General features: G+C 34.4%; 11 protein-coding genes across 15 annotated transcripts in view; 7 read left to right on the forward strand and 4 right to left on the reverse strand.

Moving 5' to 3' along the window:
- Positions 1-1891: 1891 nt before the first annotated feature.
- Positions 1892-4862, forward strand: LOC106112013 (nucleoside diphosphate-linked moiety X motif 19, mitochondrial-like; the record flags this gene model as incomplete). Its single annotated transcript, XM_013294241.1, has 5 exons — positions 1892-2085; positions 2571-2715; positions 2917-3111; positions 3585-3792; positions 4644-4862. Coding segments are annotated over 5 exons (954 nt in total), but the record flags the coding sequence as incomplete, so codon positions are not given.
- A 79-nt stretch (positions 4863-4941) lies between these two features.
- LOC106099295 (STE20/SPS1-related proline-alanine-rich protein kinase) lies at positions 4942-7265 on the forward strand. Its single transcript, XM_013277800.1, has one exon. The coding sequence runs from the start codon at positions 4967-4969 to the stop codon at positions 6446-6448; it is 1482 nt and encodes a 493-aa protein (XP_013133254.1). The 5' UTR covers positions 4942-4966; the 3' UTR covers positions 6449-7265.
- A 2644-nt stretch (positions 7266-9909) lies between these two features.
- Positions 9910-17338, reverse strand: LOC106099235 (FERM domain-containing protein 5). Of its 2 annotated transcripts, none has more exons than XM_013277701.1 (12): positions 16220-17338; positions 15898-16002; positions 15636-15678; positions 15200-15376; positions 14276-14376; positions 13984-14124; positions 13466-13618; positions 13004-13092; positions 12087-12222; positions 11403-11481; positions 10999-11157; positions 9910-10437 (listed from the first exon to the last, which is right to left on the reverse strand). In XM_013277701.1, exons 1-12 carry the CDS (start codon positions 16307-16309, stop codon positions 10067-10069), a joined length of 1644 nt encoding a protein of 547 aa, XP_013133155.1. In that variant the 5' UTR covers positions 16310-17338; the 3' UTR covers positions 9910-10066. The 2 variants fall into 2 exon arrangements, with proteins under 2 accessions (XP_013133155.1, XP_013133154.1); XM_013277700.1 differs by having other exon boundaries at positions 11403-11484.
- A 104-nt stretch (positions 17339-17442) lies between these two features.
- Positions 17443-19856, forward strand: LOC106099237 (elongation factor 1-alpha). 3 transcript variants are annotated; one of them, XM_013277703.1, is made up of 2 exons: positions 17443-17540; positions 18168-19856. In XM_013277703.1, exon 2 carries the CDS (start codon positions 18179-18181, stop codon positions 19568-19570), a length of 1392 nt encoding a protein of 463 aa, XP_013133157.1. In that variant the 5' UTR covers positions 17443-17540; positions 18168-18178; the 3' UTR covers positions 19571-19856. The 3 variants fall into 3 exon arrangements, with proteins under 3 accessions (XP_013133157.1, XP_013133158.1, XP_013133159.1); XM_013277704.1 differs by having other exon boundaries at positions 17524-17615; XM_013277705.1 differs by lacking the exon at positions 17443-17540 and adding an exon at positions 17552-17629.
- A 2748-nt stretch (positions 19857-22604) lies between these two features.
- Positions 22605-24348, forward strand: LOC106099241 (adenylate kinase isoenzyme 6 homolog). The gene is made up of 4 exons (XM_013277708.1): positions 22605-22807; positions 23062-23213; positions 23288-23433; positions 23667-24348. The coding sequence occupies exons 1-4, from the start codon at positions 22765-22767 to the stop codon at positions 23854-23856; spliced, it is 531 nt and encodes a 176-aa protein (XP_013133162.1). The 5' UTR covers positions 22605-22764; the 3' UTR covers positions 23857-24348.
- Positions 24349-24443: 95 nt separating this feature from the next.
- Positions 24444-29539, reverse strand: LOC106099236 (protein disulfide-isomerase A3). Its single transcript, XM_013277702.1, has 9 exons — positions 29278-29539; positions 28978-29186; positions 28640-28868; positions 26672-26776; positions 26317-26449; positions 25818-25978; positions 25502-25733; positions 25247-25384; positions 24444-24933 (listed from the first exon to the last, which is right to left on the reverse strand). The coding sequence occupies exons 1-9, from the start codon at positions 29424-29426 to the stop codon at positions 24829-24831; spliced, it is 1461 nt and encodes a 486-aa protein (XP_013133156.1). The 5' UTR covers positions 29427-29539; the 3' UTR covers positions 24444-24828.
- A 239-nt stretch (positions 29540-29778) lies between these two features.
- Positions 29779-50667, forward strand: LOC106099240 (glucose-6-phosphate 1-epimerase). Its single transcript, XM_013277707.1, has 8 exons — positions 29779-29897; positions 30726-30777; positions 45733-45791; positions 46022-46178; positions 46852-47032; positions 47544-47700; positions 48131-48282; positions 48714-50667. Exons 1-8 carry the CDS (start codon positions 29831-29833, stop codon positions 48720-48722), a joined length of 834 nt encoding a protein of 277 aa, XP_013133161.1. The 5' UTR covers positions 29779-29830; the 3' UTR covers positions 48723-50667.
- Positions 50668-51320: 653 nt separating this feature from the next.
- Positions 51321-53298, reverse strand: LOC106099239 (28S ribosomal protein S31, mitochondrial). Its single transcript, XM_013277706.1, has 6 exons — positions 53160-53298; positions 52802-53073; positions 52463-52586; positions 52196-52354; positions 51906-52126; positions 51321-51631 (listed from the first exon to the last, which is right to left on the reverse strand). The coding sequence occupies exons 1-6, from the start codon at positions 53168-53170 to the stop codon at positions 51369-51371; spliced, it is 1050 nt and encodes a 349-aa protein (XP_013133160.1). The 5' UTR covers positions 53171-53298; the 3' UTR covers positions 51321-51368.
- Positions 53299-53727: 429 nt separating this feature from the next.
- Positions 53728-61132, reverse strand: LOC106099320. The gene is made up of 6 exons (XM_013277832.1): positions 60889-61132; positions 60612-60804; positions 60091-60540; positions 59954-60010; positions 56502-56623; positions 53728-55773 (listed from the first exon to the last, which is right to left on the reverse strand). Exons 2-6 carry the CDS (start codon positions 60739-60741, stop codon positions 55510-55512), a joined length of 1023 nt encoding a protein of 340 aa, XP_013133286.1. The 5' UTR covers positions 60742-60804; positions 60889-61132; the 3' UTR covers positions 53728-55509.
- A 12589-nt stretch (positions 61133-73721) lies between these two features.
- Positions 73722-100546, forward strand: LOC106099346. The gene is made up of 8 exons (XM_013277868.1): positions 73722-74277; positions 93399-93638; positions 95537-95681; positions 95930-96065; positions 98702-98801; positions 98965-99049; positions 99256-99407; positions 99675-100546. The coding sequence occupies exons 1-8, from the start codon at positions 73927-73929 to the stop codon at positions 99960-99962; spliced, it is 1497 nt and encodes a 498-aa protein (XP_013133322.1). The 5' UTR covers positions 73722-73926; the 3' UTR covers positions 99963-100546.
- Positions 100547-109324: 8778 nt separating this feature from the next.
- LOC106099379 (putative uncharacterized protein DDB_G0282133) overlaps positions 109325-111249 on the forward strand; it is a 9463-nt gene continuing 7538 nt past the window's right edge. Inside the window, exon 1 of one of the 2 annotated variants that reach the window (XM_013277911.1) lies at positions 109325-109406. The gene's annotated coding sequence lies outside the window, so the exon portion shown is untranslated. The remainder of the gene's footprint in view (positions 109407-111249) is intronic. The other variant, XM_013277913.1, reaches the window with a different exon arrangement.

Here is a 111249-nt window from a genome sequence, read left to right on the forward strand (position 1 = left end):
TAATATATGTAAAGTTTTTTATTTTTTAAAAAAATTATGACTTGTAATTCGATTACCAATAAAATATTTGTATTTGTATTTGTATTTGATATTGTAAACAAAAATGGTTTTAACTCGAAATGTGACTTCTTGCTTACTGTGAAATAAATACGATTATTGATATACTAAGCGTGATATACACCACTGTACATCTACTTTGCAGGATTTTCGTAACAATACACATTGAAATACCAAGAGTTTAACACTACAAGTTTAACAAACTGCAAAGAAATTAGAAAAACGCTTCACAAACCTGAAACAAAGGAAACAAACCAGGTTGGAAGCTGCCCAAGTTGTTTGTTGTCATAAAACTTTAAACGCAGCAGCGAGAAATTTGTCACTCGGCCGGCAAAGTTAACGCGATGCCCAACGATTTATAGACAAAGCTCTTCAGTGAGCTACATTCGGTACTGCAGTTTTTAGTACACTTTTTAAGCAATAAACTACCAAAAACCGAGCTTTGAAAAATTGTTTCGGTAAAGATATGAACTACGGTTTTAAAACCTGGCTTATAAAAAATATGTTTTATCTGAAATTTATTTGACCGTCCAGTCACAATACTATTTTATATTTTTTCGGCGTAACAGAAGAAATTATTGATTTTAATACAATGAGGCACGTTTCCAAGCAAGAACTTAATCAAGAACGATTTGTAATTAAATTAACCTGCTCTATAAAACAAAAATGCTATAAGATTATATTGGGAACAGGTTTTCGGGGCAGCCAACCATGCTAAAATTAATCTGTATGCAAATAAGTCGTTTCGTGCGTCATATAGATTATTCAGAACGTCCGAACCGAGACGGGTATGGGACAGGGTTAAGCAAAGGGAGGCTAGGCCAGGCTGAGACAGACAGTAATGAGGATAAAGGAAAATAGGAACTTTGGCTCGAGCAACAGGCGCCCTGATCAATGAGTCACGCTTGCCTCTTTCCCTTTCCTCTGCTGCGCCGCACTTGTTGCGCATGTCAAACAAAATCTGTGAATCCTTTACCTTTACAGTTTAATTATGAGACTGCTGTTTTTTTGATGACTACATTCGGATGTTTTTTATAATGCAAAGGTCTAAAATGGAAATAGAAATGCCAACCCATAATGCAACTCTGACATCAATACTTAATACTGAATCTACAAAAACGTATTAAACTTTCCATTTTTCATAAAGAATAAGATGGGTTACAATATATTTTTGTAAAAATGTTTCGACATTGTGAACCTAAGGTAAAAGCTTAAAGTAAATATGAAAAGGTTTCCAAAAAAAATTATAGTCTGTATTTGTCTTGGAGAGTCATCATGGTAATATCCGATCTGATTTTATGACAAATTCACAACAACTAAATATTAAAGTTTACAATGTACCAATAATTGAAAAATAAAAGTTTTTTTTGGATTAAATAACATGGAATTTAATGCATGTTTGACGAACTTATAAAAATGGCATTTGACAAATAAATCATTCATCGATTATTTTGACACAAGGTGACGTGCAATGCAGTATCCGAACGTCAAGTAGAATATGGTGAAAAAAATGTGAGAGAATGTCAATTTCATGTTCTAAGCTATTTTTATATATTCTGTAGGTTCATCAAACCTATCTGAGAAATAAATTATCATCAAACATATTAGATAAGGCGAATATAGGATTTGTATAGAAGTGCGTAAGATTCGACCTTGTAAGTTTTAACTCTGTTAGTGGTTGTTTTAGTGCATTACATTTTGTTTTGTAGCAATCATGAAAAAAGCTATACAGAAATGTTGGCGTGATTCTGCCACTTTAATAGTCGCTACCAAAAGAAAGCAAAACATTACATCTGTGAATAGAGAAACAGGTAATTGTAACTACGACATCTTGTTACAGACTCGAACGCATAACGCGTCATTCCCGAATAGTGTGGTGTTCCCGGGCGGCGTTTGTGAGGCCGCCGACGGTGACCAGGAGTGGTACAAGCATCTCCGTACCTTTGGATATACGGAGAACGATTTTCAAAGTTTCCATCGCATTGGAAGTCCATTAACGCCTTTATTTGAAAATAATCCAATTCAAAGGTATGTACAATCTCATTTGAATAATTTACTTATACAATTACACTGTTGTGTTCAAGTAATTGTTAGACAAATCACAATGTGAACAGAATGTTATTGATTCAATCTATCAGTTTATTTGCTTTTACATTTATATTTTAGTGTGTATTTTGTCACTCCATCTGTCAGTGACGTTTCTCCAACAATTCATAATCCAATTGGTTATATTTGAACAAGTGTATATATTTCACTTTTGATATAAATGATGAAATTTTGTTGTTACATTTCAATAAATTTCTTAATAGAGTTAATATTACCAAAACATCAAACCTATTACATTTTGTAGTCTCTATTAGAGTAGTGGCTTGCTAGAAACATCCATCATAAAAAATCCTAATAAGTGTTTTAAATTTTGTCTAAATGTTCCATAAACCAGGTGTGATATTTCACGAACCAATGAATCAAAACAATTTGCTTGCTCAGTAATAATGTTGATATTTCTATATCAGGCATGTCGCCTTGAGAATAACTGCTATAAGGGAGACTTTTGAAGAATTAGGACTCCTTATATGCAGTCAGAGTCAAAAATCTGAAAGAAACACCGATTGGGCGTCACTTTTAACTGACGATGATCTAAAACATTGGAGAGAAAGGGTGAGAAACCAATTACTGTTATATTAATAATCCTAGTTAACCTCAAGTTTCATCAAACTATAATTATTTTACAACATAACTCACACCTGTAAACCTGTAAACCGCTTTTAAATCTTCCTGAAGGTTTTATGCAGAAATCTAATTCAAGGTTTTCCAGGAATAATTAATTTAAAATTTTTAATTATCTGAAACCTATTTTAGGTAAGCAAAAATCCTGCAGAACTGTTAACACTCTGCAAGGAATATAAATGCTATCCAGATATATGGGCTTTGCATTACTGGAGTAACTGGCTTACACCTGTCAAACAACCAAAGAGATTTGATGCAGCTTTCTTTGTTACTGTTTTAGAAAATAAACCTACAATATACAGTAATTCTGAAGTAGTTAATGTAGAGGTGTGTATTTTTAATATATTACTTATTTAATTACTGTAAAAACTGTAAAGAATAACTACAATGCATTACTTAATAAAGGATTGAATTCAAATTTATTGAACAGTATTACAATTTTTAATTCAGATTTATGTTTTTGTTTATAAGGAAACTCTTCCTACATGAAAATTTTAAAATATCCCATATTCATCTTGTTAGAAGCAACAACTTAAGTATACAACCTAACACATTTTTTAACACTATAAGTTTGCAAACAAGCAAGTGGTTACCTCAATCCGCCAAAATGACAAAACAACCATAGACATCCGTAATTGCAGATGTGTTGCCTACCCAATCAATGGAAGAGGAGATGCACATAAAGAGGATACCATCCTTATAAGAAATTAAATTTAGTGCATATGGCCGAAGAATATGATAAGTAATCTTTTTTATTTTGTTTATGCCTGTTTGTTTGATTTTTCCGTTACCTGTTTTAGTGGTCAACACCAACAGAAGTATTAAAAAGCAGTAGTAAAGCTGAGGTTTTGCTTTATCCACCTCAAGCATACGAGTTTAGCAGATTATCATATTTACCAGATATCAATGAATTAATAACATTTGCTAAGGAAAGAAGTCCTCGGGGTAACATATTATTATACACCGTGCCTGTACAAACTAAGGATGGAGTAATTGAATTGTTACCAGGTATGTATTTTACTTACATTATAAATGTGTACATTTAGATGGATGGATGTTTGTTAGAGTTTGTAGCCTAAACTGCTGAACGGATCTAGATGAAATTTGGCATAGACATAGAGGATAGTCTAGAACACATAGGATACTCTCTTTTTTTCTACTTCCACGCGAACGGAGTCGCGGGCGTAAGCAAGTATTTTATATTGTCAGAATTAAATTAATATTTAACCAACAAGCTATATTGAAATTTTGCAAATCTTAATAATTGTTTCAATTGTCAAACTTTATTTATTTCAAAGGTGGCATGAGGTGGGCATGAGGCCATCACAAAACAGTAAAAGTACTGCTGCCCAGATATTCACAATCAGATGTGATTACTAGATTTCCTATTTGACAGAGGAAGGGAAGAAAAAGTATATTCCTGTTTGACACCTTATTCCTATTCCTTTGCCTATAAGAAAATGGATGTGAACTTATATTATGTCTGGAGGGTTCCAACCAAAAAAACCACATTCATGTAAAAATATTTAAAACCCATGATACTCGTAAATGTGTTAAGCTAGCATAATAATTGAATGTAAATGAAGAAGTTGTTTTGTAGTTTTAGCTTATGCTTGCTGTGTGTTATGTAACTTCTTGACTTGTTACTGTCTACAAAACTAAACAAACTGGTTTTAAAAGTTAGAGAATTTCAGTATTATTATCCAATTAAATGTGATTTAATGATATAAATATTTAATAATGTTCAGACAGGTTGTTATATATTAAAACATAAAAGATTCCTTTGGTAACTTAATGACATGGTTTATTTTTATGAATAGTAAGAATTTAATATTTAAAACTATATTTTTCTCTTGCAGGTGACTATCTGTACCCGTCCGATGTAGATTTCAACACTGAAAGTGATCCAAAAAAAGATAAAACCATATTAGAACTTCGAGGAAATAACCAACCGCTTCACAGAATCGAGGTGACAAAATCAAGAAGAGAATTCATAATACAAAATTATCATCCTACAAATCATATCAATATGAATAACTTGGTTATACCATTTCCTTCAAAAGCTGTTTAAAAATTCAGTCCTAAGATATACATACAGTTTAGTGCTAACTTACAGGCCTCATTAGATATAAATAATAGTCATAAGTTGATACAGTACGTCCATATCAAAGAAGGAATAAGTATGGCGGGCTCGGGGCACACCTGGCCCAACAGTCAGGAGGACTATGAGCTGCTGGAGGTGATCGGCGTGGGCGCCACCGCCGTCGTGCACGCCGCCTACTGCCAGCCGCGCGCCGAGAAGTGCGCCATCAAACGCATCAACCTCGAGAAGTGGAACACCTCTATGGACGAACTCCTCAAGGAGATACAGGCCATGTCCAGCTGCAACCACGAAAACGTCGTCACATACTACACCAGCTTCGTCGTCAAGGAGGAGCTGTGGCTCGTGCTGCGTCTGCTCGAGGGAGGCAGCCTGCTGGACATCATCAAGCACAAGATGAGAATCTCCAACTGCAAGCATGGCGTGTTCGACGAGGCCACCATCGCCACCGTTCTGAAGGAGGTCCTGAAGGGACTGGAATACTTCCACCAGAATGGACAGATACACAGAGACATCAAGGCCGGCAACATTCTGCTCGGCGACGAGGGCACCGTGCAGATCGCAGACTTCGGCGTGTCCGCGTGGCTGGCCACCGGCAGGGACCTCTCGCGGCAGAAGGTGCGCCACACCTTCGTCGGCACCCCCTGCTGGATGGCGCCAGAGGTCATGGAGCAAAACCACGGCTACGATTTCAAAGCCGACATCTGGTCTTTCGGCATCACCGCCATAGAGATGGCGACCGGCACTGCGCCCTACCACAAGTACCCGCCGATGAAAGTACTGATGCTGACGCTGCAGAACGACCCGCCCACGCTGGACACCGGCGCCGAGGAGAAGGACCAGTACAAGGCGTACGGGAAAACATTCAGGAAAATGATATCCGAGTGCCTCCAGAAGGACCCGACCAAGAGGCCCTCCGCCACGGAGCTGCTGAAGCACTCGTTCTTCAAGAAGGCCAAGGACCGCAAGTACCTCATGCAGACGCTGGTGTCGATCGGGCCGAGCATGGAGACGCGCGTGCACAAGGCCAGCAAGCGGCAGCCCGGCGCCTCGGGCCGCCTGCACCGCATGGAGACCGGCGAGTGGGTGTGGGAGAGCGAGGAGGAGGACGACGACGAGGAGGGCGACGGCGGCCGCGACCGCCCCATGAACCAGCTGCCGCGCGCTGACTCCTCCGACAGCGATAGCGACGGCGAGCCGGCCGAGGGTGCCGGATTCACCATCGGCTCACCGGCGGCCGGCGAGGCGCCGCAGATCGACCTCGTGCTGCGCATGCGCAACGCCAACAAGGAACTGAACGACATACGATTCGAGTTCGCACCCGGCAAGGACTCTGCGGACGGCATCGCCACGGAGCTGGTGGGGGCGGGCCTGGTGGCGGCGTGCGACGCGGCGGCCATCGCGGCGCAGCTGCAGCGCCTCGTCGACCTCAACCTGTTCCCCGCCCCGGGGGGCAGCGCGCCGCCGCGCTCCCTCACCTTCCGGCTGGACTCGGCGGACCCCGCGGACGCGCTGGACGAGAAGGGCCTGGTGGGCTACGCGCAGATATCCATCGTGGACTGAGCTTCCTAGGTATTAATCACTTGACCGATCGAGCGCTAAACTATTTTATGCTGTAACTTAAGTAATTAGATATTTTATATGGGTGGATATGGAATACATTTATCATTCAAAGCTCAAATGATTGTATTAAGTGATAGCAAGGTGAATCTGAATTTATAAGATTTTTTTTTATTGAATATTGTGTTTATTTACTGCTCCGTATCTTAAAAACACTGTAACTGATGTATTTTATTTTAATGAATTTATTGAAGTGATCGAATTTTCCGCTATATTTATGATAGGACGTTGGCGTGCTTGTGATTCAATGACATAATGTTTGACATGACACCAAAGTAAAGGAACCCGTAGGGAACACCTCATCCGGCAGAGCTGCGAGAGTGCCATAACTAATGATAGTGACATAGCATGCGGCGGGCGGCCGCTGCGCTGTGCCGTACTGTACTGTACTGTACTGTACTGTACTGTACCATACCGTACTGTACCATACCGTACTGTACCATAACGTACTGTACCATAACGTACTGTACCATAACGTACTGTACCATAACGTACTGTACCATAACGTACTGTACCATAACGTACTGTACCATACCGTACTGTACTGTACTATACTATACTGTATGTTCTGTGATGAGTGTATGATATGATATAATCATAGTAATACGAAGCTTTCGCGAACGCTTTTTATCAGGTCATTACAGTGTTTGAATAAATGTAGCAGATGTATGTAGCACCACATATGTTCTTTTTATGTTGTTATTTGTTTGTTGCTTATTTTAAAATTATTCTTAAAATAATAAAATGCGAATTTAAACGACTTGATGTTTTATTAAAACCACTACAGGTAGTGTCTATATTACATTTCACGTTAGTACAAATTTACTTTTACATCAAAATACCGAAATTTTACAAATTTTAATCCTCAAGCCATAATAATGTACTTTGCACTATAAATATGTGAAATCACGCAAATAAACGCTCGAAATGAGACTATTGAAGCATTAGAATGCAAAAAATTCCCGACTCTATATTATAATTTACACATATCATTAATTACTAAGTCAAGTGCAAAACTTATTACTAAATGGAATATCGCATAGCGATGTACAAGTGGGTTACAAAATTTATTAGGAAAACAAATTACACTTTAGCATACAAATCAAATAAAGGTTCCCTATGATCCCACACTTGCAGACATTGCATTTAAAACGAAATTAATGTAAAAAAATATTAAGTACACTGTAATTTTCAAATAAATTGTAATAAATTTACCATGGTAATAGAAAATAACACAAGTACTCGAACCAAAGAAACAAACTAGGAACACAACTAGTCGGACGTACGGGTTATTTGATTATTTAAAAAATAAGTCAAAACACCAAAAAAACCTTAAATAGTATCATTATTAAGCTAATAAAATTGGCCAATTCATTGGACACAAATAACCTAGTTTACCAAATAATGGACATTTTTTTCTAAATGGAACTAGGTTTTTTAATGGCATTAATTGACAAGAATGTAAAACACGCACATGTTATTTCATAGCAACAATAAAAATCACGTCATCGAATAACTAAAAAAAATTCACATGTTTTGAATCACTCCGGGGAAATTATTTGGCCAAAAAGAGAGTTCCAAAGTCAAAACTTCGAATACCTCACATAAATGGAACTAAAATGATAATGAAACAATATAAAATAAAAGTAAATTTAAAAGTTATTTAGTGAATTATAAAAAACACTTTTAGGTGCTTCATAATTTTTATTAAAATAAAACAAGCATTATTGACAGGTAATTAGTATAATGACTAGAAAGCAAATAAGTTAAATAAAATCTTAGTGAGAATTTAAAAATCAAAACAAAGTACAGAAAGCACAACAATAAGATTAGTCATCTCTGGCTTAATACAAAAAATAAATAATAACGTATTTACAATAAAATTCAAGTGAGTTAAATCAGGAATAAAACCAAAAAAAAAAAATAATCGAGTATAAATAAATCTAGGTCAAATCAAAATTAAATCTAGAAAAATAATCACATAATTTTAACACAATATAAATGCATAAATATACGAAAAAAAATCTTAAAGTTATTGTACCATAATTGTTAATTTATTTGGACATTGATTAAATAAAAACAGATGAATCACAAGCAATGATCTTTACAAAATGGATAGGCTTAAGACTTTCTCTTTGTTCCAATTTAAACGCGTCTGTTTATGTTAAGGACAGTTAATTCTATCTATTATTTCGAATCTTCATCACCGCAAAAGGCAGCGACAAAATGGCGAATATCAAATAAGTACAAAATTCCACGCATTATAGCCTATCCAAATAATAAAGATCAGTGCTACTAAACACAAAAATGAAAAAACAGTGGTTTAAAATCATACCAAAATCTGTAGTTAGCAAGTTTTTTTTTAAATCTTACAATTATAAAAATCAGTATTTATATAATGTTGGAATGTAAGGATACATATTTAATAATCTACAAGCGTATTGAAATGTAATGTATGAAATAAAAAGGAACGTTATTCTATGGCACTTTTGTTAAAAAAAAATGGAATGTATAATTTGAATGGAATTTTTTTTTTGTTACATATTACAAACAATAATTAAAATTCACATTTAAAATAATATTAGTAAACATAATTTGTTATAACATCAAGTTATAAACTCGAGATTCTTTAACCGATCAGCCAAGCACGTACAAATTCTTCCTATTTCACATTGGTTAAGAAATTAATTTAAACACATGTTGCATGAAGCAAACAATAACATAAATATATCTATATTTTGTGCTCAAAGCTCAAACATTTCACATTAGTGTATCAAATACATTTTTTTTAATAATAATCACCAATAAAAACAAAATAAAATTATTTGTTAATTTAGATAAATCGATTTATACAATACCATAAATATGGCGGAATGATAAAATTAGCAATACATTTTAAAGCTAAATATAAGAAAAATTTGTGCGTAAATTAAGCGTATTGTGACCTTACATACTATTTTTATTGCTAAATATTTTACGACTAAAATATCAACCTCCAAAAATGTGAAAATTACATATACATGGTATATCAGGCTTTATGTCAAAGTTATTTTGGCTTGTATTGGCATCTTTTGTAATAACTGGAATATATACAAATGCAATATACATAGTGAAAGTATACAACTAATTGGATATTATTAAAAAAAAACGTTTAAAAATCATTCACTTCATGATCTTTTACTTGGATGTGAAATCTGTATGAATTTTAAAATAAATAACAGCCAGCGAAAGGCACGAGATTCATCATTACATATGTAATGTAAATTGTACTCTGTATTAATTTTAATTTATCTCGTCCGATGACATATTACAATGGTTTAAAAAATTAGATCTACTTACTAGATCACACTGAAATACCTCACACTTACTCTAATGGAATAATAGACAACTATAATCCGTTAAACATTAGTAAAGCTGTGAAGCAACAAAACACTAAAAACCAAAATGGCTCACAACTATCTACAGACGGACCTCCACCACCCAGAGTCTATTCAACATGAATACAACGAAAAACCAAGGCATATTGTCCTCAAAAATCCGTCTATAGAGATTGACAAAGAATCAGAAAAGTTCGATGACCTTCTTTTTCAAGTACTCCTTGAGGGGGGTATAGTAGTGATGTCTGAGGGAGATGATTTCTGGCTTACGTTTGAGTTGCTGCAGCAGCGGCCAGTCCGTCTCGAAGAGCAGCAGTGCGCCGAGCGCCAGCGACAGCCACACGAACAAGAAGGAGGGTATGAAGGCGCGCAGCAGGCTGAAGGGGCGCGGGGGCGGCTGCAGCGCGGCGCGCCACTCCTCCTGCGCCCCCGACACCCCCGACACCCCCTGCGCCCCATGCAGACCCGACACATGCGTGCCATGCGTGCCGTGCGTAGCAGCAGACTCAGTAGACGAGTGCTCGTAAGCATCCCGGCTATACTCAGGACAGGCAGCTGTAATATTAATTTTATGTCTGATATACTTTGCCAGTACATTTTATGCCCGGTTCACACTTGGCCAGAATAGTTTATCAGCAGCGCTGAACTGGATTGGCAATCAACTGACATAGTGTAAACATGAAATGGCGCCAGTGAGTCTATACAATTTATGACTAGCCGTCGCAACCGTCTAACTGTACTGGCCAAGTGTGATTCGAGCACTAGTTCAATAAATGGACTAGTATAGTTTGGAAACTAACTGGCGCCAATGACGCTATGCAATCTTTTTCTGGCCTGTTCTACTGGCCAAATGTGAACCAGGCATAAGTGCTGGTTCATATTAAACTCGCGGTCGTGTGTCACCTCCGCCAAACTTTTGTGCGATCAACCGGTTTAAACAGATTAAATTTTTTGATATCGTGAGTAAATCGCAGACTGCCGCTAGTAAGATGAACACTCGTAAGTAATGTTTATGATTTATAAAACACCATATGTTAACAATATTGTTAGTCGCGCCATAGTGTAAATATGAACGTTATGTTTTTAAAAGGTGTTAAAATAGGATAACAGTGTTACTGGAGGTGTTGTCGCAGCAGGCGAGCGCGATGTCGACCGCGGCGCCGCTGAGCAGGCAGGCGCCGTCGCACACCTCGCCCTCCCCCGCACCGCCCGCACCCCCCACCCCGCTCTCCTCCAGCGGCGCGCTGTGCGTCGACCGCGGCAGGCTGCTGTACCCTGTGTTAATACAACACAACTGTATTAGCTCTATTTCTCTCTCCCTCCCTCCCTCTCCCTCTCCCTCTCTCTCTCTTTCTCTCTCTCTCTCTCTCTAATTTTCAGACCAAATGACATACAGTTAGGAAAACTATAGGTCCACCACCTCGTAAACTTCAACCATTTGAATGTACATGCATGTGCTCAACTCAATGTACTCGACTGTACATTGACATATTTTAAATTTTTTCTCAAAAAATGCTTACCAAAGTCCCCAGTCATGGGTGTGGAGGGCGTGGCGGGCACGCTCGACGCTTTCCTCCTGCCGCCGCCGCTTGAACCTTCCTCCTGACAAACAAATATTTACTAAAACATAACCTCAAAATATTAAATACACAAAGTATTTAATAGAATTGTAATCTCTTAGTAATTTAGTTGTTTGATCTAGACTATTTAAATTTTACTCATATTGTAAATGTGAACGTTTATATGTATGGATGTTTGTTAGAATGCTCGGGAACGGCTCACCGGATCTTAATGGAATTTGGCACAGGTGTGGAACATCTAGGCTACTAAATTATTGTTCCTCGCGCACGGAACCCCGGAAAAAAGCGAGTTTTATATTATTACATTACATTAATATTATAAATACGAAAGTTTTTTTTTTATTATTTTCTTTTTTTCCTGCTGCTATGTTTCTTTCAGCAACCTTGTTACCTTTGTAGTTATTTATTTTCTAGTTTTTTGCGAAAGTTTAGATGGATGGATGTTAGAGTTTGTAACCTTAACTGCTGAATTAATTTCGATGAAATTTGGTTAAGGTAACGATAGTCTAGATCACATAGGCTACTTACTAAGTTAATACCGTTCAGACGGATTCGAGGGTAAAAGCAATGCATAAATATAATTCTAATATCTATGTGTAAATCTAGATTATATGTAGATAATACCGAATGGTCCCTGGGAGGCAGTAGACCGTCCCTTTCTAGTATCTCTCTCTCGGTGCGACCAACGTACTTGAACTTGGTACCCCACGAGAATAGCCCGCCGCCGGAGTACACGCACGCGTCCGAAGACGATGGCAAACTGCAACCAAATTATATCTAAGTAATATAACTATCTAAATAATGTAAATAATATTATAAATGCGAAAGTTTAGATGGATGGATGGATGGATGGATGGATGGATGGATGGATGGATGGATGGATGGATGGATGTTTGTTAGTTTGTAGTCTAAACTGCTGAACGGATTTTGATGAAATTTGGTACAGATGTATAGGATAGTCTGGAAGAACACATAGGCTACTCACTTTTGTTTTTTTTTTTTAATTCCAAGCGGACGGAACCGCGAGCGAAAGCTAGTTTTATTTTAATCCAAAAATTATTAGTAAATTTTTGTTAATCATACTAATATTTGAAATTTTAAAATGCGAAAGTTCAGATGGATGTTTATTTAAGTTTGTAGCCTAAACGCCTAAACTGATTTCGATGAAATTTGGTATAAATGTAGAGGATAGTCTGGAAGAGTACATAGACTATCACTTTTGTCTTTTTTTTTTAAATCCGCGGGTGAAAGTTAGTTCACTAATATTTCCTTTGACCATTCCGACTAATCTCTAGGCTTGTGCTAGGATATGGTTCACGACAAAAGTCGAATGCCGGGATTCGAACACTGGACCGCAAGATCGGTAGTCCGTATTTCAAACCAGGCTATTGGCGCATAGCGCTTATTAAAATTAAAATAAGGAAATCAAATAATATAACAGATTTTTATAACTGTGTTGTCTGCTCAAGATCTTCCCTCGTATCTTTCCATGTTCCAGTAAACTTAAATTTTGAGATCTTGGTTGTTATTAATATACTAACGTGAAAAACAGCATCTGTTCGATAGCGCAGCACCACACGTGCCGGCACGCGGCGCCGCTCGGACACTTGAAGCCCACTGTGTGCTTCTTCTGTAACAAAATATTCACTTTAATAAAATAACTAGCGAATACCGTGTGCCTTCATCCACATAAAACTTTGATTTATTATATTGCAAATTTTTCAAAAAAAACCCTTGCTATTGACTGAAAATTGAAGTAACCATAGCAAACTTGGCAAACGTCCCACATAACAAAGTGTGTGTTTACGGTTTATTATACGAGTATAGAATAAATTTATTAACTTGTTCCAAAGGACTATAACTTTGGCCTGTCCCACCGATATAGGACTGGCTGATAGAGGTTCAGATAGCTTAAAAATGACATCACTGTCAGAGAAAGGGAACAAAATCCGATATTTCTAACACATGTTAGTTTTATAGGTTGTAATGAAAAATTAACTTACTTCAGGATAATTTAGATGCACGATAAACATGCGTCCTTCGAAATTGATTTTGTTGACTTCGGACCACTTGAAGTGGTTGGTCTTGCGGCCGCCCTGGAACGTGAGGATACCGCCGTGGTTGATGCCCACGTACAGCTGGTTGCCGCGGTGGTCCTGAAAACAAACAAAAATATACACAGTTACCAATACTTATATTATAAAGAGGAAAGATTTGTATTTTTGTATGTATTGAAATCCAAAAAGCACTGGGCCGATTTCAAACATTCTTTCACCATTAGTATTATTTATCTGTGAATAACATTGGCTACGTTGTTTATTATTTGTTTTAATTCCACGCAGACAAAGTCGCCAGCAACAGCTAGTTGATAATAACATTGTATAACCAATTTTTTTTCAAATCTCTAAAACGTCCGAATTTTACTGCCATGTAGCTTAGATGTATGGAAGTCATTTTTTTTTTTAACTCCGAGCTGAAGAAGTCACGGGCAACTACTTGTCTATCTATAAAACTATCAAACCTTAACAGGATGTGGGTCAACTCCGTAGGTATCAAGCTGGCAGGCGATCTTCAGGAAGGTCCGCTCAGCCTCCTGAGTGCTGAGACCCTTCACGCCGCCCGCGCCGCACGCCGTCCCCTCTACAGGCTCCCGGTGCAGCTCCTGGAAATAATAAAATTAAACAAATTACAAACCTAAAAAATGGTAAAAACTATGTTTATTGTGAACATAGGATGTTAGGAAGTAAATCTCTATTAAAACATCTTAAAACAAGCATTATGTCAATAGTAATAAGAGCCAATTTTGGTCATACCTGTATCCTGGCCTCGATTGCATCTGTTTGTCTCAACAACAGACGCATCTCCGTCACGTAGTTCCCTACATGTATACTCGGATCGTAATCGCCTAGTTCGACTGAAAATGTCAAATTATAATAGAAATATAATACATAGAAATACAAATCAAATTACCTAAACTGATAATACTTGACAAATATGTTAAAAAACAGATAAGGATAAAATTGACCATAACGGAAGTGACAGTCATGTTATAACCACTTTTATCATAACTAAAAACCACAATCATATTCAATACTCTATCTGCCTTACAAATAAATACAAAGCTTAAGCAAAATTTGCACTAATATTTGTCTATATTCAGTTTATTCCTAAGTTTAACTTTATATATAAGACTGAAACAAACATATATTTAATTACTATGATATATATTAAAACACAAATTTCAATAGGCCTATGTTATAAGAATGTCATACTTCTTTTTTATAACACAGAAGGCCACCTGAATTTGCTGAAATTGTCAAGTGACTTTCCCCACCCATAGACATCCACAATTTCAAATATGTTGCCTACCTTAATTGACGATGGAGGGGACACAGGTATTTAGGACAAGGAAAGGAAAGGATCTTTCTTATAAGAAAAGGGTGGACAAGGAATGGAGATTATAAAGTTCTCTACAACTAATACATACTTTGCCTAATACAATGGCTTTTAAACTTTTGAATTTTATTTGTACATAATTTACCTGACATTCTTACAGTGAAGGAAAACATTATGTTGCAATCTGCACATATCAGTGAAGAAATTTAAAAATATGTGTAAAGTCAACCAACATGCCCTGGGTAAGCAGGGTCTACTATGAGCCCTACCCCTAACTTAGGGTAGGCTCTGAGCTCCTTAATGGGGATATATAGTGTATGTTAGATGAGTAAGTTACTTACTCTGTATGATTAAAGCACCAAGCATAGCTGCTTCATTAGCTGTACAATACAGCCTCCCATGCAAGAGGTCCCGTTTAAGTTGCAAATATATTTGGAACCGAGTGACATCCTCTTTCAGCAGAAGTGGGTTCGGTGGATAGAATTTAACTCGAAAACTAAAGAGTATCGGTGAGGAATCTGAAATAATTTTTTTTAAACTTTAAACTATATCATCAAATCTCCATATGATTATCAGTTCTTAAATTGAAGTCCCTTTTATTTGTTGAGATAACATTTCTATTGATGGTTTTAACTCTTTTGACTCATACATAGGAAATTATTAACTTATTAATAATGCATACCAATGTTATTACACTATAATAAACAGAAAAATGATATCATACTTCTTACATTCTCTTGAGTTGTACAAAATACATAATAGTGAAATTTTACTTACCTTTTACTTGTTTCAATATTAATTTAGCAATATGCAGCCAGTGCTGAAATAAATTAAGTATGATTATGAACAATAAAAAACATAATAAGCTTTCATTGATATTTGTTGCTTAATGTTGTTGAAGTGAAATGGTATTGCAACACAATTATTATTAAAACTTTTTTTTTTAACTTTATACTGCACTAAGTTTTTTTTTTCCATTAAAAATAATTTAGTGGAGAATATAATATAGTTAAGCAACAATCGAATAAACATATCTTACCCTCTGGCCTGCAGAATCCACATATCTCAGTCCAAAATAATCAGTTTCTGCTAAATTCAGCTGCTGGCATACATGCTCTAAAAGATATTTCCCCTTGTAACCAGGCTGGAACACATATTAATAATTTCATTTCATAACATTATAAAATAAGAAAAAAATCAAAATAGCTGATTGTGGGTTTTTTTCAACTTATTCCTTCACCAATGTAATTATTTCACACACTGGAGTTGATTAAATTAGTAGGTTTTGTGAGCTGATTTTTTTTAATGAATAATGGGCAGTAGTCAAGACAAAATAAAGATAATTTACTATAGTGACTTACATGAAATTCGCACTCTAATATTTCAGTATCTTCCAACAACCGAACAGTACATTTATATACAATATTACTATCTCCACGACTCTTAAACATAGTGCCGAATTTATTCCTCCAATATTGTATGCATGAAACACTTATAATTAATCAATTTGACATATTTAATTGAAATGAAGTTTTCGCGTCAGTTCTTGTATTTTATTTGAGCGTATTTAAGGTATAGCACATTGTAATTTATTTATTTTTTGTAATATTTTCTGATTTTTGCTAAAGTTAAGTTTAAGAGGGGTGCGGGTTATTGGTTGTTCGGCTTTCAAGTGACTTTTGATACAGATTAAAAATACCATAAGAAAATAATGTCATATAATAGAATCAACAAATTAATAATTAAAACATGTTTTATCCATGTTTTACTAGATTGTTCAACATTCAACACTTAATGATGATTTTTAAGAAATACCTTGTATTTAAACAAAAAAATAAATAATGTTTGAATAAAAACATAAATGATGAAACAAATTTTTTCGTGAGAGTTATCACCATTCTTATAATTATAATTGAAAGTAGGTTTTAAAATTGCAATAACGCCTTTTATACTCAAATTACATTTATATTAGAAAATTAGAATTTCATCATATTTCATAACAAATTTCCGAACACATGGGCAACGTTTCACAACGTAAAGCAGATATGACGTCAAAATAAATTTAGGGTAGCCAGGTACGGAAAACTGCATAATTTTCAGAAGATGTCTTACAATGAATTTTTAATTTAGTCGTTCTAAAATGAAGATTAGAATAGAAAAGGAGAAATTCCAGATATTTGGGCATAAAAAATAATTTATCTTCACCTTTTCTTCCACATCATCTTTGCTAGGTTAAAGGCAAAACTTAAATCTTTTAGAAATATTATAAAGAAACGTCTTCAGTCTCCTTTGAGCCTCCGCAAAAGAAATTAAAGGCCAAGACCTTTACATTCGTGGCCTCTTAACATAACATTTTTTTATAATGCGGTATATAGTTGTTTACTTTGCTAAAAAAGAAAGGGACAAAAAAATGGTAACTATAGTCTAAAAACTAATGTACCACTGATCTATGGTGCAATCAATAAAACATTAAATTTTGACTTCCAAGCTCATCGTTCATAATTATGTGTAGCAATTGCTTTTTGTTTTAAATTATATTTAAAGTAAGATTTTGTTTTATTATGTCGCCACACTATAAACCGGATGTGACTACTTTTCTTTCCTTCCAGTTTGATCAATATCCATTTCTCGTTCATTCTGTTGGAGTCTTTCTCGGATATTACACGCTGACTGTAATCCGTGGTGAGTGTCAAAACCAGAAGATAGTTCTTGTGTCGTGAAAACCCTAGTGATTTATTACTTTTATTTTAAAATTGTGTTAGTATTTAGATGTAAGATTTTTTTTGTTTTGTTTATAGAACATACGTTAGTCTGGTTTTAATTTCTTTTGAAGTGGATTAAACATACGTTTTTAACATTATCACGTGTCGGCTTTAATCCGCGAATCCTATCTTTCTTTTGTTTCTTAAAGTGTTCAACTTAAGAAATTGTAGTAAAATCAAAGGATTGATATTTGCAATTGCTTACGCGTCATTCTCTTTTGCATCAACCGGCACATGTCACCACGTGGTGTGAATCACCCTGTTTTCTGCTGCAAGTTTTCCATGCCTTCAAATTTTATTTTAGTAGTATTTCTATGCAAATTATAACAAGTTTCAAATTATATATTAATATTTTGTTCCTACAATAATGGCAGACTTTCATTGTGAAGTGTCAAGACGGGGCGAGGCGGCCATGCCACCGCCGAGCCGCCATATTGCCGGCCGCGTATCTAACATGAGGCTATGACCTTGTGAATGTGCATCGCGAGTCCTTTTTGCAATTGTACCGATTTTGTCTCAACTAAGTTTTATTTTTCCATTGTTCTAGACTAACCAAAAATGGGCAAGGAAAAGATACACATTAACATTGTCGTCATCGGACACGTCGACTCCGGCAAGTCCACCACCACTGGCCACTTGATCTACAAATGTGGTGGTATCGACAAACGTACCATCGAGAAGTTCGAGAAGGAGGCCCAGGAAATGGGCAAAGGTTCCTTCAAGTATGCCTGGGTATTGGACAAACTGAAGGCCGAGCGTGAGCGTGGTATCACCATCGACATCGCTCTGTGGAAGTTCGAGACTAGCAAATACTATGTCACCATCATCGACGCTCCCGGACACAGAGATTTCATCAAGAACATGATCACAGGAACATCTCAGGCTGACTGCGCCGTGCTCATCGTCGCCGCCGGTACCGGTGAGTTCGAAGCTGGTATCTCCAAGAACGGACAGACCCGTGAGCACGCCCTGCTCGCGTTCACACTCGGTGTCAAGCAACTGATTGTTGGAGTCAACAAAATGGACTCCACTGAGCCGCCTTACAGCGAATCCCGTTTTGAGGAAATCAAAAAGGAAGTGTCATCATATATCAAAAAAATCGGTTACAACCCAGCGGCTGTCGCTTTCGTACCCATTTCTGGCTGGCACGGAGACAACATGTTGGAGCCATCCACCAAAATGCCCTGGTTCAAGGGGTGGAATGTTGAGCGCAAGGAGGGCAAGGCTGAGGGCAAATGCCTGATTGAAGCCTTGGATGCTATCCTGCCCCCAGCTCGTCCCACCGACAAGGCTCTCCGTCTTCCCCTGCAGGACGTATACAAAATCGGCGGTATTGGAACAGTGCCCGTAGGCAGAGTGGAAACCGGTGTCCTCAAGCCTGGTACCATCGTCGTATTCGCTCCTGCTAACATCACCACTGAGGTTAAGTCTGTTGAAATGCACCACGAAGCTCTCCAGGAAGCTGTACCCGGTGACAATGTTGGTTTCAACGTAAAGAACGTTTCCGTCAAGGAGCTGCGTCGTGGTTACGTCGCTGGCGACTCCAAAAACAACCCCCCTAAGGGAGCTGCAGACTTCACCGCACAGGTCATCGTTCTCAACCACCCCGGTCAAATCTCCAACGGTTACACGCCAGTGTTGGATTGCCACACAGCTCACATTGCCTGCAAATTCGCAGAAATCAAAGAGAAGGTCGACCGTCGTACTGGTAAATCCACTGAAGACAACCCCAAGTCCATCAAATCTGGTGACGCTGCCATTGTCAACCTTGTACCCTCCAAGCCCCTGTGCGTGGAGTCCTTCCAAGAGTTCCCGCCTCTGGGTCGTTTCGCCGTACGTGACATGAGGCAGACCGTCGCTGTGGGTGTCATCAAGGCCGTCAACTTCAAGGAAGGCGCTGGTGGAAAGGTCACCAAAGCTGCCGAGAAGGCTTCCAAGGGCAAAAAGTAGCTAGCGCTGTTAACAGCACAATTCTTTATAAAGCTGCGACACTTCATTCACCGAAAGGTGTTCCGAAGGAAAAAAGGGCTACAAACTCATTCCTTTTCTATATTTTTTACAAGGCTTATACTGTAACATTATAATTTATAAGGTTATACATATATCTGAAATATTTTGTTATGATTGCAACATGTAAATTCATAGAATAAATGTAGCCTCCAGTAATTTATAGTTTTATTTCTTAAGTTATATCACTCATGTACCCTTTTTATCATTAAATAAATTTTGAATTTTATTCATTTTTTTGTAATTATCTCCTTCATAACAATCATGATATAGACTTCAACAAGAGATACAAATAAATAAGCCAATTACAATTATCATGGCAAAAGTTACCATTGTTAAGATGCACACAAAAAACCACTAGTTCTGTAACACATTTTCTATCGTTTAACTTATTTTCACATAGTTACGAAATTTGTATGGCCGATAGAGGGCGCTGATAACCAGGGATGTTATGGATGTCCGAAATTTCATATTTATCCATAACATCCGTACTAAAAACATGATGGGAATTCGAAACTTTTAATAGAATGTAGCTATTCTGAGCTACACCTGATATAAATCTAAAATCAATAGTGAGACATAGGTAGAAAAATGGGGTACCAATTAGACTGACGATAGTGACTTACTGAAGGAGAGCAGTGTATTGAAAGGTAACCATTTCGAGAACGTTAAATTGAAATAAAAAGAAGTTCAACATTGGAAGGTCAGAAATCTAGAATCTGTAGTTATTTACTTACCACAGCCTTACTTTTTGCGATTATAAAACAAGCTTATTTTTATCTCTATTAACAAGGGTCATAATGACATTTTAGTAATAAATTGACAAATGAAAGCTTTTTTTTTTAAAACAAAATATTAAAAAGTACCTATTGGTATTGGTTGTTTAGCTGACCCTAGTATTATTCCGTTCATTGGCTGTATTCTCAAAGATTGCAGAGCACTTAGCATCCCTTATATCCCCTACCCGTACACCGATATATTGCAAAAATGTAGACACATTCGTGGGTGTCGCCGGGGGATAGCTGGCCCCCCTAGAGAATCTGTACATGTATGTATAATAGACATGACAGGTATTTCAAATAAGACCATTTTAATTGTACTTGTTCCCATCGGCTGGGGCGCCACAGGCGCCATTTTTCAATACAGACCGTATTGATTTTGGGGGCTGTTATGTTATTCTATTAATTCTAAAACTGGCTCTGCATGTGAGATCATTCCGATACAGCCGTTCGCTTTTTCTATTAACTATTACTGTTGTAGTCATACGAATGTTATTGAACTGCACGAAAATTCCATATTTTGGTCTCATTTTAGATTACATACCGTGCGAGCAATGCCCTCGACTGACGGCGTTGAATTTGGAACCATTTTTTCAATGCTCGACGATATGCAAATAATGAATGTATTTTATGCAATAAATATTAGTAGAGCTGTGCATTCCGAGAACATATTAACATACTTTATTTTACGTAGTCTTTAACAGTGATAGAGCTCACAAAATCTGTGGCATGAATGGGCTCGATTAACCAGTGACCACGCCCACCCAGAAGACAGGCGTAAAGTAAAAGTAATTTGGCGTTTCGTCTGGTAAATGTGTAAATGAATGCCTAGTTTTAGTGGCCTTCGTACCAGTTTCTTATAAGGAGAGGAGTTTATTAATACGAACCAAAGTAGATTTGTTGGAGCAGGGGAAGAACAGGAATGTCCTTTATTTGTGATTCTCCCCCTTTGTCGGATAACGGTAGACATCGCACCTGATGTTTATAGACTGCTTCGCTATTTTTGATGAAATCAGGAGGCTGCTTGTTGTTATACCTTTGCCAAATTGTACTATAAAAAATCTTAGTTATAGATAAAAGACGAGAGGGGTAGCAATAGGTGAGGAGTACAATACATTTGGGATAACTTTAGCTGAAGTTGAGGCAGTTGCGGTTTTAGCGCTACTGACGCCCTGGGCGATGTTTCTATTGCGCCAGTTTTTTAGCAGTTTAGGAGGTTGACGTGAGACTATGCAATTCGCAAATCTGATTTGTCCTGCACCCTGAGCTTTCGCCCAACCGCGCCCTGCACTAATGCAGGTCCTGAAGTAAGGGGTAGTGATAAGTTTACCTAAACTACAACTATAAATAATGATTATGGATAAGTAAATGTTTCTTCTATAGGGTCATATGAATTCCAGTTTTTATTTAATAAGCTGCTTTTTATGTATTTGCCTATTTAAAAAGATACATTAGATGTTACTTTATACCTCTCATATTATATAATATATGAGATAATACTGTTACTTAGTGTATGTGGAATATGTGAAAACAGTTTGCCACAAAATAAGATTATCAATATAAGTAGTTTCAGAAACAGTAAAAATAAAACAAACAAATGTTTTAAAACATTTACTAAATCTATTTAAATAATATATCTTAACACAACAAGATCATTACTGATTTTCTTTATTTTCTTGCAATCTTTCTTCTTGTTCAATAATAAAGTTTGCCCAATCTTCAGCTTCTTTGAGCTTACGTCTTCTTGTGTAAGGAGCATACCATAATTTATTGCCAACGTAAAGAGCTGTAGTAATAGATACAGCCATTAACACCTTCGTAAGCGGACTTGAATGTTTAAACCATCGTCTTATTGGATCCATAGTTGATTACTCAGAAGGACTGGTTTCTAAAGCTTTTTTCTTTCTAGGGTAATGTTCTTCGAAAAGAGGTTTCCAAATGTAAACACCAGAGAAAACCCCCAATATAGTGACTAGTACGATTTGTCCTCTTGTCCACGCTCGCGGTTTATATATTCTCATAATGATATTATGATCATGTTTTCACTTAATCTGGCTAGATTAGATAGAATTTAATAACTTTTTGTTTAATTATTTTAAGTTTAAGGTTATGACCAGTTATGACATAACTTACTGTCAAAATCAAAATGTCAGTCTCAAACTCTCAAAGAGTAGTTAGGAAAGAGAAAGGAAAATTTATGGAAACAAGTTGTCATTCTGTGTCAGCTGTCAGTGTCACATGTTGCCGTGGATTGTTTTGGTTCTAAAAGCACCTTGTTTTTAATATGTTTTAATGTAATTTCATATTGTATTTAATTATATTATACTAAAAGTTTACCCTAATAAGTAAAACCGAAAAATGGAGAGGCGGCCCAGATTTTTACCCAATATTTTAATTACAGGTTAGTTGTTACTTCAGAATATTTTTTTTTTAAAACATTATTTAAGAAACTTCACCACATTGTATATTTTCGTTAAGTAATCTAATAAGGTCTCTTAATCAAAAACATTAATTTCTTTACTAACAAATTTATAACGTAGGTTACTCAATGGTGTTTTTAAACATAAATCCTTCATGTGCATATAAATCTTAGAGAGGTATTACAACAAATGGTCATACACATATCTAGAACATAACATTTATTAATACTTTCAGGAACACCAGGGGTTGGTAAATCAACAATATGCCAAATATTATCTGAACGAACAAAGTACACATGGAGAGAAGTATCGAAACTGGCTGAAGAATACAATTGTTTAGAAGAATATGACCCAGAATATAATTGTCCGGTGTTAAATGATGATAAGGTAATATTTGTTATTGGTTAACATATAATCTTCATGATATAACTAATACAAAAAATTGTAAAATTGTTTTCTAGATGCTGGACATAATGGAAAGTATGATGGAAAAAGGTGGGAACATAGTTGACTACCATGGCAGTGAATTTTTTCCAGAGCGCTGGTTTGATGGTGTTTTTGTTATCAGAACAAATAATACCATATTGTATGACAGACTAGTAGCAAGGTTAGTTAAAATTTTTACATTATCTATACCATAACTGGTAAACTAAAGGCAATTCTTTCTTTTTACATATAAATAAATGTTTAATTTGCATATAAAATTACAGAAATATAAATGAGACCTCATGTTAAAAAGAATAATGATGTCTGCTGAGGCAGGTCATAAAAAAACTGGGATTTTTTTAACTAAATCATTCTATTTTCTGGTATTGTCATCAAGTTATTTTTTTTTTATAGAGGATACTCAGGCAAGAAGTTGGAAGACAACATTCAATGTGAAATATTTGAAGTTCTATTAGAAGAAGCTCAAAATTCATACAAACCGGAAATTGTTATGGAACTACAGAACAACACACAGGAACAGCTCCACGCTAATGTTGAAACAATTATAGGGTGGATAGAGAAATGGAAAGTAGAAAATCTGTAATCATTTTGGTGATTTTACCATCATAATCTATAGTAAACCTGATAAAAAACATGTTATATTATGGATTCTTACCATGCATATTCCTATATTGCATAATTATCAACTGTTTTATATGTTTTTACTATATGGTATATGCCATTAATCTGTAAGAAGTACTTTTGTTTATGGCTAAGTTTGAGTTTTATATAAATAGTAAGCTGTAAACAATTTCTATGGGCACTTTGACCATAAGTTGCCAAAGTTTGCAACTAACAAATACACAAATTAAGTATTCAACAAGAATTTCAAAAGAACTATATGTTTAACAAAAAAAAATTATGTCTACCATATGTTTATAGCCTTTTTCTTATTGGGATTTTAACTGTTGAAATATGTTATACTTTTGACACACAATTTGTATAAAGGAATTTCAAAGCTAGTGGCACATTTTGTAAATATGAGAAGCCTGCTGATAAAAATATCCAAGTTGTAAAATAAATTATATTATTTCTATTGTTTCGTTTTTTTACTACCTTTATGGCAACACAATAATATGTTGCCAGAATTCTCTTGATGAACAGAGGTTAGGTTTAAATAAAAACAATATGTATATAAATATTTCCTAATTTATTTCATTATCCCACTGACACATATAAGAAATGCATTTAATATTACTGTATTTAGAATTATCTGATAGATTCTAATTTGTTTTGATCAGATACAATTGTGCCCCTATTTAATATTAAAATCTATTTCAACAATGATATAAAATTATTCGAGACAATTGTAAAGTGTTGCCCTATATCAATTAATTTCTATTTAAGGTAGCATAAAGTGTTGCTACTTTTAAAATTGTGATGTGTAAAAATTATTTATTCTGTGTATATACTCTGTATCATATCAAAACAAATGAGTTATCTATAACATTAGCAGGCACTCTCACACTTTACATTCACACACAGATCTTTCATAGAAAGTTCATCACAATGTTGCCTACAACTCGTCCTTCTTGGCAACACCCTTCCTATCCCAGCCTTTGAGCTCACTGGACGCATGCTCTGATACGTATTTCAGGAAGTCTTCCAACGACCGGCCGGCCTACAAAAACAAAAAATTAACAGTTAAAAAACAGTATTAAAAATCTTTACATTATTAAAATTTTTCTATCTAAAAACTCTGTTATGGCCTATAACTGGTTAAGACTTTAAGGGATCATATAGTACAAAAAGTTTTAGTAATATAGTAGCCAACTGAAATATATGGTTGAAGAATATTGGTTGCCTACTGTAATAGCAATAAATTTAAAATTATTTTCAAAAAAACAATCTTATTTGTTAGGTTAAACAATCATTTTCCTGTCAAAAGTGTCACATCATAAAGTTTTTTTGTACTATTTTTCAAAAATACTTACGTTATATCTGACGGGTTTCTTGTCCGAATCCTTGGGTTTCCAGTAGATAGTGGGGAAGCCAGATACATCGAAGAGGGACTTGGGCCAGTCGTTGGCGGTCGCGTCGATCTTCACAATGTCGACATCTTCATTCTTGAGCTATAGAAAACACATGAATGTTTAAAATGGAATACTAAAGAACACAATACAACATGTCAACTTCAAGAAGTAAGTTATCAACTCTTTAAGCAGTTGAACAATATTATATTGACTTACTTTTTCACCAAGTTCATCCCACACTGGAGCCAATTTCTGGCAATGTCCACACCAGGGGGCATAGAACTCAATAAGAGCGTCCCTACCGCTGTCGGTCACCAGCTCCTTGAAGTTCTTGCCAACAGCCACCTTAACCGGTCCATCGTTGTTCTCCGGCAGAGCCTCCGACTTGATGAAGGGCTCCAGTTTACCGCCAATCAGATCTTTAGTGAAAGCGAGTAAGTTCTCAATGCTAAAAGTAAAAGTCAGTTTTAAATCTTTTCTTTTTTAGTTTACTCTTTGATATCTATACAAAAAACCTGTAAAAATGACTTACCTGAACTCAGCAGTCATGATAAATTTGTTGCCATCAGCATCTCGTCCCGCAACAATGGGCTTGTCTGCCTTCACATAATCCATGCCATATTCATTCAGCTCGTGAGTGAAGTCATCCTTGTCACTCACTGCAAAGTTCACCTCGCTCATCTCCTTTGCTACCTAAAAGGGAAAGACAACAAATGACAATTTCAATTAGTAACAAGTAATACAGAATTTTAAAAATAATTTTAATAAGTACAGTCACAGTAATTCGCGGTGTTGGACTTTCAGAAATATTACTTCGTTTCTTAAATCAAAACAAACAACAGAGACAATAAAAAGCAGTTAGCAGTGTACATTGACCGACTTTTTTTCCGACCTATTTTAAAGCTGCTTCTTATTGGTTATAGTTCCGCGTCATCTCAAACAAAATTCTCGAACTACTGGAGCTTAAGGTGTATGACCACCAGATTCCCTGATCGTACATATAAGAGAGTATTTAAAAAACCAAAAGCTACCTTAAGCACACGGTTCCTCCAGTAGTTGGTACCCTTGGGGTTCTTGACATAGTCAACATCGTAGTAAGCCACCACCAGGGGGTTGGTAAAGTCCTGAATGTTGTCCTTTTGACGCACGCCTACTAAACCATGGCTGTAAAGTTAAAAATTAATATTAAAAATTGTTACTGAACTTAATCTGCATTTATAAAGAATGATAAACAAATGTAATTTTTGTTTATAAAGTATTTTCTTAGAAGTTGAAGACCAAGTTAAGATCAATCATTGAATAAGGGAAGAAGAGAATGTTTGCTATCTCCAATTTCCATATGTAAGCTGTGTAGAGGAACATGATATTTTTGTACATTATACTCACTAGTTCTCCTTGATGAAGGCCTTGAGGTTGTCGCCTTTGTACTCTATTGAAGACTCTTCAAACTTGTTCTGCAGACGTTTAGGACGGAACAGTACGACATTGTCCCTGGAAAAAAATTGTTATTTAAAAAATATTTTGAAATATATCTAAACTCGAGTTATTCACAAATACGTAAGAAATAGAATAAAATACGACCTCGTTTGTTATTAGTCTAATAACGTGCGTGAAATAGGTGAATAATTTTGCTATATCAACATTATTTGAAAGTTAATAAGGCATGTCCGTGTCGGCGGTGTAATTACAAATATGTTTTCGCACACGTATTTTTTCCATTAATTACCAATGCAAGTTACGATAAAAGTTATCTAATTGTAATATGTTTTGAATTTTATATGAGGACAAATTAAATAAAATAATTAAAAGTACCACAATTTGAGTAAACGGAAAAAGACAAAGATACAAATTAACATCAGGTGTTATAATCTAAACCCAATTCTAAAATAGATCAATTTTTCGGCAGCTTTAACGCATACTATTAAAATCTTAACCGTTTAAAACATTGTGATTTATGAGTTAACGCATTTAACATGTAACGATTCTCCAATATCTAACCATGCTTATCACACTTTTGATTCGGGTATATTAAAGATGCTCCGATGGTACGCCGGTATGTTTACCACCGATAAGATTACGCAGATTATGGGTAATAGTTAAAATACCGGCATATTAAAAATGAACGATAATAATTCTCAAGATTGCAATCTATACATTAAACTGCTGTAAGGTCGATATAATAATATTGTTTTTCTTTACTGTTTGAATTACATATTTTTAATCTATACTTATGTTACAAAGAGAAAAGATTTTTATTTTTGTATGTATTGAAATAACTCAAAAACTACTGGGCCAATTTGAAAAATTATTTCATCATTTAAAAGCTACATTAACGCTGAATAACATAGGCCATGTTTTTATTATTTTTTTTAAAGGTGGACGAAGTCGCAAGCAAAACCTAGTTTTTTACATGTATGTGTTACACTTTTACAAGTTTATATATTGAACTAAATTAACTTGAATACTTTTGATAACAATAGAATTTAAACCATTTCGCACATAAATTGTGCAACCAGAAAATCATAAAGTAGAAATTTTATAGCATATATCTAGAAATAGTTTCTATGCAATAGTGTATTTAGAAAAAAAAAACATTTAAATATGATTACTCAGTAACAATCAATTATGATATTGGACATTGCATCCTTTTACTCCATCCTGCTATGTGTAAAAAAAGCTGTAATTCTAAATTTTACCTTTAAAATATTTATGAAGATGAGCTGTAAAATTGTAGCAGTGACTTTAGACAAATTGATGGTTATTTTCTTATTTTTGTGTCTACATTTAAGCACTAAAGATAAAGCTTTATTTGGATTCAATATAACAATTGAAGAACATTTTAATAAATAGTCCATAGATCACATTTCATTTATCATAATAGTGATATATACCACTATGAATAAATGAGTGTCATTTTATCTAATCAAATAATGGTAAAAGTGAATTTTAACTAAGTTACTACTGCTACTGGACACTAATAACAAATTATATAAATTTTAGGAAATATTTGAATAAACAGATTTCTAAAAATACCTACCTATTATTCAATTATTATGTGAAATATTGTTATTAATAATTATGATACTTTTTTGTAAGTACAAGTGTTATATTGTTGACAATAAATAGCAAACACTTGTGCAAATATTCTAACAATGCTAGTTAAAGTGTTATGCTTTAATTATGAAAGATAAAAAAGTGACTATCAGCAAGATGTCCCAGTATTTTGTAATAAAATGCAGTTATTTTTCACAATTGTAAAGAAATAAAACTAAGACTTTCCAGTGACAATTAACTTTAGAGAAATCAAGTTTTTATACTTACAAGTAACAAATAAGTCTTAACATCAATACTTACTTGTATCCAGATTTTTCTAGAACCTCCTTAGCAGAAGAATGGCCGAAGGTGACTTCCTCACGCATTTTGTCAGCTGTCTTGAGGAACTCTCCCTTGAGGTCTGTCTCCTTTTCGAAGAATCCAACAACAACAACCTCATCCTTGGAAGTAAATGCTTCATAATCAGCTACAGTCAGCAGATCCTTAGAGCTAGGTCCAACTTGCGCCCGCATGTATTTCACAATACCATCTGTAGAGTTTTTTTTATTATTTAATTTGTAAAAGACGAAAAAAGCGTTATAAGTAGAATATTTTGGTATTCATTGAGAAAAATATAATTTTAATATACAGTTACGTACTTGATTCTCTAGGTCCGTTATATTCTTGAGATAGTTCGCCTTTTCTGAAGATTTTAAGCGTAGGGTAGCCTGACACGGAGAACTTCTCGCAGGTGCTCTTTCCACCTTCCGTACAATCTACTTTCGCAAGCATCACCGGAGTTTCATCGTTCTTCAGGATGCCGGCCGCTTGCGCGTATTCCGGTTTCAATCTCTTACAATGACCGCACCTAATTGTATTTAAGTATTCAGATTAAGTTTTAATAAGTTCAATTAATATAAGTCAAGTGATAAAAAGAGATATATACTCCACCAACTCACCAAGGTGCGTAAAACATGACGAGTGCTGTATCATGCTCGGATACTAAGGAAGAAAAGTCGGAGTCTGTAAGGTCTAGTACATCTTCTTCAGCCGCTTTACATAAATAAATTAAACTTAAAAGTAACACAAATTTAAACGAGCCTAACATTTTTACGGCAACTTATTCTGCGAGTGCAACCGTGCGATTATTCTCGCCGACAATGTGAAGCTGAGGGAAAGGACAAGGACCGGAAAAATACACGTATGATGCCTTCGGTGACATTAGCCGGCACAGCGTTGGCCGATTCTGATTGGTCAATTTTGTCTGCGTTCACGAAATTTTTGTTGAGAATTTAATTTAGTAAAACGAAATTGTTAAGTTCGAAAGTTTTGATTTCGGCATATTTTTAAAGAAGTAAAAAGGAGTACTTATGTCAAACATCTATTGCTTACTTTGATAAACATAAAGATTCAATAATGTTGCATTCATAAAAAAGCAACATCGAAGGCAGCAGCACATCACTATTAGCTTGGCATTTGGCATTGGCAGTTGGCTTCGCTGTCAAACGGAAAATGGCAGCGACGAGTGTTGTCGTTCTCGACAGAGGCAATAATACAACTTGTACCGTAAATCTTTTCGGTGAGTAAGCTTATTAAATTAAATGATTGGTAACGTTTTGACTTCTACAAAAACTTCACAACTGAAAATTGTTAGACTGTAATTAATTGTCTTAAAACCCTTAAAAGTTTTTGTCAGTATTTATTTTCTTAAGTAGGCGCGGAACTTTAAAAATGTTTCTAAAGTTTATAATTTCTTTATTCCGTAAAATATAACTAATGATTGTTATGTGTTGCTTAATTAATCGCGGTTTGTTCAATACAAAATCCTATTTTGTGTCTATTACAGACGGTAACGAGTTTTTTTTTCGGTTTCGTTGAATAGAATAAGTTGTCTGCGGCGATATGACCTTGGCTATTGGATTGTAGGAAGTAAACTGTATATACTTGCTTCTAAATTGTAAGTTGGTATTTGATGTACTGACAAAAAATATTCATAAGTTGTCTAACAACATTAGTATATAATTACTATGTAATCTTTCAATAGACATAAGGAATTCTAATATATAAATTAAAATTGTGAAATCTTAAAAATTTTATATAATCATTATTTTTATATTACAGAATTAGATAAAATTTGAAAATATTTATATTTCTAGAGTGTTATTCACAATTTTATTTAGTTAAGTTCATAAACGTAATATAAATACAAGTACTTAATATGAATTATTATGTTCTCATTTCTAAGTGACCTTTGTTGGCATCGGGGAGAAATCTTTAAAAACTACCTTGCTTTCCGAGGGAGGATGGGAATAGTTTTATAATTGTACTCATAAAAACCTCCATTAAGAGAAATCCAGGACATTCAAAGGTCTTGTATTGACTAAAACATATGTTTCAATTGTTTCAGGTGCTACAGTAGTATCATGGCGTGTGAACAATCAAGAACAATTATTTGTAAGGTAAGTACTTAAAATATAAGATTGATTATAATATACACCAGGTCATATGACTCTACTGAGAAGGTCAGAGCCTGCTAAAGTTAGGGGTGTCTACACTATAGGCAAATAATAAAGCAGTAGTAGAAAATCTTTAAAATACATTACTTCAGATATAATTACTTAAAATTAATCGCATGTTACAAGAATGTTAGTTATGTGTGTGGAAGGGTACACCAGTAGAGGTAGACTTAGAAAGAGATGGATGGATAGCATGTAAGATGACATCTAAAAGGGAGTGATGACTGAGATATGATAGAGTTATGTGGAGGACAAAAACTTTTTGCTGATTGATTAGGAGTAGATGATGATGATAATTTCTTAAAAAGCATTTGAATTCTTAAATTTATTTCTCCATTTCCATGCTATTCAAATTAATAAATCAGGTACAAATTATTTTATACTATTCGAACATTTGAAATGATCAATTAGTATTCAAGTGTTAACTCAACTTTGACATGGTGTAATTACATAGTGCTGGTTATTAAATTAACATAAATAATTCATTGCATTGGCATTAACATACACATTATTCAGATTTGGTGTTTGTAAGGAAGTATCAAGAGTGATAAGTCACTCTACTTGTTACAGACTTTACTTTAGAACATTTTTAACAAAACAAATTGATGTCTATAGTTTTACTGTCAAAATGCTTTTATACTAGCCTATCATCATTTAATTCGTACCAAATAAAAATAAATAAAAACAAGTTGATATAGTAAATTCCAGAAATTAAATAGACTGTATATTATTTTAGTGTGGCAAAATTTTCTCGTATATTCATGATTTTTATACCAGTATTTATTCGACTATTCTTCTGATTGATTCAAGATCTATAGTTATTGTCATTTTACTAAAGAATCTTCTTAAATAGTCAAGAAAAAAACGCTCTTTGGAGCGGAACGATGGCGTCTCCTTATCGGGGACGTTCAATTCTGATTTGTCAAGTCGCTTTGCTAGTAAAAAAGTATAAAGACAATAACGAAAACCAAAAGGGCTCGGAAATGTGATTGTTTTTTTCGTTTTCACTTGTGATTTGAATTTTCTAAGCAAAAATTTACCCTGCACCTCAAGATCAGTTAAAAAACGTATACTCAATCTATGATTTTGTTGACGATAACCATATAAAGTACCTAAGAATCTTTAAATCCGCAAAGGAATTTTCTAAAACACCGCAATTACCTTTTACAATAAACTGCCTTAAATGAACTGTTTCTATAATATTGAACTAGAATAACGGTGGAAAGCAGCACCTGAGTTAAGATAGAACGTGGTTGGGCCACCGTCTAAGGCACTGGACAGAAAGGGGTGGTATACATCTAGTAATTATGATACACAGTCTCGGGTAATCTTGTCCACAAAGGCATGTTAATAAAGAGAGTACTGTAGAAATCTCATCCAGGGCACTAATAGCCCTAAAACTAGCCCCCAGTTAAAAGTTTCGTCAGCCTTTACTGTTTTGTAATATCTCGATTAAAATTTAAAGTTGTTACATTAACATGTCTAATAAAACGATTTAATTATAACAATCATTACCTACGAGTGTGATAAAAGTACAGGTGACCGTGAGTGTATCCGGGTCGAAACGACTAGCTTCCGCTCATAAGTCGATTAGTGGGGGATTTCGGTTGTACGTAAGTAAGTATTAAGGCTGGTCTCCACGGTGCGTAAGGAGATACATGCATATCAAGTATGATGTGGAAATACTGTCCTGTGCTTCTATACGATGCGGCACTCCGCACTGCGGACCACTGTCCATGTCTCTTGAATAGTCACGCGCCATGGAAATCTACTTTAATGCTCAAGATGCTATTAACATAATGACCGACAAATGATGCTCAATTCATGATAATTCAAAAATTATGACGTTAGCGATTCATACGAAATTAATTATACTTTAAAAACAAAATGCCTTAAGGTCATACGATTTACGTAACGTTCATTACGATCAGCTTATTGTCGACGTTGATTTGCTAGATGAATACAAAACATGCAAAGAACACATTGAAGATGGTATACAAAGAAATAAATAAACTACGGAAGAATTACACTAAAACTTATCTTGCTGTTGCTACCGCTTGCTACTGCTGAGAGGTTAGAAGTTTATAAAATAATTACATGTTAGTAACAAGAATGTTGGTTGCCTTACGAAAGCTTATTTTATCTTCAATTAAGTCTAGTGTTTTATTATTTCACTGCATGTTTAAGTAATAAATTATAATATACTCGCTGATGCTCGCGTCTTCGTGCGCGCGTATATAAAAATAATAAAAACAGCATATGTTTCTCAGTGATAATGTAGCTATTTATTGGTGAAAGAATTTTTGAAATCGGCTCAGTAGCTTTTGAGTTATTTCAATACATACAAAAATAAAAACCTTTCCTTTTTATAATGTTAACATAGATAAATCTAGATATTCAACAATGATAATTTGTTACTTATAAACAGGAAGGAGTTATCCGCTCTCATACACTTAGAAGTCTACGTTAATGCAGTGCGACTACAACTGTACATAGAATCTAGTAGTACAACCGTTTTATCGCAATTAATTCGATATCAATTTAGAGGCGCACGTATTGTGCGGATGCAATTTGGCGAGGAGACAAAAACACGTCTCGACTGCGAACGGCTCTAACAAACGACCGACTGCCGCTAATGATTCTGTGCCCCTACATACCTACAGATATCACTGCCTTTGGCTAAATGTTTTGCACATCATTTAAACCATTTTCTAAAATGTTTATGTCGAAATAGAAAAGCTTAGTTGTATAAATTAAAAAAAAAAGTACGGTGATACTGGTACTGGTAAAATTATAGATTTCCTTTCATGTTTTGTAAAGTACTGGCAACTTACTAAAACTTCATTTGATTACTTTAGCAGTCCCTTAGAAAGTTTACTTCTGCCCTGACACAATAGTTGGTTTAATTTAATGGTACGTTTAAATTCATGGTAACCAAAGTTTCGTTCGGGTTTAAATCTAAAGGGTCCGAATCGAATTTATCGAACCGAACTTTCTCGAAAATCGTCCTAATGAAAATTTTGATCTTTGAATTTCAAACATTCATTTCTGTTTATGTAAAGAAGAACTGATTTACTTCAGGTGAAAACTAGATCTCTAATGTAAACGCAATTATGCCAATTTTATACATTTGGCTCTTCTGCAGATTTATGCAGAGTCATAATTTTACTTCTAACTAATACTATAAATAGAGTTTGTAGCCTAAACGACTGAACGGATCTCGGTGAAATTTGGCATAGACGTAGAGGATACTCTAAAAGAACACATAGGCTACTCATTATTTTTGTGTTTTTTTTTAATTCCACGCTGTCACGCACACGTATAAAATATAATTTTATGTTATTCCCTCAAGCTAAATATTAATTATTCTAAGCTTTGGTCCGCAGTTGGCGCGGCTACGTCCCGGCTCTACGCAAAAACTTGCGCGCCTTCTGTTCTAATATTAAACATAGTTTGTGCTCGAGCTTTTTGCAACGCCTTCCTTCCCCAACCTTTCTCTCTTTACGTGCTGATCGCTTGACCCTTTTTAAACATAAAATAAATTATGTTTAGCTTGAGTTAATGTATGTTTTTAAAGTTTGACTTTGTTTCAAGAAAAGTTATAAGTAAAATGTATCATATTTAATTTCCCCGCTGGAAAAATATGCTAGTTTCAGTTGGTTAGGAAATAAGTGAGAAAATACGCTTGTAGTGGCTACTGGATTTTGATATAATTAAAATATTTAAAAACGTAGATGACAAATACATAAAATGTTTTATCAGTAACAATATAATATATCAGTTGGTATCAGTAGCGGCGAGTGGCGCGCTGGCACAGTGGTACCGCGGCCCGCCCCTGCTCTCTCGGTCTTGTTTTTGTGGCCGCGTCTGCAGCCCCGAGTCGCCGGTACTTTCTTCCGCCTCCCTCCCTGCCTCCCCATCTCCTCCCCCCGCCCCACGCGCCGATGACAAATGGTCCCCGGGCACCCGTCTCTGCCCGCGCCTCCCGTTGCCTTTCTCCGGACGCCCCGCTAATGCCCAGATAATTTTATGCCGCTCCCGAAGCGATGCAGACAAAGATCCGGAGAGGATGACCGCGAGATCGCTCCCCATCGATCGTCGACGCGCGTCAATGGATGCGAGCCTCACGTTACGCTGCCTTCACGGATCGACGCCGGCTGAAACGGGTTTATCGCGCCATTAGATGCCGATTGATTGTTTTCCATCTTTGGCTCGTTACGCGTTCCGCGAACTTATCGGAAAGTTCATGTCGTCGGAGCGGAACCGATCGCGCTTTATAGATAACGTGCTCGGTCGTACAACTCAATCCGTCAGTAGCGCGGTTCTATAACAAATGGAAAAAAGACGAGTTGTAGCTTGAAGAATGTAAACGTCACCCAGCGCCCGGCGACCTCTCGGCAGCGGGCGCGGTGCGGCGGCGGTCACACGCCATTGACTCCGTTGAATAGTCGGGCCCGCTGCGCCCCGCAACCGTCATAACATTATCTCCAGTTTCCACTCGCTTGATAAATTTTGATTTAAACGCTTCACGTACCGCCATGAACTCTAATTGCGCCTATCCGACATTCTTGTATTCTAAAGAACCATTCAAGATTCATTCTATTATGTAATTAAATAAACTCTCACGATAAGCTACTGAATTAGACAACTAGATAAAATCAGTATCCACTTTTTACCGAGCTGGTTTATATCCAGTAAGGATGAGGTAAACTAAAACGAATGTTTACGTGATCTCCAGTAGCATAAACATTTGTATTCTTTACCTGAACTGATAGATTCAAAAACAATTTAACGCCTTCTGTATCTTCATTATATTTTTTTAATTTTAATGATTTAAGAACAGAGATGATTAAGTTCTATCAGCGACATCGCTTATGAGTAGTCAGTAAATGGCGAAGTGGGAGCTTAGCGTTGTGGTGTTCCCGCTGCACGTGCTGATTATTGCGGGTCGGGCGCAGGCGGGGCGAGTTCGCATATGTTGTTTTTATTTTTTGTCCGTCCGGTGACACCCAAGACTTCGATTGTTCTACGTTAAACAGCTGCGATGTGAAATATTAGAAGGACCCAAGCGTACCTCGGGTCTACAAGCAATTTAGCAATACGAGCACCCACTCGATAATGACTGCCCGATTGCTCAGACGTTGATTTACTAAAATTATGTTCGCAGTTTGCTAACGCTTTTGATTTATCTCGCGCCGACTTTACCGACGTACGTAATTATCATTCGACTGTACGATTTATCACAATTAAACCATCTTTATAATTTAAAATATGAATTTTTCATATTACATCTGACCTTAGTTTTGTAAAGGTTGGTACATTCTACTTCTCTGTGCTTAATTAATGTTGATTCATTTTTAAAGACCACAAACTTTGATGTGATGAAATATATCTTGTCACGGATGTCTTGAACATGTCATCTCTTGATGTAGGTAATATTATCCTTACATTAGCTGCACATGATGTTTCAACTAGGAGTGACTCATCTTTTTTTGTGTGCTCTTCTATCGCTCAAAGTTCAATAATTTCTATACATAGACGGTAATGTTTTTGATTTCTAAAAACTTATATTGATTGGGTTTATCCATGTATAGCAGAGAATAAAAGGGTAACTTGATACAAGTCTATATGTCCCGATAATTTATAATTTGTATGGTTTAAGAACTCAATATAGTTGTTCCTGGTTTATTCGACTCGGTACAATATTTACTCGATTGCTATCATTGCTTTGGTACATCAATTTCAAATACAATATGTGAAATCGATAAGATCTTAGAAATGCCGCTGGAACATCCTACGCTCATCATCTTATCGATTTTCGTTCCAGTAAAGCTTTGATCGATTCATTATGGGCGTGTAATCGACTGCTTCGATTTAGTCAAGTCACACCCGGCCTCTAGTGTTGTATGTTATGATTCATAATATATTAGAATAAGCACTGCCTTATATGGCTCCAGACACTACGATCTGTCTTGTTATTATAATTTGATATTGCTAATTTAATTAGTACGTAGGAAACACTGAACTTAAAGATTTCTTATAGGTATCGGTTTGTTCGGTTTAATTTTGATCTGAATTAAATTTGGTACTAAGAGACTTTCCCAATACGGTTTTAGGTGTCTAGGTAATATTTCCTTATAAATAGAGTGCAATTTGATGAATTAAATGCGCATATTTTTTTTAAAAAAGAACAGTGTCTATTGATGTGTATTCAATTCGGGGTTCAAATTGCAAACGTGATTTGTGACGTCATCATACTACAACAAGTGCAAGCCGTACATGGTGATGTTTATTATATCATAGTGTTGGTGCACAGCTGACGCGTGACGCGGCAGATTGCGCGCCAACCAAAAAAGGCGCGAGAATCCGTAGCCTTCAGTGCGACCAACACCATTTGGGGCATCTAATTTGATGCTCCTTTTAAAACCAATCTTATATTAGGATAATTTTTCGTTGATTTCGTATCGCAAATGGGTATTTTCTCTTAGATATATAATCAATCTTTTATATTAAGTTATTGTTGTATGTTAATTTTACTTTAAAATCTATGTTGGTTTTCTAGAAAAAGCGGTAAGTCAACGCAAGCTGCCTACAATATCCACTAACACTTTTTTGCTGTCTTAGTTAATTTTATTCTAAAGGAAACGTCGTCCTTGTCCGCAAGAAGATAAATGGGATAGCATTTCTTTGCTTTAGTTTGCAATTTACGATTGATAAGACTTGTATTATACTAGTTTGGTTCGTACAAAATTAAGTTCTTTCGTCAGTGATCACTCGTCAACCCTAAATAAACTCCTTATTTTAACTCTTGAAGTCAGTTATGAACACAATGCCAGTCTAGTGGTAATAATGCATATAGGTGGCATCGCGTAATCGGCTTATCTGCGTATCACGGCCCGTTTGTTAAATCACCGCACATTATAGGGTTGCCATACGTTTACATTTTTTAGGACTTCTGCATAAATGATTTTATGTAATGTATGATATCTAAGCGGTTTGTAAAGAAGATCGATTACATTTTAAACATACACACAAGTTTTACTATATGCTTACAAAATATAAAGTAATAGTGTGCGTAAAATTATCGTTTAGTTAAATCGTCTTTTATATTTGTACTTGTAAGTCGTGCAAGTATGGTGACCGTATTCGTAAGTCGGTGCGTTGCGGTCGGGGTAGCCGGCAGGCAGCAGTAGCCCGGGGCTCCGGGGGCGGAGCGCCTTATTAATCGTCTGTCCGGAGCATCTGCGACTATAGCGAGCTGACCCCTGTCGGCGAGGTGAGGGGGTGACTTGCGGCCAGACAACCGAGCCACCGCTGTTTGTATCTGTCCCCGTTACAATTTGCATTCGGACAATTAATGTCGCCTTTTTTATACACGCTTTGTCTACACTTGGATGTTGGAAGTCGTCGTTTGTTTTGTTTACAGCTAAATATATTATTGCACTCGAACGTAATTAGTTTGCTTTGACTTATGGGTATGACTTTTTAGGATGTATTTAGACATAATACATGGATAGATCTACTATTATAGATAAACAGATAGATGTGTTGATGATTGATTTAAAAACCAATAAGCTGTTTTAAAAATAAAGATGAAGCTCACTAGATATATCGGTTATTTGACATTGTGTTAGAACATTTCACGTAACCTGCTTTTAGGTCAGTATTAATTCGTGATGTTCATTTTAAGGGCGTGATGTTAGTTATTAATAAACATTAGTTACAAAAGACGTGTAATGTTTTGCCGTTGGTAGGCAACCTACGTGTTCCGGCCTTACTTTCAATACGCGGCCCTGGGCTTGCATCAAGGTTGTCTAAACTTCTATGACAATTCACGAACACTTCATAACGGAAGCTCAAGATACAAGAGGTTTGAATTTTCTTAGCAATGTGCGTACTGAAATAAAAAAGATATTGAAGATTGGCCATTATTTTGTCACGCTGCAACTGTTCTGCGCTTAGGCAATGAGAAACATCTAACCTTGAAGGATCTTTGTGGTTTATGTTACGAACTACGGTGTTTGTGACTTCATATTAAATTGAATGCAGATATTTTTCCGTTTTATTTTTTAAAAACAAAGCTATAAAACTGCAGATTATAAACCTACAGTTTGGAAAACATGAAAAATAATTATTCATTAATTTTAATTATCACGTAATTTTACTTAAATAATAATATGGTAATGAAATATTCACCGTTTTAATTGCATTTTACACTTGCATTAACCTTTGCATTATAATTTTTAATTGTATGAAAATACAACAAATACCCATAGTTTAATATAGCCAAATGACAAAACGACGATTTTGTATGGAGTATTACATATTTAATACAAATGTAATTTTCTAACAAAAACATACATTTCCTACATTGTACAATCGTCTCGCATTAGTCTTGTAACAACTAAAAAAGGTTAATCTAAATCTCGTTAACTATCATCGTTAACTATTCTGTTTACATTGCGCCGGTTTTCATAATCCGGTTAAAAGGGCTCGTAGACAGAACTTTTTGTAATCGATTTTTTGTTGCGAAATATTTTTATATCGATACTAATTGTGTGGATCGATTAATTAATATCGTTGTCAATGCTGGCCGAATGCTACGACATATAATGAAATTCAAGAAGTATATAACAACTAGCTGTTCCTATGCGGCTTCGTCCGCAAGAAATTATAAAATTTTATTTTATTGTTTACAATTGTCAAATTTTCAATAGCAAACGTCAAAATGACATGACACGACAAACCTTGGCAATCTTGCTTCCTTGATGTTGGCAGCAACTTATGGTCTCTTTCCCACATTAGGGTTTTTATCCAAAATATTTACCCCCTAACTTTAATAACGTGAAAATATATAGCTTAAAGCGTGACGTCAGTATAGGGCTTTTTATTAAAAAAAGAATTATTTAAAAATATGTTGTAATTGCTGACATCTTAGGCAACAAATATGAGTGTGTTTACGCTTTATTATAATAGTATAGAAGTATAGTTTGTTACCAGTTTAAGTAATTGAGTTCTAGGATATATCGACAAATGACGAGTAAGATGACTGTCCAAAATTTCTTCAAAATAATTATAAGGGTTACGTATACATACATTGTTACATGGTCCCAGTGGTAGAGAAGGTAAGGAGCAAATGGTTAGCATGGTATGGGCATGTTATGAGGAGGGATTAATGACATGTTACAATCATAACGATAGTTATGAGTACACCGGTAGAAGTAGACCTAGAAAGAGATGGATGGATTGCGTGAAAGGTGACATGATTAAAGAGGGAGTGATGACTGAAATGACGTATGATAGAGTTATTTAGAGGATAAAACCTGTTGCGCCGACCCTATGGGAGTAGGATAAGGTGGATGATGATGATGATGATGATGATGATACCTTGTTAAGCATTTGTGTATTTAAGAATGATGTAGTTAAAGAAAGAGAAAAAAATCTTTTTCCCTTTGTATCGAATTGGATTCTATTGTTTTTGTCAGTTATCAGCTATCTCATGATTGTTAATATTCAAGATTATTATGATGTTATAATTAATATTAGTTTACATTTATAGATAAGATTTAAGAGAGATTAAAGTATGATTGTTAAATTAACGAACCGTGTATCGATAAAGCATTTTAATTCACACGCCTTATTGATTAGATTTTAACACCGAACAAATTTTAATTACACTTTTCTTAAGATATCAATGATTTTTAGTTCGTAACAATTAATCGTTTCATACTGACTGTAATTATAATGCGATCTATGTAATGTATTATGAACATCCAATTTAAAAGAAAATAATAAAAAAGTTGCAAGGGATACATAAATAGATGGTGATCATAATTACTGTAACGCCTATAATGTTTCAACATCAATCTATGAGGCAATTAATTGAAAAATATGATATTGATGAGTCGTCACGATGTGCCTGTCAAACTGGATAGTATGAGGCCGATAAGATTAAAAATAACTCGTAACTACTACCGTAGTTTATATGGAGTCCTGAATATGAATCTTGAGCCTTACTTATTGAAACTTAATATTTGTAGGGCTACAAATTATTGCTAGTTGTTGCTCCCGACTTCTTCCTCGTGGAATTAAAAAATACATTGATAAATATAGCTTGTTTTGAGTCGTAACGTACATAGCTTTAAAATATTGGAATATTTTTTTAAATCGACCTAGTAGTTTTTGAATTTCTACAATAAATATAAAAATGTTAAATTTTGGCGTCTCATAAATGTTAGAAATTTGGCATCTCAACGTTTTGTTATGGATAATATTTTTTTTTATTTTTTGAATGTGTTCTTGTCCATGTCTATCGATATTCTCTGCCCCCTTAATTATAGATACTTAATAAGTAAATAAAATTGTATTACATATTAAAAAAAAAGTTTACTACTTCTAACTTTGTGATAGTTTCGTCTCTTAATTTGTTGTGTACTCCACATTTTTATTTACAAGAACCTGTTTACGGCTCCTTAATATGTCAAAGCGACACGATCCAAGTCATTAACTCGGTAGCCAGTTCAATGAGAGACATTTTCTTTTTTACCTTAGTCCTTGCGTATGACCATTGGTTAAAATAATTAGAGTATTCATTAAATTTATTGAAGGGGGGTAATTGGAGACTCGTTGATATTAATCGAGCAATGTGCAAGTATGATAATTCTATTGTGTTTTATGGTAATTTGATTTAAGCGATATATATAAACATGATAGTTTTTTAATAGTGACGTCGTTAAATTGCACCTTGGTAACTAAAGCATTCTTGTGACATTGTTTACAGTAATAACTCCTTAACGATTTTATTCATTCACTAGCTATTCCCGTGCGGCTTCTTATTGTTTACATTTGTCAAATTATCAATAGCAAATGTCAAAATGACATGACATGACTAACCTTAGCAATCTTTTTTTCTTGATATTAGCAGCAACTTATGGTCTCTTTCCCATATTAGGGTTAAAAACCCCTATTATATCCAAAATATTTACCCCCCTAAGTTTAATGGCGTGAAAATATATAACCTATATCGTGACGACAGTGGTGGGCTTTTTATTAAAAAAAGAATTACTCAAAAAGATGGTGTAATTGCTGACATCTTAGGCAACAAAGTAGTGTGTGTTCACGCTTTATTATAATAGTATAGATAACTACGAATACCTTGTTTCAAAACTTATATAGTAGACTTTGTAATAAAAAAATATTTTTTTTTATTTAGTGTATTGGGCATTTTCCAACTTGCATATAATTTATTTTAATACGACAAAGTGGTACAATTATCCTACGATAATACAGTATATCAGATCATTACTACTGTATTTTATGTGGCAAATGATAAGCTTACGAAATGTAAACCGTTTAAAAAAGCTTTTAAGCGTCGACACTTTGTACAGCGTTATAGTGTACCAGTTAATTAGCATTAGTAATTTTATTGGCGCTAGCGTTTATAAATTTTTATATAGGCCCGTTACTGGAATGATGAGAGCGGGTCGATATAAACTCCTTGCATGGTCATAACGAGTTCTATTCATTACATCTAGTGTAATTACCAGGTCTTATCGTACAACGGTAATAGGGACACAATTTATTCAAGTATGTCCTGTTACAAGATGTTCGTTTCAGGTGCTTGTATAAGAATCATTTAAGTCGGGAACAGACTGTATAATTTTATAGTTCTACTTTTCATTTTCTTTTAAACTATTAATAAAGAAAAATCGTTCGTTACAATTTTAATCTATTATTTCGTTTGTTATTTTCTTTTTATCTTTCTCAATTATGTTAAATGTAATGTGTTTTCGTAACCCCTCTTTTTTAATTTGACAAAATCAGAAAGAATAAATAACTAGTAAAATTACAATTGTTTTGAAAACTATTGTTTAAAACAGTCAATAATTTTTTTGTCCGCAATCATTCCATAATTTGTAAAACGTATGGTGACCCTAGTATCAATAGTGGGTTGGACCTATATGATGCGCGCGCGCATCTCACGAGAACTATTCACGTGACAATCTTGAGAAATATCAGTTCGCAGTACTGCGCCTATGAAAGCCGAGAACAATAACTATGAGAGTTGGTACACAACTTAATTACTTCCAATTACACCCATATCTATCCGTTAACGCGTATCTTCTTTGAACCATAAACTATTTTATTTGCGGATTGAAATGCGTATAATGAGATGTGAAAGAAAAAGTAATAAGACCGTACTCGCCTGTCGTAAATGATTAACTAGATAATCAATCAATTACTCTATAGTTTGTGGTATGTTGATTTATTTCGTTAATAGCTCCTGAGCTATGGCTATTTATAACTATGCTGTTAATAATTTCATTTGATTAAACAGACCCTCTAACCCTTATCAGTGCTTAAATCGTAGACCATTAAACATTTAGCTATTGAAAAAGGTGGTTCTACGTTTTGAAATACTTGAGTCTTATAAACATTTTGTAAGTCTAATAAGGTTAATTGCCGTTAAAATTTCAAATGTTTTGTAACGATTATGAAAAGAAAGCATCGGTCGGTCAACATTTGTCGTGATGGTTTGTCTGAGCAGAATGGCATTAGCAGAATGGAACGGGTTTGCGGCCTGGTAAAAACTGGACCGCTGACGAAGCGGGAATGTATCGGATCAGAGGCGAGTCATGAAGGAATTCCATCCGGAATCTCTAATTAAAACTTTATCTAGCCCCCACTTTGTTTTCGCGGAATCCATTCGTTTTATCGCCGGCTTGAAACGCCTCGAATAATTCTAATCGTTGAGTGCATTTAATACTCTTCAGTTCGGTAAAAAAGTCGAATGGGAACTTATTTTGATGGACGTGACAGGTGAATAAATATTGCCAGTTCTAAAAAAAACCCTATCAGACTAAAATAAGTAGTAATTGATATGCCCCTTTTTGCAGTAAATTCCTAGTCCTAGTAATTAATCGACAATGCGCTTGGAACTAATTCTTTTGGCTCTTGCAAACTTTGCCACTTCGTTAGATTATTTTATATTTGTTATATTCAACACCTCAAGAGAATGGCTTAACTTTTGTAAATGTATGCATATGTAAAGTACAAAAACCATTTAACTTTACATTCTTCCAACAAACCTGACACGTCTAGTTAAGTTATGAATATTTAAATACAACTAAAGTTATTTAACATAACTTATATTGATTTGCAGAACAGTCGTATTTTTCACTTATCCGCATTCGTAGGCATTCTTGTCGTGTTTCTACTGTACAAAAACAAGTGGAAGTCCACTATTATGAAGGCATATAACAGGCCACCATAGAAAATTACGAACTATTCAATTAAAAACCATTAAATATGATTGTAAATCTTTCGAGAGTAACAAATGAACTTAAGTATAATTTAGTTATTTATACAAGTATGTTGAATTATCTAAATGGGCTTCAATAGTTTATCGTTTAATTAGACCATTAATATTGTGCACTATCGTGTGGCATTTCTCAGTTAGATTCAATGAAAATGCACGATCCAGCGCCAATACAATTCCTGAACACAACGTGGGAGTAAATCGATTTATTTATTGCAACACTTCGCCTCATTTACACTTCTATCTGGCGTTTTGTATTCTAACCGCTTTTGTTTGCTACATAAAGCTGGTACGCGATTACCTCCAACTTCTGAAGCGAATTATTAAATGTCATATTAGTAATAAATCGAGCAAGGTTCAGTTTTAACAACACCAATAGAAAACTATACTTTACTATTGACAAGTTTTTTCGTTCAAGTCTATTTAGATAAAGGGTAGTAACGTGCAAATGGCGTCGAACAAGTTACAAAGATGATCCTAGGACAAGTATGGTGGCATCGATGATCCACCGGGCGTTGAGCGCCGAGCGGCGACGTCCCCAGCCCGTCAGTCGTGTCCGAGCGACACAAACACCGAAATGCTAAAAATGGCATAAATAATTTATACGTTGGCCGCTCGGCCGCCGGTTTTTGCACCGTCCGACCTGTCCACTGATGCATTTATAATATAAGGGTGCTTTTTGCACCGTCCCCCGGCCGCGTTGGAATGCAACCGCTAAAATTGATCTTGTTTCAAACGTGGCTGGAAAGTTAAGCTGCTGGCTTGCGCGACGTCAAACTGCGCTATTGGTGTACCAGACATGGATGTGTCGTTAATAGATGTGTCATATTTCGTTTTAATTAAATGGAAATTGACTAGCTTCTGCTATTCACGGAGAAGGTGTTGCTGAATTTTTAGAATCTAATTATGTCCTTTAAAACATTGTTGCTAAATAGTAACAATGTTTTCAATGGGTTGTAACAACATTTGTTAAGTATATTTGAATTGCTTCGTAATATTAGCGGACAATGGCTAGCAGTAAAACGTATCATTTCGGAGGCGATCAAAATGAGTAGCATGTATAAAACTATCTATTACTTATTGACTTTATTTTGATGGACAGCTTTACAGTCCTATTTATATGTTTTATATTCTTCACATTCAAAGGTAATAAAATATCATTGTGATAGCGATTCGATTCGCTACATAGATTAGCTACGCGTCTAGATGGCGTCTTTGCACCGTGAATGACAATTGTGTGCAGGAAATTACCATAAATATTTGCAAACGAAATCGTGCAATTCTTATCTTGTATAAAATATAATATAGTGTTGTTTTAAAAGATAACAGCCTTTTAAAAACCTAGGTCTTTTAGCAATAATAAAGGACTGTGTTAGTTTTGTTTGTTACTCTAATAATGTAAAACGCATAAGAAAGGAGGAGACAATTTCTTGGCGTTTTGCCAATGGCCAAATGAAGTTAGTGAAAAGTGTAAAAAGGGGTGCATATTTTTTTTAAATGTTTAAAATAATAAATTAATTAAATACATCTGTCGCTTTTATAAATTAATAATGTATTAATCGCTTCATTTTTAATTACAGTAAACAAGCCGTGTTCGACGGCAAAAGGGCGATACGAGGTGGAATTCCGTTCGTGTTCCGTAAGTACAATAATTCGTTTCTTAGTTTTTTATTATATTTACAAAAGGAAAGTAATTCATTCTCTCTTCATTTTACATAATTTATTTACATGTTTACACAATTTACAAGTTAAAGCTTACACGACAATTCCAAATTGTATAAAATTACTTACCTTGCTTTTCAATGTCGGACTGAGAGGGCAATGTTTTTTGTTTATATTCCATTTCATTATGTGTTGTGGTATTTCCAGCTCAGTTTGGGCAATGGGCGTTCGGTCCGCAGCACGGGTTCGCGCGCGTGGCTCGCTGGCATGTAGAGAAGCTGCCGGAGCGGCTGGCCAGCGGCGACGTAGAGGCCATCTTCAGCCTAATGGATGACGACTTCACGCGCTCCATGTGGCACTTCCAGTCAGTATATCACAGCTAACCTAGATGATTGATTTCCTTCACTGTTCTATCCTACTTCCTACTAATATTATAAATGCGAAAGTTTAGATTTGGATGGATGGATGTTTGTTAGAGTTTGTAGCGTAAACGGCAAAACGGATCTCGATGAAATTTAGCATAGACGTAGAGCTATATATAATCTACTTACTTTTGATTTTTTTGATTCCATGTGTACAAAGTCGCGGGCGAAAGCTAGTACTAATATAATAATGCGTAAACATACACTTCTTGAATATGTAGAATGTTGGCAAATATTTTTTAATAAAAAGCCCTACACTATTTACATGCTTTAGAGTATATATTTACGCTATTAAACTTAGGGGTTAATTAATTGGAAAACACCTTCGTGGGGGAAAGGTAAAAAAAACGTAGAGCCAATAGCAGCAAAGAAGCAACATATGGTGACGGTAATTGTTAGCCAATGCCAACGAACTTCGTTGTTATTTACGCATATACGCAATAAAATAGAGTTTTTATAATTACTTGTAGATGAAGCCGCATGGGAACAACCAGATCTATGATTATTTTTATTTAGCCTTTTTGTTCCAGTAACAGAACCCCATTCTCGGTATAGGCCTTCAACCTTTTCTTATTAAATATTGCGATAATTAACAGCATTGTGGGTATGGTTCAGGTTCAGACTGACGTACCGACTGATCCTGCGCGAGAAGGAGTTGCACTTTAACATCGGGGTGTACAACCCCAGCAAGGAGTTGACGTTCAGTTGCCAGCTACTGCTGCACACCTACTTCAAGGTGCCCGACGTGCGCCGCTGCCAGATCACCGGCATGCATGGGTGCATGTTCGTTGATAAGGTAACCAAGAGAATTAGTTACATTTCAATCACTAGTGAATGTTTTATTTGTACCATAGAGATATAGGTCCAGAAAGCATCAATTAGGTTATGTTGAGTGTGTCCAGGTTCTTTTAGAAGGGAGTTTTTTTATAGGGTGGCAAACAAGCAAGCGGCCACCTGCGACAATGGTGAAGCGAGCGCTGCCCATAGACAACCGCAATGGCAGATGCGTTGCTTACCATTAGTAGACGGAGAAGACGCATATTAAGAAGATAGTATCTCTCCCATGCGCGTCCTTCATACCTTTTCCTTATAAGAAAAGGGTGAAAAGAGGAAGATACTAAAATTAGGCCTCCGGAACCTACACTCCTCAGACTGTAGGTGGAATTGCTTCTACCTCACGTCTGTCTTCTGTGTGGTCGTGGTATATCGACCTGACCTTACAGTGCGAAGATGTTAAATTGGGCTCTACCATTTAAAAGTTCTGCGTAGAAAGTTTAAAGAAGAGGGTTGTATAATGATGTGTGCAGACGCGTGAGGGCGCGGTGTACCAGGAGACGCGCGAGGTGGTCACCATCAACGAGTGGACGGACCGCGTCTACCAGAACACGATGCAGGAGCACATCATCACCAACGTCGTCAGCGGCCGCAAGATGCGCATACAGAAGTACAACTTCCCAGACACAGGTCTGTGATTACACTATCAGATCAAAACTACGCCCTATCTCACAGTCCGCACAAATATTCATGTTTTACGTGAAAACTTTTAAACTTTATTTATTTATAAAAAAACTACGTTAAACATTAAAGTAAATTATCTTACTTCTTACTAATGTTATAAAGAGGAAAGATTTGCATTTTTGTATGCATGAAATAACTCAAAAACTACCCAGTAGTTTATTTTATTTTCATTTTCAAATTCGTGCACCATTAAAAGGCTATATTATCAGTAAGTAACATAGGCATGTTTTTTTATTTCGACAATATTTGTCATAGATGTAGAGGATAGTGTGAAAGAACACATAGGCTCTACTTTTAATTTTTTATTCCACAGCCGGAGTCGCGAGCGAAAGCTAGTGACGGATAAAAAAGTATGTGTATTTGATATTGGTTGCAGTGATCTGGAACCCGTGGGCGGAGTTCGCGAAGGAGATCGGCGACTTCGGGGACGACGAGTTCCCCAACATGGTGTGCGTGGAGGCGGGCCGCGTCGCCGCGCCCATCGTGCTGCTGCCCGGCACCGCCTTCGAGGCCAGCCAGATACTGCAGGTACACTCGCACTTCATCACTACCTCCTCCATCTCTGTACCTCCCCACTGACCTCGGAGCATATCCTAAGATAGACTAGGACATAGTCAAGTCAACCATGCAGGCCCACTGACATCTCATGTCACAAAATATCCCCAATCGTAATAAGTCAAACGCCATTTCGCGATTTGTCATGTCCTTAGGCCATTGGTTTTTTTATACATAAAGGGGGCAAACGAACGGCGGAAACACAGAGGTGGTCAACCATGGATGGACCAGAGGAGAAGTGGTTGCGATAAGACCTCAAACATTTAGAACCTAATATTAGAGTTGGCATGTTAAAAACCAATATACTCTTTAAACGTGCCAACTTCTGCGTACAAAATTTACTATACTTTAGTATTTTAAGTAGCACCATAATAGCAATTTATATAAAAAATGTTCATTTTCAGGTGATGTAAGCGTTTGGTGTAAGGTCGTTCTCAGCCGTCCACGTGGCGACGTCACGCGCCCGCATCGCCCCCGCCCCGCACACTCGGCCTCGCTCCCTGCCCCCTGGACCCGGGGCATCGCCCCCGCCCTGCTCCCTGCCCCCTGGGCAACACCTACGCCCCGCACACTCGGCCCCGCCGCTTGCCGCTGCTCCCCGGCCCCGGGTAATCGCCTCTGGCCCCTTAAAATTGTCTCCCCCCCCGCTTCCCAGCCCAGGGGCATCGCCCCCGCCCCACATACAGCAACCGATTATAACACTTATTGTTAGAATAAGCACCAGTTTCTTTTGCATTCCGTACCTACTTAATACTGCCCTATTATATTTTCTTAAATAGTCCCTATTGTAGATTTGGTATAAGATCTACTGAGCAGTTTGTGTTTTACTTTTTTTGTTATTTCGCATCTTTTAAACGATTAGATCGTCTCTAAATATTTTCTTCCTTCCACGTCTTCCATCTTGATATGTATTTTGCGTTTTTTTTATACTTTTAGGCAATAAAAAAGACAATACAAAATTTAATTCCAAGTGTTTTTACCATTCCAATATTTTTTTCCTTTCTAGATTTTTTAATGATTAGAAAATGTTAGATAATTTTCCTATAATTTTACGGGGCTAAATTTAATTTACTTTAAATGTAGCTTTTAAAGTTATTTCCATACGTTTTAATAATAGTGTTACGTTAAATGTTATCTCTTAAGATCTTCAAGTTATTTTGTAGAGTATCCCCCGAAATAGTTAAGTTTCTGGCACAAATACAATACCTTCGCTAAAACACTTGTACAAAAAATATGCCTATCTCGCTCATTCTCATTGATAAAAAGAGATAGCTATATGTTTGGTACGTTTCTTTTACGCATTGGAAACCACGGTTATGCAATCTTTATATTATTCCAATCCAGTAATCGAAATACGCTGGGTAACAGGATTGTACTTTTTGGGTTTGCAGTAATCCAGTGCTGATATCGATAACTGGACTGGAATAAACTGGGCGTTAATAAACTTTAAGGCAATCAATAATTAACTATAGTACTAGCTTTTAATACTCAGTACATCGCATATTTTAGTAACTTATGTTAACATACTAAGTAATCTGTAACGAAACACGTAATTCATTTGAATAATTTTGTAAACCACGAAACAATTCCATTTAGACCATTTTTTTATTATTTTTTACAACCAGTCCTTAATGTAAATACCCTTCAGAATTTTTTTGTACAAAATATGGAGATTTTTTAAGTGCACATTGTTCGTATTTTTTTGTTTTGGAATAATTTGGAGGCTTTTAATGTATACGACATTTAATATAAGAATATGTACTTAGATATAGTGAGTTCCTTATATCACACGGTACGAATACATTTGGCTTGTACAGTCAGCTACATAAATGAATACGTTTTTAAAACTAAAAACGGAAGTAAGGGAAAATACGTGCATCCATATTTGAATGGCCTGTATAAGTTTCTGAATCTGTGTAAATGTTTACATATGCCGCTGACTGTACAGTAATTTATCTCTGTCGAATAAAGTCGGAATTTCCATATATTAAGTGTTTGTGAACCCGAGTGACCCAACTATCTTAAAAACTAATAATCTTGCAAACAAAAAGAAAATTAACAAATAAAGATTTTACTGTCATTTCTCGGGTCCACTTTCTTATCTTATTTTGTGTCAATAAGTAATTTTACAAATTTACTGATATTGTATAATGCACAATTTTTGTGCCGTCTTTTTCGGTATTACTGGTATGTGCATAATGCAAAAGTGTAAAATCCCAGTAAATAATGTCTATTTAAACAGGTAACAGATTAACTTACGATTAGCTAGTATGTAATCTGGTACGGTATTAGGATGAACAAACATCGAAACTAGCAACGAAGTGTACTTTTATAGGTGCAATAAAGTTAAATAATGTACTATTGGTTTTATTTCACTATCCCTGTCTCGTAAACCTTACTAGAAATCTTTGACGCCATTTTACAATACATTATCCGTGTTAGCTACCCTCCTGTGAAATCCCATCAAAATATGCCCAGCCGTTTCGGAGATTACCCGGAACAAAAGCGGCTTGCGAATAGTCACACAGACAAAAAAAATTAATACGATTTTCGTTATACATGTGGCGGAAATGCGAATGTTAAGATGGATGTGGGGGGTAACACGATTGGATAAGATACGAAATGAGTATATTAGAGGAAGTTTGAGAGTAGCCCCAGTGGTTGAGAAAATAAGGAGTAAAAGGTTAGAGTGGTATGGGCATGTTATGAGAAGGGATGAATCGCATGTAACAAGAAGGATGTTAGTTATGAATGTGGAGGGGTACATCGGTAGAGGAAGACCTAGAAAGAGATGGATGGATTGCGTGAAAGGTGACATGATCAAGAAGGGAGTGATGGCTGAGATGACAGATGATAGAGTGCTTTGGAGGACGAAAACCCGGTGCGCCGACCCTACTGGAATAGGATAAAGCAGGGGAGATGATGATGGTGATGATTTGAAAAAAAATCCTCTAACATGCAAAGAATTCCGAATGAAGACTTCATTATCATAGACTAAATGAAACAATGTACAGATTTAAATATTTTTTTAATGTTCTACAACTAAAATATGCTTATGTTTACACATTGGCTTCTTTATCAATATTTTTAACATCCCATACACCAACTTCCAATAATACATCCTTCTTAGATTCAAAGTATTCCTTGTACCACATTATGTGATCTTTTTTCTCTTGCGCGGTGTAGAATGGATTCTTTGAAAGACCAACACACACTAACTCCATGAAATGTCTGATTGGTCCGTGTCTAGGACACCAACCTTCTAAATGCACATCTAAGAAAATATGCTCAGAAAAATGTACATTATTTTCGTCTTCCAGTCCTAAAATAAACGTAACAAATATTCATATTCATATAATGCTAAATCAAAGTATTATATCAACCCCATACAACTGTTACAATTGTAAAAGTTTGGATGGATGGATGTTTCTCCAAAATCTCAATGAAATTTGGCACAGATGTAAAACTGAGTCTGGATGAACATATATGCAATTGCTAAGTTTTTTTTTTAATTCAAACAGATAAAAAGGTATGAAATAAAAATTTTGCTTATAAATTTAAAATGCCATTGTAATTGTACAGAGTAAAATATTTACCTTGTTCATTATTAATAGGGAACTGCCAGACTTTCCCCTGCTCAGTCCACTGTACCATCTTCTGGAAGTAATTAGCTGGAGGTTGTAATGTAGCTAAATCTAACTCTCTTTGGTTCAATCTCTCCCACACATCAAGCTTTGTGCCATAATTCTCTTCTTTAGCTTTAAATATACCTAATGGTTCTCCGCCAAATATATTGATAACTGTGGCTTGAGGTGTGCTATTAAAAGAAAAAGAATTCAGGTCTTTGTAATCAAAAAATAGTAATAATAATGTGTAAACTTCTTACCTCCGTTTAACAAATTCTTTTCTTTGTACAAATCTTGTTTTAGGAGCTTCTGTCCGTGCTTTAGCCACGAGACGTTTAACTTGCTGGCCACGAGTTTCTGTTTTGAAGCCTTCATCACCCTCTTTTGTGCGATCCACTTTCATTCCTACTAATAAGTCACTAGAAAATAGATAAAGTTAAAGGTTCAATGTTTTTATGATAACTTGCTTTTAGAGATAGATTTTAAATGTAGCTATCAAAGTAAAAGTATGTGTAACTTATACTGACCTTAAGCTTGTGGAGGTTTGATTAATTTTTCCGAGCACTTTTGACAACAATTCTGCTTCAGTCTGTTTGACATCTCCACCAATTGCTTGAGCAACTTCCTCAGCTGCTTTGGTAAGATTCTCTTCTGTAAATATTAATTAGTAAATTAAATGAGCGCTTGAAAGTTGACATGACCAAGAAGGACTATGATGACGGGAGATAGATTAACCAGGAGGATGAAAAACTTAATACCGTCCCTACAGGAGAAGGGCAAAGACGTGAAGTAGATTTTATTCTATTAAAGATATTTTTTTCTTTGTAATTTTGTATCAAATATTTTGATATATTCAGCTTACTTGCCTATTTTTTGTGTTTTCCTTTCTATCTCATCGCCTTTCGGTTTCCGGTTTCTCTCAGGAGCAACAGTGAACTTCTCTGTATATTCGTTTTCGCTTATTTTAGGCGCTGCCATCATACTTTTTAGAAGAGCTTGAATTTTTTCTGTTGCGTTCTCAGTTTTATTTTGTGCTTTATCGTCTTTCTCTTCTATATTTGCAATCTTTCCATCCTTTTCTGGTGGTTTCTCCGATAAACATCTCACAATTATCCTGAAATCTCTCCTGAATTTTAGTCTGAAAATAACAAATATAATAAATATGTGAAAAACATATAATGCTAAATTTAAATGAAAAAAAAAAATCATAGAACGACTTGAAACCTTGTTAACATTTTTTTTGCTGCTTTTTACTATGTAAGGTTTAAAGTACTTGTATTGTAAATAAATACTTGATTTATTTTCTAAGAGGTTTTTGGAGGTTATGTTAGTGATGTGATTGTGACGTTTTCGACTCATAGAGTAAAAATATGCGCGATGCGAATGACAGATTAGAAAATCGATTTCTTGCTCCTCGAAAGAAATAAAACTTTTTGTATAAAAAAATTTTTCGACCCAAAAATAACGATTTTCTTGTGTTTGTTTAATTTTCTTCCCAATTATTGATACATTTTTACTTTCATGACACATTCATAGTTTATTAAATGCCCTTGTCGTTAGGTTGTTAGTTAATATTCCCACCTCTTGAATACCAATGGTATACAAATCAAACCTTTAAAAAATTCCACTGTAAATAAAGTCTTTTGATATCACGATAAGTATTATGTTTAGCTCACAGATATATAAATCAATTTTTGTATGAGTATGGTATTTCATGTAGAGGCTTGAGTTGTGACAAAACCATCATTATTTGTAGTAAATAACGTAATAAAAGCAAAATAAAACGAATAAGTATATTTCAATGTTTAAGGCACTTTATTGGCGGACGGGACTAATTACCGTTTATATTTACAGTTAACATCGAATAATCCTAAATTCCTTACTTAATACAAAACATTTTTGTAATACAATTTGATAATTACACAAAACATATTACTATTGACACAATAAAATACATAAATATTATCAATAATGTATGTAGTAACAATAAAAGGAGTTTTGTCTTCGCTGCAGTATAACATGTTTCATCAAGTATTTATTTTTAGTATTCATAATGTCACGTAAATATTCGTCAAAATACTTTGTTTTTGTGGGTTTTTCAGACAAAACATGTATACAAAATATATTTGGCATCTCTATTTTTGTAGGAGAGAGAATGCAAAAATTCTTGCAGGAGTGTTTTGGCTAAAATTAACCCAGTTATTGTACAAATATTTCGTATTACAAAAAAAAAAAGTTTGTCATAAACTTTAAAGGAATATTGCATATTATTCCACCATAAGTTGAAAACTATCGGTAACATATTATGAAAAATATTACTAAATTACAAAATAAACATCACTATTCTTATAAATAACTTAGCACAAGTAGCACTGCGGTTACAATCACAAATTATTACAAATATAAATCGGAAATTGAAAGCGGCAATGGCAGTAATGTTTCAACAGATTAAAGCTCTTTATTTTTCCCACTGCATATATCTTTTATAATCTTTGAAAAAACCAGAAACAATATTTTTTTTAATATAGGCTAAATATAATATTCTGGCTTGGGGGAGCTTCAATCACCTATTAAATCGCTTTCTAATGTACGCAAAGAAATTAGCTTCATATTTTCCTGATCATCCTACACTTTAAGAATATAAAAAAAAAACTTAATAAAGTTACTGTTACAAAATAAATTTAGAATGTACTAAAACTTATGAGCACTGGAAGACAAAATATACCCTTTTCATAACTTTTACTTACACTAAATTCTGACTAAATTCCGGTAGGCTCTATTACTTAATATGACAAACCAACTATCAGCACCATTTTCATAACAGTATACAACATTTAAACGAAATTTAAACCTAAATTAACTTTAACTGCACCATTACATGCTTTAAAGAATAAATAAGTACGCCAAATAACCAGTTCGATGTACTAAATGCTTTTGAGCAAATAAAGTCAAAAATTATGTCATTTCGAAATCAAATTAGTATAGCTTTATTGTTAGACAATAATTTCAACTAAATATATATTGACTTAAGATAATTAACATAAGTACACAATCGCTTGTGATGCAACTAATATACAAACGAAAATCAAATATGGCACTATAAGCAACATTTTGATACCATGGCAGTGACTTATTTACATAACTATTTTTTAGTTAAAGAAAACCTTAAATCCTTACTGAAAGTACACTTGTGACACTCAGGGGAAGGGTACTAAACAAATAACACCTCATTCGTCACAATCTGGTCAGTAATTAATGCTCTAGGTGGTTACAAAGGAATTACAAAAATCCCTCTTGAGTCAAGTAAAATTACTGAATTCACTTACATCGTCAAAGATCAGCTGATAATGAAAGAGAGAGGCTACTCCAATTGTCTTTTAATAATAGTTATCTACATGTCCATTTTTGACCGACTTCACAAAAGAAGGAGGTACTCAATTCGTCTGTATGTTTTTTTTTTTTATAAAAACTTACAAGTCATTTCCGACTTACATTTGTAGTCTAGAAGGGACCTGCCTCTGATTGGCGACGACATAACCCTTCCAAAATCTAATATAATACATCACATTTCACGTTAGGAGGTAATTTTAATGAATCCGAAGTGTGTGAACCCTGGCCGCAGCCACAATGTTCTGTTCTGTTCTCTTTGGGCGATGTTGACAGTATCACCTTTGTACAGTCTGGCGAGTGTGTGCGTTGCGCAGGAGATCTGCGAGCGGTCGAGCGCGCGCGTACTGGAGTCGTCGCCAGTCGCGCACGTGCTGAGGAGCCGCGGCTCCTGGTTGGGTTGCCGTGCCCATACGAAGTAACAGTTCGGCGCGTGTGTTAGGTATACGATCTGGTGGAATTCATTAGTAGGTGTAAATATTTGGTTGATAACTTGGGGTAAATTAAAAAAAACAGATTTTTGCCTGGTGGGAATGCGTTTTACTTCGTCAGTTACAGATTTTGAATGCTAATTAATAAATATCATTCCATTTTCCGAGACGGTAATGAGAAATTTGTACGTTGCTCTTTAAAAAGTGGCAGGCGCTCGCGAACAGTAGGTTTAGATGAAATAAGGGAAATCTGACTTTTTTAAAGCTAGTCTTTTGAATGGAACTATAAGAAATAATAGGATAGGCTTTTAGATGTGTTTTAACGAAAAATGGTCCGTTTGTGGTTAATTACTTTTGATTGCTGTCGTTTGCGCATCTCATTGTTAGCTATTTTTTTAAGAAAAGCCGGTATTGGGCTCATTACCGCTACTGTACCATAAACATGCAATAAAATTGACTGAATCGTAATCTCGAATTTTTGTTTAAATCGAAGTTTATTATAATGCGGGTCAACAGACTTCTTTTACATTTAAATATTACAAATACTGTTTTGTATTAGAAATTATTCATAATTTTATTAGCACACGCGTCATAACTAGGCGGATAACTGACGCTATTGTTTGTCCTGTTTAATATTTAGTGGTGAATAACGAATTGGTATTTTCTATGTATTTCTCCTAAAAACTGAACTCCCTTTAACATAGAAATAGGAATTATTTAAGTAAAAATTTACTTAAATTTTACTAACCTGTGTGTAAACAAAGTACAGTCCAGATTCCTGAATAACGAAATAGTTGGTATTGAGTTCTATTTTAGTTTCACTGCCTTTGGTTGATACCTCCAGGTCGCGTAGCCAAGGACCCACGATTGCTGAGGAACAAATAATACGTTAAAATTTTTAAAAACCTTTCTTAACCAATGTCAGTTGATGGAAAGATTATTTTTTTATAATATAAGGTAGCAAACGAGCAAGCGGCCATCTGAATCCACCGAAATGGAAAGCGACTGCCGCCCATAAATATCCGCAATTGCAGATGCGTTGCCTACCCTTAATTGATGGAGGAGAAGACGCACATAAAGAGGACATTTTCCCTTCTCATGCGTCTCCTCTACCGTCAAATTTACTTTTCCTTTCCTTTTAAGAATAGGGTGAGAAGGGAAAGGGACTAAAATTAGGCTAAGATTAAATTGGTCGGTTAAATATGCAATTATTTTTAAAATCATTTAATTATTTTTTGTGTCACGTTCGAAGGAATTTTAAGCGAGCTAAAGTTTTAAAGTTAGTTTTTTAATGAATTTAGTAATGTTACCTGAAGTAACTTGTATCTATAGGCCTTGTTTACTCGATAAGCGGAAATCGTTAATATAATCGCATAATTAAATAATTACTGCCATTATGATTACTGAGTTATATGAGTTGGCAACACTTGATATGCACGCCATAAATGATCGTATTTATTAGATGCTATATACAGCATGTTGCAAAATTAAATTTAAAACAAAAGGCGTTTTTATTTTTTTTAAATATTACAATTAAATGATAATTTTAGACCACAAACAGCTTAAAATTTTCCGAACACTAACATTGGTTAGAACAGAGTAACCTCTCACTTTAACCACATATAATTGTATTATTAAAAATGAGGAAAATCCGTAACTAGGGTTTGCGTAAGTCTAAATGTATCTAGGTATGCTACTAGACGTCAGTTCTGAGAAAAAATATATTTCTCTTACATTTACGATAATCTTAAAGCGATTGTAATAACGAAGGCGTTATGAGTCATAAAAATCTATTTGTTTATTAAAATATAATGTTGATATAAATTTGTAATATCTAAGAGGATCCGCAACTGTAACTTTTTTAAATATTAGTAGATTGAATTTATTCCTTTAACTATTTCAACTAAGTTCTAGGCTTATGCTAGGATATGGTTTACATTAGACGAATGACGGGATTCGAACCCTCGACCGCCAGATCGGTAGTCCGTACCCTAAACCATTAGGCTATTGGCGCTTTAACTGGGTTTAAACTTTAAAGTGTTCCTCTCTATATAATAACCGTGGGTTTCAATACTAAAACAGAAAGTAACTTATCTCATATAAAAGACTTTTTACTAATGTTTATTTGTATAACAGTTGGATCACGCGAATGATCTAGATTATATCTAGGTGTTCCAGCTGACGCCTATGTATTGGTTGATAATTTAATTGAAATGGTATAAATGTGTCACTTAACGGCACTTAACGAACACTTGAGATAACCGTAAAGTGGTTCTTTATTTTGCAACAACTTGCACTGCGATAGCCTAATATCTGAGTATCGGATTGTGACCTGAGGTTAAGTTAATTATGAGTACTGTTAAATTTAATTTTTCCGTTACGCATTGTCAGATTTTATAAAATACCCCTTTGTTAAAATTGCATTAATGTTTATGGTCGGTTTATTCCCATAATCATTTGCTAGGTTTTTTTTACGAAATACAGATGTATTAGCTCGTTTTTAATGTAAATTCGTATTTTTTCTTTTTCGAAATGATGAATACCTAAATTATGACATTTTTTAACGACAGTCTATGACAAAACATTTTCACATTCCTCAAAACAAGATTTTTTAAAATGATGTAATAAAATTTCTGATACGAAGATTTCTGATGAAGCGAAGGGGTAAACAAGCAGCGGGAACACCGAGATGTTCAGCGAAGACTATGCCGACATCCGTAATACCAGAGTATTTGTCAATAGACAGCCCTACGACTGTTTACTATTGTTATTGTAAATTCTTGATAAGGAATTAAATGCTTGCTTCCGTTTGAGTGTTTGCGTCTATTATGAAACTAATCTTTGAAACTGGATCGTGTCAAGAGATTTTTATAGAACAGTTAGCAACTCAAGTTTCATTGTTCGACCTAAATATTTACAACTTGACTATATGAATTTGTAACTTAAAGCAAATGAATTTAAAATAAAGTCAAATTTACGCGCGAAAATGACCACAGACACAATATTTTAATTTCGTAAACATTAAAATAAAGATCATAGATGTTAGGTACAATATGTTGTTTTATATTCAGCTAGCTTTCGCCTGCGTATCCGTCGAATTAAAAAAAAAATCAAGAGTGTGAGCCTATGTGTTCTTCCAGACTATCCTATACATCTATACCAAATTTCATCGAAATTCAGCCGTTTAGGCTTCAAACTCCAACAAACATCCATCCATCCATCTAAACTTTCGCATTTATTATATTAGTATGAAAGTATATGTCGCATTGTATAATAAAACTAATCTTAAGTATTGTGTAATACTGAAAATTACCTATTCACTCCCTTAACCTAACTAAAAATATTTATCTTTGTTCCTAAGATGTATATGTTTTCTTAAGTCCACACACAAATAAATCATTGCTAAATAATATATTAACATGTGTTAGTATTATACGAATCACTTAAAATAATTCAAATTAAAAATTATAGTGCAAAATTAATATTCTAAACATTATTATGTGTAATATTATTAACCCAAAAACTCCCATAATAAAACAAATTCATTGACTAATAATTGAGTAATCCTTGTTAAAAAGTCCAATAAATAATAACTATTTAAGTGTGGAATGCATCTTTAATTACCGACAGCTTTCCTTAAAAAGAACATAACAGTGTCTGGCTACTTCGTTTGTAATCAACAGATTAATCCATCTGAACCTTCTGAAGCTTAATAGAGTATCAAGTTTGTATAAATTATTCAATTATTACAATTTGCACTTTATAATGTCTACAAAAGGTTGCAATTTGAATGGCTAGAATGTTAAAACAATGCAACTAGGACTTAGACATCCTGCGGTACATAAATTATCATTTTAATCACATATTTGTTGTGCGAACGCTACTCTGATATGTGAATGAATGGTACAAATGTTATGACAAACGAATATAAACATTAACACAATGGAGTTACAGTTAATATTACATTGTGCATATTAGGAATTAAATATATATTTTTATATTGTATTGATTCTTTGTTAGCTTTATTTGTGATTCACCTCAATATTGATTGTTAATACTGTGATTGTATTGAAAAGTTAACTTATGAAAAAAATAGGTTGAAATGTATAAAATTTTTGATTTAAATAGGTACTACATGGAGAAGAAGAGTGGTAAGGGCTTTTTAAATTTAATAAAACTTTGAAATTGGTGTAAACATACCTTGAGACCCCATATTAACTTCCCTCATGGCTCCATTGAAGTGAACTACCAGAGGCTCTAAAATGTAAATTTTCAACCATTAAATGAAAATAAAAAAATAACATACTTTTTAAAATTAAGTTAAAAACAATATCTACCTTTTTGGAATGCTGCCATGTCATAAACAGGGGCCTTGTCTTCTTTGGAATCCTTTTTACTGGAGTCAACAAGCAACATGTCCTCCCCAAGGTCTTCAACATAGTACCTCCTGGCATTTGGTGAAATATCCTCCTTGGCGAAGTTCATACGCGGCTCGCGGCCCTCCGCTCGCACTTGAGGCCGCAGCCTCGACACCAAAGCACTATGCACAGGCTTGTCCTCTTCCCCTACACCGTCTTTGAAGTTCTGAATTAAAAACTGTTCTCGCACCATCTCTATCTGTTTCCTCATCGATATCATCTCGTTCCAGTAGTAAAATGCTACCGAACAACTAATTATCATACACACGACGCTAAGCAAGAAGTTCATTATGAACAAAAGTTTTATTTTCTTGGAAGACGCTATCGACAAAGTCGTGTTTATATGCACTCCGACGTCTGCCGGTTTCTCTAAAAATATAAAACAAATTGATTTCACGTAGTTAATTTAAATTATTAATAGATGAAAAAGCTATAATCACCTGTTTTTAAATGTATCACAGTTCCATCTTTAACTTTTCTATCGTTACTTGTATTCAAAAAAATATTCGCCGCACCTGGTGAGTTTAGAGGAACCCCCTCGCACAAGTTTATTTTTTTATCTGCATCCATTATTATTGTTATAGTACAGCGTACTACTGTTTATGCAAAATATTAACGTGGGCGACGCCGTCCCTAAACAAAGGAAGTAAAGCTTATTAAAAGTTCGCACGAACCGTACGATAACCGAGAGTTGATAACAAAAAACACATTACATACCGAAAATATTTCGTTTGCACTACATAAACTCACTTAACTATGTTTCATTTAATTCTATTTTAAGTTTTTCAAAGTCTTAATTCTCTAAAAACCGGTCCGTTCTTACACCAAAACAAACAAAAACGTAAATAACACAAGCGAAACTTTCAATTTGTTCGTTTTCTGACGGCCCACAATGGCGCGATCGTGCGGCTTGGCCGCCCGCTACTGGACTGTATGTCGTCGCGCCAAATTCAAACTGAGAGCCTGTGAAGGAGCGGTTGGGCCGAGAACAGAATGTGGTCGCGCGCGGTACGTCACCGAGTGCCTGTAGTGCGTGCTCTTAACTTTTACCAATGAATGTAATGCTTCTCATAGTTTTAATCGTCCTTTTATTGCTTTTGATAGAGTAAAATTGCAACCGACAGCAATTTGCAAATATTGTAACAAACAAAGCCTTCACATTAGGTAGACCTTCGCGGTAATTTCGTCGTAGGTACATATAGTTTAGACAGTTTGTGTTAATCTGTCCAAATAAAAATTAAAACAGATTAATTAGTAACTGTCGCTTGCAATAATTTTAAAATTAAAAAATGGTCAATAATTGTACTTTGTATTGTTTAAATATTAACATTATTGGTTTTTTTATTTCATTCATAAATACAAAATAAATCATTATTTCGATACATAAAATTTATCTCTTTTGAGTACTGATGACGTCACGAAGTGTATTTGAAATATTATTACCCAGAATTCCGCAAAATGTCAAATCCGGAAAATAAATTTTGTTAGTAAAAAGATTTTAAATGAAGATATCAATAAAAAGGTACCTTCTTCTTAGATGTTTTTTACAATACGGTCATTGTTACTTTTACCTGTATATTGTGAAGGTGTATATTACTCCTTACATATCTCAGGTAGTTTCCGGAAGAGAACGGAAATCGTAAGTCATTTGTAAAACGAAACGCACTAGCGTTTCAAATATATTTCCACAACGCCGGTTGCTGAAATATAAAGTACCGGCGAATCCAAAAACAGATGCAATGCTTATGACTGCACCTATTACAGACCAGCTGCTTCCATTCCTTGCTCTTATTAAGTGCCGCATCGTTTATTGATAATATCCGGGAATTTGCACAGCCTAAAAAAAAGATAACGCAAATCACAGAAAAAACTAAAACAGTTGTAGATAGTGTAGTGTGGTATTAAAGTTCAAACGATATAAAAACTATTATCAATTCACAGTTTTAATTTAGCGAACATATTTTTTTAACGAAAACAACGATTAAATAGAGCAACATATTGTATTTGTTTTATGCGGGTTAATAAAATTTCATGCTTCCCCTTAAGTTACAGCAAGCAACATGCAAATATAACTTCAGAGATTCTATTCGCGGACACGTGCGAATTGTAGAATGCTTTCAGATTTAGACTGGGATTTGTACTGAAAACTTCGTTGTTTTTCTTTGGTGTTCTGATAGTCGTTACGTAAATAAACCGAGGTATTCAAATCAACAAGTAAATTATCAATCGTTAGTTAATCATTGTAATTAATTTATGATTTATGTTCAAAGTTCAGGAATTCTTGCTTGATTGGAATTCAGGCTTTACTTTAATATGTGGCAGTAATTGAATGTTTATGTTTTCTAAAAGATTGTTATGATTGTCGATGGTACATGTAAAGATATTCCTGCAGCAGTAAATATCTGTGTGATCTCCAGATACACTGGTACTGGCTGGTGACTGGATATTTTCGTCTTGTCTGGAACAGTATTCGAATTGCCTGCCAGTGCCATGCCAATGTACATATTTGAGATGTCCAAGCTTACCGTATTTATGATTTCAATAGTAACCATCTACAGCTTCTTTAATGTTATTATCAAATTCAAAATTAGACTACAACTGCAATATAGAAATGGAGAAAAGTTGATAACATTTGCATTACAAAAAAATAAGCGTTATTCTTTGTTTTAAAATTACATTAGGCGCGAAAATAAAAATTGACATAACTACAAGTGTACTTTTACTAGGGTAACAGAAAAGTTACAATTTTGTTTGTCATATTAGCGACATTGAAGTATATTGTAAATTACATTTAGTAACTTAGTAATAATAGCCACGTGGTTATACAATCTAGTTTTTGTGTTGGATGACCTAAATATGATTCAACTTATTTTACACGTGCTCTCGTCCAAGCATTGGTTTAATATTGTCTATGATACGACATCCATAACTATCTGTGTGTTGTTATAACTTTTTTATACCAGCAGGCAGCAGGTCAAGGAATTCAAAAGATTCTGCCTCATGAAAAATATTCGACATAATAAGTCTTTCATTTTATTAAATCAATTTGGTCAAATACTCGAAAGCTTATAAGAAAACATGATAAATTAACTATCAAACGAAAGTGTGCCACTATGTACGTACTGAGAACTGCAGTTTTTCGTTACGCGGAAAACTTAATGATTCGCCTTTGTACTACAGACAAGAAAATAAGCTGAAAAATTGGAACTCACGTGAATCACCGCGTGACTGATTCATACAACTGGTATGTTTGAAACTTGCAGCGTCTGCAACGAAATATTGATTTTTATTGATGAATACATGGTCTTTGTCGTTTTCATTGTTATTATACAATGCAATAACATTGTTATGTAGGAACAAAGAACGCTTTTAGCATAGTACGGGTTAAAGTTCCGGCGATATGAATAAACTCGCGGTTGCTTTAAGACAAAGTTGCATGGGAACAATCCTTATCAGCTGCGGCGGGTATAGCGAATAATTCTAACGATTGAAACGTGTTTATTTCCAACAATACAAGGATTGGGTATTTTAAAAAATGACATACGGTGCGGGTTTCAATGTTAGATGAACCCTTTTTATCAAATAACTGATCGAAAAGCGTCAAGCTAAGTCGCATTTATTTATATGGCACGTAGAATTAAACAGAAAATTTGTTCGTTTTCATGATATCCAAGAGTTTTTTATGATATATGTGTTTTGACGTGTGCTCTCACATCAAGGAAGTATTGCCGGCGGCTGGCGGATGAGTAAGCCTGTCATTGCCCCTGCTGTGGCACACATAACCGTTACGCCAATGTTTACATTTAGGTCGTTCTCTCTGTGACACGATGATTTACAAAAAAAAACTATGACATCGTGCCCAAGACCTTAATTTAAAAACTTCGTTTTTTAATAAGAAGGATTTTGCAATATTCATACTGGCTGGTTATAAATAAAGTAAAACTATCGGATCACGCAAAAAATTCTTTGTTTAATCTATGCTGTGGTCAAAAACCGGTATAATAACCTTAACAACTCCAATCCGGGTTTGTGGATAGACAAAGACCACGGTGTGTGGCGCCCAAATTTTGCTTTTATTTATACTGAGTAAAAATTTGAGATAAACTTGGCAGAAATTAAAGTCCTTTCTCTTCTATAATATTAAAAATAAAAAAGAACACGTGAAAGTGTATCGTCTCGTGCAAAATTTTGTTCTAATTTTAATCTTTGTCATACGCGGAAATGTGCGTACATCTTATTTGGAGTTCGAGGAAATTAACGAAGTGACGATCATCTACACCGTTCTAAAGGGGGGTACCAGTACGAAGAAAGCAAATTCATGACATTCTCCCAGCTCACTATGGTGCTTATCTAATTTACGAGCAATTGTTACGCAATTACTGCACGTGGTAGTAAACAACGCATGTTTGGATGGCTTCCATTCAAGTATACAAAGTAGTTATATGTTTATTATTTTTAAAGTAATGAATGTTGGATGATAATATCGAATATTTGGTTGTTATACGATTATAGATTCACGGAACATTTGCATTTCACAACATAATTTAAACCATTCAAATTTTTATTGTTCATTGTTCGACACTAATATTAAGATAGTGTTTTGTTTTTATTAGATACATCGAGGTTTTCGTGTCTGTGTTCAATATTAAAACATTTGTAAAATTAGTACCAATAACATGCGGTACCGGCATGCGAATTATTGCGAAAAAAGGTTGAATGAACCGGGGGGATGACTTACTCTTTTATAATGCGGCAGCATCCGAAACATTTCCGCATAATCTTATGAAATTAGTAAAGCCACATGTTTCTGTATTCCTAGGATTGTCACATTTTCGTCATTTCTATATTTAGTTTCGTTTCAAATGTACATAACGAACAAAAAAATATTTTGTTTGATATGGTTACCCTAAGTGTAAATGAATCCTTGCGAACGGTTCCAATCATTAATTCCCTTTTGCAGTTTAGGAGAAAAATTACTTTTTTTTGGCTTGCATGACTTGAACAAAGAGTTATTCTTCCATTTTAGCATAATCTTCATCAACTGTTTGATGATATACCATTTTTTTGTAGATAGATAAGCTATAATGAATGAATAATTGTTAAAAATGCAGTTTTAGATTTTTGTTAATAAAAATGTAAATAATTGCTAATTTCACCTATGCAATTACAGACTTGCACGCGCGAATTATTTGTGGAGTACGTGAGTAAACACACGACGTTTTGTTTTTCACGAAAACGAGTGTTGTTGATGTTAATGAACAATGTTTATTGGCGTTTGTATCTGACCTTTCAATTTTTATTAGCGAGTAGCTTTCACCCACGACTTCTTTCGCGTGGAATTAAAAAAAAACAAAAGCAAGTAACCTATGTATTCTTCCAGACTATGTCCTACATTTATTCCATTCATTGAGATCCGTTCAGCAGTTTCAGCGGCAAACTCTAACAAACATCCATCCAAAATTTCGCTTTTATAATATTATTGAGATGTATTCTATAGTTTTATCAATCAAAAGTTTTCATTAAGAAATTCATCTTTAGGAATCGATGACAACTACTTCTTTTCTGTAAAAGAAAATTAAACACAATATTTGAATGTATGTCTTTAAAGGATCTCAATTTCGAAAGGAGGTTACGAATTTGGCCGCTATTAAGAAGGATTTCACACCGTTATCGTACCGAGGTTGTTGAGACCGTTATTAACGTGGTATAGTTATGTGGGACAGTGAAATTTATTCTTAGAATTATGAACCACGTATTCATACGTCTAGACTAAACGGTATCAATATGGGGCTGTGGGCTTACGATCACGTTACTGTTTAGTAATAATTGCTAAATGAATATTATCTGAAAGTACATTGTTTCTTAAGAGAATTGTATGTACTTAGAGATATAAGTAAGAAATAGAAGTTGTTGAAACTCATAATTTATCGATGAATCTACTTAGTTGATCCAATATTTCAAATGCGGGCAAAGTATCTGTATTCACAAATTCAAACATTTGGGATTTTGGTAATTTCAGAAGTGTGCACCTGTCGGCAGGTGTCTTCCTTTCGTATACAAGGCTATGAGGATGTTGCCCCAGGTATAAATAGTACCTACTTCGTTGGGTACATTTTAACAGCGACATACAAAGATTCTCGGTTAAGATTTTAAAAAACTCTTAACATAAAAAAAATAAAACACACAATGGAATTTATGACAAAAAATATCAAAACCATAGAGTAATAAGATTTTTAATTTCAATTTGACCTTTAACAATCAGATAAAATAATTCTAATATGGTAAGAAATTAGTGCTCAACCTTACAATCTACGTAAAAGAGTGTGGGCCAATTAAATATCTAACAGACTGCATAACAGGGAATTTAAAAAAAATACGCAGAAATTTACTAACCCCTCCCCTCTAACTTTTACGACCTTGTAATGAATGTAACACACTATTTTTTTACATACGCACTAACGCCTTCTGACGCGGCAATTGCGTGGTCATTGAATGTCGATTAGAAACCCCGACCTACCACAACACGGTACATATTAGCCTAGCCTTGTCATCGTTCAATTTCGACTAAAATATTTACATCCAATTAAGAAAGATCAAGGCAAAACAAATGAGAGAAAAATAGATAAATTGCTGTATAATGCATTTTCTCATTTGGAGGCTGAATTTGTTTTCAAACAATAAGTTACGCAACATCTCTATTATATTACGTCGTAATTTCTCTTGTACAGTCTACCGTAAAGTTGTACAATAATTAAACCTGCATTCCAATACCATTTTAAAATTAATAGAAGATGGTTCAAAACCGTTTGAAACAGTGCCAACGAGTACTTATGTGGAGGAGTGTACGATATTTAGAACGTTTCCGTGAATATTCGCATATAGATTTGCAAATCAGCGTGTTGTGTCTAGAAATATTTACTAAATTAGTAAATTAATTATTAATGCCTGTTACACACAAGAGCAAAACAGTAAGGCAGAGTAGTAGACAGTGTAGTACTGCTCATTCTGTGCTTTAAAGTATTAGGAGTTTTGGATAGTTTACTACTCTGCGTACATGTTTTTCTCTCGTGTGTTATAGCATAACGAGGGAAATAAGACACTGCGCACTGTCACACCATGCTAGTTCTTGTTTACAATCAGCACACCTTGCAATGAAATGAATACGAGCTAGATTTTTTTCGGCTAATTCAGGTCGCTGAGGTTGTTTGGTCCAGTTGCGAATGCGTACGTGCCAACCGCTCACAAACACTGTAAGCTGTGCATATTGTTTGTTTACTATCACACGTGACTTACAACATTGTACAGATTTATCGGTTAACGTTAGTTTAAGTTGATTTTTTTTATGTTATATGGCGGCAAACAAGCAAGCAGCCACCTGAATCCACCGAAATGGAACGCGACCACTGCCCATAAACATCCGCAATTGCAGATGTGTTGCCTACCCTTAAATGACGGAGGAGACCCATATAAAGGGTATATTTCCCATTTTAATGCGCCTCCTCTACCGTCAAATCCACTATTCCTTCACACCTTTTCTTCTTAAGAAATGGGTGGAATGGGACTAAAATTAGGCCTCCGACTCCAAATATTGGTTTCAATAAGAACTTACAGAGAGATGCAGTGAAGTTTCAATAATCTATTCTAGATTGTTCGATCTGCAGACGAGGTAGCCAAAGCCCATTATGGCTCAAATTAAACAGCGATATGAAATGTGCAAATATTAACTTTTAATTCTAGGTCATGAGTCATGGGTGTACTCATTAATCCAAATAAGAGATGAAATTTTAATAGACCTGAAAACCTAATATAAAATGGGAACGTAACAAGAGATGTTACGGCCTTGTTTAATCTAGTTGCCATGAACTCATTGTTGCATCCTTGAAATGTCACCGGAACCTCTATTTTGATATGTTTGTGACACGTGTAAGGATGACTACTGTGATATCACATTTTGTAATAGCGCGCAATAACATATGGTGGCATAGCTTATAATACTTTGTTAGTTTATTTGTAGTTATCTATACATTTGTTATGAATTACGTATGAACACATTCTTATTCTGTGTACGACAATATTTTTGTTTTTTTTCCAAACTACTGCAAAAGCGTTGCTAAGTTTAAATTTATATGTGTTTAGGTATATTTTAAATTATACTTCGAATTTTATAAAACGTATAATGTAATATTTATTTATTTTATACTAATTAATGCCAAGTCTCGTTTACTCACGTAGATACTTCCAAGACAATTGAAAGATCACACGCAATTCGTTGCTGTTATCCTAATTACATGTGTCAAAAGGTTCTTTAACCTTTATTTAACTTCATATTCAAGGAGCAAATTTTCGTATACAGTTCAACAACCTGTTGCGACGTAATGTGTTAAAATACACAAATAAACTGTCTGTAAGGGTTTTTGCACTTTAACCTATATAGGTTTCCTTTTTGCTTTGTTCGATCGCGTGCGAAAAATGAAGAATCTCAACTTGAGTTTTGGTTTATTTTAAAAGATATATGATATGTAAATAATTATTTGAAAGCAGTTATCACCAACACACTGTACGTCCCCACTGAGCGGCTCGTAGCTTACCCTAAGTTAGGGTGACTAGACCATGGTCAACCACGCTGGCCAAGTGCGGGTTGATTGACTTCACACATATCGTTAAATTTCTTCGCCGATATGTGCAGACGCTCTCATTTGACGCTCCATTTTAAAGTATTGATTACGTGCAATTATTTCTGCGTTAAAAATTATTCCTCGTAATATTTTATGTCATGAGTGTGCAAAACAAACTTATATCAACCATCCATCATCTGAAAATCACGGCTGAAAAATTAGGCTGAGATTCTTGTCAGATAATCCAAGAATTTCTGGGGTCATCAAAGTCACTCGTATCGTCAGCTTGTCCGGTTTCAAAATAAGCATTCGTTTATTGTCATACCAAGGTGTGATTGTACGGTGGTGTGACCACGTGTGACAATTACGAAGCCTAGGAATTGGTAACACGAGCCACGTTCCACGCATAATGACTCACAAAGCGTAAAGTAACTTCATTGACTTTTGTCCGATGCACGCAAAATTACACTTTGATGAAAGATGCCGTTCGATTATCGATTTTAATCCACAGGCATTCGATTCTACGATAAATGATTATGAATGTTGTTTGCGAGTTGATTTTCCTAGGAACAAGTAAGCGTGAAAAACATTTCCGTGTTAGAAGTTTTGTTGGAGCGACTCCGGGAATCGATTAAGTTGTTTTCGAGCTCGGGGCCGCGCTGTCTGACGCTAACTTCGAGAAAATGAAGCCTACAAGTGTCCTATTGTTCGCCACGCTTTACTTTGAAGTAATTTTAATCTATCCAAGCTGATGAAAACAGGCTATCAATTTATGAAAGGTGATGTTGTATAGATATTCAATGTAAAAAGAAGATATAAAAAAAAATAAGTTTGACTTATTTTATAGAACCTATGATTCAGTGCCTACCTACGAATAGGCCAATTGTGCTATTAGGTGAATATTTGCTATGACATGACATACATCATACTTATATTGTAAATTTGTAAGTTTAGATGGATGTTTGCAAGAGTTTCTATGTTAAACTGCTAAACGGCAGTTAAATTTAGCAAAGATGGATGTAGAGGATAGTTTGCAAGAACACATACGCTACATACTTTATTTTTATTATTTCCACGCGGACGGCGTCCCAGGCAAAAGCTAGTAGTATTATATTCATATTTCAAAGTAACCGTAGTAAACCAGCTGTGGTAACAAAACGAGTTTATCGACACTAGTAGGGGTTGCTTGTGGTTTTTGTGGACTTATTACACTTTTTTCGAAAGTATAATTTGAATTTTTGAATAATTTTATACTAATGTAGAAAGTATTAAGGTAATGTATAATGTATATAACACGCATATCTTAATACTTTCTACTTCAATATCTTAAATTGTGTATATTATGCACTAAAACATAAATAATTCATCTGTAATATCGTAAGGTAAAATTCGGATGTACTTAAAATGTAATTTAAATATAAAATGAGAAAGAAAAGTATTTTTGTTAGTTAATTTGCTTAACTCGTATTTATAAAATTTCATGATGCCTGCCACAATATCATCAGCAATTGAGCACTAAGAAATGTATTGCGTATATCAGGAAAAAACGTTCAAACGTTTCTAAATATGTAGGCGATTGGCGATTGAAATGCTGGTTTTTACCAACAGATGGCGTTATTTCAAAAATATTATAAAAAGCATTCGTGGCGCCATCTTTGATTGCCAAATTTGCTATTTTATCCTCAGTGGGAAGATAGCATGAATTATGAAAACGTATTGTATCTGCTACATAATAGAGGCGAAATGCATAGGTGTAGAAAGATAGAAATTAACAAGAAGATTTCTATGTCTATTCAAAATATACTTGAAGTCGGTTAGAATTTAATTCGTAGATGTGATTTTTAAAATGTTGAATGCAATTTGCATCGTTACACAATGTCGTATTTTAACACTATTTCTATCAAAGAAAGCAATCGATATACCTGTGGTAATTTTAGAACAGAGTCTGCTTACTAATTGGGTAACAACGTGAACACTCCAAAAAGGCATTGCTGCTACGGGATAGAAATAACTTGTATGTAGTAGGCGTACACACAGTATCGAGTGTATGACTATTATAAGTTGCTGAGTATTAATAATTTTTTACATGCAAATATTTTTCTAATTTCATCAAAATTTATTAATTTTAAAGAGTGTCATAGCAATCATACTACTGTGCAATACGGTGCTATTCGTCACTGAAAGGAGCTTGCTAAAAAAGAATTATGTTTCCCATCATAATATTTTCTACTGCACAATCGCTCCATGTTTATCACCTAACCTGAAATGCAATATTGAACTTTAAAATGTTCATACAGTATATCGAATATGGAGACGATATCCAAACTTCTTTTATTGATTGATTGATCTAAAACCATATCCTCTTCACAGCATTTAAAAATGTATATTTACTGAGTGATATCTATAGTACAATTCTTTTGTATCAGATCCATTCATTTATCGATCGTCGATAATCTTGGCAGGATTAAATTTAATTCTCGTTGTTTCATTCCTTATAATCTAAACATACACAAAAGCATTGATCGGTTCAAATATAGAAATGCAATCAGGCTTTGTTAATATTAATTTATCACCAAAAACAAAACATAAACATTTCTCAGTTTGCTTATAAGTAAACAATAAGGCAAAGAGTTTCCGCGAATTAATTTTCACAATGCTACAATCGACGTCTTCGTGTTGCAATATCGTTTGCAAGCTTTCATGTCAGGCGGAATGTGTTCAGAAATTACAACGAAGAAACATTTATTTGAAGACCATATTGAATAATTTTAACAGTCCATTGTTAGTCTAAAGCTTTCGCCCGCTAGTCCATCCGCATGGAATTAACAAAAAAGCAAAAGTGAGTGTTCTTCCACACTATCATCTACATCTATACCAAATTTCATCGAAATCCGTATAGAGGTTTAGGCTAACACTTTAACAAACACCCATCCATTCATACATCTATCTAAACTTTCGCATTTATAATATTAGTATGATTGATATTTAATTATTATTGCATTGATTGTTGCTATTGTAAGCAAAACTAGCAAACCTACAAGCAAGTATCCGAACAATTTTCGGGTGAAGTTCAGAGAGGGAAGCACTTTTCTTGCACTTTTCTCCATTTGAGTTACAACGGTTTTAAATGCCCCTTAATAGTTTATTAGTACTTAACAGTATTTGAACAAGTGTGGTGTCATTTTTTATTGCATTAAAAGCAAAACCCTCACCTACTTCACGTATACAAAGTGCAAACTTGTTATATTCAGTTACCTGCGCACGAAACTGCAACTCGGCAGAAAAGTTGAACTTTATACTTCATACGATATAATAATAAGTATTAGATTCTTGTCGCACTTGATATCTACGTGTGCAAAAGGGATTGAATTCAACGTAGTTAATACTATAGGCACCAAGATTTTTTTGTTTGTAGGATAGTCATACCTAATATTATAAATGCGAAAGTTTAGATGGATGGATGTTTGTTAGAGTTTGTAGCCTAAACGGCTGAACGGATTTCGGTGTAATTTGGTATAGATGTAGATGATGGTCTGGAAGAACACACAGGCTATTCACTTTTGTTTTTTTTTTAATTTAGCGGACGGAGTCGCGGGCGAATGCAAGTGATTGTATATTTTTTAAATTAGAGAAATGGATCAACTAGGTGATAAATACACCTTTTTCATATCTTTTTAATCCCGAACCTTCAAAAGGAGTAGTTCCTTTGCATAATTGTCCTTTATAAAAAACAAAAACATTGGAAATCTTGTTTCGAAGGATGATTATGAAATTAATGCCAAGAACAAGTACACGACATAGATCGAAATTATTGTTTTTTATAAAAATCAACTTTAGTATTGGTAATAATACAGGTTAAGGGTAAAGGTTAAGTGTCATCAGGCAACAGACAGCAGAGTCGTTGAAGATAATTATTTTTTTCAAATTCATCCGCGGAAAATCAAATATAAAATATGGTCACCATCTGGGGGCGAAGTGGCGCGACACATCCGTCCTAGAAAAGCAGTGAAGCGACCTTTGGACCGCCTGCTGGCGTCATAGAAGAAACGGTATGTTGATTAAACGTTTGTTATATTTTTGTTGACATATTCATTTGTTGGACCGTCGGGAAATACCCGCAATTAATATTTGACTAGGATATCTATATTTAACCAACTCTAAAAGTATGTCATTTATAAATTATAAAACATAACATCTAAAAATATAGTATTTTGTATCATAACCTTACTTCTTTCGCATTCTTAATTATAAATGCGAAAGTTTAGATGGATGGATGGATAGATGTTTGATAGAGTTTGTAGCCCAAACGGCTGGACGGATCTCGGTGAAATTTGGCATAGATGTAGAGGATAGTCTGGAAGAACGCATAGGCTAGTCACTTTTGCTTTTTTTAATTCCCCGCTGACGGAGTCGCGGGCAAAAGCTAGTGTGATATAAAAATAGAATTTTTGAAATTGCAGTAGAACTTCAATAAAGATATGATTTGCGAGCCTTTTTAGCAGACAACTCACGGTTAGAGTGAGAATTATATTTTTTTTACCACATATCCTGCAATTTACACTATTCCGTTATCTTAAACCTGATATCAATATGGCGTCACTAATTTTCAACGTGTTTTTATTGCGTTTTTATTCAAATTTATGCAAAATATTACGTAAAATTAAAACACACGTAGTCTTACCACAATCTATGAAAGTGGCGTAATATATTATGTACATACTCGTGCATAACTTAGTAAAAAATATTATAATGATAAATAAGAATCAATATCAATAAATAAGAATATATTGAAAACGTTTAATGTCTCCAATAAGGCGAATTTTCAAATTCATTTTTCGATGGGAAATGGGAAACCAATAAGTTGTACGAATTTTGCAGCGTCTGCACTTGTAGGGTGTCGTCAGGGGGCGAGTGCAGTGTTGCGCGGGCGCAGCTCACTCGCCGGCTCGCTTCACTCGTTCGTAGACCGTCCCAAGAGGCGCGCGTGTCTCCCTTTTTTGGACGCCTCTAGCCACGTGCCCGCCATCTCAACCAGCCCCTCCGACCCGACCTTCCGCGAATCCGATTATGGGGCGATAAGATATTATTTAGACGAAGATCCGCTTCTTAAAAAATTCGCGAGTGCAGTGTCTGGATTGTTATGGAAAATAGCGCCTTGATACCAGATACGATGTATACGAAATCGGACGCGTTGAAAGACGCCAGGGACTTGACGAAGAACTTGGTGGGTGGTGATTACGAGCGACAGTATAAAGAAGAGAAGAACTGCAAGGGACGAAGGAGATGCGTTCTTTTCGGAGTGTCTCTTGGTGTGTTGGCTGTGTGGCTGGTCGCGCTGACGTTGGTCCGAGAGATCCAGCTGCGGCGTCTACGGGGAGAGGTAGACCAGCTCACCGCCAACGTGATCGCGCTTTCCGCTAACGTCATGTCGCTCAATCAGAAGCTCTCGAATAATCGACTCTTCAATGAATTCAAAAATCTCGAGGACACGGTGAGTCTAACCACTTGTTTACTTTCGACCTGACGTCAGCTAGCAGTTGAAATAGAACGAAATGACACGTGCCGAATAAAATTTATTGATATGCTTGTTTACAACATCATTGACATTTTTATTGCTTAATATATTTAACTTCAAACGCAATGAAAAACATCAGAACAAGTGCCAAGTATTGATAATGTAAGAATCTGAATAAGTAACTATAATCAGTATTCCAGTTTAGAAGAATGCGGCGTTTAATTTAAAGGTAAACAAAGATAATGTACGCGGTAGGTGTTTTAATGTCAGTAGATTAGGTGCAGCATTGGCGCCGGTCCGCCGGTGTAACGACAAGCAAGCCGGCAGCCGTGTTCTGCCCGTACTCGGCCGCAATTTACGTAACAGTCTAAGTATTTATTGTTAGATAACGCACTTGTCTCGGCCAAGGTTCTATCATCAGGCACAGTAATTACTTTCAATTGACTCCGCATGGCGACTTCTCGTTAAACATCTACAATGTGCTATAAACATTATGGTTGTTAAATTAATAATAGCTTTAATTCTTGCGTAATAATAGTCATGACATCGGCGCCTAGACCAAGACTATTTTTTTCTGTAAATAATCTTAGGTTGCAATCCAGAAATATTACGTTCATTATTTACTGATGTTTGTGTGTTCTAGCCCATTTATTTATCGTAAATAAATAAAGTTTTAAATACCTTTAAAGCAACATATTTCGCTTAAAAATAATTTATTCTATTTCCTTCGACGTAACGATTTTAGTTCGTCCCTTTGCTCTAATGAAAAGGGACACCCACAGGCCTAATAGACACGTCCGACAGTTACTTTGAACGTCTAATCGGGTAAATCGATTAATGTGGGCTCCATTTAATTAAATAATAAGCGATCGGACGTATAGATAAGGTACAAAGCGTGGGGTCGTAAGGCCGAGCTTAGAACAGGTTTGGTTCGCGGAGGAAACCTGTTACAAATGTAAACAAAAACGAATCTCCTCATCCGCCGTCCGCCGTCGGTCGCCACGAGACCAGACATTACGTAATCACTAAACATAGCCTTCGTAGTGTTATTGTCGAAATTCTGCACAACTTTCGTCGCATGTTATGATCAGTTTTTCAAATTCCTCCTTCAATTGCTTCTTTTTAAATTTTATGTTATAACTAGATTTCGCCCGCGACTCCGTCCGCTCGGAATTAAAAAAAAAAACAAATGCAAGTAGCCTATGTGTTCTTCCAGACTATCCTCTACATCTATGGCCATTTCCATCAAAATCCTTTCAGCCGTTTAGGCTACAAACTCTAACAAGCATCCATCCATCTATCTAAATTTTCGCATTTATAATATTAGTATGATTAGTTTGATTCTAAAGCAGACAAATGCGTATGCATTATTTCTGCCTTCGATCCATCATTACTTCTTCTAAGTCAATGTCTCTTTTCCTGACATACTGTAGTATATTACATTTCTCATTAACATTTCAGTAAAGAGGTTCTATTCTTAGATTGAATGCAGTACATAGAACTACCAATCAAAGTTAGGTACTGATATATAGCAAAGATTTCCGCGATTTCTAAGAAATATAACCACTTTCAGGTACAATAAGTAGGTCAGAAAACTACTGCTAATGAATAATACAAAACATTTGTATTTGTGGTTCAATTGTTAAAGCGGACTTTGCGCAAACAATGGCTTAGAAGGTAGATATGGAAAAAACTCAGGTATACACCGCACCTTGTTCCTATATTACAGTTTTACATTTTCAAACTTTACCGATATAAAAAGTAGTTCTTTAAATGATACTCTGATATTAATAGTAGTTAAAATTTCTTGCTGTAAATAATATTCTATTTAGTTAAGTCGTCTAAATAAAAAAAACCACATACCTATGACTATCCATAGTCTTACCGTGACTTATCGTTGTAACACAAAACGTAGTGTTTTCCCTGTTTTCTCTAAGAGAATAAAAAAAGTAATAATATTTACAAAATACTGGAAATCCCAGGTTTTTTGAACTAAACAGGTGCAAAACAGTATCTAAAGTATAAAGGTCTACAAACAGATGTTTGTTTTGTAATGATTTTTTGTACCATAATCCGCGAAAGGGATTTAAAGTTACAAGTTGACTGAGATTAGATCGGAAGTATCGAAGCCATTATGCTGTCATCTCACCATTCTTGCTTTTGTTATCTTGTAATATTCAATATACTTGTGTTGTGTCGATTGAAACTGGTTTCCATCGATTTTGTGTTACACTTCGTGAATTGAAGCCGTTGAAGATGCGGGCCGCTCAAATATTGAATGATTAAATGGATAACAATACATGTTTAGATTGTACAATCTGGCAGAAATACTTACGATGGATTATAAACGTGTGTTGCAGCGCTTTTTAAACCAATAATTAAATTTACTTTTCCATTTAATTCTATTATCTAAAACTCTATCCACCCTTTTAGGTGAAGATCGTGAGGTTATGTTACCTTTTTTGTATTGCTAAAATAAACCGCGACCTCAAACCAGCGATGAAAGATAAAAGATATACGATACGGCTATTATGTTATACGTCTAATTTTACCCTTAAGCTAGCCTTTGTGTTTCTCCTTTGAAAGAATACACGAGCAGTAGGCTGTTAAGTTGTTATACAATGTTTCACGTTATAGCCAGACTTTCATTATGGACGAACATGCGTTAAATATAGGTCACAGTAAATATAAAACCTATCCCAATTAAACCTTATCTTAGAGATCGCTGTTTTTGTAATCAGTAATTAGGCCGTTGAATTAATTTTTACACGCATATTTGATGGTTACTTTAGTTCCTGTAGTCTACTTCTTTTATTAAATCTCAACTAATCAACTACTTTAACCAATTGATAACTATTTCGTTATGAGACGATCCATTTCTATTATAAAGTGTCAAGGAATAAATATTGCATACTTTTTATGACATTTTCTATGATGCCACAAGGTTGAAACAATATAAATGTCATACATGTACGTGCTTTGTGTTACAATGTTTAATGTATATTTACGACTTTTGTTACAACAGGCATAATATTGATCAATGTAAACGTTTATTGCTTAATATGAGAGCTGGGTGGAAACTAATTTAACATTAAAAATGTATTATTCAAATATACAGATTAAATATATTCGTGAACTAGCTGTTGCTAGCGATTTATCCCGCTTAAAATAAAAAATAAATAAAAAAATATAGCCTATGTTATTCACTGTTAGCGTAGCTTTTCAACGGTAAAAGAATCTTTGAAATCGGTTCAGTAGTTTTTGAGTTATATTAATATACAAAAATGCAAATCTTTCCTCTTTATAATATTAGTATAGGCAGGTGTTCAGGAGTTGATGTTCGTTGTAACATAGAGATGTATTATGTAGTACGTTTACATTGTTTTTATTTACTTTGTTCATTTGTCCTCTATCTATAAATACGTAAGTTTGTCATAACGTCAAATGATAATGATATATGTATTTTGATTATGGTATTATTTGTTAATTTACCATTGTGTGGTTCAAATACGTTTATTTGTTACTAATGTTTATCATTCAATGTAAATTTCGTGTTGCAAAGCAGCCGACATAATTTGCAAATAATTTGACGCGAACATATGTCAAACCGGACGTGTAACTGGCAACCCAGAGTGATTTAATGGTTACAGTTATTTAGTGTAGACTAAGGGAGAGAGACTTGAAACAATTAGTAAGGTATACATGAGTTTCATTAATATTGATTATTATAACAAATTAATTTTGACACCTACGATAACGTTTTTTCTCGACTTATTGAATCTCTTTGAGTTCTATTTTAATAGGTGTTTTATTACTAATTATGTCGTAAGCTTACGCGACAAGAAATAACAATGGAGTCGTGAAATGAATTCACAGAGAAATTGGCCGTGGTCCAGCCACGTTTGTACAGTTTGGAACGAGTCTATATTCGTTCCATGAGACTTTATTGTTGACCACCTAACACCTACTGGTGTTGCTGTTACGTAACTTAAACAGCGCTCAAACAGCACGTATGTAAATATCATTAAACTTTCTTTTATAGCTACCGGTTTGAAAACATTTAACAAAACGAATACTTACTTTAAAGCATAAATAGCTTACCTAAAGAAGCTACAGATATTTCCAAAAACCTGATAGCATATTTTTAAATAACGTAATTAGTTTACAAAAGTTAAATAAACATACTAATTATAATAACAGATTAAACTGTATCATAAACATGAATCTGAAAAGATAAATATGATATTTGTTTACATGCTGGCCGAAAATACGGATAACCATAAACATGTCAGTTTTAAAGATGATTAAAAATATACAAGGGCCAGTATGTAAACCTCTTTCGTGGCGTAATGATGTTTTAAATATCGTGGTACCGAGTGGTTGGCGATGGGCTATTAAAAATTAATGATACTCGCCGCGTATCCGTTTCACAGGATGTTTAAAATCTCACGATCTGATGAAAGCTTTATTGTAAATAGCAAATTGCTCGATTATTAATTCTCGCTCATTGGAATGAATATCGCGTTTCATCTTCAAAATTAACGAAACAATTTCGTGCTCGGAGAGTCGCGGGGGAATTAGTGGAGGGCCTTGACATTTTCCAAGGATTCAGACTAAGGCCATACAATAAACAATTGTATCCTATTTCATTTTGTTTCGTAATCACTGTTTTGATTTTGTGATTCCACTTGAAACCCGAGGAATCACATTTATATTTTCGTTAGATCGTCGATTTAAATGCGAGACTTTGATTTTAAATTGTTTTCGGTTAAATTGGTTGATATTAAATATATAAACATATTCTATTTTTAAAAAGTATGTTGATAATATTTCCGAGACCAACGCGATATGCCAAAAATATGGCTACAGAGCGATGACATTAGACAAAGACCTTGAAATGTAGTTTCGTTGTCATAAACTAACCATTTGGCAAACATTTGTTCCAAAATTGGCTGTATGATCAGTATATCTATCTTCTTGTTCTTATTGATATTATAAATGCCAAAGATTAAATGGGTTGATGGATTTTTGTTAGTGTTTATAGCCTAAACTGCTGAACGAATCGCAATGATTTTTTTTTTTAAATTCCACTCGGACTTAGTCGCGGGCAAAAGCCAGTACCTATATAATTTCACTGCGTTGTGGTTTGGAGTGTGGAATGCAATTGGCCTTATCCTTGTATATCTTAGTTTAAGCTCCTTCATTTATTTTATTCCCGGATTACGAAGCAGCTGAGGTAATAATATATTCAATTTATGATTCCTTTATACGAAACGATATGTGTAATCGATTTTTGTGAACGTACAGCGAAATCGGATTAACTACAACCGTATATGGTGCTGCGGATTGACAGCTTTGCGAGCTATTTGTGAAATTTTAATCTGCTCGTATCATGCTGTAGGAGAGATAAACGGTAAATTATATTGCCACATATTGTTTATGCACATTAAAAAAAAATTAAAGTCCTTTTTGCATGAACCTTAGTAAATTCTAAACAAATGTCGTATATTTTCCATCTAAATAGCAATGAATTTGAAGACAATTTTGCGATTAAGGAGGGAGTGATGACTGAGATGACGTAAGATAAATTCACCTGGAGGACAAAAATCCATTGCGCCACCCGTTTAGGAATAGGATAAGTAAGGGAGGATGATGTTAGTATGCAACAGAAAATGTTGTTCACCTATAGTCTTCTACCCTTGAGTGTAATGTGAAAATTACAAACGCGTATGCGTAAGAAAAGATAATGCGTAGGAGTTGAAATCGAGTTCGTGACCTGTGAGATGACAATTGCAGTCGCAGCGCCTACATGTGTGACTCGACAATGTGTCCAACAGAAGTGGTCATAGTCACTCCTAATTACACTGGACAATGACCCCTGCCCGCATCACTAATGCAATTTATCTAACACCGGTAGAAAAACAGCATTTGAGTGTGTACAATTTTCACTCTTATTTCACATATTTTTAACACAATAAAGCTTAAAATGGTATACAATTAAAGTGAACTGAAAGCTGAAACGTGATGTATGACTTTTAAAAACTCAGAATAAATTGGATCGTGTCTGTTGACAATTACCGCGTACGGTAAACGCTTGGTCCCGTTTTAATTAAGGCTTTACCGGACTTGACTGAAATATTTTTACTCAAAAATAAAGTTTTAACAAGCTTTGAGTAATACACGACTTTTTTCCGTTGGGTTTTCATCTCAGGAAAACTGGTAAGAAAATATTATGTCATCTCTCTCATTACTTTTGTAAAAAATAGAGACTAAACTATGTTACACTACAAGTGTTACGCGGAATTTTACGGTAACGCGTTAGTGTATTTAAAGACATGCAAAGGTCGTGTCGGCGTTACAATTGTGTCTTCCAGGAATAGGCCCCTGAGCTCACCGAACGTTAATTACTGAATGCATCGTCCTATCCACATTAATCAGAGCGTATTAAGCCGCTTACATATTCGGTCCTAGGAGGAACGAATAGACCGCGCATGACTGTACGCACTGACCTCAATACACCGACTTTATATACTGAAAAGGTGATTATTCACTTAATATTAGTAAGGGTAACTATGCTTGATTATACTGGTACTTGATTTATCAAATATGAATATTTTATTACCAATAGACTTCCCAGGTATACTAGCTTCTGGCTACGCATCCTTGTTTGACCATACACAACATATGACAGCAGAAAACTACAAACCAAGTTATCGTGTAGCGATGGTCACGTAAATATCTTTTTTTACATAAAAGAATAGTTGGCATGTATATAATGTGAAACTGACATGCTATCAAGTAATAAAATGGTTACAAATAGATGCTAAAATATCTCATTTTAATCAAAATTCCAACTTCAATGTGTAGGGGTCGTAAAGCAAATAATAAATACTCGGGTACGTATTGCGCGGCAGGTTGGCAGGCAATAATATCCAATACTCGACTGATTCTGACATTCCGCAAATGCGTTCCTTCTATTTTGGGACCATAACTGGGTTACACAAGGTTTGCTCCTTGTTGATTTGCGTCATTTGAATGCACCTGTACGCCATCTATGTACAAATAGTGTCATAATTAAAAAAAGTAATTTATTGTGACGCACCTTTTCAAACTGTTTAATAGTTTAATAATAAAACATGTGGTTAATGAGATAGTTAAGGTTATTATTCATTCGTAGTTTAGTCACGATTCCATTTTGACAGCCTGTTAAACTAACGATTTTCGTTTTTGGAAAATTTTATAACCTAAAATTGTTCACGTAAAGTCCTTGATAATATTGTCATTTATGTAATTTTACTATGTCATGAATACTCAAAGAGTGTTTCTACCTTTTACCAACGTTGTTATTTTTAATTATAGTACAAAATAAGCAGAGCACGTTTCTCTACGTAATAGACACCGTGGATTGTTAGGAACTTCGATGAAAGACGAGAAGTCTCTACTCTAAATAGTGCTGTTACTCTTTTAACGTAAACATTTTTAAAAATAATTCAGTCAATATTTCATCCAATGTAACTTTAAATCTTACACATATAAATACGAAAGTTTAGATTAATAATTGTATGGCTGTTTGTTTAGATTTGTAGCTTAAACTACTAAATTGATGTCGATGAAATTAGATGAGGCTTGTCTGGAAGGCTACTTACTGTTGGCTGGTTTTTTTTTATTCCAAACGACGGAGTTGCGGGTGAAAGCTAGTGTTTAAATAAATGTAGAAAATGGACAACTTTGGTGTGTGACAAACTAAAAAAATAAACTTAGGTAACGAAATTTTAGTCTTTTTAAGCCTTACAGCTTAAAAGTAAAAGATATTTGGAATGTATCGGTAATTTAAATATCGATAAACCTTTAACTGTAAATTTCACATCACTAGCGATAGGGTCGCTTCAATACTAGATACCTATTTCAGGTAGTTCGCTGTAGGAATGACTTATAATGTTTACATTAACTTTGTTTACATTCTGCCAAGTAACTCTATACTTAAGGCCACGTTCGGTACAATGGCTATTCCTTTGTAATTAACCTGGTGACTTGTAGCTTATATTTTGATTTGTTATTTCAGTTCTAAGAAAGCGTTTAATAGAACAAAGCTTTGAGACGTGGACTTTGGACGTTTAAGTTACCATTTCCATATATATACATACATATGAAGCATTTTGTAATTATTTTAATGGCATAGTAATACATTAACGAAGTTAATGGAAATACAATTAACCTCTTGGGTTAATTGTTAATTGGTTTGTTTATAAATGCGATTTCTTATAAATGCAGTATTTATATTATCTGTATTAATGTCACTGCTTAATTACAAGGACAATAATTAAAACATTATTTAAACATATTGCGTACAGAAATATTGCTTTATTTTTTAAAACCATTTAATAAATATAACATGGAAAAAAACACGAAAAATGGATTTAAATCAATTTCTAAATTGTTTATAAAAAAAAAACTGGCGCCATCTACTTTTAATACAAACATACTGCCAACATTACAAAAGTAGAAGTCGATTTAAAAGAAAAACTACCGATTTAAAGAAGATTTTAGCCAATAATTTTGTTTTGAAGTCGGAATTTGTCAATGGTAATAAAATGTACGAGAATAACTGAAAGTTTTATAGCAGAACGCGAGGAAGGATTAAAAGTTTTATTGCGCAGTAAATTGACGCTTTTTGCAATCAAGCTTTCAATGTTATTTACAACTTATTTTCGTATACCTTAGTAGGCCTTGGAAGTGCTCGTTAAAATGTCATCGAGAACTAAGAGTGGGCGAGAGCACTTAAATGGCATAAAGAGAGTTACTTTCAGGCTTTGTTTATTTATTGATACATGACGTGGTAACATTCGTTACGGTGAAGTTCAAAGACAAAGATTCGCATTTGTTTTTGAATTCCTCAGCAATAAAAGATTGCATTGACACTAGATTCCTTTAAATCGGCTCTCGAGTCAACAACTGAATTAGCAGCTTACGGCTCAACACGAGGTACTGTGACTAGGAAAGTCGACGCACCGAGAACTGTCCAGATTTTCGCAAATCGCACCTTTTTGCTGATATGAAGCTGATATGCGAGCAGGTACACTAATCTGCTTTTCCCATGCGGACCAAAAGATCGCATGTGTATAGTCTACTGGTAAACGAGAGTACAATCTCTAAACAAACAAAATGTTATCCACGACTTATTTTGGCGAGATCTGTAGGTTCATTCAATTCATGAGTTCTATAATTAGCTGCATAATTATTTTTATTCAACAACGCATCTGTATCCTCATTTACAATACTATTGATATCAGTAAAATAATACAACAGTCTGTTTGAATACATATACAATACGACGGATTTGTAATTTTATTTGTATTAAATTTTCACCAGTGTTTTGTCCTAATATATTTATCGGCTTACTCATTATGTTTGCCTCCAGTAAACGCAAAGAGGATTATTTGGCTGCGGTCGATCGCGTTCCGAGAACACGTCAGTTCCGCCAATTAGTGTGTACTATGTGCACCGTGTGGTTATAGTTGATAAGTTACTTATTCATTAACATTTGACTCATATAATTTAATTTCTTAAATAACATTTAAAATCAATCTCTGTTAGCAACTAGCTCTTAGTTTAATAACAGTGAAATCATACAAATTTACAACTAGCAGGTAAAAATGATTTGTTACAAAGAAAACTATTCATAACTGCGCAGATTATTCCAAAGACAATTGTTAAAACGTGCTCTTACAAATTTAGTAGAGCCTACTATTGTTTATACACGTTTTGCTAAATTATTATTCAACAATGCTTAAAACCGAACGTTAATTTAGGGCGACATAGTTATATATATTAGTGAATTATATGCTTAAATAATTTCTAAATAAAGTGACGAGCGCCTGAAGCCGACATCAAAGCCCTATTAAGTTGTATTCAACAGAGTATGAAGGCTTCATAACTTTAGTGCTTAGTGCGTCAAGTTATTTCAGCTTTATTGAACGAGATTAAAGTTCAGAACCCGCATGTAATGGATTCAGTCTAAGTATAGTAAACAAGCTTGTCTCATTTTAAATTCAGTTAACAGACAACTTATTTAATTTGACGTGACGTGGAATTTAACAATATTAAGCTCGGGAGATAATATCATTAAAAATAACGTAACGAAGGAAGTAGAGCTAAAAGAATTGTGTGAAGAAGATCTGGAAATAAGTTTTTTCGCTATTGAAAAGAAAAAGACAATTAGCTATCACCAGGTACTGTTAAATCAAAATAAGTGAGATATATCACTATGAATAGAATAAGTTTATTTACAGCCATATTAAATATCCTATTTTTATTGGTTACTAATATTTTTTGTTGACAAAATCCGGAATTAATTTCTTACAGAGAGCTAAACACATTTTCTAACAACTAAAGTTCCTAATAGATAAGTATCATACAAAATATGGCCCTACTTGATTTAAATGTCGTGTGTATCTGGTTCTAGAAGCCGTGGTAGTGGTAACCAATTCTACAAGTTCTTAAAAACACAAGTTTAAACACGTATGTAGATTTATAATTAAAATGAAGAAATATATGCAGTCATGCATCCTGTTGCATAAAACATTATTTTCTTCACACGTATGTCATTGATAAAACATAAAAGTTTTTAATTATGGTATCGATTAATCGAATATCCACGTTTCTCATTCAGAAATATCTCGATAAATTATTCGTTGGAGAGGAATGGAAGGATCGTCTGCCGGCGACGTGTTCTGACTGCCGACTTGCGGAGGTATTATGAAAGTCCTATAAGTCATTCCTACAGACGACACGTACTAATCTCCTTGAATATATTACGTATTGAATATAAGCGAATGTATCATTTCAAGACGAGTAACTCCTTTGACATCACTAAATCAAACGTAATTTTGTATCTTATTGCATCATTGATATATCTTTTTTTTAATTTTTTATTATTAAAGGAAAAAAAAACATAACCTAAAACTAATTAGACATGAGTTAACTTTCTGTTTGCTGTAATTTCTACGAGTAAGGTACCTCTCAAGTGTATTATTACCGACTTTTGTGTTACAAGAACTTTATTATTTTCCAATACATCGTTTCTCACAATGTTATTATTTCTGAGTAATAAAACATTCCGGTTTTCGTTACCATTGGTGACACCCACGCGTTTGTGTTTTTAACAATTTTATTATACGAATATTCTAATAATTTCTCATACATTTTATGTTATTCGTGACCATTTTATTTTTTATTTTAACTTAATATTCCATATGAATCTATTGATTTAAATGTAATTAGGTTTTAGACTGCACCCAGACAGATAGCCTAATATGGCTTCGAATGACTAGACTTGCTTCAGTCGTGTTTGTAAAACCTATTAATATATCAAATAGTTGTGAAACTGAATTTTGTGCATAATTTTAATTTTAAAATCTTACATTGGTACATAAAATTCGGCCGTTAATTAATTTAGTAGAAGAGGTTATGTGTAAAAAGACGATTTAGGTGCGTCCCAAACTCTCCGACGACGGCTATCACCACGGCTTTCTCTTGATATATGAGTCAATGTTTACTATTTAACTATAAACATGTAACATTTTCCGAGTACTTTATATAAATACTGGTGAATTTTAAAACAAATTAAATGAAATAAACATTGGCCAGTGATTTCTGGCATACATCCATGTTTCATTCAGAATCTTTATAATATCGGTAACCGGATTGGCGTTGGCCCAGCGCGGACCAGCTGCGCCTGTTTACAACGTGATTACATTTTAGGACTTTAAGGTAAACAGAGTCATCAACTAACCAATTTTCTAGGTGGAATTTTCCAATGTAAAAGTTTTAGGTTGTAAAGTCCAACTAGAGAGATCCTTAGACTATGTATGTACGATTCTGTAACAAGAATAGTAGAAGTAGTAATATGAATAAAAGTCGATAATAGAAGTATTAACATCGTTACGTCTGCGTCTTTTTTATTCTTTAGTTTTTCTACATAACGTCAGCTGTAAAATTATAAAGTTTTTTCTAAATTCTCATTTTAACTAATGCTAAATCAATTGTAACGTCCATCATGATGTAAAATGAGGTTAAATATTAGGAAGGAAATGTCAGCCGTCGCTATTTATACAAGAAATATTGCCTCTGTAATGGCAAAGTTAATTTTAGGTTAAATGTCAAAATGCATTCTATGAACTGCATATTTTTTATTTAGTTTTATTTACTCTCTTTACCTTGAATGTACATTTTTCTGTTGACCTGATTAATTAAACGTTATTTTATTATGCTTCATCGGAATGTTCCTTTTCATGTTTGTAACCGGACTAGCTCACTGACATTGTAATTCATGTCAATTTATAAAAGAACTTAACTCCAATTTCAATTCAATTTAAATACGTTAACAAAAACTTTACTCGAGGCTTCGTATTGGCACTTGAGTTTTAATTATTTTTTATTACAATAAAGATTATTCAATTAAATGCACAATCCCAATGTGTATTACTTTACAATGAAATATATTTGAAGCAGTTCGCGAAGCGGAGTGTAGGAGTGAGCGCAAAGGTCTAATACTGCAGCTTTTATTTCAGTAATTTTCCAATCAATAAATAGTTTTCCAATCAATTTAAAACGGCGTCTATTTAAACAGTTCTCCTTCAAATGCGGATACTCGGAATTCTTATTTGATGCAAAAATAAATTTAAAAGGTATCATAACCCAATTTGATGCTTAATGAAGTTTGTGCTGACCCAGTAAATCAATTCGGTGAAAATTGGGTCGGTTACCAATTTGCCAGAAATCAGAAATACGAAGAGTAGATATTTTACGAGGATTTGCAGAGATAATTAAAGCATTTTAAGGCGTATTTAACGCAAAAGTCGAATTACCTGAAGTAGTTTTAATGCATGAAGTCCAGCTATCTCTATATGTTTCAAAGACGGGAACTTCCTGCAATTGCGAATGTTTATGGGCAGTGGTCGCTTTCCATTTCGGTGGATTCAGGTGGCCGCTTGCTCTTTTGCCACCTCATATTATAAAAAAAAGCTTTAGGAAGGGGAGGGGGCAATTACCATTAGTAATGTTGTACTTGAAGTGATTTGCATATACTTTTTACATCTTTAGATTCTTTCGGGGCTGCCCCGCCTTATTCTCCCCTCCCTGGTGATGCCCATGATAAATTACTTTGATTTATAACAAGTCATATTAACATTTTACTGCTTTAGTAAAGATTAAAAAGTATCCCAAGTCCCTGCTCCCATTAAATTACAGTCGCTCTGATAGGTCGCGCTAATCTCTTTTCCAGGTCGTCTAGCCCTAACGACCAGCAAATTGCCTCCAATCCATTTACTCACTACCTCGAGATCGTTTCACTAACACGGGTCATTTCTCAATATTTCCTCGTATTTTCAAACTGTAAACAGGTCACAACTGAAACGAGTTATGTATTCGCCAAACATATATATAAATATTTTGATCTTAGTTCATTGATCCCGAACGCAGTGGCCCGAAAAAACAAAGAGTGACGGTTGTAAACTGTGATTTAGTGGCCGACGTCCAGGGCCGTACTCAATAATCAAACATGTACATTGTAACGCAACTACAATCTATACGAAATAAGGAGTGAATATAAGTCCAATAACAACTGAAGAAATGTGCATTCTAAATTCTTACAATACTATTTAAGATTAAAATATTAAAACAGCTCTAAAACTATCAAAACGAACAAGTATTATTAAAACGGTATGTGTAATAATTAAAAGTCAATTTCAAAATCATTCAAGTAAAAATATCCGCCTTTAAAATACTCCTAAGTCTGTCTCTGTACTTGATAATGGTCCAAATGAGTTTATTTACACATCGATTGTTCATCGAAGCAAAAGAATCGTATAAATCTCGAAATGGACTGTAAATAAAAAACTCAAACAGCCGAACGCGATCGCGAATAACTTATCGAACAGCCGTCGATGGATACGACGCGCGTCAATCGTTTTATTTGCATTTAATACTCGCACCCGAATATAAGCAATCATTTATCAAAACATGCACATTAAATTTGCTTTAGTATGCGTATAATAAAATGTTGAGAGTTGCGGTTGTGCTAAGTATTTGGTAAAAGTATATAAATTAAATCTCATGATTGTTTTGTAATTCCGAGATGAGGAATAAATTATGGAAAACACATCGAAAATGTTTATTAGAATATACCCTGGTTTTTAATATGTATGAGACGAAACTGACAAATCTGTATATCGACTCTATTATTGTTTTTTTTTTTCTTGCGGCAATTTTTTCTTTTGTTTTTTTAAAACACACATTTTTTTTCAATAGAGAAGCACATTTGACCTATTTATTACTTTGTTAAAAACTTTCGACAGTTTTTATTTTGAGATTCGAAACTACAATAAATTATTACTGCATACAAATACGAGTTAAATATATTAGCATATGCACTTTGCGTATATCAATGCATCAATAATCGAGATTGAAAAACAAATCTTATCGAAAAGTTTGCACATCTTTAAAAATAAACCATTTCAAATACCGCACTTGAATTCGTAAGAAATGCCTGCAGCATTTCCACATCGTCGAAATGTGACCAGCGGTCCGTCCCAGTATTGCGTGGGAGGACATTTATTTTATAAATATTTTGTATTAATCCTGTGTTTCTGAGGATAATATAACACAGTGGTGCACTACCTTTTGATATCAGCCCAGTTTGTTTTTGAGTTTATGACACAAGTATACAAATTCTTATTTATAACTAGTACGGACTGTAATCCGTTTATACACATAACCCCACAGTTAGCGGTAGGTAGCGAGCTTATCACCACCTTAAAGCCGGCAACGCACCTACAGTTCCTCTGGGTTCCTTCTAGATGTCAATGGGCTTAGATGAACATTTGGGTGTTCTCGCTGCTCGTTTCCGAGTTCTCTTCTATATGAAAAAAAAGTTCTTACTTCCATTACCAGAGATATCATAGCCATATTTTGCAAAGGTTATAATTTTTTAAGCTATCAATTAAGAAAATATGCTTTATTTATTGCTTTGACCAAATCTAACTGTACTTGCTATATCCGTAATATTAAAAATTTAACTTCATGAGAAACAGCATACGTTACTTTTAACGCTTCGAAAAGACGTGGGCGTATTGCACAGAGATATTTAATATGAGAAGTGGCAGATGTTTTCCAAATGGGGCTAAAAGATGTGACAAGTAATCATATATCGCCGTCACTTTGACTGACATGCAATTTCAAAATGAATGTCGTTTTTTATGCTTTTAGTCAAAGTTAAATGGCTTTTGTGGTCAATAATATATGGGTAAATGTCGTGTTGGGATACTGATCACTAATTGATTTCATATCACTGGTACAGTTTGATTCCTAAAAACGTGTTGTAAAGAAATATAAATTTAATATGGCAAATTTATTGTTATAAACAACTATATATGCACTCCTAGAATTAATTACAATTTAAAATTATAAGTAACAATACATAATAGTATAAATAGTTTCGTAACTATATCTTTAATTTTTAGACACAACTATTAATTTTGAATTTTAAAAGGTATGGCCAGTCTAAATGTTCGTATCACTGCACACTTTAGTTTGAGAAATAGACTTGTAACGTGCCGGCTGTCACAACCAAATTAGACTTTCCAAACAGATTACGAATATATATTGTAACATGCTTTTGTTCTACGTTTCCGAACTCGTTATAGAAACGTTTATTTGTAAGATTAATCCCGTCGTCTCAATCTTATCGGATTCTCGTCTCGCTGGGGAAATTCATTATTGGGGACTCGATTGCCTAATTCCTCGACGGAAAGTATTTCTTTGTCGTTATATTACAGAAAAAAAAAAGAATTGCTTATTTTAATTTCTTGTCAAATAAAGTAAGTTTTCTTGCAATTTAATACAGTAAAGTTTGTGTTTATCCTATCAAACGCAATGGTTTATTTATTTAAGTAACTATTAATTAAAATAAATATTGGTTAAAAGTTTGTATACGTCTTTGAATTCAACGCTATCTCAATTCGACGAACATTCAATGAGTAATCTATATACGGAGAAATGATTACCTTGTTTGTTTGTACAAATTCAAACTTGCTTATGATGTGGCAGATTTGTTGTGTTAAAGTAATCGACCATAAGAGACTTACGTCCTTAACACAAGAAACAAAAGATAAGGTAATTTTAAATGGCGTTAATTATGTGACAAAAATACCTCTCTTACGATAATTGTCATATTAACAGATAAAAGTTTCGCATATAGATTATCCTTCGACCTTTTAAACAAATCGATAAACAACCGAGTGTTTGAGTTTTTCGAGATATCAATAAAAATGAAGAATGTACATTTAAGAGGCAATAATCTCGTGCAAACAAAGCGAAAAGCGTTCTATCGTTTGATTTTTACACGCGTCCGTAATAAATGTTCTTTCTATTCAATAATAAATTCAATAAAGTGTGCTCGGAACATAAAAGTTCAGCCTCGCTCCGGATTGCTATCAAATGAAACGGTTACAGATTTATTTTTAAAACAAATCGTTTTATGCCTGCTGGGCTTTAACCTGGACACTGAGGAATTTATTAGGGCTGCAGATGTTTATTGCAAAAATATTTTTTCATTAGTTTAAAAAAGTATGTATATAAACTTTCCAACGGATTTAATACATTTTTGAATGGTTCGATGCCGATGTGATATCCAAAAGATATTAAAATGTTGGATTTTCAACTTTTACTATAATTTTGAGTTTAGGATTTATGATTAGATGCAGTTTCTTAAGTCACCTGAACGATAATGATAAATGTAAATAATGATAATGTGTTGTAATAATTATTACAACACATTATTTTATTTTATTTACGGAACATTAAGGCACCAACGATGTACTCTATTTTAAGCACTAATTCAAATGTTATATTCAGACAAGTATTAAAGCAAGTGACAGCCCTAATATAACTTTTTTGGGTAATTCTTGTGGCTTCAAATTTTAGAGAGAAGAAAGCAAAATTACCTACCACGCATGTGATGTTAATAGGTGTTATTTGCGTCGGTTTAGTATTTTTAAAATCAATTTAATTGATACGTCTGTCTTCTTGAACACTATTTTTTTTTTGGTGAAAGTTTTCGAGGCGCCGGGTATCGATCCTGCTACCTCTCGCATGCTAAGCGAGCGTTCTACCATCTGAGCTAGCGCAGATGAACACTGTATTTAACATCTTTCATTTTGTTTTTTCTTTTAAGATTTCATTGAAAAAAAAAACATTAGTTATGCCTAATGCGTTCCTTAAGAGCATTACTGAATTTTTAACGATTATTCGAATTTTTTCTAATGCTTTGTTGATACCAAAATGAACACGAAAGTTGGCGTAATTGTGTCGTAAGAAATTTTAAATTTGTTATTCGTATTTCTGTAATAATTTTTGTTATCAAAGTTGCGTCACTAATGGCCAGTTTCCCAGACTCGTTTAACCATTCGGTTGTGTTTTTGGTTAAGTTAAATGAATTCTTGCAATGCGTTTCCGAACTATGTAACTTGAGTTATAACCCATTAAATTTAATTTAACCTAACATTAATGAATCACTAGTTAATCATACTAATGTTATAAATGCAAAAGTTTAGATGGATGTTTGTTAGAGTTTGTAGCATAAAAGGCTGAACGGATCTGGATGAAATTTGGCATAGATTTAGAACATAATGTGGAAGCACACGTACTTTCATTTGTTTATTTTAATACGCGGACGGAGTCGCGGGCGTAAGCTAGTGATAAAATAAATGAAAACCTCAGCAACCAAGCATAACTGGACAATAAAAATATTACCTACGACATTTGATAAAAATATTAGGTACACCGTCTTCGTAAACAAGTATATCATATTCCAGATCTTGTTTTGAACCTCCATTGTTAGTTACTGACGAAGCATACTCTCATATTTCTTTATTCGATACCTTTATACCTCGATGACATACTTTGTTGTGTTGATGGACATGAAAGGATAGATCTAATTGCTATGTTGCCATTAAGACGTACTGACTGCATAAGAGTTCCCTGAGATTTATGTTACAACGCGTATCCAGTACGTACTTTAGACATGTTAATGAATTCGCATGTTTTTTGTTACGTTTTCTTTTTCTTTGTACTTCAGGTACGTCGTGTCATTTTACGACTAAATTATTCTTTTGTTAATGCTTTTTTACTTTTAAATATTACTGTATAGTAATATAAGTCGAGATAAATTTTTATTTAATCCAAAATAATCCTATTCAACTTATTTTGTCTCTTTGAACATAACTCTCGGGGATCTGTTTACCTGTGTACTTCGGCCGTGATTCTGCATAATGTATAAGGATCGGGTCAGCTTTTTGTTGATAATAAATAATTTGTTTATTTTTACATATTTGCATATTACGCACAAAGTTACATAAGCCACATCATTATACATTTTAGGTTACTTTACAGTTAATAATGAACGCAATTAAATAACAAACGTCCGAAATAATCTTATAATTTAAAATTTTAATTAAATTTTACATTTATCATTATCCTTTGTTTATTTTCTATTAATTAATGTCTGAAGGGCTTTTAAATTAACAGATTAATAATTAGTTAAAATTTAAGATAATTTGTTATTTAATATAATCTTTTATTACTATTTGTATAGCCAATAGTTAAACTAAGGCAGTTTTACATTTAAAACTATCGCATATTTTTATTCATATTTTAGTTTATACTAGCTGTTCCCGTGCGGCTTCATCCGCATGAAATTGTAAAAAAAATATTTTATTGTTTACATTTGTCAAATTATCAATAGCAAATGTCAAAATTACATCACATGACATGACAAACCTTAGAAATCTTTCTTTCTTGATGTTGACAGCAACTTATGGTCTCTTTCCCACATTAGAGTTTTTATCCAAAACATTTACGCCATAAGTTTAATGGCGTGATAATATAAAGCCTAAAGCGTTAAATAAGTTTAGGGCTTTTTATTTAAAAGAGAATTATTCAAAAATATGCTGCAATTTCTGACATGTTAGGTAACAAACAACTTTGTGATTACGCTTTATTATAATAATTTGGAGTATATATATAGATTTTTTTTTTCACAGATATACGCAGACGAGGATCAAGATGGCAACTTAGTTGAAGATATAACTGTAGCGACTGATAAAAGTGATGAAATCAAAGAGTCTGAAAAGAAGGGGATCTATTCTCCGCTGAACAAGCTGCACGGTCTGACGGTGCTCGAGGATGACGCGCAGATGGCTGACGACGAGGACATGTATGACGGAGATGAAGACGCCGAGAGCGGGGACTGGTATCCCGATTATTATAAACAAGGCCCCAAGGTAAAGATTCTAAATAATATTTTTTTTTATAACATAAAGTGGCAAACGAGCAATCGGCCACCTGAATCCACCAAGATGGAAAGCGACCGCTGTCCATAAACATTCGCAATTGCAGATGCGTTGCCTACCCTTATCCGACGGAGGAGGAGACGCACATAAAGAGGATATTTTCCTTCCCATCCTTTCCTCTCAAGAAGGCGTGGAAAGGGAAAGGGACTAAAATTAGGCCTCCGGCACCACACTCATCAGACGAAACGCGGAATTGCTTCCACTTCACGCCTGTTTTCTGTGTGGTCGTGGTATTACACCGGGCGAGCCGGCCCTGTAGTGCGAAGATGTTAAAGCGGACTCTACCACTGTTAACAATGGTTACAATCGTAACTTTATATCATCTGAACTATTATAAAGAGAAAATATTTGTATTTTTGTATGTGTTGAAATTACCCAAAAACTACTGGGTCTATTTAAAAAAATCTGGCACTATTTAAAAGCAACATTCAGTACACTATATTTTTTAATTTCACGCGTACGAAGTATCAAGCAATAGCTACTCTTTAATATTCTCATCTTCGACGTCATAATTGCTTCATAAAGAAAATAATGAACGCAGCAATTTAATTTAGTTTTAAAAGAGACGTTTTGAAAAATATCGCTCCTTGACATATTTCTGTGAATGATATAATAATTGCAAAATAGGGATTACATTGGCAGAATCCTAACACGAAATAATAATTTCAATTTATAATTGAATCTGTGTTTATTTCTATTTGACCTGTTTGATAAGATAAAATATAGCAAAGTATAAACACATTACTTCCTATCATACGTTGAGTTTAATTTAAAATATAATTAACTAACTACAACATATATTTACGTACGGTTATTAGAAAAAAATCTTTTATGTTTACAATTCATTCAGCTTTTTTCCGATTCAAAAGACGTCAAGGTTGAAACTGCTGGATATTTAAAAATTTTACGACTCTGAGTTCTATTTGTAAAAGTGGCTATGGATTAGATTAATATATTGCTTGGGCGGAAGATTATTTTTTCTGTTTTCAATCCTAAGTTACTCAGAGATGATGTACTAGTCTAATGTTGAATAAAATTCAGAAAAAAAGTCAGTAGTTTTTGAGTTTGTTCGTCACAAACATACTGAAATACAAATCTTTTCTCATATTCAATGTTGATTCATTGAGAAGTTATCGAATCTGAAAATAGAATGTGGGACACCTGGTTTCTGTTTGTGGTTATTCAATGGCGAATCATAGATTGAATTGCGGGATGACGCAAATGCGGTTTGGACGTTACGTTTGCATACGTATGCAGGCGGGCATTCAATTTGTGATATCACGTGCTAAACAAATCTATTTGCAAACTATCGAATTCTCTGCTGCGCCATTTGTATTTTCCATCTATTTGTATGGCTTCTCTCGCGTGAAAATAAATTTAAGATCTAGGAATTAGCAATTGAATATAGCTAAGATAAAAATAATTTCGTGAAATGTGCTCCATTATCTTCAGTTTTTAGTTCTCTTTACCACATTTACACTTTTCGTTTCGTCCCATTTATTTTCCTTTCGCATGTGCTTAGGACAGACGATTTTTAGTCTGTTTGCCTTTTAAACCATGATACTTTTTGCAAAAGACATTTAATTATAATTTAGTCGACAGCATTTCGACGTGTTTTGTTTTGCTTTTAATTCGTGTCTCTGCCTCAGAACTAATTATCTTAATTACATTAAGTCTCGGATTTTCTTTTGTAAATTAAAAACATATCTTTATAGGAATTAAATTTTTAATAAGTAGTTTTATAATAAAGCCTGTACTATAATATTTTTGTTAATCGGTTTGATAGAATTTCTGTTGAAATTAGATAACTAAAATAATTGTTATCTTAGATTGGGACAACGAACATGGTGCGCCTAAAGCCCGAGGACTTCACGGACGCGGTTGTACCTGCAGACAAGAAAAGGCAGATCCCAATCTTCAACATCACGGAGATGAAGCGTCTGCTCAACGAGAACCCTGAGCTTACCGACATTGGTAAGTACACATGTAACTTGCAGCAAACGGCAGCTCAAAACTTCCGCCACGGTTCTTTTTTGTTTTGTCAAATTGACTACTAGAGATTGATGAATTTTTTTTTGTTTTAAAATGTAAAACTGAAATTCAAAGAAAATAATACCGACTTCAAAATAGTTTAAAACGAATGCACTAAAAAGTAAAACAATTGCGTGTTCTATCTTGTCTATATTGTTATTTTGTACTCGGTATCATCTAATTCGTACCAGATTTACCAACAATGAAGATACCAACTAAAGCAGCAACAGAAGAGGTCCGAGTGAAGCGCAGCGTGTTCCCTGATGCAGCGGCGGACGCCATCGCTGAAATGCCGGTGCCGAAGATCATCTCCAAGTCAGACGACCGGTGAGTACTTAGTTTTTATATCTATTATAATAGTAGTACAAGTAAAAAGGAAGTGATGCTGATATTTATTGAAAAAAAGTAAAGATTAACATCGGAGAGTTAATAGTTATAAATCTAAAGCTTAACAAATTCGCAACAACTCCAATGACCTAATTAGAATCCAAATTAAGAAAATGTATTACAAAAGAGCTTCAAACAACATAATAAAAATGGCGTTTCAGTCATCTTTACTGCCTATAAACCTCAAAAAACAGTCATTAACGAATGTAAATACACGTTCATTCTTTACCTCTAACGACACATCAAAACTATTTTTTTTGCACGCTGTACATCCATCACAGAAGCATAGCTGTAAGGTAGAGTAAGAGACAAAGGAAATTTATAATGCAATGTACAAATAGAGGATATCAGGTGAACGTACTATCGATCGACCTTATTCAAACTACATGGCGACATTATACTGAGTAATATTTATAATATAGTTAGTCTTACAAGAATTACTAGATGCGATGCTATTGCGATTAATTCTACTGCATGGGTATAAAAATAACAAAAAAGATGTGACATGACAGCTGCTGTAAGAAAAGCATCTCTTCACTATATTTCAACAATGACAGGGGGCGCTAGTGATCTGTCATTTAGTTTGACATATGTCAAATTGACATGTCATATTAGCAAGTTCATTTTTACAAAACAAAAGTATACAATCCCATGAAGTTAGTAAACCCTTCTACTGGCAACATTAACCAATATACAGACTAAAGGCATACGCACACCTAAAACTAAACTATCGCACGACTGTTTAGTCGCGCTTTAGAGGTGCGCATACTACTCGATTTGAAGTCGAGTTAGCTTCGAAACAATCGACAACCGTACAACTGTTTTGCGATAGTTTAGTCATAGGTGCTCTAAATAGAATTTTTTTTAAATGTTAACACTCGTGTGTAATCCTTACCTAAGGTATGCGACCACAAGTATCTGGTTTCCAAGTGTCATCAAGTGTTGGATTACAATATTACACACGGCGATGTTTGCTATAAATATTATCTACGTGTGTGAAATATCAATACGTATAAAATGTATTATAAGCACTGGAATTTACCGATCCCTTTATTGCTAAGGAAAATTATAAGCAAATATACTTGTAACCATAGATGTAATGTTTGCGTCAAAGTAAGAATAAAACAAAACACAGCTTTTAATAATCTGTCGTCAAAGATTAGGTATGTCTACAGAGGTATAACAGCTTACTCTCCCTTTCCCTAGTAAATAATTATTTACGTTACGCATTTACCTCATCTATTACGCAATTATTTTATACACAGCGAAATAATAATATTAATAACGACAATAAACAGTTTAGTTTAAAAATGACAATAGAAAATGTAATCATAACCAACTTGAGAAATAAGTACTAAAATTACAACGTTAGTGACATAAGTAATCATATGAAAGTTATTTATCCACCAACTTAGAACATTTATCATAATAAACCACTGGGAAACTGGACTAAATCTCTTACCGAATAGGTTCTATGGATATTTTTATCCATGAAAATTTAGCCAAATTAATTTAATGTTGGCGGTTAGGCCTTACTGCCTACCTCGATTATATTAATGGCTCTTTTATATTGATATTCTTGTCTCAAATTACTTTGACTTTTTGACTTAAAACTTTTGAAAAAAAAAACTCATTAGGAATACTTAACATTATTAATTATAAACTGGAAGAAATGGAATAAAAGCCAAACTTGATTTTTAAGGTTAGAAAAAGTTTTATAAAGAACAACATTTTAGTTTTAAAAATTGGTCTAAAACATAAAAATAAAATCTTTTTATGGAATACAGATTATGTTGCCCTAGAAGAGAAAGTCAAAGAAATACTATATTTTTTAAAAAATGTTTATGATAAGAATTTTTACTGTGACCAGATTTTACGTTTTCTTTCTCCTGGATTAAAAATAAAAATTTCCTTTATATTTACCTTATTAATAACGATGAAAGGACGTTGTATTTCAATATAAGCCTTTTATAAATATAAATTGAATTATATTTTCCCTCTTTCTAGTGAAGCGAAGCAATTTTTAATAACCCAGCGCTCGCTCCGTTTTCAAAGAGATTAATATCATAAGTTAAAATCTCTCTCAGAGCATATTTTTTCATTGCGTCCATTTAATAAAGGTAACGTAAAATACCAGTTCACAAAGAGAACTATATATTTTTAATTCACGAGAAAATTTTATAAATCAATTTAATTAAAATTTTCTTTTTAAGCTATTAAAGCGTATGAAATTAAAATTAATTTTCAAATTATATAAATACTAGTTGTTAAAAAAATATTCCATTTACCTTGAAGTTCTTACAACGTAGAACATTTTTGATTTCGACAAGAAAATAAATGATTTTGTTTCAGACAACAATAACAAGATTTATTTTGATGTAGAAACAGGGACAATATGACTAATATTCCCCACGTGTTCACAATATAGGTCATATTACAACATAAATCTTACACACAACTTACAAATCAAGGTCTGTTACGACATAGCAAAATATATTTACTTCTAAAATAAAAAGATACATGTTAAGTGTAATTAAAGCCATAAAATCAATAAAACATTAGGCTTTTTGTTACAGTCGCAAAATGAAAAAGTTCATATCAAGCACAGATTCATCCATAGCTGACAAGATGTCTCTACACACGGTCACAAGAACTGCAAGAAACAGCGAAGACGAGGTATGAGTATTAAAACAATCGCATATGCCCTAATAAATAGAACAAGAATAAACCATCATTTCATACTTCAATCCATATGTCAAGTTAACACAAAACTGTCCAATTATAGAGTTTTATGTCCAAGTAATTTCTAAGTGTTAAAGTTTGTAACTTTATTATTTAGGAAGGACGCAGGAGACCATTCATCGCCGCCCACTTCCACGGTAACACGTCCCATCTGAACCCGGAAATTCATGAACATTACAAAGGTGAGAACTACAACTCCACAAGTGTAAACACAATTATATAAGAAAAAGGAAATATTTATCGATGAAAATTACCACTCCACAACCGCTAATAATATACGAAATAGCTGTTGCATATGACTTTGTCCTTTGAAACCAGAAAAAAAACTGATCAAACACGTTAATGCGTCATGCGTCGTCAGCCGATTAACCATTGTAATATATTGTAGGTAATGGTCTGGTGAGCGTGTCCCACGACGCGCCGCACGACGTGTGGTACCCCTCGCCGTGGACACTCGCCTCCCCGCACCCGCGGCCCACGCTCACCCGCGCCGGGCACGTGCACGTGCATCATTCTGGTGTCTACCTCGTCTATGTTCAGGTCAGTTATAGAAACTTCTAGAGAAACATTAAGAGTTAGGGTTGTCCCTTCCTCAAGTACTAGGGGATTTAGAATTGATTTTTTTTCTAATTGGTTGACCTTATGTGTGATTACAAAAGATAAATAAATATATCTGGTAATATAGCCAGTGATACCTCATACATTAGACGAAACGCAAAAATATAGAGAAGGTATTCCACCACTAATAGTTTTACAATATTGTCACGACCAACAGACTAATGTGATAAAAATTATGTCCCATAACAGATTTACTATCTGGATAGCCACGACGTGATATCATGGGTGCTGCACCGTACTAACCGTGGTACTGAAGGCCGCGAGACTCTCCTGCAGTGCGCGCAGTCCGCGCACTCCCCTGAGCCCCTCGAGAAGCCGAACTCCTGCTTCTCTGCCGCCGCTCTCTTCCTGCGCGCCGGCGACAAGCTCGCCGTCAGAAACACCGGCGGCAATAGACACTCGCTCATGCAGCCCGAGAAGAGCTTTATAGGTCTTATTAAATTGGCCGACGCCGAAGAACCCAATCAAGAGCTATAATTTCTGATGTGTTTCTAAAATCTCATTTCTTGCCTAAAGCCGCCGCTCCTCAGGCGCATAGTGATACGTTCTTTAGTCAGGAAGTGCCATTGTTAATGCGAATCAAATAAATCGTCATTCGATTTAAAATCATTAATTTTATGTTTATAGATAAGCTTAAAACATTTCTGTTTTTGGAAAACTTAGTTTTTATAACTATTTTTATTTTTTCAAAGTGTAAATTTACATTGAATACGTAAATTCAGATATCGCTGTGTGTGATACGTTCATAGTTCAGCTTAGTTTTATATAAGCATGGAATTGATAGTTTAGGCTTTTGATGTTAATGAAATTTTCTAATACGTAACTTAGTTGATAGTCGCTCGTATTTGTACAATGTATTAACCGATGTGATACATTGAATCTGTTATACCATTGATATTATAAGTATAATGTTACAGTTATTCATAATGTAATTTATTTTTACGTTTTGTAATTCATTTATTACGGACACGTTAAGTCATAACATTTATTAAGGAAAACGCAATCTGGTATTGGCAATAATGAATTTGTGTATGTCTACCAATTAAAATTATATAAAAATTCAATAATTTGTCTTTCATTTTAGTATAGCTTTCAACCGCGACTCCGTTCGCCTGAAATTAAAAAACAAAAGTTAGTAGCCTATGTGTTCTTCCAGACTATCCTCTACGCCTATACCAAATTTCATCGAAATCCGTTTAGCCGTTTTGGCTACAAACTTTAACAAATGGATGTTTCTTTTCCTTTCCATCTAAACATTCGCATTTTTAATGTTAGTATGAAGTAAGATAGAAAACCAAGAAAATTTAATAAGCAAGGACTTAGCACCTTATAATTTTACAAATATTTTGCTAACATTTTTTGCACAATTATTACTACAAGAAAACACAATCGCATTTAGTCGATTTCTACTTTACCGTCAATTAAAAAGGATACAAAATTTAATATCACAGCAATAAAGGAAATATTCTTTGGTATTAAGCGAAGCTTGCGGTATTAGAATTTGTGATCTAGGAGAGGCGCGCAGTTATTCGACCTATGTTAATGCGGACCAGACTGTCGGCGTCTATCTCATCTCCATATTTATATGGAAAATAGAATTGGACGGACAAATCCTTTCATAGAATTGTAGATTCTTGTCCTACACGTTACAACAATGGTAAATATAACTATGTTGAAATTCTTAGTTTACTTAGGTTTATACCAAAAGAACTTTCTTGTAAGCCGATACCTTCACCTTAAAGGTTAGCAACAAGTCTATAGTTCTTCTGCTATGTATGTTTACGGGCGTCTCACATATCAATAAACGACCCGAAGCCAATGCTCGTTTGCTATTCTAGAAAAACAGAGTACGAGATATTTCATATTTTAACAATATTGTTTTTCCACACGGTTGCTAGGGTAAAATAATTGACACAGACAGATCGCGTAACCATAAAGGCCCGACGGAATGATGTAGGCATCAGTGTAGTTGTTCATAACAAGATTGATTACAGCTTTCGTGTTGCCGGGAGCGGTCGGGCCGCGCCGAAAGCTGTCATAGTAACGAGGTTATAACAGGACTTCATGCCCCAAGCACACTACCGAATTAAAATAAGATACTACCAGGCAAATTGTTGTGTAGTGGGTCAGCAATCAGAAACAAAGTTTAATGTTGATAAAATCGTTCTTGTGGACACTTTGAGCCCACACACCTTTTACTAAACTATCGCACAACTGTTTCGTATCGCTTTAATTCCTATGAGCCTATATGGAGGTTCGCACATTACTCAATTGTTTAGTTGCGCTACTAAACAATTGAATTGACTGCGAAACAAACGACAATCGCACAACAGTGCGCCCGCTCTTATCCAATGCGCTGACAAGAAATTGACATGAAATTTTTTGTGTTGTCAAACCGTTTACTAAAGCTTAGTGAAATTTGTATTTCCGCACGGCTTTCGCACGTCAGTGTGCTAGGGGCGTATGTGATAACACGGGCGAGAGAAATTGGAGCCGAAATGACGAAAAGCACATTAATCTGCTTACATTTCGCATGGATTACGTGTAGCGATGTCTGACAGGTAAATAATTTATTTTGAAATAAAATGTACCGAAACAAAAAACAATGGAAAATCGCTTTTAATGTTTCATTAAAATTGGTAACTTTTCGTATCCAATTAAATTTAATTTATAGTTAACCACCGCTACAACATTTTTTAAACACTTGAATAAACCACTTAAAAAACTAACCCTAGCCTAATAATGTTTGTCCTTGAACGTATGAAGGTCGCAGGGGTTAGAAAGGGGTGAACGTGAAATGTGAATTTACGTAAGATGTCGCATTGAGGACGGGGCGACTCTGAGATAAGAAATAATGTATAATAGTAGTATTAACATATTACATTTTTTCTTTTGAAAAAACCTCATCAAGCTACCAAGATTCCTGTTCAATGTCACCTGCAAATTGTGAATTTCGACGGTGCATATTTTGCCGACAGGCTTTTGTTGGAATCACTAAAAAACTATAATTTGCAACTTGATTATTAGGAAAATATACTAGGAATAGTGAAAACATAAATGGTTGTTAACATGAGTTAAATAATAAATTCCGCTCTTCGCAGTTTATCAGGGATATATTTAAAGAGAATTTTCCGATAAATATGTAGGCGATGTTCTCGACGCTTCGCGACCTTTGTCATTTGATTGCATTTGTAAGTTAAATCAGTAAAAGGAAATGATATTCTCTTCAGCAAATATCACGTACAAATATATTTTTAACTCAATGCAATTTGCACTCATGATGTTATCTAGATTGCTGATTTGAATTTCAATTAAGTTATTTCGTATTTCAATGACAAATCACATTCTAACCTATAAAATTTGATTAACAACACTAAGGGTGGGTTGCATCATATCGCCGGTTATCGTAAAAGTTATAGTTATAATTAATAGGGTTACAAGTGCAAAAACATATTTTCACAGAGGTTTTATGTGTTTTTCGTTTTTACAATGGAAACATTTAAACCTGAATGTCACTAAAGTGTCAAGTTGGTGTCAAAAATGACATTTATGTAAATTAAAATGTTTGGAAATTCATGTTTCGTCGATTATATTTATGTATCATACGCATGGTATTTTATAGTGACATAAACTTTTTGTCCACGGAGATGGAAAAAATGGCAAACTCTTGTGAAAATAAACTAGTTTGGGCCATTATTGAAACTGTAATTACTTTACTACTCAAATATGTAGCGCCAAAAATGAAGCAATAAAATTATACAAATATAAATGCATCTTATTTATTTTCCATATTATAAATTGTCCTGTCAATGCATATTATAAATTGTCCATTTATGGAGGACATTTTTTAAATAAGAGAAAAGGGACAAGCGCTGTTGCTATGGCCTTAGACACTCGAAATTTGTCCAAACTGAATGTTTGGCCAAATTTCGAGTTCCATCTTGGAAATCCATTATTTCCGAGCACGCAAGACTTTATTCTTCTGGATTACGTATAGGATAATAGTAGAGATTTTCTTTTTCGATTACTTTTTAAATTATTTGTGCTTTTGAAGATAAGAGCTTGTGACAGTTGACACTACCGAACTGACACTAACCGTAACGCTAACTATAACCGCCCAAAATCGGGCGGTTATGATTAGTGTCAAATATGACGTCATTTTGACCAGCGCAAAACTGGTGTAGCGAATATCATGAACATCCGAAGACGTAACCATCGGGAATGTGCTGGTTAAGGTTTATAGTTAGTTAATGTAACTCATCCTTGGTAAATTTTAAGGTTATTCCAAATATTACTGTTACAAATAATTTTAACTTTAACGGTAACCGGCGATATGGTGCAACTCACCCTAAAACAATAAGTACATGTTTTTTGTGTAAAATGTTTTGGGAATTTGAATAAATATTATTTACTAACGCTTCAGAATTGACAAAGCTTATAGTTATCATTCGCCAAATATTAAACTCAATCAATGATTAAAGCACTCGTATCAGTTTCTTGTCAAAGAACAATGTTAATAGCTGAAGACATTATACTCGGAACTTCAAGAAACTAGCGATATTACTTTGCAACTTTTAATGATACACTAAAGTATATATTTGTTATGAAACTGACGTATATTGTAATAAATAAAAATTGGAGTGTCTATAATATCAAAAAAAAAATTTCAAATTTCGGAAAGATGATGTATTTGCATTGCTGATAACGAAACTCTGTCATTCTGTCAGTCCTAATGCCGCGTTTGTTCTGGGTAATCTCCGAATCGACTGGACTTTCACGAAAGGGTAGCTGACACAGGCAGATAATAGACTACTTTTTATCTTAATATTACATGGACGGAGTCGCGAGCAACAGCTAGTTGTATAACGTAACATATTACGTTGTTACTTGGTACTCAACCCATTCTATTACTAATACTTCTTTGTGGATTTGCTGGTATTAGGATAACCGCCAATAATTGTCAAGATATCCTTCCTTAGTGGAAACTTACTGCGTTGCTTGTTTATAGAGATGTATCTTTAAAGCTCAATAAATTAATTAAGCTTAAATAAAAGCTTTTCCTGATACACCATTTCCGCTTCCGCTTTATGTCTTTGCCTTTCTTCAACTTTTGTTAATCTTTGTACTCGTACATTCGTATAAAAAAAAAAATCTACTGTATCCATAAACTGTATTTTACTACTCCGTGTAATTGGATTGTTGGATTTAAATAAATCATTTTTTCATTCATTTTTGTTAGGTTACGTAATTATTTCTACTCTAGGATTTCCTGTAAAGATATTGTATTTTAATTTTATAATATGAGTGTTACATCTGATTCAATTAAGAACAAGTTTACAGTAAACATTTTTAAATTATACGGTAAAGTATCCAATATTTTGTATAAAAATCTTCCTCCATTATGTTAACTTAATAACGATTTATTTATAAAGACCCTCTTTGTATTACGGAAATTTTTGCTCTTCGTTTGACAAATAAGTGTATTACTTAATAATGTAGACAATTTTGTTATCGTTGAGTTATTTTATTATTTATCGCTTAAGTATCAGGAAGCTTTCATATTTATTCAAATTTGATGATGTAAATTCTCGAAAATGTGAAAAACATTTTCTAAATAAAACAATTTTAGCAAACAATTTTACGTATATGCTTCATTTTTGTTCAATTATTATTTTTTCAAAACCTCCACAATTATAGTTAAGTAACTTATCATTAAAACTTTAAAAGCTTTAATGATAAGTTACAAGGGATACGTTTTATTTTTACATCTCTTTGTGTGTAATGTAATAACTATTTGTTACAATAAAATAACTTATCTTACTAAGCCAAAATGCTATCAAAAAAGTACAACTTTCTTATGATGAAAATCAAAGTACCGTTAATGTTCTATTCCATTAAAATTTCTTGTTAAAACTTTCAACATAAGATTAATGAGATTTCCTTCAGTTTGAGGTCAACACATTTCATGTCATAAACTAATTTTTATTTAAAAAATACAATAACTGCTTTCTTACCGTACTCCGAAGAAGATATCAAAGATATACAAGCCCACTTACATGCAACCATAAATCATTATAGCAAAAACCCTTACCCTCTTTGCAATTAGGCGAATAATAAAAGACGGATTGGTACATTACTCACCATAGAGTTAAATGCTTGTAAATTCATATTTTCCAAAAATTTTCTTTTGCATAATTTATAATTCCAAGTAACGTCTAAAGATATAAACGGACTCATCTCGTAGAGTGCACTATCTCGGTGTCTAGGGAACGGACCGTCGCCACCCTCAGTGGTTCGCTGTCGTATCTAATAAATAGAATTAACCGTGAAGATACCGCAAGAAGCAAGGCTTTTAAAATATTAGAATTCTTACATAAAACCTTGATAAGGTTAAAAGGTTATTTTGAACTTAATGTAAAATATTTATTACATTTATTTAAAAGTAATAAAAAAAATCTGAAAAAAAAGTTTTTTTCTTTCGTCTAATAAAATTCGTTTTTTTTTTTATAACATAAGGTGGCAAACGAGCAAGCGGCCACCTGAATCCGCCAAAATGGCGAAGCGACCGCTGCCCATAGACATCCGCAATTGCAGATGCGTTGCCTACCCTTATACGACGGAGGAGGAGACGCACATAAAGAGGATATTTCCCCTTCCTATGCATCTCCTTATAAAAAAAGGGTGGTAAAGGGAAAGGGACTTAAATTAGGCCTCCGGCACCACACACATCAGACGAAACACGGAATTGCTACCATTTCACGCCTGTCTTCTGTGTGGTCGTGGTATTACACCGGGCGTGCCGGCCCATTCGTGCTAAGATGTTAAAGCGGGCACTACCACTGCAAAAAGTTCTACCTACACTACCTCGTCTAAAAGTTTTCACCTCAAGTGCTATTAAGGAACTGTAAACATTAAGTTGTTTATTGTCTTTGGCTGTAAATTAAATGAATTGTCCTGGAAATTGAAACGAGAATTAAATTTGAGATTTTATAAGTATTATCATTTCTCATACAAAGATACAAACAGTATCTCTCAAGTCTACAGACCGAAAACCCATTAGAAATCCTGCTAATTATTATGTTGTATCATAAAATGTTGAAATACATACAAACCCATCACTAATTTCGGATTTTCTTCATCATTTGCTTAAAATTTAAATGAAGAAACAAATTTTTTCACAAACAATTCCGAGAAAGCCTCGAGGATAATTTACTTCTTAGGATAAATCCTTGTTTACTGCGGCCTCTTAGCAAAGGATCGCTTAATTAATTCATCTTCAAAGCAATTTCAATTGTTTACTCTCTAAACCCCAAACATTCAGAGTAATATTACAAATTAAGACAGACATTTACTGAATACTGTTATAAGATAGTACATAAAGCAAGATATCAGTCTTTGGTCAGTCTATATCGATCAATAGATGGCGCTTAAGGATTAGGCGCACCATTTGTATTATAATTATATTATTTAAAACACGTAGAACATTAATTAAAAATAGTATTGACATTTATAAGAACGAGATTTGTATGAATAGTATTTATTTAAGTAAAGATTATTAGTTAACACTGGCCACCGACAATCCACCAAGACAAACCAAATTAAAAAGATAATAAAAAAGCTGATTTTTAGGCGCACATAAAAGTGCAATATAAATACGAAAGATGTAACAAAGTAAATGTGAGCTCTTATAATGAATTAACTATATATATTGTGTAAATATGAATAAATAGGTTGGTTAAACAAGATGGTACTAGTTTACATTTATTTAGAATAAGCTTTCGGCCGCGACTCCGTAGGCAGGTAATTAAAAAAAAAAAACAAAAATGAGTATATATATGTTCTTCCGGACCATCCTCTACATCTATGCCAAATTTCATCGAAATCCGTTTAGGCTACAAACTCTAACAAACATCTATCCATCCATCTAAACTTTCGCATTTATATATTTTTTTTATAACATAAGGTGGCCAACGAGCAAGCGGCCACCTGAATCCGCCAAAATAGCGAAGCGACCGCTACCCATAGACATCCGCAATTGCAGATGCGTTGCCTACCCTTACCCGACAGAAGAGGAGACATACAGAAAGAGGATACTTCCCCTTCCTATCCTTCTTCTCCACCGTCAATTCCACTTCCCCTTCCCATCCTCTCCTCATAAGAAAAGGGTGGTATAGAGAAAGGGACTTAAATTAGGCCTCCGGCACCATACTCATCACACGAAACACGGAATTGCTAATAATAATAATATTAGTATGATTCGTATGATTAGCAATAGGCCTGTCAGAATATCCAGCATCCAAAACGGGACCTCTTTCGCTGTACAATGCATTTATTTCATTCAATTTAATCCTTCTCAACTTATTTTCTCCGTACTGCATCTTCTTGACAAAAGACTTGATTGATAATTTAAATTATCACTGAATGGTACACGCACAGTAAGTTATCCTGTCCAAATAATTCTTTATTCAAAATATCAGCGTAATGTAATTCCATGATTTTTCCTTTGATATAATTATATGGAATTAGTAGAGATTCGCATAGCGATGTTTATCTGAGCAATAATTGGTGAGACATCGGTCGGGCATCTTCAATTAAATACCACGACGAAAGATCGGGAATTCTTAGTTATTTTCATACTCAACGTTCACACTGAGATAAAATATTTTCTTGTTATGAAATATACTTTGATGACGGGAGATAAGATACGATTGGATTGTTTTAGCTCCCGATATTTCGGCAAAGTTGCATGCGCCATGTTCACGGGCTGACTGAAGTGATGCGGTAGTGTGAAAAAATAATATCTTACAAGCATTATATTTGTAAAAACTACGACAGTTTATAGTGACGGGAGATAGATGATCATAAATGGCGAGAACCTGTTCGGTCGAGCCTACATGAGTTGGATAAGGCCAGGGAGATGTTGACTTTAGTTTTATAAATAATTTATTGTATTAGAGACAATATAGCAAATTAGTTACCTGCACATCCTTATATCTCCTTCGGTTCTTCAACTAATAGTAGATTAAAAATTTAATTAGATATTGATTTGTCATTACTCAAAAGTTGTTATTTAAATTAATCGATCGAAATTATTAATTCAAACTTTGTATGCTATTGTCTGATAGAAATAGATTAAGTATATTTTCAGAAACAAAATTTAACTTTACTATTTTATCGGAACTATTGATTCATTTTTACACTCACGCACAAACCTCCTACACAACTCAACTCTCTATTTTAAATACCACGTATTAATAAATTAGTTCTATTAGTAGTTATTTTATACAATAAATTTTATTGTCCTTTTGTTTATTCGAAATATCATACTACCATGTATTAAATAATTTTATCAATTCGTCATTAACCTGGTTCAGAACAATACTGGTTACAAATATCATGAATCGCTATCACATTTCATAGAGCTAATACTACTGACTAGATCTGTTGTAAAATATAACGCTATACTTCTAACAATGATACTCAAGAGTATATATATGATAAAAGAATAACGTGTGATTGTATGAATTGCATGCATGCGAAATATTGCTTACGCCCACACATCGGGTCAGCAAAACAATAGACATAGGTCAGCACAGCGATGCAATAACATGAAGTAAATCCAAACTGTATCACAATAAAACAAAAGGGATTGTGTGGACAATGCCTAAGCTATCCCCCGCCCGGTATCGATCTCGTTCGTTATGTAACCCCCCGCGCGACTCTCCCCCGGTACCTCCGTATCATTCATAGCACCGCTGTGCCGGACTCACCCTGACGGAGCCCAGTGCTCACCCCCGTGCGCAGCTCAGTTCGCGCAATCTTCCCTCGCCGGGGTATAGTTGATATCCAGACATCGCAGCAAGAGGTCGCCACTAACTTACACACTGTGTTTTGTTTTGTCTCCGTGATAAATGTATTAAGGTAAGGAATTACAAATTTATTTATTAAAATGTTACGTTTTTTTATTTTTATTATCATGACTTTAACATATAATTTTGACAGTTTATCATAATCAGAATGTACGAATAGTCATAAAAGACCAATAAAAATATGACCTACATTTTCAGACTGGATTTAAATCTTCATTATAGACATTTTTAAATCAATATCTACCTACAATCACACATTCTATTTTATTTAAGGCAATTATACATTTTATCGCATAGCTTTTGTTTGTTTTTTTTTCGTTACTTATGTTACTTTGACTTAATTTTAATATTATTTCATTTCATATTATAGTCAAGGTTTATCGATAGATAGTCATGTTTATTCATAAAAAATGAAACTACTGCTTCAACCATTACACAGGAATGAGGAATTACATTCATTATTTGTTATTTTCTTAATGTCAGTTGCTTTCAGGTGCTTTGTTAACGCAATATTACGTAAATGGCGAACTCAAAATGAAACACAACTTTGTGACTGGAATATGAACTAAACAGTTGTGTTACATCATTTTTTAACTATTCCTAGTATTTTATTACTTAGTCGTAATTTGTATCAATTTTCCAGCTTTCTGTTTTTAATTAAGTATCTTGGAAACGAAGCTCAAATTTAATATTTTCGTAAAATTTTTGAGACTCTCCTTATGTGAGTAGAGATTCCGTTAGAGTTTTAATGAATTCAAGCTTTATAAATAGTAAAGCTAAGTAAACTCGTAGTTTTGGAGAGATCTAGTTTCAACTAGCATGTATTTTCCACTATAAGAAAGAACCAAAGCTCTCCACTTGTTGAATGTAAACTTAAATGTCAAACATTCAATTGTTTTGACATGGTAAAAAATTACAAAATAAAAAATAAAACCTCTTCAGTAATTAATAATTGCTTGCAATAGTAAATGTACTTTAGTCAACAAATTTTGTTACTGTGTACCGTATGTCGAATGTACTTTTAAAGTAAAGCGGATAATACTGGCTATATAAAATACATAAGCCGCCGCTTTCCGCTGCCCACAATGTTAGCGTGGGGCGGCGGTGATCGATACTGAAGGAAATACCTATTACATACGAGCACTGTAACGTTTTAGTCTAGAATAATTTGAGTTCAGCTGAGTTTTGATGCAAATTTTGTACAATAAACAAGACAAAGAGTCATCAGTATTGATCGAAAACAATTTCATCATCATCCACCCTCCCTTATCCCTTATGGAGGGTCGGCACAGTATGTGCTGCTCTTCCATACATCTCTATCAGCCGTCATATCTGAATCCACTCCTTTCTTAAGCATATCTTCCTTCACACAATCCATCCATACTTTCTTCGGTCTTCCTCTTCCTTTGTAGCCATCCACATTCAATCTCAACACTTTCTGGTTTATGTCTCCATCATTTCGTCGCATAATATGTCCATACCACTCTAACGAAAACAAGTTCATATTTTATCTTTTATTCTTTTTACAATATCAAAGATATTCCACAATGGAAACTTATGAAGACAATGTTGCCAGTGTGTGCACACACCTGTTACAATATAGAGGTGTGAACGTCGTTTTATATGGCAATAATTTTCTATAATAGCTTTGTGGCTTAACTAAAAGCCGAGAAGGGAGTCGCAGTGATTTATTTCAGCCATTATTAGATACGTGTAACCGAAGGGAGAGTTATAAGGGCGCGTGACGACTTATTTAATAGTTTTATCATTACAATAATAGAGTTATTTTGTTTTATAATAAAACTTAAAAACAAAACCGACTTCCAAACAAAATACACTAAAAACAAAACAAAATGCACTAAAAACAAAACAAAATACACCAAAAACAAAATATT

This window comes from Papilio polytes, unplaced genomic scaffold (genome assembly GCF_000836215.1).
Source record: "Papilio polytes unplaced genomic scaffold, Ppol_1.0 DF824135.1, whole genome shotgun sequence".
Lineage (NCBI taxonomy): Eukaryota > Metazoa > Arthropoda > Insecta > Lepidoptera > Papilionidae > Papilio > Papilio polytes.

Bases quoted from the DNA above. Each gene is read 5' to 3' on its own strand.
- LOC106099295 (XM_013277800.1), top strand. From the start codon at position 4,967: ATGGCGGGCTCGGGGCACACCTGGCCCAACAGTCAGGAGGACTATGAG.
- LOC106099235 (XM_013277700.1), bottom strand. From the start codon at position 16,309: ATGTTTAAGAGTCGTGGAGATAGTAATATTGTATATAAATGTACTGTT. The intron at 15,679-15,897 runs GTAAGATATGTT...AATTTATTTCAG, and splicing joins TGGATTCTGCAGGCCAGAGG to CACTGGCTGCATATTGCTAA. The intron at 10,438-10,998 runs GTAACACTGTTA...TTAATATTACAG, and splicing joins CTGCTGCGACAACACCTCCA to CTGCCTGTCCTGAGTATAGC.
- LOC106099237 (XM_013277703.1), top strand. From the start codon at position 18,179: ATGGGCAAGGAAAAGATACACATTAACATTGTCGTCATCGGACACGTC.
- LOC106099241 (XM_013277708.1), top strand. From the start codon at position 22,765: ATGGAGAGGCGGCCCAGATTTTTACCCAATATTTTAATTACAG. The intron at 22,808-23,061 runs GTTAGTTGTTAC...TAATACTTTCAG, and splicing joins ACCCAATATTTTAATTACAG to GAACACCAGGGGTTGGTAAA. The intron at 23,434-23,666 runs GTTAGTTAAAAT...TTTTTTTTATAG, and splicing joins TATGACAGACTAGTAGCAAG to AGGATACTCAGGCAAGAAGT.
- LOC106099236 (XM_013277702.1), bottom strand. From the start codon at position 29,426: ATGTTAGGCTCGTTTAAATTTGTGTTACTTTTAAGTTTAATTTATTTA. The intron at 29,187-29,277 runs GTGAGTTGGTGG...AAATACAATTAG, and splicing joins GTCATGTTTTACGCACCTTG to GTGCGGTCATTGTAAGAGAT. The intron at 25,979-26,316 runs GTAGCTTTTGGT...TTTCCCTTTTAG, and splicing joins GGAGGAACCGTGTGCTTAAG to GTAGCAAAGGAGATGAGCGA.
- LOC106099240 (XM_013277707.1), top strand. From the start codon at position 29,831: ATGGCAGCGACGAGTGTTGTCGTTCTCGACAGAGGCAATAATACAACT. The intron at 29,898-30,725 runs GTGAGTAAGCTT...CAATTGTTTCAG, and splicing joins TTGTACCGTAAATCTTTTCG to GTGCTACAGTAGTATCATGG. The intron at 45,792-46,021 runs GTAAGTACAATA...TGGTATTTCCAG, and splicing joins TGGAATTCCGTTCGTGTTCC to CTCAGTTTGGGCAATGGGCG.
- LOC106099239 (XM_013277706.1), bottom strand. The intron at 52,587-52,801 runs GCAAGTAAGCTG...TAATATTTACAG, and splicing joins AAGGAAAACACAAAAAATAG to AAGAGAATCTTACCAAAGCA. The intron at 52,127-52,195 runs GTAAGAAGTTTA...TTCTTTTAATAG, and splicing joins AAAGAATTTGTTAAACGGAG to CACACCTCAAGCCACAGTTA.
- LOC106099320 (XM_013277832.1), bottom strand. From the start codon at position 60,741: ATGGATGCAGATAAAAAAATAAACTTGTGCGAGGGGGTTCCTCTAAAC. The intron at 60,541-60,611 runs GTGATTATAGCT...TTATATTTTTAG, and splicing joins TGTGATACATTTAAAAACAG to AGAAACCGGCAGACGTCGGA. The intron at 55,774-56,501 runs GTTAGTAAAATT...GAATTCCACCAG, and splicing joins TGTACTTTGTTTACACACAG to ATCGTATACCTAACACACGC.
- LOC106099346 (XM_013277868.1), top strand. From the start codon at position 73,927: ATGGAAAATAGCGCCTTGATACCAGATACGATGTATACGAAATCGGAC. The intron at 74,278-93,398 runs GTGAGTCTAACC...TTTTTTTCACAG, and splicing joins TCAAAAATCTCGAGGACACG to ATATACGCAGACGAGGATCA. The intron at 98,802-98,964 runs GTATGAGTATTA...TTTATTATTTAG, and splicing joins CAAGAAACAGCGAAGACGAG to GAAGGACGCAGGAGACCATT.